The following is a 144,179-nucleotide window of genomic DNA, read 5'->3' as shown; positions in this document are numbered from 1 at the left end:
TCTAGATGTGACTGCTCTCTATAGCAATATTGAACATACATTGGGTTTAGAAAAATTGAAAATAAGATTGGAGAGAGATATGGATCTTCCACCGATACAAACTAATTTTCTTTGCAATTGCATGGAATTTATCCTCAAGAATAATATTTTTTTATTTAATCAGAAACTATATCACCAAGTAAAAGGCACAGCTATGGGGACACGGGTAGCTCCTAGCTATGCAAACATTTTTATGGGAATGTTTGAGGAAGAACATATCTGGCAACATTCATGGGCAACCTCTAATATTTTATTATTCAGAAGATACATAGATGATCTGTTCCTTATTTGGGAAGGTGATGCTACGACAGCGACAAAATTTTGTCAATCTCTAAATAACAACATCTGGGGGATAAATTTCACTTTTAATATTCAATCAATTGAAATAGATTTTCTGGATCTTACGGTTGTAAAAACTACAAACAAAATCATCACCCGTACACATTTTAAAAAAGTGGATAGTAACAGCTACCTAGATTATAAGAGTAGCCATTACCATAAGTGGTTAAAAAACATTCCGTATAGTCAATACAAAAGAATTCGAAAGAACTGTACATTGGATAAAGATTTTAACGAGCAGAGTCGTATTTTGCAAAAAAGATTTAAAGAAAAGAATTACCCACAGACACTACTTAGGGATGCATATAAAAAAACAGTAACTCTAAGTCAAGAGGATTGCCTACCTCCTAAAAACACACCATCGAATGAAAATGAAATAGGGGATAAGACAGACATAAAAAAAGTAAAGGAGAAACAACAAACTAACTCCTTTTCCCTTAATTTTATAACTAAATATAATGCAGCACACAGAAATATAAAAAATATCATGAATAAACATTGGCACATTTTACATACTGACCCGTTTTTAAAAAATAACCTGCCAATAAAACCAAAAATAACTTTTAAAAGAGCAAAAACCATGAAGAATTTTCTGGCACCGAGCCGTATTGATTTTGATGGAAAACAAAAGAAGTTGCAACAAAGTACTCTGATTCCGTGTCTACATACAAAGGGGAGTTTTCAATGTAAAAAAAAAAAAAGAAAAAAAGATGTTTATGCTGTTCTAGTATACATATTTCAGATACCTTTATATCAAATCAAACAAAAAAGATATATCAAATTGAAATACAGCTAAATTGCCTATCAAGCTATGTTATCTATCTCATTGATTGTATTTGCGGTCTTCAATATGTGGGAAGAACCACTCAACCCTTACATTGCCGACTAAATAAACACCGTTCTAATTGTAAGCAAAAATTTCTCCTGCACAGTATCTCTAAACACTGTACTCTATCTCATAATAGTGATTTCAAGTGTTTCAATATTACACCTATTGAACATATAAATGTAAACCGAGTGGACAGATATGATGCACTTTGCAAAAGGGAAATCTATTGGATTTATAAACTGAAGACCTTAAAACCTGAAGGTCTAAATGAAATTAGTGAGATTATAATTTAACAAAACAAATTTATTTCTGATCAGTTCAATGACACAAAGAACACTAAGATTTTCGTTATAGGTGACTATATATATCACTATATAGGAATCGGCAAAGACCATACCTATATATATAAAAAAAAGAAAAAAATGTATAGACACAGAATTTTTCTAAATAATAAAAACTATGACTCTGTTTTTTAAAAAAGAACATTAATGTCCAGTAAAAAATAAAAAATATTAAATAAAAAATCAGTACTTTTCTTTGGAAATGATATAACTATAGAGCAATAAGGAAACATGAATTTTGTATATATACAGAATCCGCAGAAAAAATATTATGGCTTAAAACTTATGAATCTTTATGGTTAAATATAAAAATAGAAATAAACATATATATAAAAAAGGACTTTAGAAACAACTATAAAGAGAATGATACTCCATTCATATGCTAAAATATCCTTTACGGTAATCACTTTAAGGGTTAAGAATACTATGAAATAAATTCTTTTTAAATTTATCCCCCCACTTAAATAAATTTCCTTTTTAAACTAAGACCTTTTGATTATTAAAGTTTTTATACAGTGGTATTTGTCCGATAAAATACATGTGTATATGACATTTATATATATATGTGCATATAGATTTTATTTTGTTTATTGTTTTTATATAATGATCAGATATTTCCCTTTTATAAAATATGAAAAGTAACTATGTTTTTAACCATTACACAAACTCACACTTTTAATCGTTTTACTTATTTTAAATTGTTTTGTAATCATATGTATTATTCGATATGCAACTCTGTTTAATTTATGTACCCGACCCGGTAGTTCTTGTCCTCACTTGACCTTTTAATCGGTTATTTAACCGACACTCCACCCTGTTACGTATCTGTATTGTTACCTGAGGAAGAAACCGGTCCGGTTTTGAAACTGTTCATTGTCAAACAGTCGTGTTATATTCAATAAATCCTTTTTCCACGGACTAATCTCCGACTTTTCACATATTGGATGATATGGATGACTACCTCGATCAGTAGCGCATGGAAGACACCCGTTTTTTTGCTTTTATTCCTTCATTTCCTTATTGAGACTTCATAGTCTAAGTTCTCAAATCGGGTCCTATGCTGCAAATCTGATCCTGACACCTGCAGTGTGAAGCTGCCCACATCGTGGAGGCTATCGTTTTTTGGAATTTGTTATACTGGATGTTATGCTCCCAGCATAACTGCACCAGGTGAGCCATTTTCAGTCTTTGTTCACACGCTGCTTACCACAGTGTCATGCACTATTGTGCGCTTTGTGTTTTTTCTATCTCCTTCCCGTGGAGGCCTTGGATTTCCTGACAATCAGGGTGATAAAATGATGCTTATTAATGTGCTTATGATCGGGTTAGGGAAGTGCAGGAACGGAGCTCTCAAGCAGCACGTCTGGTCAGCGCCATGTCCAAGCCACGTCCCCTAACCTATGTATCTTGATAATAAATGAGAATATTGATTGAGACAACAGATTGCTATTGTCTTTATTGATCTCCCGGTGCACTGCTGATACTTCACTTACCATATTTGAATACCACCTGACAAAGCAGAGGGAGCCCATTAGAGCACCCATCCCAAAAGGTGCTACCTGGAAGGGGTTTCCTCGACAAGGGTGTGTTCACACGGCCTATTTTCATCCGTTTTTTGTCCGTAAACGGCCGAAAATTCGGAAGTAGAACGCCTCCACACATCTGCCCATTGATTGCAATGGGAAGAATGGCATTCTGTTCCGACGGGCCGTTTTTTTTACACGGTTGTGAAAATGAAGTGCAGGTCACTTCTCGGGACGTTTTTGGAGCCGTTTTTCATAGACTCTATTGAAAACCGCTCCAAAAGCGGCCGTAAAAAACGCTACAAAAATCGCGAGTGGCTCAAAAAACGCCTGAAAATCAGGAGCTGTTTTCCCTTGAAAACAGCTCCGTATTTTCAGACGTTTTTGAGTTTGCATGTGAACGTACCCTAAGGGTCATCATGTACATTGAGCAGAACATCTAAAGCTTTTTCATCATTACTAGCATGTTTGGGTCTTCCGGATCATGGTGCGTCTTTAATTGAACCACTTGTTTCGAAACGATGAACAGTTCTTTTAACAGTTGACAATGAAATTGGATCACGGATAGGATAAGTGGCATTGAATAAAGCCGCTACTTCTTGATAGGATCTTATTTTTTCTCCGCCATACCCTCTCATCAATAAAGTGATCCTTTCCGTTTCGGTCAAATGCATTTTGTGATATGACAATAGAAATGTACAAAAATGAAAATTACTCTCCGAATTAGCGCTCTCTGAAATTCATAGACTAGGTCCATTTTGTATCGCCGAGACCGATTGTAATAATACGTAATTTAAAGTCACCTTGATGTGACATTCCTAAGCTCGCACATGCACACGTGCCCACACACATTTAGGATTTTACCCGCGCGGTACATTCTGGGTAATGCAAACACCGACGGTAGCCGATAATGACAATGATAACTTTAATGTTAAATATCTCAGCGGCATTGTTTTCATATTGAAAAACGCTTTCCAATGAGCCCCCACTCGACCCCCGTGCCATTTAAGATTTTGCTAACCCCGACCACCCCACCGACCCCAAGGGTGTTTTTTTTTCTTTTCAATAAACTGGTAGATTTTATGACCCCATTAAATCCCACCAAATTTCAACCCTCTACCTCGAGCCGTTCAAAAGTTATGAGGGTTTTTCGGAACTTTTGGTGGGCACTGTATAGACTCATTAAACAGAGTGATCTATTTCCAGCATTTTTGGCTTTTAATGTTGATGATTATGGCTAACAGTTAATGAAAACCCAAAATTTAGTCTATCAGAAAATTTGAATATTGGGCAAAAGTTGAAGATTGTAGACTCATGATGTCACACTCTAATAAGCTAATCAACACAAAACACCTGCAAAGGTTTCCTAAGCTTTTAAATGGTCCAACAGTCTGGTTCAGTAGGCGACACAATCATGGGGAAGATTGCTGACTTGACAGTTCTCCAGAACACAGTCATTGACACCCTCCACAAGGAGGGTAAGCCACAAAAGGACATTGCTCAAGAAGCTGGCTGTTCACAGTGATGTATCCAATCACATTAACGGAAAGTTGAGAGGAAGGGAAAAGTGTGGTACAAAAAGGTTAACAAGCAACAGGGATATCAGCAGCCTTGAAGGGATTGTCAAGAAAAGGCCATTCAAGAATCTGGTGGAAATTCACAAGGAGTGGACTGTGGCTGGAGTCATTCCTTGTCAAGCCACTCATGACCCAGAGACAATGTCAGAAGTGTCTTACCTGGGCTAAGGAGAGAAAGGACTGGTCTGTTGCCCAGTGATCCAAAGTCCTGTTTTCAGATTAAAAGTAAAATTTGCATTTCATTTGGAAATCAAGGTCCCAGAGTTTGGAGGAAGTGTGGAGAGGCACTCAATCCAAGTTGCTCTCAGTCCAGTGTGGAGTTTCCACTGTCAGAGATGGTTTGGGGAGCCATGTCATCTGCTGGTGTTGGTCCACTGTGTTATATCAAGTCCAAAGTCAACGCATCCATCTGCCAGGAAATTTTAGAGCACTTCATGCTTCCCTCTGCTGACAAGCTTTATGGCAATGCTGATTTATTTTTCAAGCAGGACTTGGCACCTGCCCAGACTGCCGAAAATACCAATACCTGGTTTAATAACCACAGTATCACTGTGCTTGATTGGCCAGAGGAAACTCGCCTGGCCTAAATCCCATAGAGAATCTATGGGGTATTGTCAAGAGGAAGATGAGCTGAAGGCCGCTATCAAAGCAACCTGGGCTTCCATAATACCTCAGCAGTGCCACAGGAAGATCGCCTCCATGCCACGCCGCATTGATGCAGTAATTCATGCAAAAGGAGCCCCGACCAAGTATTGAGTGCATATACATTTTCAGTAGGCCAACATTTCGGTATTAAAAATAATTTTTGAAATTGGGCTTATTTAATATTCAAATTTTCTGAGACACTAAATTTTGGGTTTTCATTAACTGTTACCATAATCATCAACATTAAAAGGAAAAAATGCTGTAAATAGATTACTCTGTGTGTAATGAATCTATATAATATGAGTTTTACTTTTTGAATTGAATTACTGAAATAAATTAACTTTAAGACGATGATATTCTAATTCATTGAGAAGGACTAGTATACTATAGTAAAGTCAGAGAGCTATTTTGACCGCCGTTCGATTCAAACAGTGGACACGGAACCCTTGTTTTCGTGTTCAGTGAGGCCCCCAAAGGGATCATACATTTATTGCTTATCCTGCAGATAGGTGATAAATGGTTTTCATGGCCAACACCTTTAATTCAGACCTCAGACCCCATCTTTTACTTTCAGCTGCTCGCTGTTTCCTCTTTACCTACAGACGCTGCCGCACTAAGTCCTGATGCTGTTCAGCACAAGGACCGTGTGTTTGCAGTTGGATGTGTAAGGACCTACTACGGTGGCGCACGAAGGTGAAGAGGTGTGAAGAGAGGTAAGTGATGGTGGCCGTCATCTATTGAAATTGGTTTACAGAATTTCTGTAAATCAAATCCACAAATCCAATTAATAGTGGCCAGTGTCGGGTACTATTGGCATCGGTACTGCTGTGGCTGATACAGCGGTAGTGAGCAGGTATAATTGTGTCAGCTGCGGATTCCCAGCCCACTGAGCACTGGCACATCTGGTATTTGCTAGTATACACACAAACACGCACACACACACACACACACACAAAACAATGTATACACTAAACACACTACATACACTATACACACACTACATACATTGCATCAACTACACTTATCCTATAAACACTACATACACACACCTCTACAATACACATCACTTTTGGTAACCGCACTGCCTTGGCTGCTACAGCAGTAGTGAGCCGGGATTATTGTATCAGCAGCGGACTCCCAGTCCACTGAGCACTGGCCCATCTTTCATTTGTTAGTACTATACACAGTACACGCACACACACACACACACACACACACACACACACACACATACACTATACACACCACACTATATACCACACACTATATATACTATTTATTAATGAATTGAACATCTAAATAATACTGATGTACATATCTGAGTTACCTTTTAATACTCTATGAAATATTGATGTTCATTTATGTATTGTATTGGTGTTTACATATATGAAATGTGTGGCTGTGGATTGTGCCTACCTGCCCTTGTGTGACATTTTCTCTAATGCAGGATCACCTTACAAATTTTGCTGAAATATTTATATTTAATCAAAATATTTTGTATTCTTTATTCCTCTAACCGTGTGCCATTTTTTCCCTCTTTACTGGCCATTCTTCCCCTTTTATTCCAATTTAATCCGGAGGCACCGTACGCATTGTACTGTGTTATAAGAGTCTTTTTGTGATGTATGCTTTTGTGTTTGCACATCACACACTATATACAAATCACATTAACACCACACACTATTTATTCAAACCACACACTACACGCACACACTATACACAAACTTACACTATAGGCATATCTGCCAACCGGATTCCGGGCGGTGTCCCACTGTCCCGGGCAGCCTTGGGGATGTCCCACTGTCAACTCTTTCTGCGTCCTCAGAATGCAGATTCAGTTGAACCCAATACTGAAGCAGGGAATCATCAGCTCCCTACTTCAGAATTAGTTCAGAGCGGAGGAGCAGAGGGAGCTCCTCCACTCGCCGAAGACTCCCCAGACACAACGCTTCTTTAAGCGCTGTGCTCGGGGAAGCCCTTGGCGTCACTGTCCACATATGGACAGTGATGTCAGTGGCTATTGAATGAGGGGAATCCCCGTTGCCGATGATCTGGCTGGGGGTTCCGCTCCTAGAGGAAACCCCTGAGGTCACTGTCTATATATGGACATTGACATTAGGGGCTCTTCCTGGAGCGGAATCCCCGGCCAGAGTTGGCAATGGGGATTCCGCTCAAAGAGTAGCTACTGACGTCACTGTCCATAAATGGACAGTGACATCAGGGCTTCCCTCTAGGAGCGGAATCCGCGGCCTATGCTTTGTCTGGGGATTCTGCTCCTAGAGGGAGTCCCAATGGCGCTTTCTACAAGGGGGGAGTAATGCTAACTTCAAGGGGGGAGTGGCACTATCACTATGGACACTGTGGCACTATATAGGTGCACTATTTACATGGGCACTGTGGCACTATCTACAAGGGCACTGGCACTAGGGGCAGCTTTGGGGGCATTATACTGTATGTGGGCATTAAGCTATAGGGGGCAGCTATGAGGGCATTATACTGTATGGGGTAAACTGTGTGGGCATTATACTTTATGGGAGCATTATACTGTATAGGACAGCTATGGGAGCACTATGCTCTATGGGGCATTATGCTGCCTGGGGGTATTTGTTTGGGAGTTATACTGTGTACAGGCATCTGTGTGGGAATTATACTGTATGTGGGCATCTGTTTGGGCATTATACTGCATGGGGGCATCTGTGTTGGCTTTATACTGTATGGGTGCATCTATGGGGCATTATACTGTATAGTGGCAGCTATTTGGCATTATACTGTGTGGGAGGCACTATGGGAGCATGATACTGTGTGGGCTGAACCGAGTGTGTATAAGCGGGGATTGGGTGGGATTAGAGGTGTGGCTTAAAAGAAAAAATACATTGCTGTGGCTTTGTGATACTTCAAAGTTGGGAGGTATGTATATGCACCATACACACACCACAGACTATATAGAATTACATTATACACACTATGAACACTATATAGATTTACATTATATACACCATACACACACACACTATATACAATTTAAACTCACACCATGCGCTATATATTCAAACCACACACACTATATACACACATGCTTACATTATACACACACAATACATTATACACACATACTATGTGCATTATACACACACACTTACACTATATATACTTTTTAGAGTTACATTATACACACAGCACACACTATATAGACTTACACTATATACACTAAAAACACACTATATAGACTTACATTATACACACTATACACACACCACACACTATATAGACTCACACTATATACACTTACATTATGCACACTATAAACACTATACACACACAAGCCACACACTATATAGACTTACACTATACACACACTATATACACTATGCACACACTATATAAACTTACATTATACACACTATAAACACTATACACACACTATGTAGACTCACACTATCTTTACTATATAGACACCACAGGTCCTACACCTCCTAGTTGCAGTCAGGGACAGTGCACAGCAGCACAGAGGAGCAGACTGTCAGGGAGATTGACTCCAGCACCTGCCTATCACTATCTCTGACAGTCTGCTCTCTACAGCTGATGTGTTGTGCCGACCCTTACACAGTGGGTGAGTGATGCCCACTGTGCAGTCGCACACCCTTAAGGCCACATGCCCCCTTTTCCCGGCCTAGCTCGCCCCTGCAATTGACACCCCGTGCACATCCCCCCCAATCTCTTCATCACCAGGTGGGACCGACGACAGCGAGAATGGCAGCAGCCCTGCATAGTTTTTTTAAGTTATGTGCGGTTCGGGTGGCCATGGGCCCCCTTGGAAGCTTTGGGCCCTGGGCGGCCGCCTAAACCGCCAATAAGAGGATCCGCCACTGTCTCTTAAGCCCTGCCTAACAGGAGACTGTAAAAATGACAAAACAAAATGCAAAACATTAGTATTGCTGGTTATTGTACCAGCGAACAGTAGATCAAGTCCCCTAGGGGGACTAATGAAATATGTAAAAAAAAAAAGTTTCACATGTTTTTAGTAGTGTAAAAAAATACAAATTTACATTTACAAAAAAAAAAAACCTTTACCCATTTTTCCTATAAAGTAATGTAAAAAATAAACAAAACTGGTATCGCCGCAGCCGTAAAAGTCTAAAATATTACAATGTACCATTATTTAACCCGCACGGTGAACGCCATAAAAAATTAAAACGCCAGAATCGCTGTTTTTGGTCACTTTATATCCCACAAAAAAAGAAATAAAAAGTGATCAAAACGTCTCATGTAGCCCAAAATGGTACCAATAGAAACAACAGCTTGCCCCACAAAAAATAAGCGCTCATACCGCTCAATTCACAGAAAAATTTAAAAAGTTATGGCTCTCAGAATGTGGTGACATAACACACATTTTATTTTTAACAATTAGTTTTTTCCTTGTAAAACATGAAAAAAAATATATAAATTTGGTATCGCTGTAATCGTAAAGTTAACATGCCATTTTTACCATACGGTGAAAGCCGTAAAAGTGAAACCCCTCAAAAGTTTGAGGAATCACAGTTTTTTTCCTATTCCACCCCACAAATAATTGTTTTCCTGTTTCCCAATACATTATATGGTACAATAAATGGTGTAGTGAAAAACGACAACTCGTCCCACTAAAAAACAAGCCCTCATATGGCTTTATCAATGCAAGAAATGAAAACGAAAATTAAGATAAAAAAAAACCCATAACTGCTTTATTCCTAAACAGCGCCGCACCTATCCTTGGGTAGTGTCTGGTATCGCAGCTCAGCTCCATTGAAGTAAATGGGGCCAAGCTGCAATACCACATACAACCTGTGCTGTTTTTAGAAAAAGTAGCCATTCTTTCCTAATCCTGGACAACCCCTTTAAAGGGATATTCCAGCCTCCAGCATTTTTCACCAATTCACTGGATAGGTAAAAAATGCTAGATCTGTAGGGTTCTAGCATTATAATATATTAATCTGTTAATTAGAAACAATGAAATAGTAATTGGCTTTTGACAGTTAAATATGGTCTTCCAGCTAAGAGCAAATAACAACGGGAAGTCATTTGCGATGTGCACTATGACTGCCATTTTTATATGTGCACACTAAGGGTAGTATTATTGCTGATACTATTATATGAACACTGTTATCTGGGCAGTGCGTGGCAGTGTATAGCACTGTTAACTGACCACTGTATAGTACCATTATGTTGGCACTGTATGAGACTATTATTTTGGCACATATCTCACCGCTATTTCGGCACTGTTACTTGAGTGCTTTATAGCATTTTTATTTGAAACCATACAGCATCATTATGAATGCGTTGTGTAGCACTATTATTGCAGTATTTTATCATTTGGTCATTTTAGTACTATTGCATAGTAGTATTTAGTACTATTTGACAATGTTATATATGCACTGTAGAACGCATTTTTTTTAATGTATATTTCACTGAAAAATTGCATTGTTCTCCCTGTGAAAAGGAGGTTTTAAATTCCCTTTGTTTTCTTACTCTGTGAATAATATATAATTTTATAAATACAAAAATAGGTAGAACAGCCGCACTATCCTGTATAGTATAGGGTGCAAATCCTCACCAGACACACGACAAGTGCCTTAAGAATTAGCAACCAAAGAGTGCTTCCTCATACTTGGATTGATTTATTGCTATATATATATATATATATACTAGTCCTCCTCAGTGAATTAGAATATCATCAAAAAGTTAATTTATTTCAGTAATTCAATTCAAAAAGTGAAACTCATATATTATATAGATTCATTACACAGAGAGGGATCTTTATCCAGCATTTTTTTCTTTTAATGTTGATGATTATCTTATGACTAACAAGTTACTGAAAACCCAAAATTTCGTGTCTCAGAAAATTATAATATTATATAAGCCAAATTTTAAGAATGATTTTTAATACCGAAATATTGGCCTATGAAAAGTATGTACAGTATATGCCCTCAATACTTGGTCGGGCTCCTTTTGCATGAATTACTGCATCAATGCGGCGTGGCATGTGGGCGATCAGCCTGTGGCACTGCTGAGGTGTTATCAATGCGACGTGGCATGTGGGCGATCAGCCTGTGGGACTGCTGAGGTGTTATCAATGCGGCGTGGCATGGGGGCGATCAGCCTGTGGCACTGCTGAGGTGTTATGGAAGCCCAGGTTGCTGTGATAGCGGCCTTCAGCTCGTCTGTATTGTTGGGTCAGGTGTCTCATCTTCCGCTTGACAATACCTAATAGATTCTCTATGGGGTTTAGGTCAGGCGAGTTTGCTGGCCAATCAAGCACAGTGATACTGTGGTTATTACACCAGGTATTGGTACGTTTGGCAGTGTGGGCAGGTGCATGTGTGTGTGTATATACCTAGGTGGCTAGTTCAAGAGCATGACTAGGGTAGGACCAACGTATGAAAGTAGTACATGATGAATTTCTGCATTTTACTTAAAAGTGTAGATTATAGCAAACTGCCCCACACATACAATTCCTTCAAAACTATAATTCTTCATTTGTAATTTGCACAATAAGGGACAAAATGTATCAAAGCATTATGGTACAGGCAGATCATTCCACATGATCATACTGTACTAATATAATATACTGTTTGTAATCACATAGTGTCCTACCCAGCATCCTTTCATCATCCTCTCTTATGATGTCATAATTGCTTAGAACTGGATGCTCTGTGTCTCATACAGTTGAGGCCTTTGTGGTGAAGCATGAAGATGTGGAATAAGAGACAGAACAGGGAATTATTATTATTATTATTATTATTATTATTATTATACTAATTCTATGTTGCCCAAGGCAACCAAAGTTCAGCTTTCATTTCCTAAACTGGAAAAAGCAAAATGTGGATACTGATTGGCTACTTTGGGCAACAACCATTGTTCTTCTAAACATCTATGATACATGAAGCCAGGTTAGGTTAGAACATGTAGTCTATTTCAGCAATCCACCTAGTACAATGTGTGCGTATACAGTATGTGAATTTTAAATAACACTCCATGGCTGACTCTATAGTTCCATAGGAAAAGGCTGTGTAATATATTTACATTTTTTTATGTTAAATGTATATATATATATATTTATTTCGCTGTTATGAGTGACCTAGGTTACTAGTCTCACCTGAGATGTGATCCTTTGCCTGTGTACCTGTGACAACACTACCTGTTGCTCTGGCAATACAGTGTTATCATAGGAACCCTGGGCCCCATAGCCACCAATCAGATATCTTTTTTACTGACCATTGCTAGAAAAATAAAAACAGGATTTTGATTTATTGTTTTAAGGCCCAACATTCCTCTAGTAACGCTGAAATGCCGGCTCACAGGAGAGCAAATTCACCATTGGGAGACATTTTTCAGGGAGTTCTGCTTCAAGTAAAACATTTTATTCTATTGTAAATCACAATCTAGGGGGTTACAATATTAAATTGTAGTTCATGTACCAACATGCTGTATGTAATCATAACACAGATCAGTCCCAGCTTCCTTTGCTAATTGTTTCTTATGATGTCATACAGGTGTGAAATCATAATTGGTTAGAAATTGGTGCTTTGTCTACCAGCCTCTAGTATAGTTAGGCAGTTGTCATCAGAGGAAGAACAGACAATAAGCTTGCAGGACATGGGGAAAAGGGACAAGATTCTATGCGGCCCAAGCAACCAAAGTTCAACTTTAATTTTCTAAATCGGAAAAAGCAAAATGTGGATACGGAATGGCTACTTTGGGCAACAACAGCCCTTGTACTTCTAGGCATTTATGATACATGAAGCCAGATAAGGTTAGAACATCTAGTCTATGTCAGCAATCCACCCAGTACAATTTGTGTATATATATCAATTTTAAAAAACGCTCCACGGCTAAGGCTTTTTTCACAATGGCGTTACTATGAGTTTACCTCTCTTCCGTCAGAGTAAGAGAAGATCGATACATTAAACGAAATGCAACGCCTCCATTAGAATTACCAATGATTTCAATGGTAATTCTTTTGTATCAGTTGCTTTCCGTTTGTCCCCGTTCAATAGGTTTCTGTTTTTTTGAACGGAAACAAAAGTTCTGCAGTCTGCACTTTTGCTTCCGTTCAAAAAAAACATTGAAAATATTGAGAATGAATAAAAGCGGAGGAGGAGGGGCTTTTATTATTTTCTATTTGTACATTATACCTGAGATAAATAATTGTGGCCCTAGTGTGTTATACATATAAGTGTCTATAACAAGTATCAGGAACATATTATCACACCTTTGATTCTTTACAGATGACTGATCCCAGTGAGAAGAAGGAATGTGACATATAACCCTGTCAGCAGCAAGAAAGGAATCACAAGACAGGTAATTAATATTTATATTAATTACTGATAACACTCAGGCTAGATATGAGTTCTAGACGGGCAGAGGTGTGATAGTATCTTCCTGATACATCAGAATATATGTGTTTTTAACATGTATATCTTCTATAGACAATATCTAGTATAACACAACCATATCTCAGGTACAGAGGTGAGGAACATCTCTGTTCTTTACCCTCTGTTTTGTAGTCAGGACTCCCCTTTTATTTTTAATATAATTTTTAATAGCTATTCAGTCTTCGATTAACCCTTTCAGGACCAGAATTATTGTTCAATTATTAGTAAAAGAATCTATGAAATTATCGGCAGAATTTAATATGGTCTAATAATTAATATTACCTGTCAATGTTCACGGCCTTTACAGATGACACCTAACTGTCCGTACCAAGGGGTCCCTCGCCCATCACATTCCTTATTAATCAAATGGCGGTTTAGTATACAAAGATTTTTTTCAACACCAATTACCCTTAAAGACCAGTATATAATTCCCTTTTTTCCAGTTCATGTATTCATGTATTGTCTTAAACTGTTTAAATGGTGTATTTTTTAGCGTCTATTTATGTTTTAATATCTCGATTTGAGTATTGCAGAGGTTCATATCCGACAGCCTAATAAACAAAAATAAGCATTAATACTCTATCCACTACTCAAGGATAACATTGGATCATTGTTATCCCTCATCCTATCATTGATAACTATCTATCAAACAATGCTGTAAGTACACAACTTACTATTAGAGCAGTGATGTTCTATCACCGGCTCTCTGTTTCAGCACCACTTTTGCTGGACAGCTCCTCTGTGCTGCATAGCTTTTAGGAAGGACGTGGTACGTCTGAAACGCGTAGGCACTTTGGAACTACGCTCTGTTTTAAACTTGACTGCGCTGGACCATCTACTTTTGTCCATTTTTCTAATGCAGGAAATTGGGTTTTACCAGCTTGGTTTCCTTGGGACAGAGCTCGGACTCTTCCCTGATACAGGGGTAACCCATCGTCTCAGCAACGAAATAACAGGGAGGCTTCACGCAACTTCCACTTGTTACATCCAATGCTGCCTCTTTCACAGCAATAATCTGTGGGGAGGTTCCTGCACTCCACCGCCACGGCAATGGGCCCTTCTCTGGCTTCAGGGCCTACTCAGCCCTGTTGGCACAATAGTTGCTGATTTATGGGTCGCAGCCCTTGCACCTGAACCCATTAGGTGGGAACAGTCGCCCTTTATCAAATTTAAAAACAGCCTTTTGTGAGTTATTCAATGTCCCGACACTGATTACATGCCCATACTACACTGTTTTTGCACACTAAAGTAAATGTTAAAGACAGTGCCCAAGCCGGTATTCCCGGTGCCTGCAATAAACAGGGTCAGCCACCATTGTCTGAACAGTGTTACATAGCAGTGAGCTTTGCTGACGTGAGCATCTGCACAGCTCAGAACATGTAAGCACAGGTCCTGTGACTAAAACAACACATAAAAATGCTTCCTGGCCACTAGGTGGCAGCATCACAATGGAAGTATATATGCATATAGTGACCGCTCATCTCCTCTAGTCCTGGACCTATAAAGGAAATACAGTGTTAAACATGCATAACACAAAAGCATTTAAAGAGACAGCAAAATCTATCTCTACATTACTCCATACGGCTCTTCTCGTGAATAGGGGAGACTCCCTTCCATACCTTTCATTGCCCCCTTGCCTTATTTGGTGCCATTCCCGGCACCAGGAAAAATAAGCAACTAAAATAACTGAAACAAAAACACAGATTCCTTTCACACAAATTGGGCCTTCTTCCGACAGTCTCTGAAGGCCCTGTTAGACTCAGTTCAGGCCCTCTTCAAAATTACTTGGGCCTCAGGTTCAAAGCTTAGTGGTTACAGTCTCTCACAGGTGAGGCACATACTTAACAATTGCAGTCTCATTCTCAAGGTCCTAGGACTCCCTTCTTTGTCTCAGTCTCATGCACAGCCTCTTGTCTTTCTCTTGCTGGGAGACTCCTCTCTACCCGCCTCTTGAACGCTTCCTTGTGGCGCATTACAGCTACTGAAATGCAGCCAAAGGTGCACTTGGCAAGAGCGTACTCATGACTGCAACTCCGGCACTAGCTTACCCTCCAATGGAACTCCGACTATACTCTCTGTGAAATTCATCATGTAAACCTTCCTGCCGAGCCCTCTGCTCACTCCTTGGGCACTCCATACGGCATGCCATCTTTCCTGGGCTGTGACTATCCTGCCAACTATGCCAAAAAGTTTAGGAGCGGGTATCAGTTAAGTGCTCGCAGGGTTAGTCATGAAATGATGACAAGAATACCAGATTTGATGCAAATCCTTTTAGTAGGCTAGAATCTATACAAAATGGCCACAATTTCAGGCAATGCAGGCTCACCAGGTTGCCTACCTTTGGACGGAGCTTGGGCTCCTCACTGATACAGTACTAACATCCACTTCAAATCGGGGCTTTTCCTCTTTCTTACCCTTCAACATCCCTTATCGCTTTTATGGGGAGGTCCAGGCAACTTCCACCCACCGCCTCAGCAACTCAATCGTAGGGTGGCCCCAGGCAACTTCCACCTGTTATATTCAACGCTGTATCTATCACAGCAATCATCTGCATGGAGACTCCTGTTTGGGCACTCTAGCCAATGCCCAAGGATATGATCCAGAGGAAATGACTCCTTCTAGAGAGGATTGAGGATGTCGCTGATACAGGATGAGCTGATTCCAAACACTGATTGCCTTGGATGCCCAGCCAATCTCCAGACATAATGATAAACGACACCTGAATTTCTCATCATAGCACCACTAAGCTGCACCTCCATGCAGCTTGTGTGCACTAAATATGCTACATTATCTAAGCATGCAAAGAGTACAGCGCCCTTTTCAGGGAAGCACTGACAAAAAAATGAGCCATGACCCTTAAAGAGGCTCTGTCACCACATGACGGTACAAGGGCGACAAGGGGCCACACAAACACCCTCCTATCTAATAAATATACAACAACACAATTAAAATTGGAAGGTGCTTGTCACAGCTTTATTAGATGATTTATTTTACAGAACCTGAGAATATATAAAAAACAAGTATAAACATAATTAACATATTAAGATTATGTGGCTAAGGCCTTGACAACCTCCAAAACATAAATAAAGCAATACCCTTAAACCACTAGCCGTGACCATATAAGCTACAGTGGCGTCACCACGGGTATGCTAAAGCACCACGCTTCCCAGGGTCCGCCCCTATAGAGAAGCCCAAATCCATAGCTTTAAAATAAAACCAATATATTGTGTCAAAGACAGCAATATATAAAAACATAAATAGCGTTGCCAAGAACCCGCCACAGCATGAAAACTTGACTCCTTAAATTTTCATGCGCCGCCACACTTGAAAACCCAACTCCAGGCCTTCTTGGAGGCCAAAATTAAAAACATCCAGGCCCACATCCGTTAAGTGAACCCCATCCTTTCCAATGTACGCGCCCCGATCCTCCAATAGTCGGTGATGAACTACCAACCCACCATTTAGGCGAACAAACTTGCCCACTGTCTTATTAATCTTAACTCTGGTCCCATTCAGCGCCGACACTGACTGTGCATTGCGCCATTTTAACCGCTGTACAATTTCGGACCAGATAATCAAAAGCCCTGGATGGGTGTCTACAAAACATAAGAAGTACCTCTTAATGTTGTTCTGCATGGGATAACTCCCGATGTCATTACCCCCTGCATGAATTATCAAGATATCAGGTAGACCCCAGGACCTAACCGCATCCTGAAACAAAGGCCTTACCTGATCCCAGGTCAGGCCACGAACTCCGAACCAGTGTACCTCCACCTCAACCGGATCTATACCCAAATACCTACCATTCGGAGGCACAGGGGCACACCTTTCAGCCCAGTAAATATAGGAATGGCCAAGAAGCCAAACCACACATTTTGCAGACCCTGAAAGCAAAAGAAAATTAGTCACACAGAACAAGAATGACATCCCCCCCACACAAAATAAACCCAAGATAAAGAAATCAACATTCCAGCAAATGCAGCCTAACATAGGAACGAAAGCGGCTGGACTCCCAGCGGCCAATCCTCTTAACTGAAGCAGTGTCGAGCCCAAAACGAGAAACCTCAGTAGCAGCTCCAATCCTAAAAGAATGAGAGCTGTAATCCAGATGTGAAAGGCCCAACCCTTGTACGCATTTCTTAAAGACAGCAATAAATTGATATCTGGACAACGCTGAACCATCCGCATGTACCAGCAAAGAGGAAAATCCCTGAGGACACACAGCCATGAAACGCAGAAAACACCCCACTGGGCACGATTCCCCCTCATGAATTTTAGTCAAACAAATCTCAAAACCTTTTCCATTCCTGTCAGTTTTTGAATGATACAACATTATTCTCAACACACTATCCTGAAAAAAACACATCGGTTACTTGAATACCGCCCTGCACCCGTTTTGAGGGACTAACCTATTCGCCAACCCTAAAAGCCCCATAGAAAGCCCAAGAGAAAGCCAATTGAAACAACAACCTCTCATAATCTGAATGGGATATCCTGTGCAACTGAGAAAATGTCCCTCCAACATTGCAAAAAACTCCGGCCCACGCTTATCCTGCCCGACATGCCCTTTTTGAAAACCCTGCAGAGCCTGCCATATCAAAAAATGCTTAGTAACATCCGTACAACCAATTAACTTAAAGAAAAAGGAAAGTGCCGCTACCGACTTAACAACAGAGGAAGCTGAAGATCCACTCTCCATAAGAGATAACAAAAAACAAAACATCCCCTCTAAGGCACAAAAAGGACTCCCTTGACTACACCACAAATCCTCCAGCTGGAACCATCTCACCCAGATCTTGGTATAAGCATCCCACGTAGCAGGGGCCAGCGAACGCTTCGCCCACCATATCAGACGAGCGACACCACCCTCCAAAGGTGCTCGGGGCAAGAAACCGGATCCCTCTCCGCCTCTGGAGGTAGCCAACGGAAACGATCCCACTGCAATCGAGATAAAGCATACGCAATGTCATTGGAAACTCCAGGAACATGATGAGCCCTAAATAGCCTTGTTATCACAGTGAAAAACCACTGACCGATTGGACAAAAGCGGTCCCCAAATTTCCACCGCAACAAGAATGGGAAACAATTCCAGAAAACAAAGATTACCCGTCAAACCACACTCCCTCCACACTAGGGGCCAAGTACCAACACACCATTTTCCCTGACAATACGCCCCGAAACCGATAGAACCTTAAGCATCAGTACACAATTGTATCTCCACATTCGAAACTCCCTCTGCAATCCATATTGATCTGCCGTTATATTCTACCAAAAAGGAATCCCAAACCCTCAAATCCGCCTTATGCTCCTTGCCAAGGCGAATAAAATGGTGGGGACATCTAACACCAGCAGTTGCTTGTGCTAAGCGCCTACAAAAAACACGGCCCATGGACATAGTTCTACAGGCAAAATTGAGTTTCCCCAATAAAGATTGAAGGAGCCGCAGGGTGATTTTTGTTCTCACCAGAGCCTCCTGCACCATTGCCCGCAGATCAATAAGTTTTGCCTCTGGCAACCTACATTCCATTGCCTGGGAATCAATTTCAATTCCCTAAAAACAGATCGTTGTGGTTGGTCCTTCTGTTGTTTCAAATGCCAACGGAACCCCAAACAATATTGCACACGACGGCCGAGCCGCAGGGCCCACACAAAAGAAGTCATCCAAATAATGAATAACTTCTTTAAAGCCGGCTCGTTCACGGACCACCCACTCCAAAAACGTGCTGAAGGATTCGAAATAGGCACAAGAAATAGAGCACCCCATAGGAAGGCACCTATCAATATAAAAAAGGCCATCAAACGAGCACCCCAGCAAGTGCATGGATTCTGTGTGCACCGGCAAAATGCAAAATGCAGACTCCACATCCACCTTAGCCATAAGCGCCCCTTGCCCCGCCGTCCTAACCAAATGAACCGCCTCATCAAATGACGTATAGGAAAGCCGCGTCAAAGACTCATCAATATCATCATTTACCGAAGAACCCTTCGGATAAGATAAATGATGTATAAGCCGAAATTTGCCCGCCTCCTTCTTGGGGACAATTCCAACGGGGAGAAACGCAAATTGGAAATAGGAACATCAGAAAAGGGGCCTAACATTCTACCCAACAAAACTTCCTTCAGCAACTTGTCTCGTACCACTTCTGGATGATCCCGCACCGAACGCAGATTATTAGCCATCAAAACACCCACCCCCGGGGAGAACGGAATCCTAAATCCGTCCCCAAAACCGTTCAATAACAGCTGCGCCCTCTCATTGTCGGGGTACCTCTTTAGCCAAGGCGTCATAGCGTCGAGGTTCACTGGACTCAATCTCTTTAGCAGAACCATCCCCTGGCTTCGTCGTGCCTCCTCGTGCCCGCTTCAAACACTTGAATACGGCACATTCGTGTCTATAGACACAATTAGTTCCCCATTTACAGGTGCTCTCGTTGTAGAGTCAGCAGACCCCTTTTTTTTTAAAAACTCCCAGACGAACCCGCTGATCTAGACCCGCCGGGTGAGGACTGAAAGGGGTTATGCAAACCCGCGACTTCAACATGACCCCCCTGACCAGCCCCCTTTGGTGTAGTCATAAGGCGCATCCAAAGGCTTATGTCCTTATGATCCCACCGCAGGGATGACTGAACCGCCATACGCTGACGAAACTGCTCGTCATATTTAAGCCAAGCAGTTCCCCCATATGTTCTATAAGCCTCCCAAATAGAATCCAAGTAACAAAATAAACCGGAACAATGTTCTGGGCATTTCTCCCCTATAACGCTAGCCATGATGGAAAAAGCTTGTAGTCAATTCCCAAATGTGCGCGGAATCAGCCTATACCGTCTTCTCTCCTCATCCTCCTCCTTACGATGTTCCTTGCCCTTTTCCCACCGTTCCACACTAAATCGCTCCAACGGCAATAAAGTAAAAATATCCAAATTCTCCCTTTTCCAAATCTTTTCATGGAGCTCTGGCTTTAAGTGGGCCCCTAATGGTCCTTCAAAGATAATGTACATGCTCCCCTTTGCAGTATCCGAAACTGGCAAGGGCTTATTAGCCCCATCTACCTTCTCCGTCTGGACCCTGGCATCTAAGGTGTTAAATGACGAAGTGCCTGCCTCAGCACTCGCAGTACTCACCCTACGATAACCTTCCTCTAACTGTCCCTGTGCTGACCAAGCACCAACGGGACCTGCTAGCTGTGACCCACGAGAAGTATCAACTGAAGCTAACAACTGACGTAACCCAAATTTCCCAAAACTCCACTCGTGACTGACAAATCCCCCGTTGAACCGCAACCTACAGGTACTTGCCCCACTAGACTACTCTTATTACTAAGAATACCCATAACTGATTGTGAGGACATATCACACCTCCACTGAGGGAAAAATAACACCAAATACAAATTGTATCTGCAAAAATGTATGAATCCTTTATTACAATAGATCATAAAAACACATTGGCCATCAGGACCTAAAATGAAACGAACAATTAAAATACACTGATGTGGAAAACAGAAAGGCTATAAGAAAATAACATATACACACAAATGCTGTGAATATAGCAGCAAAGCGGGTCACTGAGTCACAGAAGCTGTATGAGTATAATAGAGATCTACAAACCTAACATACGGTTCAAATACCCATGTCGTCACACAACAGCATGAAATAGACCCGCCAATGTATACAAAGGGATGGCAGCAAACATCAAATACAATGTATGCAAGATTACATAGAAACCAGGAAATCACCATAAATCAAAATAAGGTCCCAGAAACTATACCAACCCATGTGTAGCGGGAATAACCTAAAATTAGTTCCACCACAGGAGCCCCGACGCGCGTTTCGCGGTAGCTTTTTCAAGGGGTACTAACGGGTAGAGTAGTTGATGTTCTATTTATGCTAAGCAATAGGAGGAGTCCCTACAAAGTAACCAATTACGGTTTAATATTGGATATACCTAATTGTGGGCAGCTGGGCCAGGTGTAAAGTATCAGCAATAAAATACATATGTAAATACCTGGACATTGGACACTCAGTCACGCTCACCGCCATCATTTCCCTATCCATGGATCGCACGGACGCCACTGCGCATGCGCATGCGCATCAATGCATAAGCGCCGGGAAGAGAGTGTATGGTCACACTCTTATGACGTATCGTCCTAGAGTGGCCATTTTGGATGTGGGCAAAAACGATCGCACAAGCCCATCTGTCATACATGACGTTTGTCATGTTTGCTATAGATGTTGTTATGACAAATCGTGCTAAAGTGGCCATTTTGGATGTGGGCAAAAGCGATCCCACAAACCCATCTAATACAAATAACGTTTGAAATGTGAGCAGAAATGAACTGGTATATTAAGTAGTCACTGAATATGGACCCAGATGTTTAGGAACGATAGTAATATCTATGCTATTACACATATAACAACATGTCATTAGATAGATATAGATTAGCATTTTAGCATGATATAATTTCATAAGAGAATATATATATATATATAAATACGAGAACACATCTAAATACATAAAATGAAATTATATTAGATATGAAACCAATTTCAAAAGGGGAAATACATTAGTAATACTAAAAACCAAAATAAGATGAGTGCAATAAGTGAACAAACATGCTCAGTGATGTGAAGAAAGAAAAAGGACTATAAATAAAGTGAAACACACGTGATAAGATGCACCAAGGGAACAATCAATTCATTTTATTATATTGGTATCAAAAAAGCATACAATATTACAACAGTAATTTAATATCATTATGAAATATTATAATGTAATATAGTGTAGTGAACACAATGTAAAAAAACATAAGTGTAGATAAATAAATGTGAATAATAAAAAAAATTTTAAAAAAAAAAAAAAAAATTATATACATTTAATAGACTTTGAATAAAAAAATATAAATGTGATGTCAAATAATATTTAAATATAAATAAGTGTGTACATACCATAGAATGTGAAAATGAATTGTCATGAATAAATACATATTATACTAAAATGGATAAAAAAATATATATATAAATACAATATGTATGTGCAAATATATGTATTATACCAGACAAATATAGAGATAATATGTCAAACGACAAATCTTTATCAATACAATTACTATAATATGTACTACGCATATCATACATATTTGTCATGTTTATAACGTGAATACCCCTTGAAAAATCCTCAAACCGTGATGGACAAAACCGGAATAATTCTAAAAATAAATGAATTTGGCAAAAATTATTTTGAATACTAAGACACATGTTGTGTGACGCTTGATATTCTATTCAGCCCATGCATAGTGAAGCCAATATAACAAGACCCCTAAAGGAGGATAAGAAGACACAATAAGACAATTATGTCAATACAAGCCATCAACTACAAAAAAGACTTTTATAACAACAATTACACAAAATTGCGTAGACTAAAGGATTGTTGCAATGTACTCAGCAAAACCCCGGTGAACCGAACCCGTCAGACATAATGATTATACATAAAGTTAAAAACTAATGATGCCATAAGACCCAAAGGAAATTTATAGAAAGGAGGCAAAGGACATTTTTTTCATTAAGCCCCAAAGGTGAACTAGTCTTAAGTTTTGTGATCCATTTGCATTCGATACGTTCCAATTTACGGAAAGTATCGCCTCCACGTGATCCGATGATAATCTTATCAATGCCCTGTACCCTTAAATCCTGCCACCTATTGTTATGAAAATCCCGGAAATGTCTTGGGATAGATTTAAGTTTCGCAATTTCATCCCAATTATTGCTCTCGATTCTTCCAGTTTTTTTAATGTCCCTCACATGTTCCTGAATTCTCATTTTCAATTCTCTTGTGGTCATGCCTAGATACGACAGACCACATGGACATGTAGCCATGTAGACCACACCAGTGGTACTGCAATTTATAAAATGTACGATTTTAAAGCATTTTTTATTTTCTGAATCTGCAAAGGTGTCAGTCTTGACAATCAAATTGAAGATGGAGCAGTGGCCACAAGAAAAAGATCCCCAAGCTTGTCCTTTGGAACCAAATAAATAAGACTTCGGACTAGGGGCACTGTAATGGCTCCGGACTAGATGATCTCCTAAAGTTTTACATTTTTTAGCTGTAAGTTGAGGCTTCAATGGTAAATGCTTCTTTAGATCAGGATCAGTGAGCAAAATGGGCCAAAAACGAGTCACAATTTTTTGTATCTCCATCCATTGCGTATTATATGAAGTAATCAATCGTACTACATTATCCTCATTCTTACGTTTTTGCTGAATGAGTAAATTGTTTCGGTTAGTATGGCAGGCCCTTTGATAACCCTTATCTATATCGTTTTTTCGGTAGCCACGTTGTGTAAAACGAGTCCTCAGACATTGTGATTCACTCTCAAAATTGAAGTCTGAGTCACATACTCGTCTTGCCCTCAAAAATTGGCCCGTAGGGATTGCACGTATGACATGTGAGGGATGGAAAGATGACGCATGTAAAAGAGAATTAACGGAGGCTGCTTTCCGAAAAATGTTAGTGCTGAGCTTACCTGTATCAAGTACTGTCATTTTGATGTCTAGAAAGTCCATGGTTGTTTGACTAATTATGCTTGTTAGTTTGATGTTCTGTGTGTTGTTGTTAAAGATGGATATGAAAAGGTCCAATTCTGTTCGTGTGCCCTGCCAGATAAAAAGGATATCATCGATAAAGCGCATCCAGCCAACAACACATCCAGACACCATATCCATGGCCTCTCGTACAGTTTCTTGTTCCCAGAAGCCTAAGAATAAATTAGCATAAGAAGGTGCACACGTGGCACCCATTGCTGTCCCACGGAGTTGTAGATAGTGTTTGTCTCTGAACACAAAGTAATTGTGCTCCAGGACATAACGTATTAGAATGATGAGAAACCGAACCAGTTCATGATCAAGGTCACATGAATCCAAAAAATATTGGATAGCACGTAACCCTAGTTCATGATCGATACACGTATATAGTGATTCCACATCGCAGGATACTAAATACATATCCTGCTCAATGGTCACGCCATCGAGACGCTTCAATACGTCCGTGGAGTCTTTAGACTACTAGACTACTCTCATTACTAAAATTACTGCCCACGTGTATGGTGTGTAAACGCTGTGACTCACCAGAAGGCTGCCCGTCGCCAGACACTAACGGGGCCGCACCGAAGCCGTCTCCTGACCGAGCATCCTAGGCACCCCGAGTGCCTGCCGAAAAGCATCGGCCGCTTCTACACCGGACTCCCGTCCTGACGACACCTGGAACGGCAAATAAACAGACAAAACACCTGCCACCTGGCCAACGTCACCCTCAGGAGGCGCTGGATGATGCAAATTTTGTACATATTCAGCAGTCAGTGCAGACCTACCACTACTGCTACTATAACGAAAATGGCCAGGAGGTGGCGCAGGCCTGCCACCACCGATGTAATAATTTTCCTGAACAGCAGGTGGCGCCAGCCTACCACCGACACTGCAATGTTCCGAACGGCCACTAGTTGGCGCCAAATCACCCATGCTAACGGGTGTACTATGCACACTGGCCCCTGACCCAGCAGATGGCGCTCTAGCAGCGCAGAAGGCACTCATCATGACAGCTGCAGAGTCCTGGCTTGCCTCCGGCCCCACATAAAAACTCCTGACTGGCTCTCTGAACGAGCCCACTGCACTGGAAAGGAGGGAGACTGCTCCCCGCCGCTGCACCACCGCTTCCCTTGACGTCCATCTCCACTTCGCTCCTCAGGCACACGGACTGTGCTGTGCTGACCCCGACTGGACACCCGGCGAACCGCACCTCGGCCTCTCACTCCAGGCGTCTCCACTGCTGCCGCCGCTCCCGACAACGCCATGGTTCCAGTCCCCGACACCGGAACAACGCCACCGTCGCCAGCCACCGGATCTGTCACACCAGGGACCACTACCACTACCGGGGGGCGGGGAAGCAGAGGGGCTCAAGCGTTCAGGAGGCCGTGAACGCCGGGCCCTGGGGGGACGCCCCGCCGGGGAGCCTGCTACAACCCCTAGCTGCTCCTGGACCAACTCCAGCCCCTTATCAGCTGCCTGCTCCCTAACCCTAGCAATTAACTGCTCTAAACCCTCCATAACTCTAGGCCCTAAAACTGACCAGGAAACAGCTACCCTGACACTGGCTGCACACCTCTATTCTTGACAACATTTTTCAAGCCATTACATGGCTTCCCTGCTTATCCCACAATATATACATCCCATTAACTCCACCCCCAATGCTGACAACCCCCTAGCACAATTCCTGATTCAAACCCACCCACCAACCTATAACCAAAATACCCCTCTAAATGACCCCTTGCAGGCCCAGACCCGTCATGACCGCCCTCTGCCCAGCTCTGCTTAGCTCTGGGCTCACATTATAAGTGGCCTATCTTCTACATAATATGATCGGCGCTGTAATGTAGATTACAGCAGTGTTTTTTATTTAGAAAAACTATCATTTTTGACAGAGTTATGACCTTTATTAGCTTCATGCTAATGAGTTTCTTAATGGACAACTGGGTGTGTTTTACTTTTTGACCAAGTGGGCGTTGTGGAGAGAAGTGTATGACGCTGACCAATCAGTGACCAATCAGCGTCATACACTTCTCCCCATTCATTTACACAGCACATAGCGATATAGCTATATCGCTATGTGCAGCCACATAAACACACTATAACATTACTCAAGTGTCCTGACAGTGAATATACATTACCTCCAGCCAGGACGTCATTTCTATTCACAATCCTGACACTTATGTAGCGTCTCTGTGATATTTACAGCAAGGCAAGCGTAATCTCGTTTTAAATGACAGGTTGCATCGTACAGGTCTTTACCACTTTGGAATTTTTCTCAGACCCTCTCTCAAAACTAAGTTTCTTGTCCACAATACGCTCTTTGTCCACCATTACGTGATCCACTGAAACCAATATCACAAATTCTCGTCTGTGGATCTTGTCCCCTATATTGGTGGACAGGTAAATTCCCAGAGGACCCACACCACAGAATAATAAGACACAAAAGGTTAATCTGTACAAACCATCAAGTCAGGCAGGGTATTAACCTACTGGCTTTACTGGCAGAGCTTATACTCCACCCTTTGCCATCCAAACAAGCCCAAGTTGTCCTTTAAAACAGAGAGCAAATGCTCATCCGTCAACACATTTGTGCTTGACTACGCAGCCAAACATGAAGGTGACTCACCACTCACAGGAATCCCGGCATCACCCAGTCTCTTGACCGTGGTCAGCTGCAGATCCCAATGATGCAATAGGAGGCAGTCTTCATCCGTATCCTATGACAACGGTCTCTCCCACCAGCAGCAAGGAGGGGGCAATAAACACTAAACACTCTTTGGAGTCTACACCTGTCTCACCACTGATGCTACCGACTGCCCTCCATAGTCTGCCTGTACATTATAATCACAGGACTGCTCCTCCCACCACACCTCGAGCCATCCATGCCCCTACTGCTTCCGATTTGGGCAGAGCAGAACCCTGCCTCATGGACCAGTTAGATGAGGGTGCAATGTAAGGACTGACTCCTCCTTCCTCTACACCAGCGCTGTCCCACATCCCCAGACCACTTTACTGCAAGCCGGGAACTTCCGGCCATGCCACATGCAGGGAAGGGGGGGGTGGAGGAACTATTTTTAGAGGATAACACATCCCTCTAAAAAGCATGGGACAACAATAACAGTCCATAAGTTTTTGGAAAGGGCTCTTCAGCTCCTTTGCTTTGGGAAAATGGACACCAGCTGCCAGACTCCAGCCATCCCTTAATAAGTGGATTTCCACGCCGTTGCATCCACTCCACCACTGAGGACCCTGTGTGGTAACAATCATGAATTTTTTTGGAGAACTGTTGCCTACTAGGCACAGGTAAGCCTTTATAACAACTCAGAAAAAAATAATTGTGTTAACCATTTAAGATTACATTGATAATAACAATTAATTTAAACTATATAAGCAATATACCCATAAGCTCGATAATTCTAGGCACCCAAGGGGCCTTACAATAGAATACACTTGCTATGCTACTTTTGACCATAAAATGAGGTTTTGCCATACAGTACAGGAAAGGGGGGGCAAGTTATTTTGTTTCATTTTTGGGGTGTTAACCCGATGGAAACCTCCGACGGAATCCCTCAACGGAAGAGCAGCGGTGATGTGAACAGGTCCTTAGTGTCGTCTTTTTCTTTATTTTCTATTTGTACATTATACCTGAGATAAATAATTATGGCCCTAGTGTGTTATACATATAAGTGTCTATAACATGTATCAGGAGCATATTATCACACCTTTGATTCTTTACAGATGACTGATCCCAGTGAGAAGAAGGAACGTGACATATAATCCTGTCAGCAGCAAGAAAGGAATCACAAGACAGGTAATTAATATTTATATTAATTACTGATAACACTCAGGCTAGATATGAGTTCTAGACCCGCAGAGGTGTGATAGTATCTTCCTGATACATAAGAATATATGTGTTTTTAACCGCTTCCCGACCGCCCACTGTATATTCACGTCGGCATTTGCTGGGCTCTGTGCAGTGCCGACGTGAATTCACGGTGGGTGTTAAAAGCGCGATCCGGGTGTCTCAGAGTAGCGCTGACACCCGGATCGCGCTGTTAACCCTTGCCTCTGGTCCCGGAGTCATGACCGGGACCTAATTGGTTCAGGTCCCGGTCATGTGATCGCAGGGAAAGCTTGTTGTAGCAACGAACTGGAAAGTTTGTTACTACAACAAACTGGAAAGTTTGTTGCTACAACAAACTTTCCCGGGGATCGATTGCGGGTGCTGCAGTCGGTTATAAGGCAGAACCGGAGGCCATACAACGGCCCCCGGGTCTGCCATGCACAGCAGCCTATGAGAACCAGCCGGAGGCCGGTCCTCATAAGCTTCCTGTCAGTGTGACTCTCAGCGTCACACTGACAGTTTATAATACGTTACACTACCTAGGTAGTGTAAAGTATTATAGCAGCGATCAGTGCTGCCAGTCTTCAAGTAAAAGGTAAAAGTAATAAAAATGTTTTATAAAAGTGTAAAAACAAGTTATAAAAGTTACAAAAACAAAAAATGCTTTTTTTTCCCTATAATAAGTCTTTTATTATAGGGAAAAAATTAAAATGTTAAAAAAAGTACACATATTTGCTATCACCGCGTTCATAACGACCAAAACTATAAAACTATAATATTATTTTTCCTGCACGGTGAACAGCGCAAAAAAAATAATTAAAAAACAATGTCAGAATCACTATTTTTTTTGGTCATCAACCCTCCAAAAATATAGAATAAAAAGTGATCAAAAAGTCGCATGTACCCTAAAATAGTACCAATAAAAACGACAACCCGTCCCGCAAAAAACCAGCCCTTACACAGCTTTTTTGACTGAAAAATAAAAAAGTTATGCCTCTCAGAATATGGTGACACAAAAAATAAATAATTTAATCGAAGAGTGATTTTATTGCGCAAATGCCACAAAACATAAAAAAACTATATACATCTGGTATCGCGGTAATCGTATCGACCTGCAGAATAAAGTAAAATGTCATTTATAGCGCACGGTGAAAAGTGTAAAAAAAAAAAGACAAAAAACATTGTCAGAATTGTTTTATTTGTCACTTTGCTTGCCAAAAAAAATCTAATAAAAAGTGATAAAAAAATCACATGTACCCTAAAATGGTACCAATGAAAACTACAGATTGTCCCGCAACAAATAAGTCCTCGCACGGCTCCGGTGAAGAAAAAATAAAAAAGTTCTGGCTCTCAGAATATAGCGACAGAAATTATATAGTGTCCAAAAGCTGATAAGATCAGGCGCCATTTATCAGTGCGACATTGGCCACATATCTGCGGATTATTATTTATTTACCGAATTATTATACCCTCTTATTATGTCCTGATGTACTCTGCCCAATTCACACATACCCCAACATCATAAACTGAAATAAAAGCAAAACCCCAAACAGAACAGTTACCAAGCAAACTCTGCGCTCCAAAAGCCAAATGGCGCTCCCTCCCTTCTAAGCCCCACAGCGTGCCCAAGCACCAGCTTACGTCCACATATATGATATTTTATATCTGGGAGAACCCGCTCAACATTGTATAAGGTATTTGTCTTCAGTGGCACAAACTGGGCACAACATATTGTGCCTTAAAATGGCATATCAGTGGAAAATTTTAATTTTCACTTTGCACCATCCGCTGCGCATTAACGCCTTCGCGCACCATGACTTAATAGCATGTCGTGGTGCGGGGGGTTATATATGGAGCGGGCTCACGCGCTGCGCCCGCTCCATATTCTGCAGGTGTCCGCTGTGTATTACAGCTGACACCCGGGACTAATGGACAGGAACAGCGATCGCGCTGTTACAGAAGCTTGTAAAAATGATATTATACTGCAATACATTAGTACTGCAGTGTATTGTACCAGCGACCTAATGATCGCTCGTTCCAGTCCCCTAAAGGGACTTTTGGGAGGTTTCCACTGTTTTGGTACCTCAGGGGCTTTGCAAATGCGACATGACACCCGAAAACCATTCCAGCTAAATTTGAGCTCCAAAAGCCAAATATTGTTCCTTCCCTTCTGAGTCTTGCCGTGGGTCCAAACAGCAGTTTAATACCACATATGGCGTATTGCTGTAATTAGGACAAATTGCTTTACAAATTTTGGGGTGATTTTTCTCCTTTATTCATTGTAAAAATTAAAAATTTCTATGTTTTTTTCAGAAAAAAGTCGATTTTCATTTTCACGGCCTAATTGCACTAAACTCAGCAAAAAAACTGTGGGGTCAAAATGCTAACTATACCCCTAGAAACATTCCTTGAGGGGTGTAGTCTACAAAATGGGGTCACTTTTGGGGGGTTTACACCGTTTTGCTCCCTCAAACTCGACATGGCACTGAAAACCAATCCAGCAAAATCTGCGCTTCAAAATCCAAATGGCGCTCCTTCCCTTCTGAGCTCTGCCGTGGGTCCAAACAGCAGTTTAGTACCACATATGGGGTATTGCTGTAATCGGGAGAAGTAGCTTTACAAATTTTGGGGTGCTTTTTATTCTTTATTCCTTGCAAATATCTTTTTTTTAAATATTTTTTCAGAAAAAAAGTAGATTTTCCCTTTCACAGGCAAACTCCAATAAACATAGCAGAAGACATGTGTCAAGATGCTAACTATACCCCTAGATAAATTCCTTGAGGGGTGCAGTTTCCAAAACCGTGTCACTTTTGGGGGATTTCCACTGTTTTGGCACTACAAGACCTCTTCAAACCTGACATGGTGCCTAAAATATATTCTAAAAAAAGGAGGCCCCAAAATCCACTAGGTGCTCCTTTGCTTCTGAGGCCGGTATTTCAGTCCCTTTTCACACTAGGGCCACATGTGGGATATTTCTAAAAACTGCAGAATCTGGGCAATAAATATTGTGTTGCGTTTCTCTGGTAAAACCTTCTGTGTTACAGAAAAAAAATGTATTACAAATAATTTGCAGCAAAAAAAAAACAATTTGTCAATTTCCCCTCTACATTGCTTTAATTCCTGTGAAATGCCTAAAGGGTTAAGAAACTTTCTGAATGCTGTTTTGAATACTTTGAGGGGTGTAGTTTTTAATATGGGTTATGGGGTCTATCTAGTACATAAGGCCCTCAAAGCCGTTTTAGAACGGAACTGGTCCCTGTAAAAATCGCCTTTTGAAATTTTGTTGAAAATGTGAGAAATTGCTGGTAAAGTACTAAGCCTTGTAACGTCCTAGAAAAATAAAATAATGTTCAAAAAACTATGCAAGTATAAAGTAGACATATGGAATATGTGAAATAGTAACTATTTTGTGTGGTATTACTATCTGTTTTACAAGCAGATACATTTAAAATTAGAAAAATCATAATTTTTGCAAATTTTCTCTAAATTTTGATGTTTTTCACAAATAAGCAATGAATTTATTGACCAAATTTTCCACTAATATAAAGTACAATATATCACAAGAAAACAATCTCAGAATCACTTGGATAGGCAAAAGCATTCCGGAGTTATTACCACATAAAGTAACACATGTCAGATTTGAAAAAATGGGGCTGGTCCTGAAGGCCAAAATGAGCTCGGTCTTGAAAGGGTTAACATGTATATCTTCTATAGACAATATCTAGTATAACACAACCATATCTCAGGTACAGAGGGGAGGAACATCTCTGTTCTTTACCCGCTGTTTTGTAGTCAGGACTCCCCTTTTATTTTTAATATCATTTTTAATAGCTATTCAGTCTTAGATTAACCCTTTCAGGACCAGGCTAAGTTTAATTTTTATGCTTTTGTTTTTTTACTTCCCGCCTTCCAAAAGTCATAACTCTTTTATTTTTTCGTTGACACAGCCATATGAGGGCTTAATTTTTAAAGGACAAATGTTACCATATCTCAGGTACAGAGGTGAGGAACATATCTATTATTTTACCCTCTGTTCTCTAAAGTCAGAAATCCACCTTTTATTTCCAATAGAATATAATTGTTATGGTCCTTTTGACCATAAAATTTGGCATGAGGGGAGGCTAGTGAGGGCGAGTAATGTATTTGACCTTGCATTGTTACTGGCAGTATGATGAAAAGAAACCCAGGTTTGATGCAGGTTTCTTTTAGTAGGCCGGTAATGTTTGCAAAACGACCAAAAGGAAATACAAAAAACTGTTCTTAGCAGAGAGGCACAGTCACTTAAAATATGACACAAAATGGCGGCAATTTCAGGCAATGCAGGAAATAGGGTTTTACCAGCTTGGTTTCCTTGGGACAGAGCTCGGACTCTTCCCTGATACAGGGGTAACCCATCGTCTAAATAACAGGGAGGCTTCACGCAACTCTCACTTGTTACATCCAATGCTGCCTCTTTCACAGCAATCATCTGTGGGGAGGTTCCTGCACTGCACCGCCACAGCAATGGGCGCTCTCAAGCTTCAGGGCCTACTCAGCCCTGCTGGCACAATAGTTGCTGATTTATGGGTCGCAGCCCTTGCACCTGAACCCATTAGGTGGGAACAGTCACCTTTTATCAAATTTAAAAACAGCCCCTTTGTGAGTTATTCAATGTTCCGACACTGATTACTTGCCCATACTACACTGTTTTTGCACACTAAAGTAAATATTAAAGACAGTGCCCGAGCCGGTTTTCCCGGTGCCTGCAATAAACAGGGTCAGCCACCATTGTCTGAACAGTGTTACATAGCAGTGAGCTTTGCTGACGTGAGCATCTGCACAGCTCAGAACATGTAAGCACAGGTCCTGTGACTAAAACAACACATAAAAATGCTTCCTGGCCACTAGGTGGCAGCATCGCAATGGAAGTATATATGCATATAGTGACCGCTCATCTCCTCTAGTCCTGGACCTATAAAGGAAATACAGTGTTAAAATGCATAACACAAAAGCATTGAAAGAGACAGAAAAATCTATCTCTACATTACTCCATACGGCTCCTCTCGTGAATAGGGGAGACTCCCTTCAATACCTTTCATTGCCCCCTTGCCTTATTTGGTGTCATTCCCGGCACCAGGAAAAATAAGCAACTAAAATAACTGAACAAAAACACAGATTCCTTTCACACAAATTGGGCCTTCTTCCGACAGTCTCTGAAGGCCCTCTTAGACTCAGTTCAGACCCTCTTCAAAGTTACTTGGGCCTCAGGCTCAAAGCTTAGTAGTTACAGTCTCTCACAGGTGAAGCACATACTTAACAATTGCAGTCTCATACTCAAGGTCCCAGGACTCCCTTCTTTGTCTCAGTCTCATGCACAGCCTCTTGTCTTTCTCTTGCTGGGAGACTCCTCTCTACCCGCCTCTTGAACGCTTCCTTGTGGCGCATTACAGCTACTGAAATGCAGCCTTTCCTGGCTCCACAGCCTCTTGCTAGAGCTAGTCATCTTTCCTGAGGGAAAGGTGCACTTGGCAAGAGCGTACTCATGATGGTACAAGGGCGACAAGGGGCTACACAAACACTCTCCTATCTAATAAATATACAATGACACAATTAAAATTGGAAGGTGCTTGTCACAGCTTTATTGAATGTTTTCTTTTACAGAACCTGAGAATATATAAAAACAAGTATAAACATAATTAACATATTAAGATTATGTGGCTAAGTCCTTGACAACCTCCAAAACATAAATAAAGCAATACCCTTAAACCACTAGCCGTGACCATATAAGCTACAGTGGCGTCACCACGGGTATGCTAAAGCACCACGCTTCCCAGGGTCCGCCCCTTAGAGAAGCCCAAATCCATAGCTTTAAAATAAAACCAATATATTGTGTCAAAGACAGCAATATATAAAAACATAAATAGTGTTGCCAAGGACCCGCCACAGCATGAAAACTTGACTCCTTAAATTTTCATGCGCCGCCACACTTGAAAACCCAACTCCAGGCCTTCCTGGAGGCCAAAATGTAAAACATCCAGGCCCACATCTGTTAAGTGAACCCCATCCTTTCCAATGTACGCGCCCCGATCCTCCAACAGTGGGTGACGAACTACCAACCCACCATTGAGGCGAACAAACTTCGCCACTGTCTTATTAATCTTATCCCTGGTTCTATTCAGCGCCGACAATGACTGCGCATTGCGCCATTTTACCCGCTGTACAATTTCGGACCATATAATCAAAAGCCCATGATGGGCGTCTAAAAAACATAAGAAGTCCCTCTTAATGTTCCTAATGAGGTTCCGCATGGGATAACTCCCGATGTCATTACCCCCAGCATGAATTATCAAAATATCAGGTAGACCCCAGGACCTAACCGCATCCTGAAACAAAGGCCTTACCTGATCCCAGGTCAGGCCACGAACTCCGAAACCAGTGTACCTCCACCTCATCCTTATCTAAATCCAAATACCTACCATTCGGACGCACACGGGCACGCCTTTCAGCCCAGTAAATATAGGAATGGCCAAGAAGCCAAACCACACATTTTGCAGAACCTGAAAGCAACAGAAAATTAGTCACACAGAACAAGAATGACATCCCCACCCAAAATAAACCCAAGATAAAGAAATCAACATTCCAGCAAATGCGGCCTAACATAGGAACAAAAACGGCTGGACTCCCAGCGGCCAATCCTCTTAACTGAAGCAGTGTCGAGCCCAAAACAAGAAACCTCAGTAGCGGCTCCAATCCTAAAAGAATGTGAGCTGTAATCCAGATGTGAAAGGCCCAAACCTTGTACGCATTTCTTAAAGACAGCAATAAATTGATATCTGGACAATGCTGACCCATCCGCATGCACCAGCAAAGAGGAAGAACCCTGAGGACACATAGCCATGAAACGCAGAAAACACCCCACTGGGCACGATTCCCCCTCATGAATTTTAGTCAAACAAATCTCAAAACCTTTTTCCTTCCTGTCAGTTTTGGAATGATACAACATTATTCTCAACACACCATCCCGAAAAACCACATCGGTTAAATGAATACCGCCCTGCCCCCTTTTTGATGGACTAGCCAATTCGCCAACCCGAAAAGCCCCATAGAAAGCCCAAGAAAAAGCCAATTGAAACAACAACCTGTTAAGGATCTGCCAGGCACAGCTTCTGTATCCACGCCCATAGGTAATCAGTCTGCACCTGCTTCTATGTCTGTGAGACTGGCCACAGCCTGGCCAGACGGAGCTAGCTCCCACCCTCTGTCTATTTATACCTGCCTTTCCTGTTCCTCCTTGCTTGTGATTCTTCTCATTTTGTTTCCTGGCCCTGCTGCAGCTTCTTGCACCATTTGACCCTGCTTCATATTGACCCTGGCTTACTGACTACTCTCCTGCTCTGCGTTTGGTACCTCGTACACTCCTGGTTTGACTCGGCTTGTTCACTACTCTCCTGCTCTGCGTTTGGTACCTCGTACACTCCTGGTTTGACTCGGCTCGTTCACCACTCTTGTTGCTCACGGTTTTGCCGTGGGCAACTGCCCCTTTTCCCTTGCTTCTGTGTACCCTTGTCTGTTTGTCTGTCGTGCACTTATTGAGCGTAGGGACCGTCAGTCGCCCAGTTGTACCCCGTCGCCTAGGGCGGGTCGTTGCAAGTAGGCAGGGACTGAGTGGCGGGTAGATTAGGGCTCACTTGTCTGTTTCCTTACCCCCATCATTACACAACCTCTCATAATCTGAATGGGATATCCTGCGCAACTGAGAAAAAAGTCCCTCCAACATTGCAAAAGACACCGGCCTACGCTTATCCTTCCCGTCATGTCCTTTCTGAAAACCCTGCAGAGCACGCCGTGTCAAATAAATGCTTAGTAACATCCATACAACCAATTAACTTAAAGGAAAGTGCCGCTACTGACTTAACAACAGAGGAAACTGAAGACCCACTCTCCATAAGAGATAACAAAAACAAAACATCCCCCTAAGGCACTAAACGGACTCCCTTGACTACACCACGAATCCTCCAGCCGGAACCATCTCACCCTGATCTTGTTATAAGCATCCGACGTAGCAGGGGCCAGCGAACATTTCGCCCACCATATCAGACGAGCGACACCACCCTCCAAAGGTGTTCGGGGCAAGAAGCCGGATCCCTCTCCGCCTCTGGAGCTAGCCGACAGAAATGATCCCACTGCAACCGAGATAAAGCATCCGCAATGTCATTGGAAACACCGGGAACATGATGAGCCCTAAATAGAATGTTCCACCTCAAGCACAGTAGGACCAACTGGCGTAACACTGTGATCACCGGGGGGGAATTGGCGGACAAACTATTAATAGCGCACACGACTGCCATGTTATCACAGTGAAAAACCACTGACCGATTGGACAAAAGGTGTCCCCAAATTTCCACCGCAACTAGAATGGGAAACTTCTCCAGAAAACAAAGGTTACCCATCAAACCACACTCCCTCCACCCTAGTGGCCAAGTACGAACACACCATTTCCCCTGAAAGTACGCTCCGAAACCGATAGAACCAGAAGCATCAGTACACAATTGTATCTCCACATTCGAAAGTCCCGCTGCAATCCATAATCATCTGCCGTTATATTCTACCAAAAAGGAAACCCAAACCCTCAAATCCGCCTTATGCTCCTTGCCAAGGAAAATAAAATGGTGGGGACTTCTAACACCAGCAGTTGCTTGCGCCAAGCGCCTACAAAAAAAAACCGGCCCATAGGCATAATTCTATAGGCAAAATTGAGTTTCCCCAATAAAGATTGCAGGAGCCGCAGGGTGATTTTTGTTTTCACCAGAGCCTCCTGCACCGTTGCCCACAGATCAACAAGTTTTGCCTCCGGCAACCTACATTCCATTGCCTGGGAATCAATTTAATTTCCCAAAAAAAAGAGCGTCGTGGTTGGCCCCTCCGTTTTTTCAAACGCCAACGAAACCCCAAAGTCATCAAAAACATCAATCACAGCCTGTAAATATTGCACACGACGGCCGAGCCGCAGGGCCGACACAAAAGAAGTCATCCAAATAATGAATCACTGCTTTAGAGCCGGCTCGTTCATGGACCACCCACTCCAAAAATGTGCTGAAGGCTTCGAAATAGGCACAAGAAATAGAGCACCCCATAGGAAGGCACCTATCAATATAAAAAAGGCCATCAAACGAGCACCCCAGCAAGTGCATGGATTCTGGGTGCACTGGCAAAAGGCGAAACACAGACTCCACATCCACCTTAGCCATCAGCGCCCCCTGCCCCGCCGTCCTAACCAAACGAACCACCTCATCAAATGACGTATAGGAAACCCGCGTCAAAGACTCATCAATATCATCATTCACCGAAGAGCCCTTCGGATAAGATAAATGATGTATAAGCCGAAATTTTCCCGCCTCCTTCTTGGGGACAACCCCCAGCGTGGAGACACGCAAATTGGAAATAGGAACATTAGAAAAGGGGCCTAACATTCTACCCAACAAAACTTCCTTCCACAACTTGTCTTGTACCACTTCTGGATGATCCCGCACCGAACGCAGATTATTAGCCATCAAAAAAAAAAACACCCCCGGGGAGAACAGAATCCTAAATCCATCCCCAAAACCGTTCAATAACAGCTGCGCCTTCTCCCTGTTGGGGTACATCTTTAGCCAAGGCGTCATAGCGTCGAGGTTCACTGGACTCACCCCCTTTAGCAGGACGATCCCCTGGCTTCGTCGTGCCTCATCGTGCCCGCTTAAAACACTTGAAGACGGGGTGGTTACCACCCCTACACCCGGCACATTCGTGTCTATAGACACAATTAGTTCCCGATTTACAGGTGCTCTCGTTGTAGAGCCAGCAGACCCCTTTTTTTTTAAAACTCCCAAATGAACCCGCTCATCTAGACCCGCCGAGTTAGGACTGAAAGGGGTTATGCAAACCCGCGACTTCAACACGCCCCCTCCTGACCAGCCCCCTTTGGTGTAGTCATAAGGCGCATCCAAAGGCTTATGTCCTTATGATCCCACCACAGGGATGACTGAACCGCCATACGCTGACGAAACTGCTCGTCATATTTAAGCCAAGCAGTTCCCCCATACGTTCTATAAGCCTCCCAAATAGAATCTGGTAGCCTAGTAATACGCTGAGCAGCAGCGCCATTGTGTGGTCAATGCAGGGAAATGCACACTATGTCTATTATATATTTTAGAAAGTTTGTTTGAAGCCCGATTGTGATACGCTAAACAGCAGCGCCATCGTGTGGTCAATGCTGAGAAATCTCACTAAATTGAATGTAATGCAGGCAGCCTAGTGATACGCTGAGCAGCAGCACCATCGTGTGGTCAATGCAGGGAAATGCACACTATATATATTTATTATATATTTTAGAAAGTTTGTTTGAAGCCCGATAGTGATACGCTAAGCAGCAGCGCCATCGTGTGGTCAATGCTGAGAAATCTCACTAAATTGAATGTAATGCAGGCAGCCCTAGTGATACGCTTAGCAGCAGCGCCATAGTGTGGTCAATGCAGGGAAATGCACACTATATCTATTATATATTTTAGAAAGTTTGTTTGAAGCCCGATTGTGATACGCTAAGCAGCAGCGCCATCGTGTGGTCAATGCTGAGAAATCTCACTAAATTGAATGTAAGGCAGGCAGCCTAGTGATACGCTGAGCAGCAGCGCCATCGTGTGGTCACTGCTGGGAAATGCATACTATATCTATATATTATATATTTTAGAAAGTTTGTTTGACGACCGATTTTGATACGCTAAGCAGCAGCGCCATCGTGTGGTCAATGCTGAGAAATCTCACTAAATTGAATGTAATGTAGGCAGCCTAGTGATGCGCTGAGCAGCAGCGCCATCGTGTGGTCAATGCTGGGAAATGCGCACTATATCTATATATTATATATTTGATAAAGTTTGTTTGAAGCCCTATTGGGATATGCTAAGCAGCAGCGCCATCGTGTGGTCAATGTTGAGAAATCTTACTAAATTGAATGTAAGGCTGGCAGCCTAGTGATACGCTGGGCAGCAGTGCCATCGTGTGGTCAATGCAGGAAATGTACACTATATCTATATATTATATATTTTAGAAAGTTTGTGTGAAGCCCGATTGTGATATGTTAAGCAGCAGCGCCATCGTGTGGTCAATGCTGAGAAATCTCACTAAATTTAATGTAAGGCAGGCAGCCTAGTGATACGCTGAGCAGCAGCGCCATCGTGTGGTCAATGTTGGGAAATGCGCTCTATATATTATATATTTGATAAAGTTTGCTTGAAGCCCGATTGGGATATGCTAAGCAGCATCGCCATCGTGTGGTCAATGTTGAGAAATCTCACTAAATTGAATGTAAGGCAGGCAGCCTAGTGATACGCTGGGCAGCAGTGCCATCGTGTGTTCAATGCAGGAAATGCACACTATATCAATATATTATATATTTTAGAAAGTTTGTGTGAAGCCCGATTGTGATATGTTAAGCAGCAGCGCCATCGTGTGGTCAATGCTGAGAAATCTCACTAAATTGAATGTAATGCGGGCAGCCTAGTGATACTCTGAGCAGCAGCGCCATCGTGTGGTCAATGCTGGGAAATGCACACTACATCTATATATTATATATTTTAGAAAGTTTGTTTGAAGCCCGATTGTGATACGCTAAGCAGCAGCGCCATCGTGTGGTCAATGCTGAGAAATCTCACTAAATTGAATGTAATGCGGGCAGCCTAGTGATACTCTGAGCAGCAGCGCCATCGTGTGGTCAATGCTGGGAAATGCACACTACATCTATATTATATATTTTAGGAAGTTTGTTTGAAGCCCGATTGTGATACGCTCAGCAGCAGCACCATCGTGTGGTCAATGTTGAGAAATTTCACTAAATTGAATGTAAGGCAGGCAGCCTAGTGATATGCTGAGCAGCAGCGCCATCGTGTGGTCAATGCTGCTAAATACACACTATATCTATATATTATATATTTGATAAAGTTTGTTTGTAGCCCGATTGGGATATGCTAAGCAGCAGCGCCATCGTGTGGTCAATGTTGAGAAATCTCACTAAATTGAATGTAAGGCAGGCAGCCTAGTGATACGTTGAGCAGCAGTGCCATTGTGTGGTCAATGCAGGAAATGCACACTATATCAATATATTATATATTTTAGAAAGTTTGTGTGAAGCCCGATTGTGATATGTTAAGCAGCAGCGCCATCGTTTGGTCAATGCTGAGAAATGCACACTATATCTATTATATATTTTAGAAAGTTTGTTTGAAGCCCGATTTTGATACGCTAAGCAGCAGCACCATCGCGTGGTCAATGCTGAGAAATCTCACTAAATTGAATGTAATGCAGGCAGCCTAGTGATACGCTGAGCAGCAGCGCCATCGTGTGGTCAATGCAGGGAAATGCACACTATATCTATTTAATATATATTTTAGAAAGTTTGTTTGAAGCCCGATTGTGATACGCTAAGCAGCAGCGCCATCGTGTGGTCAATGCTGAGAAATCTCACTAAATTGAATGTAAGGCAGGCAGCCTAGTGATACGCTGGGCAGCAGCACCATCGTGTGGTCAATGCTGGGAAATGTACACTATATCTATATATTATATATTTTAGAAAGTTTGTTTGAAGCCCGATTGGGATATGCTAAGCAGCAGCGCCATCATGTGGTCAAGGCTGAGATGTCTCACTAAATTGAATGTAATGCAGGCAGCCTAGTGATACGCTGAGCAGCATCGCCATTGTGTGGTCAATGCTGGAAAATGCACACTATATCTATTATATATTTTAGAAAGTTTGTTTGAAGCCCGATAGTGATACGCTAAGCAGCAGCGCCATCGTGTGGTCAATGCTGAGAAATCTCACTAAATTTAATGTAAGGCAGGCAGCCTAGTGATACGCTGAGCAGCAGCGCCATCGTGTGGTCAATGCTGGGAAATGCACATTATATCTATATATTACATATTTTAGAAAGTTTGTTTGACGACCGATTGTTACATAGTTACATAGTTTGTACGGTTGAAAAAAGACACATGTCCATCAAGTTCAACCAATGGATGGGAAAGGGGAATTGGAATGGGAAAGGGGATGTAAAAAATTTCTATACATAGGAGCTAATATTTTTTTGTTCTAGGAAATTATCTAACCCTTTTTTAAAGCCATCTACTGTCCCTGCTGTGACCAGCTCCTGCGGTAGTCTATTCAATAAATTCACCGTTCTCACAGTAAAGAAGGCTTGTCGCCTCTGCAGGTTGAACCTTTCTTTTTCCAGATGGAGGGAGTGCCCCCTTGTTTTTTGAGGGGGTTTTACATGGAATAGGATTTCACCATATTTTTTGTATGTGCCATTTATATATTTATATAAGTTAATCATGTCCCCCCTTAGTCGTCTTTTTTCAAGGCTAAATAGGTTTATAGTTCTTTTTTTTTTTTTTAATTCTTTATTTTCATGGCTAACAGCCAAATTTTTTACAGTAAAAAAGAATACAGATACGCATACATAAGGGAGGGTGAAATACATGTACAAGGTTAGGAATGCATTGAATTGAGTGACATAACCAAAATTTAACCACGTGTAGCAACCTCGTCATTTCTAGAAAATACTGCTATATACTCCCCCCCCCTGTGCACACAAGAGATGATACAAGACAAAATGAGGGAGGAAAAGATGAAGAATGGGCAAGGGGGTGGAGGGGTAGCTGCTCCCCCCGGGACATCTCCGCTCCTCCAGACTGCGTCCAATATGGACTATTCACCAATGCCCGTCTGTCCCAGAATGTCTTTGTAGGAGTCGGAGTCCTGAAATATAATCCAAGGAGCCCAAGTGTGGCAGAATCTGGCATGATTATCATGAATGCTCGAGGTCAGGTCCTCCATGTGCATTATATCGTTGACCTTGGAGACCCAGAGGGACAGAGTGGGAGGAGAGGAATTCTTCCATCACAAGGGAATGCAGTGCTGCGCCGCCATCACTAGATAGTGAAGCAGGGAGAGTTTGTAGGTGTTTGCTGGGGTGTCACAGTGATGGAGGAGGAAGAAAGCCACATCCATAGTAAAGCTGGTATCAGTTACCTCGCAAATCACCTTTTTAACCCCATCCCAGAATTCTGAATGTGTGGAGGAGGGTACCATTGTCCAATCCACATCTCCAGCAGAGAGGTGATACGTTCGGAAAAATCAGATGCAGGCGAACCGGGGTCCTATACCAATGCGAGAGTAGTTTAAAACTAGCCTCTTGGTAGCTCGAGCTAATTAAAGTTTTATGGGCAAGAGAGAGAATATGAGAGCATTGGTTTGTGGCTAGGGTAATTCCCAGATCCGACTCCCATTCAGAAATGTAACCAGGCGCTGGGAGGTAAGGCGGGTTCAGGAGGAGGTGATAGATCGTGGACAATGAATGGCGAACCGGCTCAGAGCCAACGCACAAGTCTTCCAGTGGAGACCTAGGAGCTAGGAATAGCTCAGAGGGTGGTAAAGAGGAGTAGAAATGGCGGAGTTGAAATATGCGCCAGTAACCCAAAGGAAGGAGTTCAGGCATCTGTGTCAACTCCTCAAGGGAGAGCCACTCCGAATTCTTCAGAAAGTGCTCTGCCCTAAATACACCCAGCGCCGCCCAGGACTTGAACACCAAGTCACTCAGTCCCGAGGGAAAAGATGGGTTCCCCAGGATCGGAGACATGGGGGAGCAGAGAGGCAGGAGGTGTGAACGGACCGCTGCAAGGGCACATCATCTGAGCGTGGGACCGATCGTGGGGTGATGATGTAGGGATGTGAGAAGTCCGCGTTTCAGCCATGGAGATACTTCGAGAGGGACCGTCGAAAAGTTTTGTTCAATACCTACCCATGCCTTAAAAGGGGCGTGTCTACACCAATCCACTACGCGCACTAAGTGAGTTGCGTTGTAATACGCGCGAATGTCAGGAAGAGCCAGTCCTCCCGACACAGAAGCAAACGACTAAGGCGTGGATGCTTGCCATTAGAGACAAAAGATATTTGTATGGAGTTGATCGCTTTAAAGAATGATAGTGGCATTGCTATAGGAAGGGCCTGGAATAAGTAGAGTAGTCGAGGTAGGATATTCATTTTAAAAATAGTACATCGGCCCATCCACGTAAATGTGCCTCCCGACCACCTAGCACAGTCCGCCTTAATCTCAGTAAGAAACCTCGGAAAGTTAAAGTTAAATATTCCCTTTAAATCTGCCGGGATATACACTCCCATGTACTTGAGCGCCTCCGAGTTCCATTTAAAACTAAAGGATTGTTCTAGCGTAGATAGAATGGGGGCGGGGAGGGAGACATTCATGGCCTCTGATTTGGCAAAGTTTATTTTAAAATTGGAAAGGCTGGAGAAGCGACGAAACTCCTGCATCAGATTCGGGAGAGAAGTGATTGGGTTGGTCAGGAAAAACAAAAGGTCGTCTGCATATGCTGCCACCTTATTGACATGGGAGCCCTCCCCTAGGCCCTGAATGTCCTGATTGGTACGAACATGCCTTAGAAACGGTTCCAAGGTCAGGATAAAAATCAGGGGAGAGAGTGGGCAGCCCTGGTGTGTCCCATTATGGATGGCAAATTCTTCCGAAAGAATGCCATTCACTCGGACCCTCGCCGAGGGGCAAGAATACAAAGACATGATCCAACTCATCATCTGAGGGCCCAGGCCAAGTCGGAGAAGTGTTTCCTCCATGTATGTCCAATTGACTCTGTCAAAAGCTTTTTCAACGTCAGTTGACAAGAGCATCAGTGGAACCCGGGACAACTTAGCCTTATGTATAAGGTTGATCGCTTTCGTGGTGTTGTCTCGGGCCTCTCTGCCCACCATGAACCCCGCCTGGTCAAGATGAATAACCCCACTGAGCAACGGAGCCAAACACATTGCCAAAATCTTCGCGAAGAGTTTAATGTCTGTGTTGAGAAGCGAAATCGGCCTGTAGCTAGCACACTGAGAAGGGTCTTTCTCTGGTTTGGGAATCACAGCAATGTGGGCCCTGAGTGTGTCTGGTGGAACGCGAGCTGAGGAGGAGAAGGATTTCAAGGATGCTAGAAAATGTTGGCTAAGGGTAGCGGTGTATTTTTTATAGTAGGGGAGTGTGAACCCGTCAGGTCCCGGGGCCTTACCATTAGCGAAGCTCCTAAGTGCATCCGCTAGTTCTGGTGGAGAGATTGGAGCCTCCAATGCGCCTAGTACCTCCTCTGACAAAGAGGGCATACCTGAGTCTGCAATGTAGTTTTTGATACGTGTTTGGAAGTTGTTCGCCGTCGTGGCCGGATTGGTGGAATCTGTGTTATATAGGGAGGCATAAAAGTCGCGGAACTGTGAGGCTATGTCTAATGGCAAGTTAGCCCGAGTAGTGGGGGATGTTGCAATAAAGGGTACGTAGGTACGCGCTTGTTGAAGTCTCAGTGCTCTGGCCAGAGACCTGCTACATTTGTTCCCATATTCGTAGAAGTGGCGCTTGCATTTCGAGAGGGTAGCTTTGGCCTTAGACAATAATAGGATACGGAGCTCTTCTAGTTTCTGGAGTAACGCGACTTTACATGCTAATTCATGGGAACGCTTGTGAGTAGACTCTAAAACCCTAATTTCTGATAGAAGCCGAGCAGTGGTCTCCGCACGCTCCCTTTTTAATCGAGCCCCGTGTTTAATAAAGGTGCCACGTACAACACACTTGTGCGCCTCCCACAGTACCCGTGGGTTTGTGTCTGCAGGGGTATTGGCCGTGAAGTATTCTTCAAGTGTACGCTGCACGTCTGAAGAAACCAAGGAGTCATTAAGAAGCAACGGATTGAACTTCCACTGGGATTGGTGTAATATCGGGGCCTGCAATGTTAAGGATAGAGTGACAAGGGCATGATCTGAGAAAGAGATTGAGTCAATATCGACGGCCTGTAAAATTGGGAGTGAGCAATGTTTGACAAATATTAGATCGAGTCTGGAGTAAGTGTCATGGACGGATGAGTAAAAAGAAAAATCTTTATCACCCGGATGTAATAGGCGCCATGTGTCCACAAAATTATGCTCGTGGAACGCTCGTTTAATACGGCGCAGTTGGGAATGCGGGATTGACGATGTCCCCTTTGAGACATCCATGGTGGGCTCCAATGCGACATTGAAGTCACCTCCCAGGACAATGGTGCTCTCCCCAAACTCCTCTAGCTCATCCAAAAAGCCAAGCAGAGCTGAACCTTGACCCACATTGGGTAGGTAGAAGGAAGCAAAGGTGTAGATCTGCGAATTAATGCTGCCCTTGAGTAGTAGCATTCGCCCCATCCCATCACTGCGAGAGTCCAGAAATTCCCATGGAAGAGTACGAGACATGAGGATACTCGTCCCCCTAGATTTCGGATCAGGAGAGAAACTATGATAGGCGTGTGGAAACCAAAGATTAGACATCTTAAAAGGTTTTTGTTCACTGAGGTGCGTTTCCTGTAGGAAAGCTACATGTAAGTGTCTACCTTTCAACATGTTGAGCAAAATGGATCGCTTCCCGGGACTATGCAACCTCTTGACATTCAACGAGCCTATCCGAAGGTCAGTCTGGGAGTGGCGGGCCATGTCCCCGATAGGTGATGAAAAAAATTAATAAAAAGAGGGGGGGGAGGGAAGACAAAGAGGGGTAGGGGGAAAGACCAGAGAGAAAAAGGAAAATTGACAGAGAAAGAGAAAAGGACCCAAAGGCCGACACCCACGCGGCAAGAAAACCTGTGGAGAAAAGGTTAGTAACAAAACGGGAACAAGGAAAACCAAAGAGAAGTGGGGGGGGGACGACCCCATGCAGCGAGCAGCACAAAACGTTAAACAAAAACTCGTCCGATGTCCACCAAGAGGCGGGCAAGGGAGGACATAACATTGTATGTTACCTGGCCCTACAAAAAACACGGCCATATAAGCCAGCTGAACCCTTCACCTGAAAGACTGTGAGAAAAGAACACTGTAAACACAGAGCGACATTATCTGTAACCTAAGATATGAAGCATTAAACTCCTCCTATTTGGAGGACCCGAAAGACTAGTACGTCCTGTTATAAAAGGGTGAGGGGGGAGGTTGAGGAGGGGGGGGGGAAAGAGGAGAAAGGGGGGGATAGGAGAGGGTATGAGGAGGAGGGGAAGGGGAAAGAGGGTGGAGAGAGGAAAGAGATAAGTGAGAGATTCATCAGAAAGAGCACTAATGCGACACTCAACAAGATACAGATAAAACAAATCGGATCACAAATTAGGTCTCAGGTAGTGAATGAAACCTTATGAGTAGTAATACTACTGCCTGTGACAACATCATGTGGCCTTGTGTAACAATACTAACAGGATATCGTACCACGAGCAACTTCCTGACAATTCACGAGGGGGAGAGAGGGGATGGAGGGGGTGCATGGGTCCGATACCAAAGACATCACTAAAATGCAAGGAAGGGATAAGGGGGGGGGGGGTGAGGACCAGGAACAAAAGAAGGGTAAACTGTATGTCGGGTCATATCTGCAGTTCTGTGGCCATCTGTGGAATCTTCGGTGACAGCTCACTGTCCACGGAAGTCTCGGAAAGTCACGGAGGAAGTACCGGGACTGCTCACAAAGTTCCGTTGGAAAAGGCACTCCTCGGAGGAGCTGTCAGGACACCCTGTAACAAAAAAGAGACGCTAGGCGCTGTACAGAGCCCAGCGCTATAAACTGTAGATCAGGTATTGCCATGGAGATCTGAGGGTTCTTCAGAAGGTAATCTACGTCAGGCCTCAGGAGGTAGTAGCAGCGAAAGATCCAGCTGAGACCTTAATGACTCTCGGAGCGAAGGCCTGTTGAGATGTTGGCTAGGGCACGGAGCGCGCCGGCGTTGCGATGGTTCCGGCCGGTCCAGTGCCAGCCAATCCGGGACCGGAAACGATTCGATCTGCAGGAAATTGAATAAGGCCTCCAAATCTGAGAAATGGCGCAAGAGGAAGGTGGCTGATTCTTTCCTGACGACCACGTGGAACGGGTGACCCCATCTATAAGTGGCTCCCGCAGCTTTGATCTTCTCTAGTAGTCGGTGCAGGAGACGCCGCATGTAGAGCGTGCGTGGGGAGACATCTGGCTATATAGTGACCCTGCATTCATCCACCGTAACCGGACCATGTGACCACGCGCCTTGAATGATTAAATCCTTGTCCGAGTAGTAATGTAGTCTACACAGAATATCACGAGGGTTGGATGGGTCGTTCGGACCGGGTCGAGAAACCCTATGGACACGATCCAGTAAAAATGTCGCTTCCAACGGCCTATTAGTGACCGTACTAAAGATGGCAGTTATCCTGGCCGGAAGGTCATCTCTGGGACCCAGGTCTGGGAGTCCTTTCAGTCGGATATTGTTCCTACGACCCCTGTACTCTTGATTGTCCAATTGTAACGCCAGGGACTGTATATGTGTTCTGCTGGAAATGGCTGCCTGCTCCAGAGCTAGCACTCTGCTGTCAATATTGGAGACCGTTTGGTCCGTGTTGGCAATCCTAGTATCCACCCTATCCACTTCTTGTTGTAAGGCAGCAATGTCTTGTTGGTGGGATTGTTCAATTCTAGTCACCAGGGAATCTAAGTCCTGTCTGGTAGGGAGAGCTTGGATCAGTTCCCTGAGCAGGTGCAAATCTGCATGTAATGCGGGCTGGAAGGGTACTGGATCTGGGCTTCTGGGCAGGGACACGGTGGCTGGCTGAAGTACAGGTCCAAATAGGACAGGGGACACGTGCGGTACCTCATTCTTGCTGGCCCCAGGCTGTAGTGCGGTCGTCTGTCCCTGTGCTTGAGCTCCTGCTGCTGCGTGCTGAAGGCTTGTAGTTCTGCACGTTGCAGGATGCAGTGCCGGGTGCGCCATGACACCTGGGAGTTCCTGAGAAGCGGGCGCCGCTCATAAGAAGCGCTCCATGCTAGCACTCCGTGTCTGCAAGCTAGGTAAGGAGCGGGAGGGTGTAGTGCCTTGTCCCCTACGTTTTGCTGGCATCTCCTACCGGTTTCAGACGGGCTCAGGCTGCTATTAAGCACTCTGCTGCACGGAGCTCCCCCGAGATGTGTGCTTACTCCGCCATAGCTAAGCCCCGCCCCCCCAGGTTTAGTTCTTTTAATCTTTCCTCATAACTTAAATTCTCCATGCCCCTTATTAGCTTCGTTGCTCTTCTTTGTATTTTTTCCAACTCCAGGGCATGCTTTCTATGAACTGGAGCCCAGAACTGAACTGCATATTCTAGATGAGGCCTCACTAATGCTTTGTAAAGTGGTAATATTATATCCCTGTCCCGCGAGTCCATGCCTCTTTTGATACACGACAATATTTTGCTGGCCTTTGAAGCAGCTGATTGACACTGCATGCTGTTATTGAGTTTATGATTTACAAGTACACCCAGATCCTTCTCATCAAGTGACTCCCCCAGTGTAGCTCCCCCTAGGACATATGATGCATACAGGTTGTTCGTACCCAGGTGCATAACTTTACATTTATCTACATTAAACTTCATCTGCCAAGTGGACGCCCAAACACTTAGTTTGTTTAAATCCGCTTGCAATTCATGAACATCTTCCATAGACTGAACTATATTACATAGCTTGGTATCATCTGCAAAAATAGAAATAGTGCTATTAATCCCATCCTCTATATCATTAATAAATAAGTTGAATAATAGTGGTCCCAGAACTGAACCCTGGGGTACACCACTTATAACCGGGGATCATTCAGAGTAGGAATCATTGACCACAACTCTCTGGATACGGTCCTTGAGCCAATTACAAACTATACTTTCTAAACCTATAGTCCTTAATTTACCCATTAGACGTCTATGGGGGACAATGTCAAATGCCTTTGCAAAGTCCAAAAACACTATATCCACAGCGGCCCCTCTGTCTAGGCTTCTGTTTACCTCTTCATAAAAACAAATCAGGTTGGTTTGACAGCTTCTGTCCTTTGTAAAACCGTGCTGGCTGTCACTTATAATACTATTTTTTGTCACATAATCCTGTATATAGTCCCTCAATAGCCCCTCAAACATTTTCCCCACAATTGATGTTAAGCTTGCTGGTCTATAATTACCCGGCGAAGACCTAGAGCCCATTTTGAAAATAGGCATCACATTTGCCCTGCGCCAGTCCCTTGGCACTATACCAGTCATGAGAGACTCTCTAAATATTATGAAGAGGGGGACAGAAATAACTAAACTAAGCTCCTTAAGAACTCTAGGGTGTAACCCATCTGGTCCCGGGGCCTTGTGTACATTTATTTTATTTAATTTAGCTTGCACCATATCTACATTCATCCAATTCAGTATATCAACTGATATATTAACAGCACTGGCAGCGGCTACATCAGCTGCTCCTTCTTCTGTTGTATATACAGAGCGGAAGAACCCATTTAGTAACTCTGCCTTCTCTTGATCCCCTGTGACCAACTCCCCATTACCACTATCTAAGGGGATTGTGATACGCTAAGCAGCAGCGCCATTGTGTGGTCAATGCTGAGAAATCTCACTAAATTGAATGTAATGCAGGCAGCCTAGTGATACGCTGAGCAGCAGCGCCAACGTGTGGTCAATGCTGGGAAATGTGCACTATATATTATATATTTGAGAAAATTTGTTTGAAGCCCGATTGGGATGTGCTAAGCAGCAGCGCCATCGTGTGGTCAATGTTGAGAAATCTCACTAAATTGAATGTAAGGCAGGCAGCCTAGTGATACGCTGGGCAGCAGTACCATCGTGTGGTCAATGCAGGAAATGCACACTATATCTATATATTATATATTTTAGAAAGTTTGTTTGAAGCCCGATTGTGATATGCTAAGCAGCAGCGCCATCGTGTGGTCAATGCTGAGAAATCTCACTAAATTGGATGTAATGCAAGCAGCCTAGTGATACGCTGAGCAGCAGCGCCATCGTGTGGTCAATGCTGGGAAATGCACACTATATCTATATATTATATATTTTAGAAAGTTTGTTTGAAGCCCGATTGTGATACGCTAAGCAGCAGCGCCATCGTGTGGTCAATGCTGAGAAATCTCACTAAATTTAATGTAAGGCAGGCAGCCTAGTGATACACTGAGCAGCAGCGCCATCGTGTGGTCAATGCTGGAAAATGCACAATATATCTATTATATAGTTTAGAAAGTTTGTTTGAAGCCCGATTGTGATACGCTAAGCAGCAGCACCATCGTGTGTTCAATGCTGAGAAATCTCACTAAATTGAATATAAGGCAGGCAGCCTAGTGATACGCTGAGCAGCAGCGCCATCGTGTGGTCAATGCAGGAGAAATGTACACGTATGCGATTCCGCTGCAAAAAACGCAACTTATTAATAATTTTAGTCTTATACTCACCTAGAATTCTGTTTCTTTTTCCGGGCCAACCTCCTGGGACGACGTTTCATTCCATGTGACCGCTGCAGTCAATCGCAGGCTGCAGCGGTCACATGGGATGAAACATCAACCCAGAGCTGCAGGATGTAGGAGGGAAGCGTCACCATGGTAAGTATCCATTTTTTTTTCTGCTCAGTTTTCCGCAGCGGCCATTCCTGGCCGAAAAACTGCGGCACAGGGCAGTGCTTTTACACAGCGTATCTGCCTTGCGTGAACATACCCGTACAGTATATACATATAGTAGCTGCTGTCTTACAACGATACAGCTGCAAACCACGTCAACATGTTGCATTCCCACGAGTCAGCACAGTTTTCAAATGATTGTTAATGTCCATGGAGTTTTTTGCAGACATTAACAATCATTTAAAAACTGCACCTTTTGATAAAACTGCATGTGCTGCATGTTTTACCGGACAATGGTTTTTACGATCTGATTGTTTGCATTAACCCCTTCCCTCTTTAGCCACTTTTGACCTTCCTGACCGAGCCTCATTTTTCAAATCTGACATGTGTCACTTTATGTGGTAATAACTCCGGAATGCTTTCACCTATCCAAGCGATTCTGAGATTGTTTTCTCGTGACACATTGAACTTTAAGTTACTGGCAAAATTTGCTTGATATGTTCAGTATTTAATTGTGAAAAACACCAAAATTTAGCGAAAAATTGCAAAAATTAGCATTTTTCTCAATTTAAATGTATCTGCTTGTAAGACAGGCAGTTATAACACACAAAATTGTTGCTAACTAACATCCCCCATATGTCTACTTTAGATTGGCATTGTTTTTTGAACATCCTTTTATTTTTCTATGACATCACAAGGCTTAGAACTTTAGCAGCAATTTCTCACATTTTCAAGAAAATTTCAAAAGGCCATTTTTACAGGGGCCAGTTCAGCAGTGAAGTGGCTTTGAGGGCCTTATATATTAGAAACCCCCAAAAATTCACCCCATTTTAAAAACTTCACCCCTCAAAGTATTCAAAACAGCATTTAGAAAATGTCTTAACCCTTTACACATGTCACAGGAATTAAAGCAAAGTAGAGGTGAAATGTACAAATTTCATATTTTTTGGCAGAAATAAATTTTTTGTACAATTTTTTTTATAACACAGAAGGTTTTACCAGAGAAATGCAACTCAATATTTGTTGCCCAGTTTATGCAGTTTTAGGAAATATCCCACATGTGGCCCTAGCATGCTAATAGACTGAAGCATCGGCCTCAGAAGCAAAGGAACACCTAGTGGATTTTGGGGCCTTATTTTTGTTAGAATAAATTTTAGGCACCATGTCAGGTTTGAAGGGCTCTTGCGGTGCCAAAACAGTCAAAATCCCCCAAAAGTGACCCCATCTGGGAAACTACACACCTCAAGGAAATTATCTAGGGGTACAGTGAGCATTTTGAGCGCACAGTTTTTTTACAGAAATTATTGGAAGTAGGACGTGAAAATTAAAATCGACATTTTTTCAAATAAAATATAGGTTTAGCGATTTTTTTTCTCATTTCCACAAGGACTAAAGGAGAATAAGCACCATAAAATTTGTAAAGCAATTTCTCCCGAGTAAAACAATACCCCACATGTGGTAATAAACGGTTGTTTGGAGACACGGCAGGGCTGAGAAGGGAAAGAGCGCTATTTGGCTTTTGGAGCTCAAGTTTAGCAGGAATGGTTTGCGGAGGCCATGTCACATTTACAAAGCCCCTGAGGGGACAAAACAGTGGAAACCCCCCACAAGTGACCCCATTTTGGAAACTACACCCATTGAGGAAATTATCTAGGGGTATAGTGAGCTTTTTGACACAACATAATTTTTGCATAAATTATTGGAAGTAGGCCCTGAAAATGACAATCTAAATTTTTTCAAAGAAAATGAAGGTTTAGCTAATTTTTTCTCATTTCCACAAGGACTGAAGGAGAAAAAGCACCGTAAAATTTGTAAACCAATCTCTCCCGAGTAAAACAGTACCCCACATGTGGTAATAAACGGCTGTTTGGACACACGGCAGGGCTTCAAAGGGATGGAGTGCCATTTGGCTTTTGGAGTTCACATTTAGCAGGAATGGTTTGCGGAGGCCATGTCACATTTACAAAGTCCCTGAGGAGACAAAACAGTGGAAACCCCCACAAGTGACCCCATTTTGGAGACTACACCCATTGAGGAAATTATCTAGGGGTATAGTGAGCGATTTGACCCCACAGTTTTTTTGCAGAAATTATTGGAAGTAGGCCCTGAAAATAAAAATCAACATTTTTTCAAAGAAAATCTAGGTTTAGCTTATTTTTACTCATTTCCACAAGGACTGAAGGAGAAAAAGCACCACAACATTATTAATAAATAAGTTGAATAATAGTGGTCCCAGAACTGAACCCTGGGGTACACCACTTATAACCGGGGATCATTCAGAGTAGGAATCATTGACCACAACTATCTGGATACGGTCCTTGAGCCAATTACAAACTATACTTTCTAAACCTATAGTCCTTAATTTACCCATTAGACGTCTATGGGGGACAATGTCAAATGCCTTTGCAAAGTCCAAAAACACTATATCCACAGTGGCCCCTCTGTCTAGGCTTCTGTTTACCTCTTCATAAAAACAAATCAGGTTGGTTTGACAGCTTCTGTCCTTTGTAAAACCGTGCTGGCTGTCACTTATAATACTATTTTTTGTCACATAATCCTGTATATAGTCCCTCAATAGCCCCTCAAACATTTTCCCCACAATTGATGTTAAGCTTGCTGGTCTATAATTACCCGGCGAAGACCTAGAGCCCATTTTGAAAATAGGCATCACATTTGCGCTGCGCCAGTCCCTTGGCACTATACCAGTCATGAGAGACTCTCTAAATATTATGAAGAGGGGGACAGAAATAACTAAACTAAGCTCCTTAAGAACTCTAGGGTGTAACCCATCTGGTCCCGGGGCCTTGTGTACATTTATTTTATTTAATTTAGCTTGCACAATATCTACATTCATCCAATTCAGTATATCAACTGATATATTAACAGCACTGGCAGCGGCTACATCAGCTGCTCCTTCTTCTGTTGTATATACAGAGCGGAAGAACCCATTTAGTAACTCTGCCTTCTCTTGATCCCCTGTGACCAACTCCCCATTACCACTATCTAAGGGGATTGTGATACGCTAAGCAGCAGCGCCATTGTGTGGTCAATGCTGAGAAATCTCACTAAATTGAATGTAATGCAGGCAGCCTAGTGATACGCTGAGCAGCAGCGCCAACGTGTGGTCAATGCTGGGAAATGTGCACTATATATTATATATTTGAGAAAATTTGTTTGAAGCCCGATTGGGATATGCTAAGCAGCAGCGCCATCGTGTGGTCAATGTTGAGAAATCTCACTAAATTGAATGTAAGGCAGGCAGCCTAGTGATACGCTGGGCAGCAGTACCATCGTGTGGTCAATGCAGGAAATGCACACTATATCTATATATTATATATTTTAGAAAGTTTGTTTGAAGCCCGATTGTGATATGCTAAGCAGCAGCGCCATCGTGTGGTCAATGCTGAGAAATCTCACTAAATTGGATGTAATGCAAGCAGCCTAGTGATACGCTGAGCAGCAGCGCCATCGTGTGGTCAATGCTGGGAAATGCACACTATATCTATATATTATATATTTTAGAAAGTTTGTTTGAAGCCCGATTGTGATACGCTAAGCAGCAGCGCCATCGTGTGGTCAATGCTGAGAAATCTCACTAAATTTAATGTAAGGCATAAATTATTGGAAGTAGGCCCTGAAAATGACAATCTAAATTTTTTCAAAGAAAATGAAGGTTTAGCTAATTTTTTCTCATTTCCACAAGGACTGAAGGAGAAAAAGCACCGTAAAATTTGTAAACCAATCTCTCCCGAGTAAAACAGTACCCCACATGTGGTAATAAACGGCTGTTTGGACACACGGCAGGGCTTCAAAGGGATGGAGTGCCATTTGGCTTTTGGAGTTCACATTTAGCAGGAATGGTTTGCGGAGGCCATGTCACATTTACAAAGTCCCTGAGGAGACAAAACAGTGGAAACCCCCACAAGTGACCCCATTTTGGAGACTACACCCATTGAGGAAATTATCTAGGGGTATAGTGAGCGATTTGACCCCACAGTTTTTTTGCAGAAATTATTGGAAGTAGGCCCTGAAAATAAAAATCAACATTTTTTCAAAGAAAATCTAGGTTTAGCTTATTTTTACTCATTTCCACAAGGACTGAAGGAGAAAAAGCACCACAAAATTTGTAAAGCAATTTCTCCCGAGTAAAACAATGCCCCACATGTGGTAATTAACGGCTGTTTGGAGACACGGCTTGGCTTAGAAGGGAAAGAGCGCTATTTGGCTTTTGGAGATCACATTGAGCAGGAATAGTTTGCGGCGGCCATGTCACATTTGCAAAGCCCCTGAGGGGAAAAAACAATGAAAACGCCCAAAAAGTGACACCATTTAGGAAACTACACCTCTTGAGGAATTTATCTAGGGGCGTAGTGAGCATTTTGACCCCACAGATGTTTCATAGAATTTATTAGAATTGGGCAGTGAAAATAAAAACAATCCTTTTTCTTCAATAAGACGTAGCTTTAGCGCAAATTTTTTCATTTTCACAACAAATAAAGAAAAAAAAAGAACCCAACATTTGTAAAGCAATTTCTCCCGAGTACGGCAATACCCCATATGTGGTCATAAACTGCTGTTTGGGCACACGGCAGGGCTCAGAAGGGAAGGACCACCATTTGGAGTGCAGATGTTGCTGGATTGGTTTCTGGGCGCCTGTGGGCCCAAAACAGTGGAAACCCCCCAGAAGCGACCCAATTTTGGAAACTACACCCCTCAATGCATTTACCTAGGGGTGTAGTGAGCATGTTAACCCTGCAGGTGTTTTGTAGAAATGAGTGTGAACTTGATGTTGCAGAGTGAAAATGGGATTTTTTCCACAGATATGTGGACAATATGTGGTGCCCGGCTTGTGCCACCATAACAAGACAGCTCTCTAATTTTTATGCTGGGTTTCCTGGTTTTAGAAACACCCTACATGTGGCCCTAATCTCTTGCCTGGACAGTCGACCAGGCTCAGGAGTGAAAAAATTGAGGCCTAATTTGGCGATTTACAAAGTATTGGTTCACAACTGCAGAGGCTCAGATGTGAAATAATAAAAATAAACCCCTGGGAAGTGACCCCATTATGGAAACTGCACCCCTCAATGCATTTATTAAGGGGTGTAGTGAGCATTTTCACCCCACAGGTCTTTTCCATAAATGAATGCGCTGTGGATGGTGCAAATTAAAAATTTATATTTTTCCCTAGATATGCCATTCAGTGGCAAATATGTCGTGCCCAGCTTATGCCACTGGAGACACACACCCCAAAAATTGCTAAAAGGGTTCTCCCGGGTATGACGGTGCCATATATGTGGAAGGAAACTGCTGTTTGGGGACGCTGTAGGGTTCAGATGGGAGGAAACACCATTTGGCTTTTGGAGCGTGGATTTTGCTTGGTAGTAGTTTTGTTTGGAGTCTTACTGGTGTTTCCGTTTATAATGTAGGGCATATGTAAGCCGGGCGGAGTATATAAGGGGCATAGTCAGGTGGTATAATAATGGGGTAAAAAAAAACAATAAAATGATCCATAGATGTGTGTTACGCTGTGACACAATCATTTCTGCACAGGCTGGTGTCGCACTGATATATGGCGTCCTTTATTATCCCCCTTTTTATCCACACTCCGCGCCTTTGTAGTTTGGGGAATTTTGCTAGGAAGTGTTGTCCTGGTATAATACGGGCACCGTCGCTTCCAGCGGATATGTTTGGGCCCTCCCTTTCCTGGTTCCCTAATTTTAGGTCCTTGATAAATCGCCTCTTCAAACAGAAGAAATGTTCCCCTCGGGCACAACTGCATATTTTTTTATTTCCTGACTTATTGGAGCCATAACTAATTTTATTTTTCATAGACGTAGCGTATGAGGGCTGGTTTGTTGCGGGACGAGCTGTAGTTATTATTGGTACCATTTTGGGGTACATGCAACTTTTTGATCACCTTTTATCCTATTTTTTGGAAGGCCAGGTAAACAAAAAAACGCAATTCTGGCACAGCTTTTGTCTTTTTTTTTATACAGCATTCACCATGCGTTATAAATGACATGTTAACTTTATTCTGCGGGTCAGTACGATTCCGGCGATACCTATTTTATAGGACTTTTTTATGTTTTACAACTTTTTGCACAATAAAATTACTTTTGTAAAAAGAATGTATTTTTTCTGTCGCCAAGTTGTGAGAACCATAACTTTTTAATTTTTTTGTCGACGGAGGTGTATGAGGGCTTGTTTTTTGCGGGACGAGCTATAGTTTTTATAGGTACCATTTTTATATACGTGCGACTTTTTGATCACTTTTTATTCTAACATTTGTAGGGCAAAGTGACAAAAAAACAGAAACTCTGGTAATGTTTTTTACCTATTTTTTTTTACGCTGTTCACCGCGTGCAATAAATAATATAATCGCGGCGATATCAAATACATATGGTTTATTATTATTTTTCAATAATAAAGGACTTGATAAGAGTAAAAGGGGGATTGTGTTTTATTTGATTACTTGAAACTTTTATTGTTTTCAAACTTTTATTATTTGCACTTTTTTTTACACTTTTTTATACTTTTTTTACACTTTTTCTCAAGTCCCACTAGGGGACTTGAAGGTCCAACGGTCAGATTTTTTTTTTTCTAATACATTGCACTACCTATTACGGGGCCTAAATCGGCTTCCGTAATGGCAGAGCAGGAGACCATTGTGTCTCCTGTTGCCATAACAGCAGTCGCCAGTCCTGATTGCCTGTCAGGGCTGGCGATCTGCTAGTAACCGCTACGATGAAGCAATCGCTTTCGATTGCTGCATCGAAGGGGTTAATGGCAGGGATCGGAGCTAGCTCCGGTTCCTGCCGTTACAGGTGGATGTCAGCTGTACAGTACAGCTGACTTCCACCGCTGATGACGCCGGATCAGCTCCTGACCCGGCGCCATCTTGCCAGCAGCTACGGAAGCCGATCAGGCTCCGCCGCCGGGCGGATCTTGACCGGCTTCGGTGCTAGGCAGACCGGGAGGCCAGTATTAGGCCTCCAGTTGCCATTGCAGCCACCGTAACCCCGGCAATTTCATTACTGGGGTTCCGATGAGCTGCAAACACCTTAAGTGCAGCGATTTGAGCGCTGCACTTAAGGGGTTAATGGCGGGGATCGAAGCTAATTTCGGTCCCCGCCGTTACAGCCGGATGTCAGCTGTTAGATACAGCTGAGATCCGGTGATGATGGCACCGGCTCATCTTCTGAGCCGGTCCCAAACATTCGCGTATATGTACGGCAAGATGCGGGAAGTCAATGCTTTCCATGACGTACATTTACGGCAAATGTCGGGAAGGAGTTAAAGGTTATGAACACCTTTTGAAACTTTTTTTTTTTTTAAATGTCAGTCAGTGTGTTTTGTGCAACTTTATAATTAGTTTTTATTGAAAAATCTTTTTACTTTTTGAGATACAGCTGCTCTGTTACCTGTATACAGAGAAGCTGTATCCTACGCTGAATCCTGAACTTGTCAGGTCTGTGGGACTGATGGGTTCAGTGTCAGCGGGTCCTGTGTGTCCTGTGTGTCTGACATGCTGGATCCACCTGTAATACATCACATCTAAGTTAGATGTGATAGATTATAGGTGGATACAGTCGACTACTCTATTGATACCGCCAATAAAACGAAAACCTTGTGAAACGGAGACAAACAGAAACCATTAGCAACGGAAGCGTTACCATTGAAATGGTAACAGAATGCTATGGTTTCCGTTTGGTTTCCGTTCGTAGGTTCCCCTGACGGAAAGGTCTGACGGAACCCATGAACGGAACCACGATGCAGGTGAGAACGAAGCCTAATTATTACTGTATGATCTTTACAGATGGTGGAGGGTACTATTCTTTGGGGTATAAGCAACTCCCAGAATATGATTACCATAATTCTGGTCATACTGGAAGCTGCTAACCTGACTTTGCAAATGATCTCTGTACTGAAATGTATTTGTACTGAGCTTTGTTCTGGTCCTGAATTCATGTACTGAGCTTGGTTCTGGTGCTGTATATATCTAATGAGATTTGTTCTGGAACTGTACATATGTAATGAGCTTGGTTCTGGTGTTGTGTATAGAACTATATTGCTTGTAAAATGTACAAATGTTTTTATGCTCGGGTTACATAAAAAAAATTTGGAAAATAAATGACACGTCATTGATTGGTAGAGAAAACAAACATGGCGAGGGTGGAAGGAGATGTCGGGAAAGAGGTTGGGGGGGGGGCGCCAAACTGAATCTTTGCCCCGGGTACTGGAGAACCTAGCTACGACCTCTGCTATGTGTGTTGTATGTATGTGTCTGTGTGTGTGTGTGTGTGTGTGTGTGTGTGTGTGTGTGTGTGTGTGTATGTTCCAGTATGTGTGTGTATATGTGTACATATGTCTCTATGTTAGTGTATATATATTTATGCCTCTGTGTGTGTTTATATATGTGTGGGTATAGTCAGGGCCGTCGTCAGCACCCGGCGAACCCGGGCAAGTTCCAGGGCCCATTACCCTTGGGGGGGCCCACTCGGCCGCCGGGTGCTGTCGCTGCTGTCATCACGGCATCACTGTCCATATATGGACAGTCCGTGAAATTCATGGACAGTCCGTGAAATGAGAGGACTTTTGGCAACTGTCCGGAATAAAAAGAATGCGTCCGTGATTTCTATATTTTTTTGTTGTGCAAGGAGCTGCACATATGCCAGTTGTGGCTGCGTGATGACCTCTCATGTAGAACATTGTTAGCAGCCTTCCCAGCCTCCGCGCACCACGTCTGGTCTGTAGTACTAGCAGGGGCCTCCTACCCGCCAGAGAGGACAACGGAGAGGAGGAAATCCGACAGCGGAGAGAGTGCGGCTTGGCTGGGACCTGACAGGTGACACAGGAGAATCTATGCAGAGCAGGACGCTGGGCTGCCGTTACTTCAGCTTGTACTGCTGATATGTGAAGCCCCTGCCCGGTGGCTTGCTCTGTATCTAATTCACTGCCCAGCAGCTGTACAGGTCAGCAGCACCCGGCTCCTTCACTGTGTCTGCACCACTGACCTGCATAGCTGCTGCTGCTGCTAAAATGTCTACTAAACCCTGTACAGCCCAGTACTCCCTTGATAGCCCCTTCAGTTCCTAATCTCCCTCTGTACACCCCTCCCCCCAGCACTGGAGCACCACCCCGTGCTGAAGAAGTCAGAGGAGACAGAAGTTGCCGAAGAAGCAGTCTACAGGAAGGAGATAAGTGTCAATGTGTCTAAAGACAAAGAGGTGACTGGAGTGTGACTCAATGTATGTATGTATGTATGTATGTATGTATGTAGTGTGTGTGTAATGGCTCTATATGTGTGTGTATATGTAGTTTGTGTGTGTATGTAATATTTGTGCGAGTGCGTGTGTATATTTGTGTGCATTTTGTATATATATGTAGTGTGTGTGTAGTGTATGTGTGCAGTATGTATGTGTGCAATGTGTGTATATGTAGTATGTGGGCAGTATGCATGTATGTATGTATGCAGTATGTATGTGTGCAGTATGTATGTGTGCAGTGTGTATGTGTGCAGTGTGTATGTGTGCAGTGTGTATGTGTGCAGTGTGTATATGTGCATTGTGTGGGCAGTATGTTTGTATGTGTGCAGTATTTATGTATGTATGTATTTATTCAGTATGTATGTGTGCAGCATGTATGTATGTATGTATTTATTTATTCAGTGTGTATGTGTGCAGTATGGATGTGTGCAGCATCTATGTGTGTATGTGTGCAGTATGTATGTGTGTATGTATGTATGTATATGTGCAGTATGTATATGTGTGCAGTATGTATATGTGCATTGTGTGTATCTGTAGTGCATGGGCAGTATTTATGTATGTGTGCAGTATATATATGTGCAGTGTGAGTATATGTAATGTGTGGGCAGTATGTGTGTGTGCAATATGTATGTGTGCAGTATGTATGTATGTATGTATGTATGTATGTGTGCAGTATGTATGTATGTATGTATGTATGTATGCAGTATTTATGTGTGCAGTATGTATGTGTGCAGTATGTATGTGTGCAGTGTGTATGTTTGCAGTGTGTATATGTGCATTGTGTGTATATGCAGTGTGTGGGCAGTATGTTTGTATGTGTGCAGTATGTATGTATGTATTCAGTATGTATGTGTGCAGCATGTATGTATGTATGTATTCAGTGTGTCTGTGTGCAGTATGGATGTGTGCAGTATCTATGTGTGCAGTATGTATGTATGTATGTATGTATGTATGTATGTGCAGTATGCATGTGTAATATGGATATATGTATGTGTCCAGTATGTGTATGTGCAGTGTGTGCAGTATGTATGTGTGCAGTATGTGTATATGTAGCGTGTGGGCAGTATATATGTATGCATGTATGTCTGCAGTATGTATGTGTGTGCAGTATGTATGTATGTGTGCAGTATGTATATGTGCAGTATGTATATAGGTATGTATGTGTGCAGTATGTATGTGTGTGTGTGCAGTATGTATATGTGTGCAGTATGTATATGTGCAATATGTATGTATGTATGTATGTATGCGTGCAGTATGTGTAGTGTGTGCAGTATGTATGTGTGCAGTATGTATGTGTTCAGTGTGTATATATGTAGCGTGTGGGTAGTATATATGTATGCAGTGTGGGCAGTATGTATGTGTGCAGTATGTATGTGTGCAGTATTTATGTGTGTGTGCAGTATGTATATGTGCAATATGTATGTATGTATGGATGTATGTGTGCAGAATGTATGTGTGCAGTATGTATGTATGTATGTATGTATGTATGTATGTATGTATGTGTGGAGTATGTATGTGTGTGTTTGCAGTATGTATGTGTGTGCAGTATGTATGTATGTATGTATGTATGTGTGCAGTATGTATGTGTGTGCAGTATGTACAGTGAAGGAAATAAGTATTTGATCCCTTGCTGATTTTGTAAGTTTGCCCACTGTCACAGACATGAACAGTCTAGAATTTTTAGGCTAGGATAATTTTACCAGTGAGAGATAGATTATATTAAAAAAAAAAAAAGAAAATCACATTGTCAAAATTATATATATTTATTTGCATTGTGCACAGAGAAATAAGTATTTGATCCCGTGGCAAACAAGACTTAATACTTGGTGGCAAAACCCTTGTTGGCAAGCACAGCAGTCAGACATTTTTAGTAGTTGATGATGATGGCCCACTCCTCTTTGCAGATCATCTGTAAATCATTAAGATTTTGAGGCTGTCGCTTGGCAACTCCGATCTTCAGCTCCCTCCATAAGTTTTCGATGGGATTAAGGTCTGGAGACTGGCTAGGCTACTCCTTGACCTTAATGTGCTTCTTTTTGAGCCACTCCTTTGTTGCCTTGGCTGTATGTTTTGGGTCATTGTCGTGCTGGAAGACCCAGCCACGGGCCATTTTTAATGTCCTGGTGGAGGGAAGGAGGTTGTCACTCAGGATTTGACGGTACATGGCTCCATCCATTCTCCCATTGATGCGGTGAAGTAGTCCTGTGCCCTTAGCAGAGAAACACCCCCAAAACATAATGTTTCCACCTCCATGCTTGACAGTGGGGACGGTGTTCTTTGGGTCATAGGCAGCATTTCTCTTCCTCCAAACACGGCGAGTTGAGTTAATGCAAAAGAGCTCAATTTTAGTCTCATCTGACCACAGCACCTTCTCTCAATCACTCTCAGAATCATCCAGATGTTCATTTGCAAACTTCAGACGGGCCTGTACATGTGCCTTCTTGAGCAGGGGGACCTTGCGGGCACTGCAGGATTTTAATCCATTACGGCGTAATGTGTTACCAATGGTTTTCTTGGTGACTGTGGTCCTAGCTGCCTTGAGATCATTAACAAGTTCCCCCCGTGTAGTTTTCGGCTGAGCTCTCACCTTCCTCAGGATCAAGGATGCCCCACGAGGTGATATTTTGCATGGAGCCCCAGATCGATGTCGATTGACAGTCATTTTGTATGTGTTCCATTTTCTTACTATTGCACCAACAGTTGTCTCCTTCTCACCCAGCGTCTTACTTATGGTTTTGTAGCCCATTCCAGCCTTGTGCAGGTCTATGATCTTGTCCCTGACATCCTTAGAAAGCTCTTTGGCCTTGCCCATGTTGTAGAGGTTAGAGTCAGACTGATTAATTGAGTCTGTGGATAGGAGTCTTTTATACAGGTGACCATTTAAGACAGCTGTCTTTAATGCAGGCACCAAGTTGATTTGGAGCTTGTAACTGGTCTGGAGGAGGCTGAACTCTTAATGGTTGGTAGGGGATCAAATACTTATTTCTCTGTGCACAATGCAAATAAATATATATAATTTTGACTATGTGATTTTCTGTTTTCTTTTTTATATAATCTATCTCTCACTGGTAAAATTAACCTAGCCTAAAAATTCTAGACTGTTCATGTTTTTGACAGTGGGCAAACTTACAAAATCAGCAAGGGATCAAATACTTATTTCCTTCACTGTATATGTGCATTGTGTGTATCTGTAGTGTGTGGGCAGTATTTATGTATGTGTGCAGTATATATATGTGCAGTGTGTGTGCAGTATGTATGTGTGCAGTATGTATGTGTGCAGTGTGTGTATATGTAGCGTGTGGGCAGTATATATGTATGCAGTGTGGGCAGTATGTATGTATGTATGTATGTATGTGTGCAGTGTGTGAATATGTAACATGTGTGCATTATGTATAGGTATGTATGCAGTGTGTAGATGGTGTGTGCAGTATGTTTGTATGTATGTATGTATTAGAAACAGGGAGAGAACCTCCAGCTCACCGGTCTGCGTCTCCAGCAGCGTCACTCGGATCCCCGCGACGGCCCGCGGTAAGGAACAGCAATGTAGGAGAAAAAATGATCCAGCGCTGATAGTAATTTAAAAGGGAAATGAGAGTCCCATGTTTATTGAAGAAAGATCTTAAAATCGGAGGGGAGACGCAGTCCCAAGGTGCAAGTAGTCAGGGTAGATACCCAAGCCTACGCGTTTCGAACGCGATCTGCGTTCTTAATCATGGCAAGTATGTAAGTATGTGTGCATTGTGTAGATGTAGTGTGTGCAGTATGTACACTACCATTCAAAAGTTTGGGGTCACCCAGACAATTTTGTGTTTTCCATGAAAACGCACACTTATATTTATCAAATGAGTTGCAAAATGACTAGAAAATATAGTCAAGACATTGACAAGGTTAGAAATAATGATTTTTATTTGAAGTAATAATTTTCTCCTTCAAACTTTGCTTTGTGGGAAAGGACACAGAGACATAAGAGACTTTCTACGCCAGTTTTCACACTTTTTAAGAAATGGGGCGTGGTAAAGGCAAAGGGGCTGTGAGCCAACAAATTTATTATGATTAACCCCAGAAAACTGGCGTCAATTATAGTGAAAGTCTACGCCAACTCCTCGCTAACATAGATTTCACTCCATGGGGCATAGCAAGGTAGAGGCCCGTGCTGGACCTCATACTTTGCCCCCCCCCCCCCTTCATCTGACCAAAACCTGGCCTCCCATTGGACAGTTAAATAAAAAAAATATATATACACTACCGTTCAAAAGTTTAGGGTCACTTAGAAATTTCCTTATTTGCACAGTTTTTTTCAATGAAGATAACATTAAATTAATCAGAAATACACTCTATACATTGTTAATGTGGTAAATGACTATTCTAGCAGCAAACATCTGGTTTTTAATGCAATATCTACATAGGTGTATAGAGGCCCATTCCCAGCAACCATCACTCCAGTGTTCTAATGGTACATTGTGTTTGCTAACTGTGTTAGAAGGCTAATGGATGATTAGAAAACACTTGAAAACCCTTGTGCAATTATGTTAGCACCGCTGTAAACAGTTTTGCTGTTTAGAGGAGCTATAAAACTGACCTTCCTTTGAGCTAGTTGAGAATCTGGAGCATTACATTTGTGGGTTCGATTAAACTCTCCAAATGGCTAGAAAAAGAGAGCTTTCATGTGAAACTCGACAGTCTATTCTTGTTCTTAGAAATGAAGGCTATTCCATGCGAGAAATTGCCAAGAAACTGAAGATTTCCTACAACGGTGTGTATTACTCCCTTCAGAGGACAGCACAAACAGGCTCTAACCAGAGTAGAAAGACAAGTGGGAGGCCCCGCTGCACAACTGAGCAACAAGACAAGTACATTAGAGTCTCTACTTTGAGAAATAGATGCCTCACAGGTCCTCAACTGGCAGCTTCATTAAATAGTACCCGCAAAACGCCAGTGTCGACGTCTACAGTGAAGAGGCGACTCCGGAATGCTGGTCTTCAGGGCAGAGTGGCAAAGAAAAAGCCATATCTGAGACTGGCTAATAAAAGGAAAAGATTAATATGGGCAAAAGCACACAGACATTGGACAGAGGAAGATTGGAAAAAAGTGTTATGGACAGACGAATCGAAGTTTGAGGTGTTTGGATCACACAGAAGAACATTTGTGAGACGCAGAACAACTGAAAAGATGCTGGAAGAGTGCCTGACACCATCTGTCAAGCATGGTGGAGGTTATGTGATGGTCTGGGGTTGCTTTGGTGCTGGTAAAGTGGGAGATTTGTACAAGGTAAAAGGGATTTTGAATAAGGAAGGCTATCACTCCATTTTGCAACGCCATGCCATACCCTGTGGACAGCGCTTGATTGGAGCCAATTTCATCCTACAACAGGACAATGACCCAAAGCACACCTCCAAATTATGCAAGAACTATTTAGGGAAGAAGCAGGCAGCTGGTATTCTATCTGTAATGGAGTGGCCAGCGCAGTCATCAGATCTCAACCCCATAGAGCTGTTGTGGGAGCAGCTTGACAATATGGTACGCAAGAAGTGCCCATCAAGCCAATCCAACTTGTGGGAGGGACTTCTGGAAGCATGGGGTGAAATTTCTCCCGATTACCTCAGCAAATTAACAGCTAGAATGCCAAAGGTCTGCAATGCTGTAATTGCTGCAAATGGAGCATTCTTTGACGAAAGCAAAGTTTGAAGGAGAAAATTATTATTTCAAATAAAAAACATTATTTCTAACCTTGTCAATGTCTTGACTATATTTTCTAGTCATTTTGCAACTCATTTGATAAATATAAGTGTGAGTTTTCATGGAAAACACAAAATTGTCTGGGTGACCCCAAACTTTTGAACGGTAGTGTAAGTGAATACAGTGCAGTGAAATTCAGTGACTCACAGGTGACATCTTCTCAGAATGGAGTCGTTCATGTTCTCTTTTCTTCTTCATCCGACCCAGAACACCATGTTGACTTCCAGTCTTCTTCATCTCCAATGCCCAAGCGCGAACCACAAGATATGTCATGAAAGTGTTGATGTAACCTGTATACCACGTTCACGTGACCCAATGTGCCACGTCACAGCTTATTCAAATCATGGAAGCGTTCAGTCTACATGACTACCGCCCGTCACGGTGCGCATACCTTAGATCAAAATTTCGACATATAACTAACTCTAAACCTCATAAGCTAATTTTCTTTAGCTATTATACTAGGATGTACAATTCTATATTAAAATATTATCATATTAGTCATGTGTCCTAGTATACCCACATCCAGCGATGGGTGGGATGGGTGAAACATAAAATAGTTTTCCATGAGTTTTGGACTGCGATGTGCTGCTGATCTCCCCTTTTGGGGGTAATATACAGGGAATATGGGGGTTATATAAGGGACTCCCATCATCCCTGTATATACCAGCCATCATCCCCATATATAACCACCATTATCCGTGTATGAACCAGCCTACCATTATCTCAGTATAAAATCTCCATCACCCCTGTATATACCATTAGGGCGGGCACTGTCAGCTTGCTGTGGCGTGCGGGCATTGTGGCTAAAGAAGAAGTAAATGGGGTGGGCATTGAGGACACCGTGGACCAATAGGATGCCTGAAATGCCGGTATATGGGAGAAGTCCAGCAGAATCTGAAAATATGCCTCCTGATTGCTTAGGCTGGGTTCACACGACTTATTTTCAGACGTAAACGAGGCGTATTATGCCTCGTTTTACATCTGAAAATAAGGCTACAATTAGAGATGAGCGAACTTTTCAAAAGTTCGGTTCGGCTAGTTCGCCGAATTTCACAAAAAAGTTCGGTTCGGACCGAACTAGTTCTGACCGAACCTGTCACTTACGTGCGCCGAGCATGCTACTGTCCAGGGTGCTGATAGAGTTAATGGGCTGCACTAACTCTTTCAGCAACCTTCACAGTACATGCTCGGCGCGCGGAAAATACCATTTAAATGTAATAAAAAAATAAAAATTATACGTTCGTACTTACTTTCCTCCTGTCCGGCCTCCAGCGATGACGTTTCATCCCTTTCGCCGCTGCAGCCAATCACAGGCTGTAGTGGCGGTCACGCACGTCAGGATGACGCTTCATCCCACGTGACCGCCTCTGCAGCCAATCACAGGCTGCAGCGGCGACATGAATGAAACGTCATCGCTGGAGGCCGGACAGGAGGAAAGTAAGTATGAACGTATTATTATTATTTTTTGGCATGTATGTATGTTGGCATGTATGTATGTATGTATGTATGTATGTATGTATGTATGTATGTTGGCATGTATGTATGTTGTCATGTATGTATGTATGTATATCTGTGCATGTATGTTGGCATGTATGTATATATGTGCATGTTTGTATGTATATTTGCATGTATATATTTGCATGTATGTATGTATGTTTGCATGTATGTATTTTTGCATGTATGTTGTCATGTATGTATGTTGTCATGTATGTATATATGTGCATGTGTGTATGTATATTTGTATGTATGTATGTATGTATGTATGTTTGCATGTATGTGTGTTTGCATGAATGTATGTTTGCATGTATGTATGCATGTTTGTATGTATATTTGCATGTGTGTATATATATATATATGTATGTTGTCATGTATGTATGTTGTCATGTATGTATATATGTGCATGTATGTTGGCATGTATGTATATATGTGCATGTGTGTATGTTGTCATGTATGTATGTATATATGTGCATGTATGTTTGCATGTATGTTGGCATGTATGTATACATGTGCATGTTTGTATGTATATTTGCATGTATATATGTTTGCATGTGTGTATGTATGTTTGCATGTATGTATGTTTGCATGTATGTATGTTGTCATGTATGTTTGTATGTATGTTGTCATGTATCTATGTATATATGTGCATGTATGTATGTTTGCATGTTTTTATTTTTGCATGTATGTTTGCATGTATGTTTATATATATGTGCATGTATGTAATTATGTTTGCATGTATTTATGTTTGCATGTATATTTGTGCATGCTTGTATATATGTATGTATGTATCTTTGCATGTTTGTTTGTATGTATGTATGTTTTCATGTGTGTGTGTATGCATGTATGTATGATAGTTTGCATGTATATATGTGTGTATGTTTGCATGTATGTATATTTGCATGTATATATGTGCATGCTTGTATATATGTATGTATGTTTGTATATATGTATGTATGGCCATGTATGATACTGTCTGCTGGCGCCCTGTATCTAAGTCAACTTCACGGGAGGCTTCTATACATGGTATAACAGTCAGTATCACACATTAAACTGAATCTAAGCCTACGACATGTTTTATTTCATTATTTTTTTTTTTTACAGGTTTGGTGTTTGGACTACGTCGGTTTCGAGGACTACTTAGATGACGTTTTTTTTTCTACAATAAAATGGTTAATGAGGGTTGTGTTGGGGGTGCTTTATTTCAATAAAATATTTTATCTATATCTTTGTCTTTTTCTTTTCAAATTTTATTATTACCACTTTAGTAATGGCCGCTGTCTGAGTGACAACATCCATTACTAATGCGAGGCTTAGTGTTAGCCGGTGCAGAGGCTAACACTAACCACCATTATTACCCCGGTACCCAAAACCACCAGGGGTGCCGGGAAGAGCCAGGTACGATCCAGTACCCGACCATCTGTTGTGATGGTCGGGCTCTGGGGCGGCCGCAGGCTGGTATTATGAGGCTGGGAAGGGCCAAAAACAGTGGACCTTCCCACCCTTGTAATGCTAGGCTGCTGCTGCTGTGTTGTATCTGGCTGGTTATAAAAGTGGGGGGGACCCCACGTCATTTTTTTAAATTATTTATTTATTTACATTTTTTTTTTTAAAAAGACATGGGGTTCCACCCAATTTATCATAACCAGCCACATACAACACAGTGTTATTAGCCTGGGAATGGACAAAACCAGTGGCCCTTCCCACCCATGTAATGCCAGACTGCTGCGGCCTTGTATATGGCTGGTTATTAAAAATGTGGGGGACCCGTCTATTGCTAAATTTGTTAAATTCCCAAAAAAAAAACGACGTGGGGGTCCCCCCCATTTTTATAACCAGCCCGATACAACACAGCAGCAGCAGCCTAGCATTACAAGGGTGGGAAGGTCCACTGATTTTGGCCCTTCCCAGCCTCATAATACCAGCCTACGGCCGCCCCAGTACCCGACCATCACAACAGATGGTCGGGTACTGGATCGTACCAAGCTCTTCCCGGCACCCTTGGTGGTGGTGGGTACCGGGGTAATAATGGGTGGTTAGTGCTAGCCTCTGCACCGGCTAACACTAAGTACCGCCTTAATAATGGACGCTGTCAATCAGCCAACTGCCATTATCTAGGCACTAATAAAGTTTGAAAAAAAAACACAAAGACAATTCTTTTTTATTGAAATAAGAAATCCCCAACAAAACCCTCGTTAACCATTTTATTAAAATTTGAAAAAACGCAGATCTACGCAGTAGTCCAACGAATCGAAGATGTAGTCCAATCGGTACATCAAAATCTGCAACAACATAAAAAAAAACAGTTATCAATGTGAACAATACCAATACTTCTACTCACCTATACACATATATACACGCACACACAAACAAACAACCATACACAGACACACACATATATACACAAACACAACAAGATATACAAACACACACACATAAACAGACAAACACACACATATACACGAACTCACACATATACAAACAAAAACACACATATCCAAACACACACACACACACACACACACACACAGTTATACACACATACACGAACACATATACACAAACACATATACAAACAAAAACACACATACCCAAACACACATATACACAAACACATATACACAAACACACCCATATATACACACAAACACACACTCACAAAAACACACACAAACATCTACACACAAACATATACACAAATACACCCATATATACACAAACATATACACAAAACACATATACACAAACACACCCATATATACACACACACATATAAAAACAAAAACAGACAAAGTCACATACCCAAACACACATATATACACAAACACACACATACACAAACACGGTTTCTTTTAAATGCTGCTGGGGAACCCGCTCGATCCACTATATAAGGCTGCGCTACAGTGCAGCATTTAAAAGAAACAGGATCCTGACCTGTCCATAGAGTTTAAGGCAGCACAGAGTATTTCAGGAGATGAGCGTGCAGATTCAGTGCTGCTGCGAACTCTGCTCTTACCATTACGTAGCTCTCAGTCTGTTACCTCTCCTCCACTCCTGTCCTCCAGAACACCTTCACATGATTGGCAAGTCACCACGTAATGGTAAGAGCAGAGTTCACAGCAGCACAGAGTATTTCAGGAGATGAGCGTGCGGATCTTGTGCGGGGTGGTGACTTGCCAATCATGTGAAGGTGTTATTGAGGACAGGAGTGGAGGAGAGGTAACAGACTGAGAGCTACGTAATGGTAAGAGCAGAGTTCACAGCAGCACTGAATCTGCACGCTCCTCTCCTGAAATACTCTGTGCTGCTGTGAACTCTGTTCTTACCATTACGTAGCTAAGTCTGTTACATCTCCTCCACTCCTGTCCTCTATAACACGTTCACATGATTGGCAAGTCACCACCACGCACAAGATCCGCACGCTCATCTCCTGAAATACTCTGTGCTGCTGTGAACTCTGCTCTTACCATTACGTGGTGACTTGCCAATCATGTGAAGGTGTTCTTGAGGACAGGAGTGGAGGAGAGATAACAGACTGAGAGCTACGTAATGGTAAGAGCAGAGTTCACAACAGCACTGAATCTGCACGCTCATCTCCTGAAATACTCTGTGCTGCCTTAAACTCTGTGGACAGGTCAGGATCCTGTTTCTTTTAAATGCTGCACTGTAGCGTAGCCTTATATAGTGGATCGAGCGGGTTCCCCAGCAGCATTTAAAAGAAACAGGATCCTGACCTGTCCACAGAGTTTAAGGCAGCACAGATTATTTCAGGAGATGAGCACGGGCAGCCGTTCGTTTTTCCGAGCCGTGCTCCCATCATGCACACGACCGTAAAAACACCCGTTATTACGCAATAACGGGCTCATAGACTTCTGTTACCCACGGGTACCTTTCCGTATTCTCACGGGAAGGTGCCCGTGCCGTTAAAAAAATAGAACATGTTCTATTTTTCTATTTTACGGGCCGTGCTGCTATAATTATAATGACAGCACGGTTCGCAAAAGAGGCCGGCTGCCCGTGGCCGGCCGGCCGTGCTCGTAGTTACGAGTCGTAATTACGAGCACGGCCCGTAAAATAAAAAAATAGAACATGTTCTATCTTTTTAACGGCACGGGCACCTTCCCGTGAGAAAACGGGAAGGTACCCGTGGCTAACAGAAGTCTATGGGCCCGCTATTTCGGGTCGTAATTACGACCCGTGATAACGGGTGTTTTTATGGTCGTGTGCATGAGGCCCCGTAATGACGGGTGGCTACATGTGTGCACCCGTCATTACGGCAGCGTTGCTAGGCGACGTCAGTAAGGGTATGTGCACACACACTAATTACGTCCGTAATTGACGGACGTATTTCGGCCGCAAGTACCGGACCGAACACCCTGCAGGGAGCCGGGCTCCTAGCATCATATTTATGTACGATGCTAGGAGTCCCTGCCTCTCCGTGGAACTACTGTCCCGTACTGAAAACATGATAACAGTACGGGACAGTTGTCCTGCAGAGAGGCAGGGACTCCTAGCATCGTACATAACTATGATGCTAGGAGCCCGGCTCCCTGCACTGTGTTCGGTCCGGTACTTGCGGCCGAAATACGTCCGTCATTTACGGACGTAATTAGTGTGTGTGCACATACCCTAAATAGTCACTGTCCAGGGTGTTGAAAGAGTTAACTGATCGGCAGTAACTGTTTCAGTACCCTGGACAGTGACTACCGATCACAGTACCTGTAAAAAAAAAGACGTTCATACTTACCGAGAACTTTCTGCTTCCTCCAGTCCGGTCTCCTGGCCGTTGCCTTGGTGACGCGTCCCTCTCGACATCCGGCCCGACATTCCTTGATGACGATGCAGCCCATGTGAGCGCTGCAGCCAATCACAGGCTGCCGCGGCCTCTGCAGCCAATCACAGGCTGCAGAGGCCTCTGCAGCCAATCACAGGCTGCCGCGTCAGAAAAGGTCGGACTGGAGGAAGAAGAGGGACTCGTTAACAAGACAACGACCGGGTACGTATGAAATGCTTTTTATTTTATTTTTAATCAGCAGCCTCTTTTCTCTATCAGTGATTGATAGAGATAAGTGGCTGCCGATTTGTATAATGTTTTTGACCGGGTTCGGTCAAAACGGGTTCGGCCGAACCCGGTGAAGTTCGGATTCGCTGCGAACCGAACTTTACCGGAAGTTCGGACCGAAACCGGGTTCGGTTGTCCCGGTTCGCTCATCTCTAGCTACAATACGTCGGCAAACATCTGCCCATTCATTTGAATGGGTTTGCCGACGTACTGTGCAGACAACCTGTCATTTACGCGTCGTCGTTTGACAGCTGTCAAACGACAACGCGTAAAAATACAGCCTCGTCAAAAGAAGTGCAGGGCACTTCTTTCAGACGTAATTTGAGCCGTTTCTTCATTGAACTCAATGAAGCACAGCTCAAAATTTACGGCTGTCAGAGAAGCCCCGCAAAATGCGAGGAGGAGCATTTACTTCTGAAACAAGGCAGCTGTTTTCTCCTGAAAACAGTCTGTCTTTTCAGACGTAAAAGCCTGCTATTGTGTGCACATACCCTTAACCCCTTCCCTCTTTGGCCACTTTTGACCTTCCTGGCAGAGCCTCATTTTTCAAATCTGACATGTTTCACTTTATGTGGTAATAACTCCGGAATGCTTTTACCTATCCAAGCGATTCTGAGATTGTTTTCTCGTGACACATTGGACTTTATGTTACTGGCAAAATTTGCCCGATACATTCAGTATTTAATTGTGAAAAACACCAAAATTTAGCGAAAAATTGCAAAAATTAGCATTTTTCTCAATTTAAATGTATCTGCTTGTAAGACAGGCAGTTATAACACACAAAAATGTTGCTAACTAACATCCCCCATATGTCTACTTTAGATTGGCATCGTTCTTTGAACATCATTTTATTTTTCTAGGACGTTACAAGGCTTAGAACTTTAGCAGCAATTTCTCACATTTTCAAGAAAATTTAAAAATGCTATTTTTACAGGGGCCAGTTCAGTTGTGAAGTGGCTTTGAGGTCCTTAGATATTAGAAACCCCCAATAAGTCACCCCATTTTAAAAACTGCACCCCTCAAAGTATTCAAAACAGCATTTAGAAAGTTTCTTAACCCTTTAGACATTGCGCAGGAATTAAGGCAAAGTAGAGGTGAAATTTACAAAGTTCATTATTTTTTTCCAGAAATTCATTTTGAATCCATTTTTTTTGTACCACAGAAGGTTTTACCCAAGAAATGCCACTCAATATTTATTGCCCAGGTTCTGCAGTTTTAGGAAATATCCCACATATGGCCGTAGCGTGCTATTGGACTGAAGCACCGGCCTCAGAAGCAAAGGAGCACCTGGTGGATTTTGGGCCTCCTTTTTATTAGAATATATTTTAGGCACCATATCAGCTTTGAACAGGTCTTGTGGAACTAAAACAGTGGAAACCCCCCAAAAGTGATCCCATTTGGGAAACTACACCCCTCAAGGAATTTATTTAGGGGTGTAGCAAGAGTTTTGACAGGCCAGTTTTTTTGCAAAAATTTTTGGAACTAAGCCATGAAAATGAAAATCTACATTTTTTCAAATTACATGTAGGTTTAGCTAATTTTTTTTCATTTCCAAAAGAACTAAAGTAGAAAAAGCACCACAACATTTGTAGAGCAATTTCTCCCGAGTAAAACAATACCCCACATGTGGTCATAAACGGTTGTTTGGACACACGGCAGGGCTTAGAATGGAAAGAGCGCGATTTGGCTCTTGGAGCTCAAATTTAGCAGGAATGGTTTGCGGAGGCCATGTCATATTTACGAAGCCCCTGAAGGGACAAAACAGTGGAAACCCCCAACAAGTGACCCCATTTTGTAAACTATACCCCTTGAGGAAATTATCTAGGGGTATAGTGAGCATTTTGACCCCACAGATTTCTTGCAGAAATTTTTGGAAGTAGGCTGTGAAAATGAAAATCTACATTTTTTCAAATAAAATTTAGGTTTAGCTAATTTTTTTTCATTTCCACAAGGACTAAAGGAGAAAAAGCACCGTAAAATTTGTAAAGAAATTTCTCCCGAGTAAAACAGTACCCCACATGTGGTAATAAACGGTTGTTTGGACACACGGCGAGGCTGAGAAGGGAAAGAGCAACATTTGGCTTTTGGAACTCAAATTTAGCAGGAATGGTTTGCGGAGGCCATGTCGCATTTGCAAAGCCCCTGAGGGGACAAAACAGTGGAAACCCCCAACAAGTGACCCCATTTTGGAAACTACACCCCATGAGGAAATTATCTAGGGGTACAGTGAGCAGTTTGACCCCACAGGTGTTTTACAGAACTTATTGGAAATAGGGCGTAAAAATGAAAATGTAAATTTTTTCAAAGAAAATGTAGGTTTAGGTATTTTTTTTTCATTTCCACAAGGACTAAAGGAGAAAAAGCACCATAAAATTAGTAAAGCAACTTCTCCCGAGTAAAACAATACCCCACATGTGGTCACAAACATCTTTTTGGACACACGGTAGGGCTCAGAATGGAACTAGCACCATTTGGATTTTGGAATGGTTTCTGGGCGCCATGTCACATTTGCTGAGCCCCTGTAGTACTAGTACAGTGGAAACACCCCAAAAGTGACTCCATTTGGGAAACTGCACCCCCTGAGGAATCATCTAGGGGTATAGTGAAAATTTTGATCCCAAAGGTTTTTTGCTGAATTAATTAGAATTAAGCCATGAAAATGAAAAATAATTTTTTTTCCAACAAGATGTAGTTTTAGATCAACATTTTTCATTTTTACAAGGAATAGAGAAGAAAAAGTATGCCAACATTTGTAAAGTAATTTCTCCCGAGTACGGTAACACCCCATATGTGGTTATAATAGGCTGTTTACGTATATGGGAGCATTCAGAAGAAAAGGAGCGGTATTTATCTTTTGGAGCGTAGATTTTGCTGGAATGGTTTGCGGACGCCATGTTGCATTTGCAAAACTGCTGATGTACCAAACAAAAGTGACCCCGTTTTAGAAACTACACCCCTAAAGGCATTTATCAAGGGGTGTAGTGAGAATTTAGACTCCACAGGTGTTTTTCAGAAATGAATACGCAGTGGATTGTGCAAAGTGAAAATAGCAATTTCTCCACTGATCTGCCCATTCACCGCACAAGATGTTGTGCCCCTAGAGAATCTTACCCCATAAATTGTTAAGCGGGTTCTCCCGGGTATGGTAATGCCTTACTTGTGGCCATAAATTGCTGTTTGGGCACACTGTAGGGCTAAGAAGGGAAAGAGCGCCATTTTGAGCATGGATTTTGCTTGGTAATAGTTCTGTTTGGGGTTTTGCTGGTATTTCCGTTTATAATGTGGTGGCATATGTAATCTGTGCGGAGTACATCAGGGTATATGTAATCTGTGCAGAGTACATCAGGGTATATGTAATCTGTGCGGAGTATATCAGGGGTATATGTAATATGTGCGGAGTACATCAGGGCATAATAAGTGGGTATAATAATGGGGTAAATAATACAATTATCCATAGATGTATGTTACGCTGTGAAGCGATCCGTTATGCACAGGCCGGTGTCACACTGATAAACGGTTTTCTTTCTTATCCCCCTTTTGTAACGCTCTGCACCTTTTGGGGACTTTTTCTCCTTCGTAGTTTGGGAAATATTACTGGGAAAGTTTTGCGCTGGTATAATACGGGCGCCCTCGCTTCCAGCAGATGTGCTATGTCCCTTCCCTTTCCTAGTTCCTAAATATTAGGGCCCTGAAACGGAAGGAATGTTCCCCTCCGGCCTGCGCATTGAGATGTTTTTTCATCACCGCATTACTAGTGCCGTAACGTTTTTCTTTTTCAGTTGATTGAGCGGTGTGCGCGCTTGTTTTTTGCGAGACGGGCTGTAGATTTTATTGGTGCCATTTTAGAACACAAACGACTTTTTGATCACTTTTTATTTCATTTTTTGGTAAAGGAAATTACCAAAAACAAGCAATTCAGGAATAGTTTTTTATTGTTTTTTTTTATCGGCATCCACAGTGCGCCCTAAATTACTTGTTAGCTTTATTCTGCGGGTCGATAGGATTACGGCGATACCAAATTTATATAGTTTTTTTTATGTATTGCGGCTTTTGCACAATAAAATCACTTTTTTTATAAAATCATTTGTTTTCTGTGTCGCCATATTCTAAGACCCATAACTTTTTTATTTTTGCGTGCACGAAACGGTGTCAGGGATTATTTTTTGCGGGACGGATTGTCGTTTTTATTAGTACTATTTAGGAGTAAATGTGACTTTTTGATCACTTTTTATAGCATTTTTTGGAAGGAGATGTGACCTAAAAACAAAGATTCTGGCGCTGTTTTTCATGTTTTTTTTTTACCGCGTTCACCGTGCGGGATAAATTACATAATAGTTTTGTAGTTTGGGTCGTTACGGACGCGGCGATACCAATTATGTATAGTTTTTTTGATTTTTACGGTTTTTCCCATAATAAAAGACTTACTATGGGAAAAAAGTCAGTTTAGCTTTATTTTTATTTGAAATGTGTGTGTTTTTATTGTTTTACCACATTTTTATTAACTTTTTTTTACTTTTTTTACTTGTCCCACTAGGGGACATGAGGGCCTGATGCCCCGATCGCTACTCTAATACACTGCACTACATACGTAGTGCAGTGTATTAGCGCTGTCAGTTATTCACTGACAGCAAGCCTATGAGGACACGCCGCAGGCGGGTCCTCATCGGCTCCCGTACAAGGCAGACTCGGACGCCATTTTCTGGCGTCCGATTGCCACAGCAACCCAGCGATTGCATCACTGGGTTGCCGATCGGGTGAAAACCTATCAGATGCTGCGCTCTATTGAGTGCAGCATCTGAGGGGTTAATCTGCCGGATCGGAGAATAGCTCCGGTCCTGGCAGTTACAGGAGGGTGCCAGCTGTATAATACAGCTGTCACCCCGCGGTGATAGTGCCGGCTCTGCTTCTGAGCCCGCACCATCACTGCGCCGTATATATACGGCGCTTTGCGGGAAGCACCTCCCGACAGCGCCGTATATATACGGCGGATGTCGGGAAGGGGTTAAAGGCTATGTACACCTTTGCACTGTTTTTTTTTTAATTGCCTTGTATGTATTTTGTAAAATAAATCACATTTCTAATTGGTCTACCATTTGTCTTCTGTACCTGCAGTGTATTTCAGTTCATGGCCAGCTGCTGTATTCAGTTATCTCTCTAAGGCCCTGTTCACACCTGCGTTGGTGTGTTTCGTTGTTCTGCTCCATCAGTGGTGCAGAACAAAGGAATAACGTAAGCAACTGTTCCGTCGCACAACGGACACCGCCACCTGCCGACAGAACCCATTGACTTTAGTGGGTTCCATTGGCTTTCCGTCAGGCGGGGGGCCGTGATTTTACCAGAGACAATAGTGCAGATGTGAACGAGGCCTTATCCGTCAGTCATCACCCTAATGGCAAACTGAGCAGCTCCTCCTTTGCAGGCTCATGAACAAGCATTTACTGTGGAATCTGCGCATGTGCATGGTCCTAATTACTGCATACCTCCTAACCGTCCCGGATATAGGGGGGTAGTCCAGGATTCTGGGCGCTGTTACGCTGTCCCAAGCGGCCGGTGGTATGTCTTGGTGTCAACTGTATCTGCGTCCTCAGGATGCAGATACAGTTTAATCCAATGCTAATGAAAGGGATCGTCAGCTCCCTGCTTCTGTATTAGTACCACTCGCCGAGGAATTCCCGGGCACAGCGCTACTTTAAGTGCGGAGCCCCTTGTCTCACTATCCATATATGAACATTGACGTCGGGGACTACTCCTGGAACGGAATCCACTGCCTTTGCATTGCCGATGGTCTGGCCGGGGATTCCGCTCCTAGGCGGAACCCCTGATGTCACTTTCCATATATGTACAATTACATCAAGGGCTCCTCCTGGAGAGCAATCTCTGGACAGAGATTCTGCTCCTATAGGGAATGCCTTACGTCACTGTCCATATATGGACAGTGACGGCAGGGGCTCCTCCTGGAGTGGAATCCCTGGGGGAGTGGCACCATCTACATGGGCACTGTGTGTGACACTATCTATATGGGCACTGGCACTTTATATGTGCGCACTGGTACTAGGTAGCTAAGGGGGCATTAAACTGTATGGGGGCAGCTATTTGTCATTATACTGTGTAGGGGGTCCTATGGGAACATAATAATGAGTGGGCTGAACCGGGTATGTCTGGGCGGAGATTACTTAGATTAGATACTTGAAAGTTGGTAGGTATGTTTACTGGTGTGTGCTGGGGCAGAGCGAGTGTGCCTACTCCAAATTTGCAGCATAAGGCAATGAGGTTGCTTTACCACATGCCAATGCTGCAATTTTGGGAATTGCTCCCTCTAGTGACCAGCACATGGAAATGTTATAAATTAGAATCTGATTTATAATATTTCCTGACTTGTGAAAAAATTAAAAAATTAAAACAATGTTTAATCACTTATATACTAACTGTTTAACTGGAAAAAAAAAATAATTCCTAGCGACACATTCCCTTTAATACTGGCGTTTCATACACCAGTCCTATTAAACAGTTTGCTGGAGTAAGATGCAACACATTTATTAACAGGCGAACGACTCTTAATAAATGTGTCGCATCTTTTAGCTGCAACGCGGCCTGTCATCAGTACTTTCTATGTGCCGCGGCCTGCTGTACATTTAAAGTACATTTTTAAAATGTATTTTATTGTCTGATTGGGGGGGGCATACAGTCTGATTGGGGGGAGGTATGGGTCTGGCACGGACCTTTGCCTTGTTACGCCCCCCAGAGATAAATCTGGGCGGCATTATACATATAGATTTCTGCTATAATTTACATCAGTTACTGGCGTAACTTATAGTAAAATTGTTGGCCATTTCTGCTAAGCCCCGCCCATTTTTTGCACCCCAAAAATGTCAACATTTGTGTATTTTAGTAAACTGTTGTAGAAAGGTTAATATATTCCCCCCAAAGGCTACAGACTGTAATACAATATCTTAACCCCTTCCCTCTTTAGCCACTTTTGACCTTCCTGACAGAGCCTCATTTTTCAAATCTGACATGTGTCACTTTATGTGGTAATAACGTCGGATAGCTTTTAGCTATCCAAGCGATTCTGAGATTGTTTTCTCATGACACATTGGACTTGATGTTACTGGCAAAATTTGCTCGATATGTTCAGTATTTAATTGTGAAAAACACCAAAATTTAGCGAAAAATTGCAAACATTTGCATTTTTCTCAACTTAAATGTATCTGCTTGTAAGGCAGGTAGTTATAACACACACAATTGTTGCTAACTAACATCCCCCATATGTCTACTTTAGTTTGGCATCGTCTTTTGAACATCCTCTTATTTTTCTAGGACGTTACAAGGCTTTGAACTTTAGCAGCAATTTCTCACATTTTCAAGAAAATTTCAAAAGGCTATTTTTACAGGGGCCCGTTCACTTGTGAAGTGGCTTTGAGGGCCTTATATATTAGAAACCCAAAAAAAGTCACCCCATTTTGAAAACTTCACCCCTCAAAGTATTCAAAACAGCATTTAGAACATTTCTTAACCCTTTAAACTTTTCACAGGAATTAAAGCAATGTAGGGGTGAAATTTACAAATAAATTTTTAATCCATTTGTATTTATAACACAGAAAGTTTTTCCATAGAAATGCAACTCAATATTTATTGCCCAGATTCTGCAGTTTTAGGAAATATCCCATATGTGGCCGTAGCGTGCTACTGGACTGAAGCACCGGCCTCAGAAGCAAAGGAGCACCTAGTGGATTTTGGGCCCTTATTTTTATTCGAATATATTTTAGGCACCATGTCAGGTTTCAAGGGCTCTTGCGGTGCCAAAACAGTGGAAATTCACCAAAAGTGATCCCATTTGAGAAACTACACACCTCAAGGAAATTATCTAGGTGTATACTGAGCGTTTTGACCCCGCAGGTTTTTTGCAGAAATTATTGGAAGTAGGCCCTGAAAATAAAAATCTACATTTTTTCAAAGAAAATGTAGGTAAAGCTAATTTTTTCTCATTTCCACAAGGACTGAAGGAGAAAAGGCACCACAACATTTGTAAAGCAATTTCTCCTGAGTAAAACAATACCCCACATGTGGTAATAAATGGCTGTTTGGACACACGGCAGGGCTTAGAACGGATGGAGCACCATTTGGCTTTTGGAGTTCACATTTAGCAGGGATGGTTTGCGGAGGCCATGTCACATTTACAAAGCCCCTGAGGGGATAAAACAGTGTAAACCCCCCACAAGTGACCTCATTTTGGAAACTACACCCATTGAGGAAATTATCTAGGGGTATACTGAGCGTTTTGACCCCACAGGTTTTTTGCAGAAATTATTGGAAGTAGGCCCTGAAAATAAAAATCGACATATTTTCAAAGAAAATGTAGTTTTAGCACATTTTTTTCTCATTTCCACAAAGACTGAAGGAGAAAAAGCCAGCAAAATTTGTAAAGCAATTTCTCCCGAGTAAAACAGTACCCCACATGTGGTAATAAACGGCTGTTTGGACACACGGCAGGGCTTAGAATGGAAAGAGCGCTATTTGGCTTTTGGAGATCACATTTAGCAGGAATGGTTTGCGGAGGCAATGTCGCATTTGCAAAGCCCCTGAGGGGCAAAACAATGAAAACGCCCAAATAGTGACTCCCTTTAGGAAACTACACCCCTTGAGGAATCCATCTAGGAGTATTGTGAGCATTTTGACCCCATAGATGTTTCATAGAATTTATTAGAATTGGGCAGTGAAAATAAAAACAATCCTTTTTCTTCAATAAGACGTAGTTTTACCGCAAATTTTGGGGATTTCTCAACAAATAATGCAAAAAAAGAACACAACATTTGTAAAGCAATTTCTCCCGAGTACGGCAATACCCCATATGTGGTCATAAACGGCTGTTTGGGCACACGGCAAGGCTCAGAAAGGAAAGAGCGCCATTTGGAGTGCAGATTTTGCTGGATTGGTTTCTGGGCACCTGTGGGACCAAAACTGTGGATACCCCGCAGAAGTGACCACATTTTGGAAACTACGCCCTCAATGCATTTACCTAGGGGTGTAGTAAGCATGTTAACCCTGCAGGTGTTTTGTAGAAATTAGTGTGCACTCGATGTTGCAGAGTGAAAATGGGATTTTTTTTCCATAGATATGCCAATATGTGGTGCCCAGCTTGTGCCACCATAACAAGACAGCTCTCTAATTATTATGCTGGGTTTCCTGGTTTTAGAAACACCCTTCATGTTGCCCTAATCTTTTGCCGAACATTCGACCAGGCTCAGGAGTGAAAGCGTACCATGCAAAATCGAGGCCTAATTTGGCGATTTATAAAGTATTGGATCACAATTGCAGAGGCTCAGATGTGAAATAATAAAAAGAAAGCCCTGAGAAGTGACCCCATTTGGAAACTGCACCCCTCAAGGCATCTATTAAGGGGTGTAGTGAGCATTTTCACCCACAGGTATTTTCCATAAATGATTGCGCTGCGGGTGGTGCAAAGTAAAAATTGATATTTTTCTCTAGAAATGCCATTTCAATGGCAAATATGTCATACCCAGCTTATGTCACTGGAGACACACACCCCAAATTTTTTTAAAAGGGTTCTCCCGGGTATGACGATGCCATATATGTGGAAGGAAACTGCTGTTTGGGGACGCTGTAGGGTTCAGATGGGTGGGAGCGTCATTTGGCTTTTGGAGCGTGGAATTTGCTTGGTAATAGTTTTGTTTGGAGTGTTTCCGTTTATAACGTGGGGCATATGTGAGCTGGGCAGAGTACATCAGGGGCATAGTCAGGGGGTATAATAATGGGGTAAAAAAACAATAAAATAATCCATTTATGTGTGTTACGCTGTGAAGCAATCCTTTCTGCACAGGCCAGTGTCGCACTGATATATTGCGTCCTTTCTTATGCCCCTTTTGGTCCGCATATTTGCAGTTTGGGGAATTTTGCTGTGAAGTGTTGTCCTGGTATAATACAGGCACCCTCGCTTCCAGCAGATATGTTTGGGCCCTCCCCTTCCTGGTTCCCTAATTTTAGATCCTTGATAAATCGCCTCCTGAAACAGAGGAAATGTTCCCCTCGGGCACAACTGCATATTTTTTATTTCCTGACTTATTGGAGCCATAACTAATTTTATTTTTTCATAGACGTAGCGGTATGAGGGCTGTTTTTTTGCAGGACAAGCTGTAACGATTATTGTTACCATTTTCGGGTACATGCGACTTTTTGATCACCTTTCATCCTATTTTTTGGAAGGCCAGGTAAACAAAAAAACGCAATTCTGGCACAGCTTTTTTATTTTTTTTTATACAGTGTTCACCATGCGTTATACATTACCAGTTAACTTTATTATGTGGATCCGTACGATTCCGGAAATACCTAATTTATAGAACTTTTTTATCTTTGACAACATTTTGCACATTAAAATTGCTTTTGTAAAAAGAATGTATTTTTTCTGTCGCCAAGTTGTGAGAACCATATCTTTCCAATTTTTTTGTCGACGGAGCTGTATGAGGGCTTGTTTTTTGCGAGACAAGCTATAGTTTTTATAGGTACCATTTTTGGATACGTGCAACGTTTTGATCACTTTTTATTCCAATATTTGTAGGGCAGAGTGACCAAAAAACAGAAACTCGGGTATAGTTTTTTACAGGTTTTTTTTACGCTGTTCACCGTGTGCAATAAATAATATAATATTTTGATACATCAGGTCGTTACGGTCGCGGCAATACCAAATACGTATGGTTTATTCTTTTTTTTCAATAATAAAGGACTTGATAAGCGAAAAAGGGCGATAGTGTTTTATTTTATTACTTGAAACTTTTATTGTTTTCAAACTTCTATTTTTTTCATTTTTTTTCTAATACTTTGCACTACCTACGTAGTGCAATGTATTAGATCTGTCAGTTATTCACTGACAGCAAGCCGATTAGGCTTCGCCTCCCGGCGGGGCCTAATCGGCTTCCGTAATAGCAGAGCAGGAGGCCATTGTGTCTCCTGTTGCCATAGCAGCAGTCGCCAGTCCTGATTGCCTGTCAGGGCTGGTGATCTGCTAGTAACCACTACGATGCAGTAATCGCTTTCGATTGCTGCATCGAGGGGGATAATGGCAGGGATTGGAGCTAGCTCCGGTTCCTGCCATTAAAGGTGGATGCCATCTTTCCGGCGGCTACGGAAGCCGATCAGGCTCCGCCGCCGGGCGGACCTTGACCGTCTTCCGTATTAGGCAGACCGGGAGGCCAGTATTAGGCCTCCGGTTGCCATTGCAGCCACCGGAACCCCGGCAATTTCATTGCTGGGGTTCCGATGAGCTGCAAACACCTTAAGTGCAGCACTCGCGTTTGAGCGCTGCACTTAAGGGGTTAATGGCGGGGATCGAAGCTAATTTCGGTCCCCGCCATTACAGCCGGATGTCAGCTGTAAGATACAGCTGAGATCCGGGGATGATGGCACCGACTCAGCTTCTGGGCCGTTGCCAAACATTTGGCGTATGGATACGGCAATTTGCGGGAAGTCATAACTTTCCATGGCGTACCCATACGGCAAATGTCAGGAAGGGGTTAATGTAAGGATGTGTACACTTAATTGTGCAGCAACGCTTGTTGTCTCCATTCTATGTCAGTGTGGGAAGTAGATGTCCGGCCTTATGATTTTGTGATATGTGATAGACCCAGATTCCCAATCACCAAACCAAAGAATTCAAAATAAAGACACAAAACATTATAATTGGGTGTTAAATGGTCAAAACTTTTATTATATTATATGACCAAACCCAAAATGGCAAACCTCCGACTCACGAAGAGTCACCCTCCAGCACGCAGGAAAGGAAAAACCCCCTGTGGGGGAAACCTCTAGAGAAACCATGGCTGGAGGATTGCCCTTCCTCTGGGCTTAGAAGGTGCCAAAATAGAATTTGTAACAGAATTTGTAAGTTTTCTCTGATTTTCAAGGAAAGACAATACAATGAACGAACAACATAAAACACATAAATCGGCTGATCTGGTTGGCTAGGCGGGTGTCTCTCTTCCTGGGCACCCATTAAAATGAATGGGTGATCCACGGATGAGACGGGTCCTCCAGATGCCTCCTTGTAGCATCTGTCTCCGCTCCGGCCAATAGAAGGGGATCTCCTGCTGGAAACCCCCCTCTATTACAGACAACCCGTATGAAGAGGATGGCATCACTGTGATGAAGAAGTGGTCTTGGGTGTAGGGTTTCCCTGCTAGAATCTCCAAAGTCGGCATTGGTGGAGAAGTCAAGCTCAAGGTCCTCAGTCCCATCCAATATGGCGCTGAATGTGGCAGTAAAACCTTCTAATATGGAATCTTCTTTATGTCATAAACATTTGTATTTATGACATCAGCGCATTCATCATCATTACTGCAGGAGTTTATTAACACTGCCGCCTCATTCATTGTGACGTCACCCACAGTGGTCTGAAGTGTTAACCCTTTACTGACTGGCAGTGTACTTACCACAGAGGCCATAAAGCTGAATAGAACATATCCGCGGCCATAAAGGAAAAGGGATATTGCAGGGAGCATCTCCGCACAAGAACTATGCATGACAAAGGGTTGTCCAGGATAAGATAACTTGTCTGCTTTCTCCAAAAACCAGCACCACACCTGTCCATAGGTTGTGTGTGGTATTACAGCTCATTACCATTCACTTCAATGGAGAAAACCTGCAATACCAGATACAACCTGTGGATAGGTGTGGTGCTGTTTTTGAAAGAAAGCAAGCCATATTTTTCTAACTCTGCACAGCCCCTGTTAGAAATAGTTAAAAAAAAGGGGGGGAGAAAATAAATTAAAAAAAGGTAAAAAGAGGAACTCTGAGGTAAAATAAATCAAACTAGACTGAAAGGAGTCTGCTGGAGGTGCCAGATAGAAAGACATATTTCTGCCATGGGGACCAGATTAGTTGAAATGTATCTTGAAGGGGGGCTTCAGAGAGTGGGTTTTAACCCCTTATAGCCCTATGAAGTGTTGTTGCATTGAAAAACTATGCAGTTCATCTTCGAATGCAGCGTCACAAAAACAAATTATTTTGTAAAAAATAAAACTATATAAATTTGGTATCGCCATAATCGTAACGACCCGCAGAATCAAGTTATCATGCAATTCATGCCGCCCGATGAACATTGTAAAATCAAAACAGAAATGGTGGAATTACAGGTTTTTTTTCAATTCACCCCACAAAATGTATGCTTTTTTACATTTTTTAAAATACATTATATATTACATTAGGCCGCAGGGTAAATTCCACATAAACAGCGCCATTTATGGGTTAACTGTTTAAATGATACCAGTTCAAGTGACTTTTATCGAAAAACACCATAAGAATTTTTTTCACAATTAACCTTCTAATTGGGCCTAGAATGTGTGATACTGTCTGCTAAGCCGTTGTATCTAAGTAGACCTAAGTAGACAAAAGTCGATGGTCCAGCGCAGTCAGGTTTAAAACAGAACGTAGTTCCAATTTTATTTGGATGGTTAAAACAAGATCATTCCCGAATGCAAGGGTGAAAATGTAGGTAAGGTGCCTACGCGTTTCAGACGTATACCACGTTCTTCCTCATGGCTTTAATGCTAACAACTAAATGTCAGAACGAGGTCTATATCTGGTTGCCAACAGGTGAAAATTAGTGATGTCACACAGAAAAGTGGTGCTGTCCAGCATAGTAGTGCTGAACTAGGGAGACGCCTATAAAGCATCAGTATTCTTTGAATAAAAGCTATCCAGCACGGTGGAGCTGTCCAGCAGAAGTGGCGCTGAAACAGAGAGCCGGTGATAGAACATCACTGATCCACTAGTAAGTTATGTGCTTATAGCGTTGATTGATGAATATTTATAAATAATAAAATGAGGGATAACAATGACCCAAATCTATCCTAGAGTAGTGGATAGAATATTAATGCTAATTTCTGTTTATTAGGCTGTCGGATATAAACCTCTGAAATACTCACATCGAAAAATTAAAACATGAATAGACGCTAAAAAATACATCATTTAAACAGTTTAAGACAATACATGAACTGGAAAGAAGGGGAATTATGTATTGGTCTTCAAGGATAATTAGTATTGGAAAATTTGTTTTCCTTTGTATACTAGACCGTCAAACGGGAAATCTGATGGGGGAAGGACCCGTTAATATGGATAATTAGGTGTCATCTGTAAAAGCCATGAACATTAACAGGTATTATTGATTATTAGGCCATATTAGATTCTACCGATCATTTCATAGATTATTTTACTATTAGTGGAACATTAATTCTTTTTTTAAGTTCAGACCTTTAGGAAACCTCGTTTTTAGTGTAAATATCCAGTATGCTTCACGTGATAAGATTTTATGTTTGATGTTCCCCCCTCTGGTTGGAGTTTTGACTTTTTTTCTATGGCATAACATCTCAGGCTTATAATTGATCTATTATGGAAGGTTATGAAATGTTTTACAACATTGGAGATATTGGTGAGGTTAGGATTTCTTATATAGCCCAAATGTTCTAGTATCCTAGTTTTACATTTGCGGCTGGTGCAACCTACATACATTAGATTGCATTCCAAACACTCCACAATGTATATTACTGCCTCACTGTTGCAATTAATGTAAGTTTGAATTGAAAAATTTGTATTGTTATCTGAATCTCTGAAGTTCTTAGTAGGCTTAGCATATGAACAGATTTTACATGGATGCGATCCGCATTTAAAGAAACCCGTATATTGAAGCCATGTCAGTTTGGGAATGTTTGAGGAAAATATAGAAAGAGACAACAGGTCACCTAAGGAAGGAGCTTTTCTGGATACAACACTGCAACCATCTTTCAAAATATCTGACAGAGCCTCGTCTTACATTAGAATGGCTACATTTTTATGGACGATTTTCTTTATTTCATTAAACTGACTACTGTGTTGTAACACCAAAGTAGGTACGTTTAGACCAGTATCTTTATTATTATGTTTTGGCTCTAGAAGTATATATCGTGGCTTTGTTTCTACAATGGAGGTTGCTCTTTTGAGGGTCCATTCTGCATACCCTCTTTTGCGTAGTCTCCTAAAAATTTGCTGTTGTTCCACCCGGTAATTGGGGTCGTTACTACAATTTATTTTTGCTCTGTACATTTCTCCCACTGGGATTGATGAGATGGTTTGTCTGGGGTAATCGCTTGTAGCATGCAAGATAGTGTTCCCTGAAATCGGCTTACGGTATGTTTTAGTGTTGATTATTTCCCCTGCATGTCCTTTGAGTTCTAGGTCCAGAAACTGGATAGTATCTTTTTGTGAAAAATAGGTAAATTTCAATTTGAATTGGTTGTCATTAAGATAATTGATGACATTTGGGATATCTGACATATTGCCTTCCCATATAAATAGCAGGTCGTCTATATACCTTGCATACCAGTTAATAGATCTGCCAAAAGAGTTATCACTAGAAAAAATGAAAAGTTCCTCCCACCAAGCCATCACAAGATTTGCCAGAGGAGGGGAGAATTTAGCTCCAATTGATACTCACTTAAGTTGTAGGTAAAACAACCCATCGAACTGGAAGAAATTGTGTGTCATCAGGAAGACAAGGACCTCTAGTGTATATGATTGTAGCTCAAAGCTGTAGTTGCTGTGTTTAAAAAGATGATATCCTAGTGCCCTATGGGCTATTTCGTGTGGAATGCTGGTATAAAGTGAGGTCACATCACAGCTCAGCCATGTAAATTTATTTTCCCATCTTTTTTTGTGAAATGAGCATAACACATCTCTGGTGTCACGTAAATGGCCTGGGGTTCTTAGTGCAAGGGGTTGTAACAAGGAGTCTAGCCATTCAGAGAGTTTTTCTGTTAGTGATCCTATCCCTGACACTATGGGGCGCATAGGTGGGGGGTTTATGCCTTTATGAGTCTTGGACAATGCGTGCATGATTGGAATTGTGGGACATTGGACCATAATATATTCTGCTTGTTTACTTGTTAATATGCCACTACCTAAACCATCGTTTATTCGTTTGTTGAGCTTTTTTTGGAGCATGGATGTTGGATTACATGTTAGTTTTTATATGTGTCTGTGTCTGCTAGAAGTTTCAAAATTTGGGTTTTGTACATTTCCCTATCTAGCACAGTGATACTGCCCCCTTTATCCGACCTCTTAATAATAATACCCTTGTTATTTTTTAACAATTTTTTTGCCATATTCACCTCTTTAGAGATATTAAAGTTCTTATTGCAACACTTCGAATTTTCAGATAGTTGCTGGAGATCCTTTTCAATTGCCCATTGAAATCTGTCCATAGAGTCTGTCCTAGATGCCAGAGGATAGAAGCTTGGATTTTTCGTAACAAAGTCCGCAGAAAAATGAATATTTCTTATAGGAAATTCTGGGTTCAGACTCTCTAAGCATTGGATTGCCCTATGTTCCTCAAACGATAGTGATCTATGGTCATGGATGTTTGTATTGGATTCTCTGAGATAAAAATCTTCGGAGTCTGTTGTCATTGAGAGCGTATTATAAAAATGCCTCTTTACTGTTAAATTCCTTACAAATCTATTAATGTCCAGAAGTGTGTTGAAAGAATCGAACATGCGATTAGGGGCAAAATTGAGGCCCAACGACAGAACTTTGACTTGTGCTGGAGTCAGTTCGGATGAGTAAAGGTTGATCACATTAATGCTGAGTGTGGATTCCTGCGGTTCCGTAGGCGGCAGTTTTGTTCCTGGTCTGTTTGGGTGATGTTTCCTACCGCCCCTCCTTTCCCGTTTTTTTACTTCCTTGGTTTGCTGACTGGTTGGTATCTTTGGGAGTATAGGTTCCTAGAGTTATCACTATCTGAGGCTTCATTAAATACTTCAATTGAATCAGGTTCCGAGGAGCTGAAACTGACTCTATTCAGACATACTTAGCATTGGTGGCAGAAGCAGGAGCCATAGCAGGTCGTTGGAGGAGAGAGACAGGACAGGGGAGGTGAGCCAGTTCCTGGTGGTGTGGGAGGCAGGCAGGCATGCAGGTCCCAGCTGGTGGTGAGGTCATCTTCAGCTAGCTCCAGCTATTTAACCCTGTCGGTACGCTCGTAGCGGGGGATGTGGCGCTTGCCCCTGGCTAGCATGGGTCGGCATGGTGATAATGTATCACCAGCCGACTCATGAGCGCCCACACGAGACAGTCCGTGCGTGCGGGAGACTTGAAATGGAGACAGGGGATAACTATCCCTTGTCTCCATGGTTTCCAAACAAAGCAGGGCCATGCTAATTGTCCTGCTTCGCTTAGAACCGCATTCATGACCAGGGCTGTTGTTGTTACAGTCCTGGCTCATGATACATTATATGTATTATACACCACATATATATTATATATATGTGTATATATATATATACATATACACTGTATATATACACACATATACATACACACTATATATATATATATATATATATATATATATATATATATATATATATATATAGGGACACTTTCCTTTACAATCCCCCTGTTGTCGGGGACTCGACAATGCAATTTGGGGAAGTGTTTGTGGGGTTCTATTTACCCCCTCAACCTCCCTGGTTACTGGTAATGGTCTGAGATGGAAGGAAGTATACTATTGGACCTAGATACTCGACATCAGCTATCTCCTCACGGACATCTTCCAGCCAGTCCTCTGACTCTGGAGTCTAGTGTCCAAAGAAACTAAACCTCAAAGTTCACAGAATGAAGATGAAATTAAATCTCATAGTCCATAGAACGAAGTTGAGATAAAACTCACAGTCCATAGAACGAAGCCTCGAAGCTCATCAGACGAAGTTGAAATTAAACCTTCATAGTCCATAGTACGAAGAAACCTTTATAGTCCATAGAACGGGGTTGAAATAAACTCACAGTCCATAGAACGAAGCCTCAAAGCTCATCAAACGAACAAAGCTTATATGAAAACCTCAAAGTCCATGAACAGCAGATTTCTTGTTCTTTCTTGCTTGGAGTTTCATCCTCTTGAGTGGCGTCAGCAGTTCTTTCCAGTGGCCGATCCAATTTTAGCATGCCGACCCGTGTAAGGCTACTTGTGCCCTCATATGGTCAGCCTTGGAATGGCTTAGCCCACCTTTCAACAACCTTTTGTACGTGATCCATTACTTTTCCAACTTTTCCCAGCATCTTGATTGAAGACGAAACAATCTTTTTGGGCCGATATCCAGGTCTTTATCATGGCAGGTTATCATCCCCGAGGAGGAGTTGAGGTCTTGGTACCCAGGAATCTACTGTGGAGTGGAGCATCGCCTTCCATTTCCCCTCTGACATTCAATCCATCATCATATTGACCATACCAGTTCTCAGGTTGAGGTGGCAAATACCTACAAGGGTTTGTGTGTACCTTACCTGTCCCTAAGGGTTCCTACACACTACCCAATCACACAAACAAAGTGAAAAATAACCAAACATACAAAAATATTCCCCCCCAAACCATAGGTATATGTACATATAGAGATTCATGCTCAAACAGCATCTCTCACTACCCCTCCATAAACACGAGAAAGGTCCACATGTAAATCGGGTGACTACAGGCTGTAAATATATGCCCGCCTACACGTACATACTCACTAACTGTGGGATGGGCACGTCCTCACTGAGTATGCCTATGTTGCGGACACATATCAACACCTGGAATGTCTATATGTCTGAACCTAAAAAAAGAATTAATGTTCCACTATTAGCAAAAGAATTTATGAAATGATTGGCAGAATTTAATATGGCCTAATAATTAATAATACTTGTTAATGTTCATAGTTTTTACAGATGACACCTAATTATCCATATCAACGGGTCCTTCCCCCACCAGATTTCCCGTTAACCAATTGACGGTCTAGTATACAAAGGAAAACAAATTTTCCAATACTAATTATCCTTGAAGACCACTATATAATTCCCCTTTTTTACAGTTCATGTATTGTCTTAAACTGTTTAATATCATGTATTTTTTAGCATCTAATTATGTTTTAATTTTTCGATGTGAGTATTTCAGAGGTTCATATCCGACAGCCTAATAAATTGAAATAAGCATTAATATTCTATCCACTACTCTAGGATAGTTTTGGATCATTATTATCCCTCATCTTATTATTTATTACTAGTGTAAAGGATCTGCCAGGCACAGCTTCGGGGTTAACGCCCATAGATAATCAGTCTGCACCTGCTTCTATGTCTGTGAGACTGACTCCATCTTCTACCACTCAGGGTGGCAGGCTTAGGAGTGGGAGAACCTATCACAGCCTGGCCAGACGGAGCTAGCTCCCGCCCTCTGTCTATTTATACCTGCCTTTCCTGTTCCTCCTTTGCTTGTGATTCTTCTCGTTTGGTTTCCTGGCCCTGCTGCAGCTTCTTGTACCATTGTCCTTGCTTCATATTGACCCCGGCTTGCTGACTACTCTCCTGCTCTGCGTTTGGTACCTCGTACACTCCTGGTTTGACTCGGCTTGTTTACTACTCTTCTGCTCTGCGTTTGGCACCTCGTACTCTCCTGGTTTGACTCAGCTTGTTCACTTCTCTTGTTGCTCACGGTGTTGCCGTGGGCAACTGCCCCTTTCTACCCCTAGCTCTGTGTACACTTGTCTGTTTGTCTGTCGTGCACTTATTGAGCGTAGGGACCGTCGCCCAGTTGTACCCCGTCGCCTAGGGTGGGTCATTGCAAGTAGGCAGGGACTGAGTGGTGGGTAGATTAGGGCTCACTTGTCTGTCTCCCCATCCCTGTCATTACATAATCACAAGCCCATACCTTGTCTACCCAGGTCCCTGACACCACTATGGACCCCCTTGAGACCCTGGCTCAGCAAATGCAGGGTCTCTCCCTTCAGGTCCAGGCCCTGGCTCAGAGGGTCAACCAGCCTGATGCTACCATGGTAATCCCCCTCACCTCACCTCTTGAACCCCACATGAATTTGCCCGACCGGTTCTCAGGGGACCGGAAGACTTTTCTCTCCTTTTGGGAGAGTTGTAGGCTCTATTTTCGTTTAAAGCCCCACTCCTCAGGTTCTGAGAGCCAGCGGGTGGGTATAATTATGTCCCGGCTCCAGGAAGGGCCCCAAGAATGGGCCTTCTCCTTGGCTCCTGACGCCCCTGAACTTTCCTTTGTTGATCTTTTCTTTTCTGCTCTCGGACTCATCTATGACGAGACTGACAAGACTGCTTTTGCCGAGAGTCAGCTGGTGACCTTACGTCAGGGTAAGAGACCTGTTGAGGAGTATTGCTCTGACTTTAGGAAGTGGTGCGTAGCTTCTCGGTGGAATGACCCTGCCTTAAGGTGCCAGTTTAGGTTGGGTCTGTCGAACGCCCTGAAAGATCTGCTAGTTAGTTATCCCTCTTCTGACTCCCTAGACCAGGTTATGGCTTTAGCGGTACGACTTGACCGACGTCTCAGGGAACGACGACTTGAACGTCTTGATGTTTTCTCCTCTGACTCCCCCATGATGCCTCCCGAGGTTCCGTTGCTTCGTTCCTCCCCGGAAGACTCAGAGTTACCTATGCAACTCGGGGCCTCCGTGTCCCCCCAACAACGTAGAGATTTCCGCAGGAAGAATCGTCTCTGCTTCTACTGTGGGGATGACAAGCATCAAGTGAACAACTGTCCTAAGCGTAAGAATGCAGCCGGAGAACTTCCGCGCCTAAGTGATCATCGGGGAGGTCACTTGGGCGCACAGGTATTTCCCGTAAATATGAAACGTAATAAAATCTTGCTTCCCTTTCAGGTCTCTTTTGGTGGTAGGTCTGCTACCGGCAGTGCCTTCGTGGATTCAGGGTCTTCTGCTAATATCATGTCTGTGGAATTTGCTATGTCTCTAGCTATGCCTTTGATTGATTTGCCTAAACCTGTCCCGGTAGTGGGTATCGACTCCACTCCTCTTACTAATGGTTATTTTACACAGCATACCCCTGTTTTTGAACTCCTTGTTGGCTCCATGCATTTGGAGCAGTGCTCTGTACTGTTAATGCAGGGATTATCGTCCGATTTAGTTTTAGGCCTTCCCTGGTTGCAGTTGCATAATCCCACGTTTGACTGGAATTCTGGGGACCTTACCAAGTGGGGTAATGAATGCTTGACGTCATGTTTTTCTGTTAATTCTATTTCTCCCCCTGAGGTGGTGAACACGCTACCTGAGTTTGTTCAGGACTTCGCCGATGTTTTCTCTAAGGTGGCCTCCGAAGTGTTACCTCCTCAAAGACTATATGATTGCGCAATCAATTTGGTACCAGGAGCTAAGCTCCCTAAGAGTAGGATATTTAATCTCTCTTGTCCCGAACGTGAAGCCATGAGAGAGTATATCCAGCAATGCCTGGCCAAGGGTTACATTCGCCCCTCTACTTCTCCGGTAGGTGCTGGCTTCTTCTTCGTAGGGAAGAAGGATGGTGGTCTTAGGCCATGCATTGACTACCGAAGCTTGAATAAGGTTACTGTAAGGAATCAGTATCCCCTTCCTCTGATTCCTGATCTCTTTAATCAGGTCCAGGGGGCCCAATGGTTCTCTAAGTTTGATCTACCTTGTATAACCTTATCCGCATCAAAGAGGGGGATGAGTGGAAGACTGCGTTTAACACGCCCGAAGGTCATTTCGAATACCTCGTCATGCCCTTTGGGTTGTGTAATGCTCCCGCGGTCTTCCAGAATTTCATAAATGAGATTTTAAGAGACTACCTGGGTTTATTTCTTGTAGTCTACCTTGATGACATACTTGTGTTTTCCAAGGACTGGTCCTCCCACATTGAGCATGTCAGGAAGGTGCTCCAGGTCCTTCAAGAAAACAAACTGTTTGCTAAGACCGAAAAATGTGTGTTTGGGGTGCAGGAGATACCATTTTTGGGCCAAATCCTCACTCCTCATGAATTCCGCTTGGACCCCGCCAAGGTCCAGGCTGTGGCGGAATGGGTCCAACCTGCCTCCCTGAAGGCGTTACAGTGCTTCCTGGGGTCCGCTAATTATTACAGGAGGTTTATTGCTAACTTCTCGGTCATCGCTAAGCCTCTTACGGATCTCACTCGCAAATGTTAAGGCTGATGCACTGTCACGTAGCTTCATGGCCAGCCCTCCTTCGGAGGAAGATCCTGCTTGTATTTTGCCTCCAGGTATATTCATTTCCGCTATTGATTCTGATTTAGTCTCTGAAATTGCGGCTGATCAAGGTTCAGCTCCCGGGATCCTTCCTGAGAACAAGCTGTTTGTTCCCCTGCAATTCCGGCTAAGGGTACTTAGGGAAAATCATGACTCTGCACTATCTGGCCATCCAGGCATCCTGGGTACCAAGCACCTCATTGCCAGAAACTATTGGTGGCCTGGGTTGCCTAAAGACGTTAAGGCCTACGTCGCCGCTTGTGAAGTTTGTGCTAGGTCCAAGACTCCCAGGTCCCGACCAGAGGGCTTACTATGTTCTTTGCCCATTCCCCAGAGACCTTGGACCCATATCTCCATAGATTTTATCACCGATTTGCCTCCATCTCAAGGCAAGTCGGTGGTGTGGGTTGTAGTAGACTGCTTCAGTAAGATGTGCCACTTTGTGCCCCTCAAAAAACTGCCCAATGCTAAGACGTTAGCTACCTTGTTTGTCAAACACATCCTGCGTCTCCATGGGATCCCTGTCAATATTGTTTCTGATAGAGGGGTACAATTTGTTTCATTGTTTTGGAGAGCCTTCTGTAAAAAGTTGGAGATTGATCTGTCCTTCTCCTCTGCCTTCCATCCTGAAACTAATGGCCAAACTGAGAGGACTAATCAGTCTCTAGAACAATATTTAAGGTGTTTTATCTCTGACTGTCAATATGATTGGGTCTCATTCATTCCCCTCGCCGAATTTTCCCTTAATAACCGGCTCAGTAACTCGTCAGGGGTCTCCCCCTTTTTCTGTAATTTTGGGTTTAATCCACGGTTCTCTTCCGTTTCACCTGGTAGTTCCAACAATCCCGAGGTAGAGGTCGTTCATTGAGAACTGTGCACAGTCTGGGCTCAGGTTCAGAAGAACCTAGAGGCGTCCCAGAGCATACAAAAAACTCAGGCAGATAGAAAACGTTCTGCTAACCCCTTGTTTATGGTCGGGGATCTGGTGTGGCTATCGTCTATAAATTTGCGCCTTAAGGTCCCGTCCAAGAAGTGTGCTCCCCGGTTTATAGGGCCGTACAAGGTCATTGAAGTCCTCAATCCTGTCTCCTTCCGACTGGAGTTGCCCCCATCTTTTCGAGTACACGACGTGTTCCATGCCTCCCTCCTTAAACGCTTCTCCCCGTCCTTGGCTCCCTCGAGGAATCCTCCGGTCCCTGTTCTCACCCCTGAGGGGGCAGAATTCGAGGTGGCCAAGATTGTGGACAGCAGGATGGTCCAAGGCTCCCTCCAGTACCTGGTCCATTGGAGAGGATACGGGCCTGAGGAGAGGACTTGGGTACCCGCTCGGGATGTTCACGCTGGGATATTGGTCAGGAGGTTTCACCTTCGTTTCCCCAGTAAACCAGGTCCACTTAGAAAGGGTCCGGTGGCCTCTCATAAAGGGGGGGGGGGGTACTGTAAAGGATCTGCCAAGCACAGCTTCAGGGTTAATGCCCATAGATAATCAGTCTGCACCTGCTTCTATGTCTGTGAGACTGACTCCATCTTCCACCACTCAGGGTGGCAGGCTTGGGAGTGGGATCACAGCCTGGCCAGACGGAGCTAGCTCCTGCCCTCTGTCTATTTATACCTGCCTTTCCTGTTCCTCCTTTGCTTGTGATTCTTCTCGTTTTGTTTCCTGGCCCTTTTGTCTCCTGGTTTGACTCGGCTTGTTTACTACTCTTGTTGCTCACGGTGTTGCCGTGGGCAACTGCCCCTTTCCCCCCTAGCTCTGTGTACCCTTGTCTGTTTGTCTGTCGTGCACTTATTGAGCGTAGGGACCGTCGCCCAGTGTTACCCCGTCGCCTAGGGCGGGTCGTTGCACGTAGGCAGGGACTGAGTGGTGGGTAGATTAGGGCTCACTTGTCTGTCTCCCCACCCCCGTCATTACAACTAGCCATCAACCAATGCTGTAAGCACATAACTTACTAGTGGAGCAGTGATGTTCTATCACCGACTTTCTGTTTCAGCACCACTTCTGCTGGACAGCTCCACCGTGCTGGATAGCTTTTATTCACAGAATGCTGATGCCCTATAGGCGTCTCCCTAGTTCAACACTACTATGCTGGACAGCACCACTTTTCTGTGACATCACTAATTTTCACCTGTTGGCAACCGGATATAAACCTCGTTCTGACATTTAGTTGTTAGCATTAAATCCATGAGGAAGGATGTGGTATACGTCTGAAACGCGTAGGCACCTTACCTACATTTTCACCCTTGCATTCGGGAATGATCTTGTTTTAACTATCCAAATAAAATTTAAACTACGTTCTGTTTTAAACTTGACTGCGCTGGACCATCGACTTTTGTCCCCTTTTTTCCAGACCCATATATACCCAGTACAGATATTGTTGTAGATTTCACGTGCAGCCCTATGTAACACCTCTGATAACACAGTGATAGCTCTCTGAGTACAGATAATGCAGTAGATGTTACCTGTAGTCCTATGTAACACCACAGATAACACAGTAATAACGGAGTACAGATAATGTAGTAGTGTTACCTGCAGTCCTATGTAACACCACAGATAACACAGTGATAACTCTCTGAGTACAGATAATGCAGTAGATGTTACCTGCAGTCCTATGTTACACCACAGATAACACAGTGATAACTCTCTGAGTACAGATAATGTAGTAGATGTAAGAGACAAACACATGCAGAGACACAGAGACACACACACACACACACACACACACACACACTGTAACATAGACACATACAAACACAGAGACACATACTGTATACACACTACACACACATATGCACACAGACACTCACCATGTATCCTTGCTGACAGGATCACAAGTTTATTTCAGGACAGGAGCTTCCTCCTCTGCTTCTCGGCTGTTATTTACTCCGTGTGTGTAACAGCAGAGCACAGAGTTGAGGCAGAGCCCAGTGGCACCCCCTACATGCTGGGAGGGTGCAGCAAGGGAGTGGACCAGTCCAGTCCCCTGACCTGAGTCATCTGACCTCATGTCACTGACGTGAGGTCAAGTGACAGGTAGGGTGATTGGACTGGTCCACTCCCTGGCCGTCACAGACCTCAGTCAGAACGACGCTGCGTGATTTCCTGGCTCTTCCTAAAGCTGCTGCAGGTGTCCGACATACAGGGCGCCTATAAGCAGCGATCAGCTGCTCTGCGGCGCCCCCCCCCTTCCCTACAACTTGTTTGCGCCCGGGGCACATGCCTCACCTGTCCCCCCTAGCTACGCCCCTGCACATAGGATACCTGCTGCACAAACCACTCACACATTGGATACATGCTGTACATGCCACTCACCCATAGGATACATGCAGTACACGCCACTCACCCATAGGAAACATGCTATACACGCCACTCACACATAGGACACATGCTGTACACGCCACTCACACATAGGGTACATGCTGTACACGCCACTCACACATAGGATACATGCTGTACACGTCACTCACACATAAGATACCTGCTGCACACGCAACTCACACATATGACACATGCTGTACACGCCACTCACACATAGGACACATGCTGTACACGCCACTCACACATAGGATACATGCTCTACACGCCACTCACAGATAGGACACATGCTGTACACGCCACTCACACATAGGATACATGCTGTACAGGCCACTCAAACATAGAATACATGCTGTACACGCCACTCACACATAGGATAAATGCTGTACACGCCACTCACACATAGTACACATGCTGTACATGCCACTCACACCACACGCCACTCACACATAGGATAAATGCTGTACACACCACTTACATATAGGACACATGCTGTACACGCCACTCACACAGGATACATGCTGCACACGCCACTCACACATAGGATACATGCTGCACACACCACTCACACATAGGATACATGCTGTACACACCAACACCACTCACACATAGGATACATTCTGTACACACCACTCACACATAGGATACATGCTGTACACACCACTCACACATAGGATACATGCTGTACACACCACTCACACATAGGATACATGATGTACACGCCACTCACACATAGTACACATGCTGTACACGCCACTCACACATAGGATACATGCTGTACATGCCACTCACACATAGGATACACACTGCACACGCCACTCACACATAGGACACATGCTGTACAGGCCACTCACACATAGGATACGTGCTGCACACGCCTCTCACACATAGGATACATGCTGTACACACTACTCACACATAGGATACATGCTGCACACACCACTCACACATAGGATACATGCTGTACACGTCACTCACACATAAGATACCTGCTGCCCACGCCACTCACACAAAGGACACATGCTGTACAGGCCACTCACACATAGGATACATGATGTACATGCCACTCACACATAGGATACATGCTGTACATGCCACTCACACATAGGATACGTGATGTACATGCCACTCACACATAGGATACCTGCTGCCCACGCCACTCACACATAGGATACACGCTGTACACGCCACTCACACATAGGATATATGCTGTACACGCTACTCACACAAAGGACACATGCTGTACAGGCCACTCACACATAGGATACATGATGTACATGCCACTCACACATAGGATACATGCTGTACATGCCACTCACACATAGGATACGTGCTGTACACGCCACTCACACATAGGATACATGCTGTACAGGCCACTCACACATAGGATACATGCTGCACACGCCACTCACACATACGATACATGCTGCACACAAAACTCACACATAGGATACATGCAGCACACGCCACTCACACATAGGATACTTGCTGCATGCGCCACTCACACATAGAATACATGCTGTACACGCCACTCACACATAGGATACATGCTGCACACGCCACTCACACATAGGATACATGCTGCACATGCCACTCACACATAGGATATATGCTGTACACGCTACTCACACAAAGGACACATGCTGTACAGGCCACTCACACATAGGATACATGATGTACATGCCACTCACACATAGGATACATGCTGTACATGCCACTCACACATAGGATACATGCTGCACATGCCACTCACACATAGGATACATGCTGCACACGAAACTCACACATAGGATACACGCAGCACACGCCACTCACACATAGGATACATGCTGCATGCACCACTCACACATATAATACATGCTGTACACGCCACTCACACATAGGATACATGCTGCACACGCCACTCACACATAGGATACATGCTGCACATGCCATTCACACATAGGATACATGCTGCACGCGCCACTCACACATAGGATACATGCTGTACACGTCACTCACACATAGGATACATGCTGTACACGCCACTCACACATAGGATACATGCTGTACACGCCACTCACACATAGGATACATGCTGCACACACCACTCACACATAGGATACATGCTGTGAATAGAAGTGTATGACGCTGACAAATCAGCATACACTTCTCATCGTTCCCACCCAGCTTCTTTCACTGCAGAAATACAGCGTGACATCACCCACAGGTCCTTCAACCTTGTCATTGGACAAAGAAGATACATCGGCTCCAGGCGTCCAAAAGGTTAATATGCTCGTCTCTAGGGAGTTTGCTATGCTTACCTGCACATGGTGATGCTGCTGCAAATTCAACTGTACTCTGACGCCTGGAGCGGATGTGTCTTCTCTCTTCCGACGCCAAGGTTGAAGGACCTGCGGGTGACGTCACGCTGTGTCTGCAGTGAAAGAAGCTAGCTGGGAATGATGACGTCACCCACAGGTCCTTCAACCTTGGCGTCGGAAGAGAGAAGACACATCAGCACCAGGCGTCAGGGAGTACAGTGCAGGGTATGTGCAGGTAAGCATAGCAAACTCCCTAGAGGCGAGCATATTAACCTTTTGGACGCCTGGAGCCGATGTATCTTCTTTGTCCGACGACAAGGTTGAAGGACCTGTGGGTAACGTCACGCTGTATTTCTGCAGTGAAAGAAGCTGGGTGGGAACGATGAGAAGTGTATGATGCTGATTTGTCAGCGTCATACACTTCTATTCACAACGCCCAGTTGGTAAATCAAGTAAACACGCCCAGTTGGTAAAAACACAATACACACCCAGTTGGAAATACGAGAAAACACGCCCAGTTGTCCATTTAAATGCTCATTTGCATAAATAGAAAATTGCTCATAACTTGGGCAAAAATTATTGTTTTTTTTAAAAAAAAACAACGTTACTGTTTTCTACATTGCAGCGCTGATCACATGCATAGGGATTTGATAATCTGGTGACAGAGCCTTTTTAAGTTGTGAAGTGGCTTTGAGGGCCTTATATATTAGAAACCCCCAAAAAGTCACCCCATTTTAAAAACTTCACCCCTCAAAGTATTCAAAACAGCATTTAGAAAATGTCTTAACCCCTTAGTGACCAACAATACACCTTTTTACGTTTGTCACTAAGGGGCCTTAGGCTAGGCTGACACCTTTTCACGTGAGCCTAGCCTAAGTCCTGCACGGGTCTCCCGTGCAGGCTGGAGCTGGGGCTCAGCTGTCTGATGACAGCTGAGCTCCTGCTCCAACACCCGCGATCGAAGTTTACTTCGATCGCGGCCGTTTAACCCGTTAAATGCCGCCGTCAATAGCGACCGCGGCATCTAACTTTGTTTACAGAGGGAGTGAGCTCCCCGTCACCCATCGGCGGCCCGCAAATGCTATAACGGGTCTCCGATGGGGTGTCATGGCAGCCGGGGGCTTGATAAAAGCTCCCAGGTCTGCCTTGGACACATGCCTGTTAGGACGTGCCGGAGGCACGTCCTAACAGATTGCCTGTCAGATTTACACTGACAGGCAATAATGCTCTGGTATACGAAGTATACCAAAGCATTATAGCAGCGATCTGAAGATCGCACAGTAAAGTCCCCTAGTGGGACTAATAAAAGAAGTAATCAATGTGAAATAAAGATTATTAATAAAAAGTACAGTAAAAAAATAAATAAAACCATTTTTTTCCATAAAAAGTGGTTTTATTTAGTAAAAGTGTAAAAAAATAATAACAGTACACATATATGGTATCACCGCGACCGTAATGACTCCATTAATAAAGTTAATATGTAATTTAAACCGCAAAGTGAACACCATAAAAAAAAAATGCAAAAAACAATGGCGAAATTGCAATTTTTTTCCATTGCCCCCCAAAAAAGTCATAATAAAAATGAATCATTAAGTCCCATGCACCCCAAAACAGAACCAATCAAAACTACGTCTAGTCCCGCAGAAAACAAGCCCAAACAATCAATACATTGATGAAAAAATTAAAAAGTTATGGCCCTTGGAAAGCGACGATGCAAAACAAATAATTTTAGTTCAAAAGTGTTTTTATTGTGCAAAAGTCGTAAAACTTAAGAAACCTCTACATATGTGGTATCGGTGTAATCGTACCGACCCATATAATAAAGGTAACATGTTATTTACGTCGCACAGTGAACGGCGTCAATTTAAAAACGCATAGAACAATGGCGGAATTTCAGGTTTTTTTTATAAACCCCCCAAAAAAAGTTAATAAAAGTTAATAAAAAAACTATATGTACCCAAAAATGGTGCTATTAAAAAGTACAACTAATCCCGCAAAAAACAAGTCCTCATACAGCTATGTAGACGAAAAAATAAAAAAGTTATAGCTCTTTGAATGCGACTATGGAAAAACAAATAAAATAGCTTGGTCATTAGGGCTTAAAATGGGCTGGTCACTAAGGGGTTAACCCTTTAGACATTTCACAGGAATTAAAGCAAAGTAGAGGTGAAATTTACAAATTACATATTTTTTAAAATACATTTTTAATACAATTTTTTTTATAACACAGAAGGTTTTATCAGAGAAATGCAACTCAATATTTATTGCCCAGGTTCTGCAGTTTTTGGAAATATCCCACATGTGGCCGTAGCGTGCTACTGGAATGAAGCACTGGCCTCAGAAGCAAAGGACCACCTAGAGGATGTTGGGGCCTTACTTTTATTAGAATATATTTTAGGCACCATGTCAGGTTTGAAGGGCTCTTGAGGTGCCAAAACAGTGAAAATCCCCCAAAAGTGACCCCATTTGGGAAACTACACACCTCAAGGAAATTATCTAGGGGTATAGTGAGCATTTTGATCGCACAGGTTTTTTACAGAAATTATTGGAATTAGGCCGTGAAAATTAAAATCTAAATTTTTTCAAAGAAAATGTAGGTTTCCACAAGGACTAAAGGAGAAAAAGCACTGCAAAATTTGTAAAGCAATTTCTCCCGAGTAAAACAATACCCCACATGTGGTAATAAGTGGCTGTTTAGACACACGGCAGGGCTTAGAAGGGAAAGAGCGCTATTTGGCTTTTGGAGATCACATTTAGCAGGAATGGTTTGCAGAGGCCATGTCACATTTGCAAAGCTCCTGAGGGGACAAAACAATGAAAACGCCCAAAAGAAACTACACCTCTTGAGGAATTCATCTAGGGGTGTAGTAAGCATTTTGACCCCACAGATGTTTCATAGAATTTATTAGAATTGGGCAGTGAAAATAAAAACAATCCTTTTTCTTCAATAAGACGTAGCTTTAGCGCAAAATTTTTCATTTTCCCAACAAATAAAGGAAAAAAAGAACACAACATTTGTAAAGAAATTTCTCCCGAGCACGGCAATACCCCATATGTGGTCATAAACTGCTGTTTGGGCACACGGCAGGGCTCAGAAGGGAAGGAGCGCCATTTGGAGTGCAAATGTTGCTGGATTGGTTTCTGGGCGCCTATGGGCCCAAAACAGTGGAAACCCCCCGGAAGTGACTCAATTTTGGAAACTACACCCCTCAATGCATTTACCTAGGGGTGTAGTAAGCATTTTAACCCTGCAGGTGTTTTGTAGAATTTAGTGTGCACTCGATGTTGCAGAGTGAAAATGGGAGTTTTTCCATAGATATGCCAATATGTGGTGCCAAGCTTGTGCCACCATAACAAGACAGCTCTCTAATTATTATGCAGTGTTTCCCGGTTTTAGAAACACCCTACATGGGGCCCTAATCTTTTGCCCTGACATTCGACCAGGCTCAGGAGTGAAAGTGTACCATGTAAAATTGAGGCCTAATTTGTCGATTTACAAAGTATTGGTTCACAACTGCAGAGGCTCAGATGTGGAATAATAAAAAGAAACCCCTGAGAAATGACCCCATTTGGAAACTACACCCCTCAAGGCATTTATTAAGGGGTGTAGTGAGCATTTTCACTCCACAGGTCTTTTCCATAAATGATTGCAATGCGGATGGTGCAAATTAAAAATTAATATTTTTCCCTAGATATGCCATTTCAGTGACAAATATGTCATGCCCAGCTTATGCCACTGGAGACACACACCCCAAAAATTGTTAAAAGGGTCTCCCGGGTATGAAGATGCCATATATGTGGAAGTAAACTGCTGTTTGGGCACATTGTAGGGTTCAGAGCGGAGGGAGCGCCATTTGGCTTTTTGAGAGCGGATTTTGATTGGTAGTAGATTTGTTTGATTATTGCTGGTGTTTCCATTTATAATGTGGGGCATATGTAAGCTGGGCAGAGTACATCAGGGACATAGTCAGGTGGCATAATAATGGGGTAAAAAAGCAATAAAATGATCCATAGATGTGTGTTACGCTGTGAAGCAATCCTTTCTGCACAGGCCGGTGTCGCACTGATATATGGCGTCCTTTCTTATCCCCCTTTTGGTCCACACTCCGCACCTTTGCAGTTTGGGGAATTTTGCTGGGAAAGTGTTGTCCTGGTATAATACGGGCACCCTCGCTTCCAGCAGATATGTTTGGGCCCTGCCCTTCTTGGTTCCCTAATTTTAGGTTCTTGGTAAATCGCCTCTTGAAACAGAAGAAATGTTCCCCTCGGGCCGGCACAACTGCATATTTTTTCTTTCCTGACTTATTGGAGCCTTAACTAATTTTATTTTTTCATAGACGTAGTGGTATGAGGGCTGTTTTTTTGCTGGACGAGCTGTAGTTATTATTGGTACCATTTTGAGGTACATGTGACTTTTTGATCACCTTTTATCCTATTTTTTGGGAGGCCAGGTAAACAAAAAAATACAATTCTGGCATAGTTTTTTTTTAGGTTTTTTTTATACAGCGTTCACCAAGCATTATAAATTACATGTTAACTTTATTCTGCGGGTCCGTACGATTCTGGCGATACCTAATTTCTAGCACTTTTTTATGTTTTACATTTTTTTGCACAATAAAATTACTTTTGTAAAAAGAATGTATTTTTTCTGTCGCCAAGTTGTGAGAACCATAACTTTTTTACTTTTTTGTCGACGGAGCTGTATGAGGGCTTGTATTTTGCGAGACGAGCTATAGTTTTTATAGGTACCATTTTTGGATACGCGCAACTTTTGATCACTTTTTATTCCAATATATGTAGGTCAAAGTGACCAAAAAACAGAAACTCTGGTACGTTTTTTTTTTACGTTGTTCACCGTGTGCAATAAATAATATTATATTTTGATACCTCAGGTCGTTACAGTCCCGGCGATACCAAATACGTATGGTTTATTATTATTTTTCAATAATAAAGGACTTGATAAGTGAAAAAGGGCGATTGTGTTTTATTTTATTACTTGAAACTTTTATTTTTTTCACTTTTTTTTGACACTTTTTTAATACTTTTTTTTACACTTTTTCTCAAGTCCCACTAGGGGACTTGACGGTCCAACTGTCAGCTTTAGTTTTTTTCTAATACATTGCACTACCTACGTAGTGAAATGTATTAGATCTGTCAGTTATTCACTGACAGCAAGCCGATTAGGCTTCGCCTCCCGGCGGGGCCTAATCAGCTTCCGTAATGGCAGAGCAGGAGGTCATTGTGTCTCCTGTTGCCATAGCAGCAGTCGCAAGTCCTGATTGCCTGTCAGGGCTGGCGATCTGCTAGCAACCGCTAAGATGCAGCAATCGCTTTCGATTGCTGCATCAAAGGGGTTAATGGCAGGGATCGGATCCTACCATTTCATGTGGATGTCAGCTGTAATATACAGCTGACCTCCACCGCTGATGACGCTGGATCAGCTCCTGAGTCGGCGCCATCTTGCCGGCGGCTACGGAAGCCGATCAGGCTCCGCCGCTGTACGGATCTTGACCGGCTTCCGTGCTAGGCAGACTGGGAGGCCAGTATTAGGCCTCCGGTTGCTATTGCAGCCACCGGAACCCCGGCAATTTCATTGCTGTGGTTCCAATGAGCTGCAAACAGGTTAAATGTAGCGATCACGTTTGAACGCTGCATTGAAGGGGTTAATGGCGGGGATCGAAGCTAATTTTGGTCCCCGCCATTACAGCCGGATGTCAGCTGTCAGATACAGCTGAGATCCGGCGATGATGGCACCGACTCAGCTTCTGAGCCGGTGCCAATTATTTGGCGTAAGTATATGACATTTTGCGGGAAGCACTGGCTTTCCATGTCGTATACTTACGACAAATGTCGGGAAGGGGTTAAGCTTTCTATGCATTTAAACGTCTTTTCTCCTATCCATATGGGACTGTTAATCAGTGGATACAACAACTGGGGTAATACTATCATTTTAATTACGGCTATTCGATCTGCCATAGAAAGGGGTAACCTATTCCATATCTTAATTTTTGGGTGAGAATTTTGTAGCGGGTGTCGATCCACGTAGGGTAGTCTCTTCAATCAACCCATCGGGTTGACCACCAGATCATGGGCGCAGGGGATTTAACAGGTGAGTAATGGCTGTTTTTTTCATTTCAAAACATTCCATGCAACTAGTTTAATTTCTCGGACATTCCTTTTAAGGAAATATTTATCGGGGCACAATGCACCATTTCTGGGCGCTGTATCCAATGTTTATCTGGACAGTCGCCTGGTTATATTTCTGGACTTTGTATGCACTATTTACCTGGATGCTGGGTAATAATTATGTGAGTTAGAAACAGGAGGACCTACAATCTCATCAACATTGTCCTTTCCTCATAAAATGTTCTTCTTGAGACATCTGATGGATTACTCTGAAAATATGCCGTAGGTGCCAATCAAGGTCCAAAGGTTGACATACTCAATGGCCTCCAGGATCTGAATTATACCTTTTTCTTTCACTAACCCATTTCTCTAGGAGTCATATATAAAGGTTGGGTCTATGGAGCCCAGATGAGCTACATTAGCAACTTTGAAAGAGCAGCCTCAGAGACATTCAGCTCCAGGATGGTCTGTGCCAGATAAGTAGTGGTTCAGAACGCACTGGACGATGTAGGTGCACGAATAGGGTCCCAACCCAATCGTAGTCAAAATAAGTATTTGGCACACAAAGCTGAAGTTTAAAGAAGAAATCTTGATTTTTTTTCAAGTGGTTGTAGATGCCAGAAGCTTAGTGCGACGCTTCGGTCATTACATGACCTTCATCAGGCACTGTGCCGTTCTGGTTGCTGGTACATCCAGTAGTTGGCGCTTCGTTCCGAATGGCGGCTGACCGCTGTAGTTGGCGCACTTGAGATTTCTTAAAACTTTGGCTTTGAGTGCCGAATATTTTGGTCTGTGTCAGATGTTAGGGATGAAGTCTACAACTGGCCAGACCACCTATCTTTCCTTCGCTCTGGAAATATAGGACAGTCCACGAGGCAGCACATCATGTCTGGTCAATTCCCCTACTACTCTGTACACTAACATCTTCAAAAGAGAAGAGGAAGGTGCAGATGTGACGTTCAGGTTAGGTATTTGCAGTATTGAAGTTGTATTGTGCTCCCCTTGGAGCGCTGTGCAAAGGCAAAACTCCTTTATTGGAATGATGTGTAGATGGTTGGTACTCTATTTGGGTGCGCAGGCTTAGTTTGTTGTGTGCTCACTTGGCTAGGTCGGCATTAATGAGTGAAATGTATACAGTACCTTAGGAAAATACAGTGTGAGACAAAGATGATAACAGGAGCGCTCCCTAGAGTAATACCTTGAAAAAAAATGTCAATTAGTCTTCTCACCTTTTAAACCTCTTTGTTGATAAGAACATCGACTGGATGCAGTTGTCTCTCTTTTTGTAGCTTCTTGTTCTTCTGACACGGAGTACAGTATGTCTCAGGCTGGGGGATTTCTTTGCTGGACTTCAATGAATCAGTGACCATGTCCACAATTGATTACACAGGTATAATATAGCTTTTATGAAAGTTCTTTGGAATTAAAACAAACTATTTTTATGTATTTGTCTATCCATTTTTATTAGAAATACAATAAATACATTGAGGTATGTTTTTATTGACATGTGTTGCTATCAGCCAGACAGGAAAAAAATATGGATGGCCTTGGGAATCTGTAGAGGCAGCTGTTCTACAGGAAAGGGAGTGCAGAGACCCTACCAAACAGGACGAGGGGAGGAAGTCCATTGCCGGGCATCTGAAGAGACTTGCCATTAAACACCCAAAACCATTGTACTTCACCGCAGCCCTGCGAATCATGGACAAGGCTTCATTTTCAAAGACTTCTGGACAGTTGTCTTTTAATTGGATGGATCTTAAAAACCCCTTCTGGACAGTGGGGGATGGGAAGGAGGAGGTGTGGACGGATGACGTTCCGGCATTCTTAGATGGACATTAGTGGTTCATATCTGCTGCCTCTTTAGCGTAGAGACCTTGATCTGGCACATCCCTTTCCATGGCTGACGTTCTCGACACCAGGGCTTCCTCCTGCTGATGTTGTACGGTACATTCCCTTCAGTTCTGAAACAAGAATAAATAAAATGTCCTAGTGAAGAGTTGCTCTCTTGAAGATATTCCCCGTGACCCACACCAAGACCCTTTATCTGCCAGGTAGGTAGATAGTGCGTTTTATGTTCAACTAAGATACAAAATTCACAAGTAAATCTGCTCAACTAAGATGCGGTTAACACAAAGGTTTCAAAACGGGGACAGATAGGGCGCCAAGCGATGGTAGAATTTTATTTAAATACGCGTTTCTGGCACGACTTGTACCTTTATCTGATCCTAACCTGACGAAGGGACCAGTCAAGTTTAGTCCCGGACCAGTCCGGTCCAGAAATACAGTCAAAATAAAATGGGTTTTACTTTACTGTCCACGTGTGAAGTATTTGTGTTACCCGCCGCTTACCAATTTTTAAAGGGGAACTCCAAGAAAAATTTGTCATGCAATCAAAGGCGCAGTGCCCACCCAAACTACATCGCAGGATTTTATTTAAAAAATTGGCTGTTATCTATTGGATTACTCCAATATGTAAAGGCCAATATCACTAACAGCTCCTGGCTCAGCCAGCAGAGGTGGGGTCCGGAGCCGAATGGGACCCAGAGCTGCTGAAGGAGCGGGAAGTACATAAAGGGGATTTGTCCGGGGGTCTGAATACATTTTAGGGTTTGGTATTAAAGGGGTTTTCCAGGCTTTATAAAAATTGTAATTCAAACTGAAAATTGCACCATTTAGCAAATACCCACCTTCTAATTCTCTGCGGCTCCAGTGCCGGCGGTTCACAATCCCTTGCCGGCCTGTTTACATAGGCTGGACCAGTGATGTCCCGTATCGGCACATGATCGAACTAGTCAATCACTGGCCACAGTGGTCACGTGCCATACTTACTTAGATCACTTCTGCAGGCGATACCCTCCCTCTATACTGTCCTTACTGCAATGTTTTTATAGTGAGGACAGAATACAGGGAATATCTGGTACACAAAGTGTATTCTCACTAACCCTGCCCCATGACAAGTCATGCCCAATGAACCACGTTCTGTCAAAGGTAGGCCCTGTCAAGTCCTGTCTCAATCCATCTGAAACCGAAGTGTCCCTAGAAAGAAATTCCAAATATTGTCAACTATGCTCTATTAGGGTATAGTATGAAGAATCAGTGCAGTAGGGTCTATATACTACTATATACACAAAGCTGCCATGTGCTGAACATTGCAAAACACACTTTTCATAAAAGAGCGTGAATTCCAGTCCTGCAGTCACCCTGATGACCTTATACTGTGCCAGTACTTGAGGTAGGTGTGCCCCTTTATATATTACTTGCAGCCAGAATTGGCACCGGGATTATCAGCTCATTGACGAATTCTTGAGGTCACATTTGTGTCTTGATGTCACCAGTCTGAACCAATCCTACACCACTTGCTCTTTATAGAATTTTCAGAAAAAAAAATACCCCTAGCAATAAATACTGCATGTAAATAATATTCTCATTACAGTACAACAACAAATAAATGGAAAAAGAGCCATATCCCTATTAGGTCCCGCGGACATCATAGAGGTGGTCCTTGACTTCCAGTCCTGCAGTCACCATGAAGACTTTGTGCTGTCAGTGCAGGCAGAATAAACCTGACATGGTGACAATGTAATGTTTTATATGTACTACTACTCCCTGTACTGACTGATAGTAGAGAGAATGGACTAAGCTGAAGGATTCCTGGCTCTTATCAATTCTTTAAATAGGGAATATGCCCTGAATACTAACCCCAAATTTATATTACATTTATAGTAGGACAGATTTACTATTCAAATTGAGCCAGAATTATGGCGTACATGTTGTGCGCCATATTTATTAATTGTTTTAGACACATTTTGCGGCGTGCTTGAAAAGGGGCGTGGCCTAGAATAAAGGGGCGTGTCTTAAACTAAGCCAACCAAGAGGTGGTATAAGGAAGAGAAAAGTGTCTAACATGTCTAGCAAAATCTATCATACATCGTGCACCACTGTGATAAATTTGGCGCAATTTCTGACTTCCTTGTATCAGTTTACACTGTGTAAAACTCAGATAGTTTTAGGCCCCATGCACACTAACTTATTTTTGCGGCCGCAATTCACCCGCAAATCTGCAGGTGAATTGCGACCCCATTCATTTCAATGGGCCCATGCATACGACCTTGGTTTCCACGGTCCATGCATTGCCCAGGAACCTGGACCGCAAGAACAACGGACATGTCTTATTACGGTCGTGTTTTGCGGTACAGGCTCATAGAAAATAATGCACGCGGTCATATGCACGGCCCGTGATTTGAGGGTGGCCGTGGGTGACACTCCGCGGACGTACGAGCCGTAAGTCACGGTCAATGCACCTCACTATGGTCGTGTGCATGAGGCCTTAGTAAATCTGCCCCATGGTAATACCAGTGACAGCCCGCTCTTTCCCGGTGGGGTACAGTCCTCCGCACATCTTCATCCACGTCTCATCTTGTATGTGCCGGATACTTTTCTCCTTATACCTGAGAAGTAACAAAAATAACATCAGAAACTAAAAAAACACAATTCCAAGTATTTCTCCCCATTTCTAAAAATAACATTTCCTGCAGGTGAATAATGGAAAATATAAAGATATAAATATATTCAGGCCTATGTGTCTGTCCAGGGGGTCAGTGAGGGTCCTGCCTGTTATATGTGGGGAGGTCGTGCTGCACAATAACGGAGGGGAAAATGTCTGTACATCAATATATATTTGTCTCTAGGAGCCCCTACAAAGTCTCAGTGAGGGCCCTGTCTGTTATACGGGGGGAGCTTGTATACAGCGTTAGTAACAGGCATGTCACTCCAGTATAGATATTTTGGGTGCCGGTTCTTCGACCCCACTGTCCATAGTTTAATTAAACACCTTAAGAAAATGGATCATCACCAAGAAGTTTTATTTAAAGGGGTACTCCCATCTTACTATTTCTCTGGGACTCACACCTATGTGGAAAACGGAGGTCTCTCCCTGACCCTCTCCTGCTTTGTTCCCAGATCCCTGTCCCGTCTAATGGCTGCTGATTCCAGGTGGAGAATGACTTGGGAAAGGCCTCGCACGTCCCTCTCTCTATTCTGTTCTATGGAAGTTTCGGAAACAGCTGAGCGCTGTTGAACTATTTGTGTAACTCCCATAGTACAGAACGGAGAGAGCTGCGTGCATGTACATAGGTGGATATCACATAAACGTCTGAGATGGAGAAAACCCTCTAAAGAGATTATTTCATTAAAGGGGTTGTACATAATTAGAAAAATAGAGCTGCTGTCTTCCAAAAACAGTGCCACACCTGTCCACAGGTGATGTGCGGTGTGTGGACAGCTTAGCCCTATACATTTCAATACAGAAAAGCTGCAATACCACACACAGCCTCTGGACAGAGGTGGCGCAGAGCTTCCATTTGGGTCATAGAGAGGGTCTCCAGCGTGATACCCCCCTCTATGATATCTAAATACCCTTATAGGGCATTTCAGGTGTAACCAGAAGTTAAGGTGATACAAAAAATATTCCATACAAGAGATTTCCTTAATGAAAATATTGTAACAATAATTACTGAAAATATGTAATTTACTTTTTCCTCCATTGTAGGAATAGAACCCGAGAAGCGACGTTTTGGACTACGGAACAGTCGATCCTCCGGATGAAATGCTGTGTGGTTGGAGCGTAGTCCCAGGAGCGCTGGTGTTGTTGTGCTGATCCATGTTCTTCTTATCTGGAGCTTGTATACAGAACACGCGATCCTTCTGGTCCGACCTACTAACATATATAAGCACAGCCTAAACACACACGTAATGATATATAATAACATAACATTAACATAACATTACTATGTATCAGCCCTGATACGTCAGTCTCATCATATTTCTGGGGTCCCCGCACACAGAATATACGTTACCTCCTGTGATGATGTCACTTCCCTGTATTTCCTGTATGACATGGCTGCTCTTCCTCTTCCTGTTTCCCTTTCTGATGTATTTCCTCTTCCTGTGTGATAAGATGTGTGCTGTTGCCTCCTGCTGTGTATAACACGAGATGTAACATGTCTTATAAAACATGTCAATAATAATCGCAGAAAGCGAAAAACATTTTGTTCATTTCCATTCACATCAATGGTTATTTGTTTGCAGCCGTTTTTCTGAGCCATACTTGTCTGTTTTTAGAATCAACTACAGGGAGATTTGAGATGTGGTTTGAGAATTTCTTTCCTATGTAAACGCCACCGATAAGGACAGCTAAGAAGCCTCAGTTATCAGCGAGCGACCCCATAATTAGGGTGGGTTCACACGACCACATTAACGTCCGTAATGGACGGACGTATTTCGGCCGGAAGTTCCGGACCGAACTCAGTGCAGGGAGCCGGGCTCCTAGCATCATAGTTATGTACGATGCTAGGAGTCCCTGCCTCTCCGTGGAACTACTGTCCCGTACTGAAAACATGATTACAGTACGGGACAGTTGTCTTGCAGCGAGGCAGTGACTCCTAGCATCGTACATAACTATGATGCTAGGAGCCCGGCTCCCTGCACTGAGTTCGGTCCGGAACTTCCGGCCGAAATACGTCCGTCCATTACGGACGTTAATGTGGTCGTGTGAACCCAGCCTCAGAGTAAGCATAGTGCCCCCATACAGTGCCAGCAGAGTATTGTCCCTTAAACAGTGCCAGTATACTGCCCCCTCATAAACAACACTACCAGCAGAGACCCCTCAATAAACCATATTGCCAGCAAAGTGCCTCCAATAATTAGTGCCAGCAGACTGCCCCCAATAACCACTACAAGCAGAGTTCCCCCTCACAAATAGTCCCAGCAGAGTGCCTTCCTTTATGCAGCTACATCATTTAAGATCTGCCCTAGTTTGGAAGTCTCCAGGACAATCTGGGAGAGAAGACAAGTGTGATGTAACCTGGTTGCAGTGTGTAAATGTAGCCTGAAACATCACGTGTAGCCCCTAAGTCTATGTTCACATGTTACATATTTATTGCAGATTTCCATGGTCAAATTGACACATAAAGTATGAATGTGAATAGGGTTATAGAAAACTGCATAAACTTGCAGCAGTAACAATCTGCAGTAGATTGTAATGCAAAGGATGCACAGCCAAATATGCTGCAAAATCCACATGTAATATATGGAGAAATATTAGGCCTAGTTCACACAGAGTTTTTTGGAGCGTTTTTTGACGTGTAAACCGATTCGAAAATTGCATCAAAAAACTTCCGAAAACTAATCTTATTGATTTCAATGGGATGCAGAGGCGTTTTTCCCACGAGAAAAAAACACTCACAGGAAAAAGCAGCGTCAAGCCCTTTCTTCAAGCGTTTCCGTCTCTGACCTCCCATTGACATCCAGCCCGACCTCCCTGGATGATGCGGCAGTCCATGTGACCGCTGCAGCCTGTGATTGGCAGCAGCTGTCACTTGCACTGAAACATCATCCCGGGAGGCCGGACTGGAGGAAGAAGCAGGGAGTTCTCGGTAAGTAGGAACTTCTATTTTTTTTCTACAGGTTGCTCTATATTGTTATTGGAATCACTGTCCAGGGTGCTGAAACAGTTACTGCCGATCGTTGAACTCTTTCAGCACCCTGGACAGTGACTATTTACTGACGTCGCCTAGCAACGCTCCCGTAATTACTGGTGCACACACGTAGTCACCCGTAATTACGGGAGCCCCATTGACTTCCTCAGTCTGGCTGTAGACCTAGAGATACATAGGTCCAGCCAGAATGAAGAACTATCATGTTAGTAAAACCAGTACGCTCCGCAGCACACATAACATCTGCGGACTTCATTGCGGAATTTTGACTCTCCATTGAAGTCAATTTAGAAATTCTGCAATGAGTCCGCAACAAGTCCGCTACACGTCCGCAACAGTCAGTGTATGCTGCGGACACCAAATTCCGCACCACAGCCTATGCTCCGCAGAATTGTCCGCAACGTGTAAACGAACCCAACTAAAAAGCTGTGGAAAGCAATGGAGAAACGTGTACGCTGCGGATTTCTGCTGCGGACTTTCCGCAGCGGAATTCCAGAGCAATTCCGCCACGTCTGGTCATGCCCTAAGGCTCTGTTCACATCTGCATTGGGGTCCCGTTCTGACGTTCCGTCAGAGGTTTCCGCCAGAACAGGACCCAGAGCAGACACAAACTGACCCAGACGGAAACCAGGGGTTTCCGTTTTCATCATCATTGTTTCAGCAGTCGACTAAGCTATTGCTTCCGGCAAAACGACGGGTCCGGTGCACAAAAGAGACAAACGGAAACCACGGGCACCGGCTCCGTCACCATTGAAATCAATGGTGATGGAAACGGAAACCTCTGGTTTTCGTCAGTGCCTGCTCAGGGTCCCGTTCTGACGGAAACCTCTAACGGAACGTCAGAACGGGACCCCAACGCAGATGTGAACAGAGCCTAATATGGATGAGAAAGGGGAGGTGGGACTACTCATTGTTTATTATGCCCGGATACTGAACTGGTATTACTAGTATTATACCCTGTTCTATGAACTTTACCCGCTGGAGTACCCCAAAGATGCTTGTACCACTGATCGAGGTGCCATGTGTTTTGTAGTAAAATTAAATTGGTATTTGATTATTTTTTTACAGTTAATATTTATTAAAAATTAGGTTTTAAAGTTTTTTGCCTGGCAGTGATAGTTTAATATTTGTCCAAAACCTATTTAGTTCCATTTTTCATGGATATTATGAGGTGGGACGACTCACCTAACCAGTATGTACCTGACGGGAGCTGCATGCGTCCATCTCATCAAGTCCCCGATCTCCTGGCAGCTCCACTTTGTACAGATCCTACAATGAAAATCTATGCAAAAAGTTTACACCAAAAAAACTGAACATTCTACTGCGGAACCAGGATTGTTGTTGTGTGGCAGGGCTGCCCCTCGCCCTTCTGCTGCCGGAGGTAAACAGTGAAATAGCGCCACCACCTGCATCACCATAGAGTGGCCATGTGGGGTACAGAAAAGATAGCAAAGAAAATATAGAAAACCTTTATGTTTACATGTAGTAGAAATTTATTTAATACAAGAGAATAATATTTATAAAAATCTTGATCACATGGTGCATTAATTCTGCAGTGTATTACTGATATACCTACCTACCTGCATTCACTATATTACACTCATCCATTATATACCTACCTGCACTCACTATATTACACTCATCCATTATATACCTACCTGCACTCATTATATTACACTCATCCATTATATACCTACCTGTACTCATTATATTACACTCATCCATTATATACCTACCTGCACTCATTATATTACACTCATACATTATATACCTACCTGCACTCATTATATTACACTCATACATTATATACCTACCTGAACTCACTATATTACACTCATACATTATATACCTACCTGCACTTATTATATTACACTCATACATTATATACCTACCTGCACTCATTATATTACACTCATCCATTATATACCTACCTGCACTCACTATATTACACTCATCCATTATATACCTACCTGCACTCATTATATTACACTCATACATTATATACCTACCTGCACTCATTATATTACACTCATCCATTATATACCTACCTGCACTCATTATATTACACTCATCCATTATATACCTACCTGCACTCACTATATTACACTCATACATTATATACCTACCTGCACTCATTATATTACACTCATACATTATATACCTACCTGCACTCACTATATTACACTCATATATTATATACCTACCTGCACTCACTATATTACACTCATTCATTATATACCTACCTGCACTCATTATATTACACTCATACATTATAAACCTACCTGCACTCACTATATTACACTCATATATTATATACCTACCTGCACTCATTATATTACACTCATCCATTATATACCTACCTGCACTCACTATATTACACGCATACATTATATACTTACCTGCACTCATTATATTACACTCATCCATCATATACTTACCTGCACTCATTATATTACACTCATACATTATATACCTACCTGCACTCACTATATTACACTCATATATTATATACCTACCTGCACTCATTATATTACACTCATCCATTATATACCTACCTGCACTCACTATATTACACTCATACATTATATACCTACCTGCACTCACTATATTACACTCATTCATTATATACCTACCTGCACTCATTATATTACACTCATCCATTATATACCTACCTGCACTCATTATCTTACACTCATACATTATATACCTACCTGCACTCACTGTATTACACTCATACATTATATACCTACCTGCACTCATTATATTACACTCATACATTATATACCTACCTGCACTCATTATATTACACTCATACATTATATACCTACCTGCACTCATTATATTACACTCATACATTATATACCTACCTGCACTCATTATATTACACTCATACATTATATACCTACCTGCACTCATTATATTACACTCATCCATTATATACCTACCTGCACTCACTATATTACACTCATACATTATATACCTACCTGCACTCATTATATTACACTCATCCATTATATACCTACCTGCACTCACTATATTACACTCATACATTATATACCTACCTGCACTCATTATATTACACTCATACATTATATACCTACCTGCACTCACTATATTACACTCATACATTATATACCTACCTGCACTCACTATATTACACTCATATATTATATACCTACCTGCACTCATTATATTACACTCATACATTATATACCTACCTGCACTCACTATATTACACTCATCCATTATATACCTACCTGCACTCACTATATTACACTCATACATTATATACCTACCTGCACTCACTATATTACACTCATTCATTATATACCTACCTGAACTCATTATATTACACTCATCCATTATATACCTACCAGCACTCACTATATTACACTCATCCATTATATACCTACCTGCACTCATTATATTACACTCATACATTATATACCTACATGCACTCACTATATTACACTCATCCATTATATACATACCTGCACTCATTATATTACACTCATCCATTATATACCTACCTGCACTCATTATATTACACTCATACATTATATACCTACCTGCACTCACTGTATTACACTCATACATTATATACCTACCTGCACTCATTATATTACACTCATACATTATATACCTACCTGCACTCATTATATTACACTCATACATTATATACCTACCTGCACTCATTATATTACACTCATCCATTATATACCTACCTGCACTCATTATATTACACTCATCCATTATATACCTACCTGCACTCACTATATTACACTCATACATTATATACCTACCTGCACTCATTATATTACACTCATCCATTATATACCTACCTGCACTCATTATATTACACTCATCCATTATATACCTACCTTCACTCACTATATTACACTCATCCATTATATACCTACCTGCACTCACTGTAATACACTCATACATTATATACCTACCTGCACTCATTATATTACACTCATACATTATATACCTACCTGCACTCATTATATTACACTCATCCATTATATACCTACCTGCACTCATTATATTACACTCATACATTATATACCTACCTGCACTCATTATATTACACTCATCCATTATATACCTACCTGCACTCACTATATTACACTCATACATTATATACCTACCTGCACTCATTATATTACACTCATACATTATATACCTACCTGCACTCACTATATTACACTCATATATTATATACCTACCTGCACTCACTATATTACACTCATTCATTATATACCTACCTGCACTCATTATATTACACTCATACATTATATACCTACCTGCACTCATTATATTACACTCATCCATTATATACCTACCTGCACTCACTATATTACACTCATACATTATATACCTACCTGCACTCATTATATTACACTCATCCATTATATACCTACCTGCACTCATTATATTACACTCATACATTATATACCTACCTGCACTCACTATATTACACTCATATATTATATACCTACCTGCACTCATTATATTACACTCATCCATTATATACCTACCTGCACTCATTATATTACACTCATCCATTATATACCTACCTGCACTCATTATATTACACTCATACATTATATACCTACCTGCACTCACTGTATTACACTCATACATTATATACCTACCTGCACTCACTGTATTACACTCATACATTATATACCTACCTGCACTCATTATATTACACTCATACATTATATACCTACCTGCACTCACTATATTACACTCATTCATTATATACCTACCTGAACTCATTATATTACACTCATCCATTATATACCTACCTGCACTCACTATATTACACTCATCCATTATATACCTACCTGCACTCACTATATTACACTCATACATTATATACCTACCTGCACTCATTATATTACACTCATCCATTATATACCTACCTGCACTCATTATATTACACTCATCCATTATATACCTACCAGCACTCACTATATTACACTCATCCATTATATACCTACCTGCACTCATTATATTACACTCATACATTATATACCTACATGCACTCACTATATTACACTCATCCATTATATACCTACCTGCACTCATTATATTACACTCATCCATTATATACCTACCTGCACTCATTATATTACACTCATACATTATATACCTACCTGCACTCACTGTATTACACTCATACATTATATACCTACCTGCACTCATTATATTACACTCATACATTATATACCTACCTGCACTCATTATATTACACTCATACATTATATACCTACCTGCACTCATTATATTACACTCATCCATTATATACCTACCTGCACTCATTATATTACACTCATCCATTATATACCTACCTGCACTCACTATATTACACTCATACATTATATACCTACCTGCACTCATTATATTACACTCATACATTATATACCTACCTGCACTCATTATATTACACTCATCCATTATATACCTACCTGCACTCACTATATTACACTCATACATTATATACCTACCTGCACTCATTATATTACACTCATACATTATATACCTACCTGCACTCACTATATTACACTCATATATTATATACCTACCTGCACTCACTATATTACACTCATTCATTATATACCTACCTGCACTCATTATATTACACTCATACATTATATACCTACCTGCACTCATTATATTACACTCATCCATTATATACCTACCTGCACTCACTATATTACACTCATACATTATATACCTACCTGCACTCATTATATTACACTCATCCATTATATACCTACCTGCACTCATTATATTACACTCATACATTATATACCTACCTGCACTCACTATATTACACTCATATATTATATACCTACCTGCACTCATTATATTACACTCATCCATTATATACCTACCTGCACTCATTATATTACACTCATCCATTATATACCTACCTGCACTCATTATATTACACTCATACATTATATACCTACCTGCACTCACTGTATTACACTCATACATTATATACCTACCTGCACTCACTGTATTACACTCATACATTATATACCTACCTGCACTCATTATATTACACTCATACATTATATACCTACCTGCACTCACTATATTACACTCATTCATTATATACCTACCTGAACTCATTATATTACACTCATCCATTATATACCTACCTGCACTCACTATATTACACTCATCCATTATATACCTACCTGCACTCACTATATTACACTCATACATTATATACCTACCTGCACTCATTATATTACACTCATCCATTATATACCTACCTGCACTCATTATATTACACTCATCCATTATATACCTACCAGCACTCACTATATTACACTCATCCATTATATACCTACCTGCACTCATTATATTACACTCATACATTATATACCTACCTGCACTCACTGTATTACACTCATACATTATATACCTACATGCACTCACTATATTACACTCATCCATTATATACCTACCTGCACTCATTATATTACACTCATCCATTATATACCTACCTGCACTCATTATATTACACTCATACATTATATACCTACCTGCACTCACTGTATTACACTCATACATTATATACCTACCTGCACTCATTATATTACACTCATACATTATATACCTACCTGCACTCATTATATTACACTCATACATTATATACCTACCTGCACTCATTATATTACACTCATCCATTATATACCTACCTGCACTCATTATATTACACTCATCCATTATATACCTACCTGCACTCACTATATTACACTCATACATTATATACCTACCTGCACTCATTATATTACACTCATCCATTATATACCTACCTGCACTCATTATATTACACTCATCCATTATATACCTACCTTCACTCACTATATTACACTCATCCATTATATACCTACCTGCACTCACTGTAATACACTCATACATTATATACCTACCTGCACTCATTATATTACACTCATACATTATATACCTACCTGCACTCATTATATTACACTCATCCATTATATACCTACCTGCACTCATTATATTACACTCATACATTATATACCTACCTGCACTCATTATATTACACTCATACATTATATACCTACCTGCACTCACTATATTACACTCATCCATTATATACCTACCTGCACTCATTATATTACACTCATACATTATATACCTACCTGCACTCATTATATTACACTCATACATTATATACCTACCTGCACTCATTATATTACACTCATCCATTATATACCTACCTGCACTCATTATATTACACTCATACATTATATACCTACCTGCACTCATTATATTACACTCATCCATTATATACCTACCTGCACTCACTATATTACACTCATACATTATATACCTACCTGCACTCATTATATTACACTCATACATTATATACCTACCTGCACTCACTATATTACACTCATATATTATATACCTACCTGCACTCACTATATTACACTCATTCATTATATACCTACCTGCACTCATTATATTACACTCATACATTATATACATACCTGCACTCATTATATTACACTCATCCATTATATACCTACCTGCACTCACTATATTACACTCATACATTATATACCTACCTGCACTCATTATATTACACTCATCCATTATATACCTACCTGCACTCATTATATTACACTCATACATTATATACCTACCTGCACTCACTATATTACACTCATATATTATATACCTACCTGCACTCATTATATTACACTCATCCATTATATACCTACCTGCACTCATTATATTACACTCATCCATTATATACCTACCTGCACTCATTATATTACACTCATACATTATATACCTACCTGCACTCACTGTATTACACTCATACATTATATACCTACCTGCACTCACTGTATTACACTCATACATTATATACCTACCTGCACTCATTATATTACACTCATACATTATATACCTACCTGCACTCACTATATTACACTCATCCATTATATACCTACCTGCACTCACTATATTACACTCATACATTATATACCTACCTGCACTCACTATATTACACTCATTCATTATATACCTACCTGAACTCATTATATTACACTCATCCATTATATACCTACCAGCACTCACTATATTACACTCATCCATTATATACCTACCTGCACTCATTATATTACACTCATACATTATATACCTACATGCACTCACTATATTACACTCATCCATTATATACATACCTGCACTCATTATATTACACTCATCCATTATATACCTACCTGCACTCATTATATTACACTCATACATTATATACCTACCTGCACTCACTGTATTACACTCATACATTATATACCTACCTGCACTCATTATATTACACTCATACATTATATACCTACCTGCACTCATTATATTACACTCATACATTATATACCTACCTGCACTCATTATATTACACTCATCCATTATATACCTACCTGCACTCATTATATTACACTCATCCATTATATACCTACCTGCACTCACTATATTACACTCATACATTATATACCTACCTGCACTCATTATATTACACTCATCCATTATATACCTACCTGCACTCATTATATTACACTCATCCATTATATACCTACCTTCACTCACTATATTACACTCATCCATTATATACCTACCTGCACTCACTGTAATACACTCATACATTATATACCTACCTGCACTCATTATATTACACTCATACATTATATACCTACCTGCACTCATTATATTACACTCATCCATTATATACCTACCTGCACTCATTATATTACACTCATACATTATATACCTACCTGCACACATTATATTACACTCATCCATTATATACCTACCTGCACTCACTATATTACACTCATACATTATATACCTACCTGCACTCATTATATTACACTCATACATTATATACCTACCTGCACTCACTATATTACACTCATATATTATATACCTACCTGCACTCACTATATTACACTCATTCATTATATACCTACCTGCACTCATTATATTACACTCATACATTATATACCTACCTGCACTCATTATATTACACTCATCCATTATATACCTACCTGCACTCACTATATTACACTCATACATTATATACCTACCTGCACTCATTATATTACACTCATCCATTATATACCTACCTGCACTCATTATATTACACTCATACATTATATACCTACCTGCACTCACTATATTACACTCATATATTATATACCTACCTGCACTCATTATATTACACTCATCCATTATATACCTACCTGCACTCATTATATTACACTCATCCATTATATACCTACCTGCACTCATTATATTACACTCATACATTATATACCTACCTGCACTCACTGTATTACACTCATACATTATATACCTACCTGCACTCACTGTATTACACTCATACATTATATACCTACCTGCACTCATTATATTACACTCATACATTATATACCTACCTGCACTCACTATATTACACTCATTCATTATATACCTACCTGAACTCATTATATTACACTCATCCATTATATACCTACCTGCACTCACTATATTACACTCATCCATTATATACCTACCTGCACTCACTATATTACACTCATACATTATATACCTACCTGCACTCATTATATTACACTCATCCATTATATGCCTACCTGCACTCATTATATTACACTCATCCATTATATACCTACCAGCACTCACTATATTACACTCATCCATTATATACCTACCTGCACTCATTATATTACACTCATACATTATATACCTACATGCACTCACTATATTACACTCATCCATTATATACCTACCTGCACTCATTATATTACACTCATCCATTATATACCTACCTGCACTCATTATATTACACTCATACATTATATACCTACCTGCACTCACTGTATTACACTCATACATTATATACCTACCTGCACTCATTATATTACACTCATACATTATATACCTACCTGCACTCATTATATTACACTCATACATTATATACCTACCTGCACTCATTATATTACACTCATCCATTATATACCTACCTGCACTCATTATATTACACTCATCCATTATATACCTACCTGCACTCACTATATTACACTCATACATTATATACCTACCTGCACTCATTATATTACACTCATCCATTATATACCTACCTGCACTCATTATATTACACTCATCCATTATATACCTACCTTCACTCACTATATTACACTCATCCATTATATACCTACCTGCACTCACTGTAATACACTCATAAATTATATACCTACCTGCACTCATTATATTACACTCATACATTATATACCTACCTGCACTCATTATATTACACTCATCCATTATATACCTACCTGCACTCATTATATTACACTCATACATTATATACCTACCTGCACTCATTATATTACACTCATACATTATATACCTACCTGCACTCACTATATTACACTCATCCATTATATACCTACCTGCACTCATTATATTACACTCATACATTATATACCTACCTGCACTCATTATATTACACTCATACATTATATACCTACCTGCACTCATTATATTACACTCATCCATTATATACCTACCTGCACTCATTATATTACACTCATACATTATATACCTACCTGCACTCATTATATTACACTCATCCATTATATACCTACCTGCACTCACTATATTACACTCATACATTATATACCTACCTGCACTCATTATATTACACTCATACATTATATACCTACCTGCACTCACTATATTACACTCATATATTATATACCTACCTGCACTCACTATATTACACTCATTCATTATATACCTACCTGCACTCATTATATTACACTCATACATTATATACCTACCTGCACTCATTATATTACACTCATCCATTATATACCTACCTGCACTCACTATATTACACTCATACATTATATACCTACCTGCACTCATTATATTACACTCATCCATTATATACCTACCTGCACTCATTATATTACACTCATACATTATATACCTACCTGCACTCACTATATTACACTCATATATTATATACCTACCTGCACTCATTATATTACACTCATCCATTATATACCTACCTGCACTCATTATATTACACTCATCCATTATATACCTACCTGCACTCATTATATTACACTCATACATTATATACCTACCTGCACTCACTGTATTACACTCATACATTATATACCTACCTGCACTCACTGTATTACACTCATACATTATATACCTACCTGCACTCATTATATTACACTCATACATTATATACCTACCTGCACTCACTATATTACACTCATTCATTATATACCTACCTGAACTCATTATATTACACTCATCCATTATATACCTACCTGCACTCACTATATTACACTCATCCATTATATACCTACCTGCACTCACTATATTACACTCATACATTATATACCTACCTGCACTCATTATATTACACTCATCCATTATATACCTACCTGCACTCATTATATTACACTCATCCATTATATACCTACCTGCACTCATTATATTACACTCATACATTATATACCTACCTGCACTCACTGTATTACACTCATACATTATATACCTACCTGCACTCATTATATTACACTCATACATTATATACCAACCTGCACTCATTATATTACACTCATACATTATATACCTACCTGCACTCATTATATTACACTCATCCATTATATACCTACCTGCACTCATTATATTACACTCATCCATTATATACCTACCTGCACTCACTATATTACACTCATACATTATATACCTACCTGCACTCATTATATTACACTCATACATTATATACCTACCTGCACTCATTATATTACACTCATACATTATATACCTACCTGCACTCACTATATTACACTCATATATTATATACCTACCTGCACTCATTATATTACACTCATCCATTATATACCTACCTGCACTCACTATATTACACTCATCCATTATATACCTACCTGCACTCACTATATTACACTCATACATTATATACCTACCTGCACTCACTATATTACACTCATTCATTATATACCTACCTGCACTCATTATATTACACTCATCCATTATATACCTACCTGCACTCACTATATTACACTCATCCATTATATACCTACCTGCACTCACTATATTACACTCATACATTATATACCTACCTGCACTCACTATATTACACTCATCCATTATATACCTACCTGCACTCATTATATTACACTCATCTATTATATACCTACCTGCACTCATTATATTACACTCATCCATTATATACCTACCTGCACTCACTATATTACACTCATACATTATATACCTACCTGCACTCATTATATTACACTCATACATTATATACCTACCTGCACTCACTATATTACACTCATATATTATATACCTACCTGCGCTCACTATATTACACTCATTCATTATATACCTACCTGCACTCATTATATTACACTCATATATTATATACCTACCTGCACTCATTATATTGCACTCATACATTATATACCTACCTGCACTCACTATATTACACTCATATATTATATACCTACCTGCGCTCACTATATTACACTCATTCATTATATACCTACCTGCACTCATTATATTACACTCATACATTATATACCTACCTGCACTCACTATATTACACTCATATATTATATACCTACCTGCACTCATTATATTACACTCATCCATTATATACCTACCTGCACTCACTATATTACACTCATACATTATATACCTACCTGCACTCATTATATTACACTCATCCATTATATACCTACCTGCACTCATTATATTACACTCATACATTATATACCTACCTGCACTCACTATATTACACTCATACATTATATACCTACCTGCACTCATTATATTACACTCATCCATTATATACCTACCTGCACTCATTATATTACACTCATACATTATATACCTACCTGCACTCACTATATTACACTCATATATTATATACCTACCTGCACTCATTATATTACACTCATCCATTATATACCTACCTGCACTCATTATATTACACTCATACATTATATACCTACCTGCACTCATTATATTGCACTCATCCATTATATACCTACCTGCACTCACTATATTAATCTCATACATTATATACCTACCTGCACTCATTATATTACACTCATACATTATATACCTACCTGCACTCACTATATTACACTCATATATTATATACCTACCTGCACTCACTATATTACACTCATTCATTATATACCTACCTGCACTCATTATATTACACTCATACATTATATACCTACCTGCACTCACTATATTACACTCATATATTATATACCTACCTGCACTCATTATATTACACTCATCCATTATATACCTACCTGCACTCACTATATTACACTCATACATTATATACCTACCTGCACTCATTATATTACACTCATCCATTATATACCTACCTGCACTCATTATATTACACTCATACATTATATACCTACCTGCACTCACTATATTACACTCATATATTATATACCTACCTGCACTCATTATATTACACTCATCCATTATATACCTACCTGCACTCATTATATTACACTCATACATTATATACCTACCTGCACTCATTATATTACACTCATACATTATATACCTACCTGCACTCACTATATTACACTCATCCATTATATACCTACCTGCACTCATTATATTACACTCATACATTATATACCTACCTGCACTCATTATATTACACTCATACATTATATACCTACCTGCACTCATTATATTACACTCATCCATTATATACCTACCTGCACTCATTATATTACACTCATACATTATATACCTACCTGCACTCATTATATTACACTCATCCATTATATACCTACCTGCACTCACTATATTACACTCATACATTATATACCTACCTGCACTCATTATATTACACTCATACATTATATACCTACCTGCACTCACTATATTACACTCATATATTATATACCTACCTGCACTCACTATATTACACTCATTCATTATATACCTACCTGCACTCATTATATTACACTCATACATTATATACCTACCTGCACTCATTATATTACACTCATCCATTATATACCTACCTGCACTCACTATATTACACTCATACATTATATACCTACCTGCACTCACTATATTACACTCATATATTATATACCTACCTGCACTCATTATATTACACTCATCCATTATATACCTACCTGCACTCATTATATTACACTCATCCATTATATACCTACCTGCACTCATTATATTACACTCATACATTATATACCTACCTGCACTCACTGTATTACACTCATACATTATATACCTACCTTCACTCACTGTATTACACTCATACATTATATACCTACCTGCACTCATTATATTACACTCATACATTATATACCTACCTGCACTCACTATATTACACTCATTCATTATATACCTACCTGAACTCATTATATTACACTCATCCATTATATACCTACCTGCACTCACTATATTACACTCATCCATTATATACCTACCTGCACTCACTATATTACACTCATACATTATATACCTACCTGCACTCATTATATTACACTCATCCATTATATACCTACCTGCACTCATTATATTACACTCATCCATTATATACCTACCTGCACTCATTATATTACACTCATACATTATATACCTACCTGCACTCACTGTATTACACTCATACATTATATACCTACCTGCACTCATTATATTACACTCATACATTATATACCAACCTGCACTCATTATATTACACTCATACATTATATACCTACCTGCACTCATTATATTACACTCATCCATTATATACCTACCTGCACTCATTATATTACACTCATCCATTATATACCTACCTGCACTCACTATATTACACTCATACATTATATACCTACCTGCACTCATTATATTACACTCATACATTATATACCTACCTGCACTCATTATATTACACTCATACATTATATACCTACCTGCACTCACTATATTACACTCATATATTATATACCTACCTGCACTCATTATATTACACTCATCCATTATATACCTACCTGCACTCACTATATTACACTCATCCATTATATACCTACCTGCACTCACTATATTACACTCATACATTATATACCTACCTGCACTCACTATATTACACTCATTCATTATATACCTACCTGCACTCATTATATTACACTCATCCATTATATACCTACCTGCACTCACTATATTACACTCATCCATTATATACCTACCTGCACTCACTATATTACACTCATACATTATATACCTACCTGCACTCACTATATTACACTCATCCATTATATACCTACCTGCACTCATTATATTACACTCATCTATTATATACCTACCTGCACTCATTATATTACACTCATCCATTATATACCTACCTGCACTCACTATATTACACTCATACATTATATACCTACCTGCACTCATTATATTACACTCATACATTATATACCTACCTGCACTCACTATATTACACTCATATATTATATACCTACCTGCGCTCACTATATTACACTCATTCATTATATACCTACCTGCACTCATTATATTACACTCATACATTATATACCTACCTGCACTCACTATATTACACTCATATATTATATACCTACCTGCACTCATTATATTACACTCATCCATTATATACCTACCTGCACTCACTATATTACACTCATACATTATATACCTACCTGCACTCATTATATTACACTCATCCATTATATACCTACCTGCACTCATTATATTACACTCATACATTATATACCTACCTGCACTCACTATATTACACTCATACATTATATACCTACCTGCACTCATTATATTACACTCATCCATTATATACCTACCTGCACTCATTATATTACACTCATACATTATATACCTACCTGCACTCACTATATTACACTCATATATTATATACCTACCTGCACTCATTATATTACACTCATCCATTATATACCTACCTGCACTCATTATATTACACTCATACATTATATACCTACCTGCACTCATTATATTGCACTCATCCATTATATACCTACCTGCACTCACTATATTAATCTCATACATTATATACCTACCTGCACTCATTATATTACACTCATACATTATATACCTACCTGCACTCACTATATTACACTCATATATTATATACCTACCTGCACTCACTATATTACACTCATTCATTATATACCTACCTGCACTCATTATATTACACTCATACATTATATACCTACCTGCACTCACTATATTACACTCATATATTATATACCTACCTGCACTCATTATATTACACTCATCCATTATATACCTACCTGCACTCACTATATTACACTCATACATTATATACCTACCTGCACTCATTATATTACACTCATCCATTATATACCTACCTGCACTCATTATATTACACTCATACATTATATACCTACCTGCACTCACTATATTACACTCATATATTATATACCTACCTGCGCTCACTATATTACACTCATTCATTATATACCTACCTGCACTCATTATATTACACTCATACATTATATACCTACCTGCACTCTCTATATTACACTCATTCATTATATACCTACCTGCACTCATTATATTACACTCATACATTATATACCTACCTGCACTCATTATATTACACTCATCCATTGTATACCTACCTGCACTCACTATATTACACTCATACATTATATACCTACCTGCACTCACTATATTACACTCATACATTATATACCTACCTGCACTCATTATATTACACTCATACATTATATACCTACCTGCACTCATTATATTACACTCATCCATTATATACCTACCTGCACTTATTATATTACACTCATACATTATATACCTACCTGCACTCACTATATTACACTCATCCATTATATACATACCTGCACTCACTATATTACACTCATATATTATATACCTACCTCCACTCACTATATTACACTCATCCATTATATACCTACCTGCACTCATTATATTACACTCATCCATTATATACCTACCTGCACTCACTATATTACACTCATACATTATATACATACCTGCACTCACTACATTACACTCATACATTATATACCTACCTGCACTCATTATATTACACTCATACATTATATACCTACCTGCACTCATTATATTACACTCATACATTGTATACCTACCTGCACTCACTATATTACACTCATACATTATATACCTACCTGCACTCACTATATTACACTCATACATTATATACCTACCTGCACTCATTATATTACACTCATACATTATATACCTACCTGCACTCACTATATTACACTCATACATTATATACATACCTGCACTCACTACATTACACTCATACATTATATACCTACCTGCACTCATTATATTACACTCATACATTATATACCTACCTGCACTCATTATATTACACTCATACATTATATACCTACCTGCAATCACTATATTACACTCATCCATTATATACCTACCTGCACTCATTATATTACAGCCATACATTATATACCTACCTGCACTCATTATATTACACTCATCCATTATATACCTACCTGCACTCACTATATTACACTCATACATTATATACCTACCTGCACTCATTATATTACACTCATACATTATATAACTACCTGCACTCATTATATTACACTCATCCATTATATACCTACCTGCACTCACTATATTACACTCATCCATTATATACTTACATGCGGCCTGGGCCAGCGCGCACTTGGGATCCGGCTGCCGTGAGCAGGAGACATCAGTGGACATTGGCGGCCTCGTGTGGGAGGAGGCTGTCAAGCAAGGTACAGGATCCAGCGACGGAGACCACTGGCAGGAGAGGGACCTGCCGCCAGCGTTACAATAACTTTACCCCAGTCCTCTGCAGTCCAATCAATATACTTAAAACAGGATGTCAGTCTGTCCTTGATGTTTTTCTTGGAGAGAAGTGGCTTCTTTGCAGCTCTTCTTGACACCAGTCCAGCCTCCAAAAGCCTTCACCTCACTGTGCGTGCAGATGCACTGACAGATGTCTGAGGAAGCTCTGCACTGCTGTTGAACCGATCCCATAGCTGAATCCTCTTTAGGAGAAGGTCCTGGTACTTGCTGGAATTTCATGGACACCCTGAAGCCTTCTTCATAGCAAATGAACCTCTCTCCTTGAAGTACTGGATGATCCGATAAATGGTTCATTTTGGGGTAATCTTACAAGCAGCAATGTCCTTGCCTGTAAGGCCCTTTTGATGCAAAGCAATGATAAGCAAGTTAACGACATCCACCGGGATCCGTTATATGTCAATGTGGTGATGTATCTAGACGACATCAAGATTTTCTCACCCGCTTTGACTACACATTGGAAACGTGCTCGAAAGGTCTTTCAACGGTTGCTGGAGAATAAGCTCTGTGCAAAGTTGGAGATGTGGGTCTTCCAGAAATCCTCAAAAACAGGGATTTTGCTGATACCCTCACTTATTTATTATATACAAAGTGAGTTAGAGGGAACCACAAAGGTGTATACCACCAATAATTGCTTATTAAATTATTTTGGAAAAAGGAAGAGGGGAAAAGAATTGTGGTTCTTGTAGAAAATAAAAATAATAAACTTTATTAATATATTTATGTTAAATTAATTCAATCTTTTTCAATGTAGGTCAAAAATTATTAGCAGTGCAGAAGACCCCTTGTCCTGCACTTGAAGAGCAAAATTTGTCTTGTATATATTTAATTATAAGTTGCTACTATCATACAATATCAGATTGGACTTTATTGCTTACTAGAGTGAGTGAAGATCTGACTACACTGGTATGTTATGTGCACTGCGTGTTTCAGCACCGGCTGTCAGTCTCTGAACATTGTATCTGCTGTTCTGTGTACACTGATAGTTGCAATGTATCTGTTAGTAAATAGACAATGTATCAATACCTTGGTTCTATGCTATGCACTGTTTGTGTCAATGTTGGCTAGCTAGTTCATAGAAATGTAAGGAATTTAGATGCTCGTATTTACTGAAAAAATCAGCACTTGCTGCTAATTGATATTCTCAAGATTGGATTACTATTGGAGTATCGTGCTAGATTTTATAAAGTGTCTATTTTACAGTTGTTATGTTAATATAACAGTCCACATTTGTTTGTTTTGCCATGCTGGTCATTTCTACCAGAAATAGCAGTGATGCGGTAACCTGTGTGAATGAGCACTACAGGGAGTGCTCTGATTCTTAATTGCTCAATGTCAGTTCCCACCCTGCGTTTGTGAGAAGCTGTGAGTAGCAAGACCCTAAAAAACGTCACTTTATGATGTTAGAATGAATGAAAGGCTTTATGTTCCAGTTTTGCAAGTGAGAAGTAGAGGGGCGAATGTAACCCTTGGCCAGGCATTCCTGGATATACTCTCTCATGGCTTCACGTTCGGGACAAGAGAGATTAAATATCCTACCCTTAGGGAGCTTAGTTCCTGGTACCAAATCGATTGCGCAATCGTATTCCCTATGTGGATGTAACACTTCGGAAGCCTATTTAGAAAAAAACATCAGCGAAGTCCTGAATAAACTCAGGTAGAGTGTTCCCATCCTCAGGGAGAGAAATTAAATGAACAGAAAAACATGACGTCATGCATTCATTACCCCATTTGGTAAGATCCCCAGTATTCCAGTTAAACATGGGATTATGCATCTGCAACAAGGGAAGGCCTAAAACCAAATTGGACGATAATCCCTGCATCACCAGTACAGAGCACTGCTCCAAATGCATGGAGCCATCAATGAGTTCAAAAACAGGGGTATGCTGCGTAAAATAACCATTAGCAAGTGGAGTGGAGTCGATACCCACTACCGGGACAGGTTTAGGCAAATCTATCAATGGCATAGCTAGAGACATAGCAAATTCCACAAACATAATATTAGCAGAAGACCCTGAATCCACGAAGGCACTGCTGGTAGCAGACCTACCCTCAAAAGAGACCTGAAAGGGAAGCAAGATCTTATTAGGTTTCATATTTACGGGAAATACCTGTGCGCCCAAGTGACCTCCCCGTTGGTCACTTAGGCGCGGAAGTTCTTCCGGCTGCTTATTCTTACGCCTAAGACAGTTGTTTACTTGATGCTTGTCATCCCCACAGTAGAAGCAGAGACCATTCTTCCTGCGGAGCTCTCTACATTGTTAGGGAGACACGGAGGCCCCGAGTTTCATTGGTTCACCCGAGTTTTCCATGGAAGAACGAAGCAACGGAACCTCGGGAGCCATCATGGGGGAGCCAGAGGAGAAAGCACAAAAACGTTCAAGTCGTCGTTCCCTGAGACGTCGGTCAAGATATACCGCTAAAGCCATAACCTGATCTAGAGAGTCTGAAGAGGGATAGCTAACTAACAGGTCTTTCAGGGCAATCGACAGACCCAATCTAAACTAGCACCTCAAGGCATGGTCATTCCACCGAGAAGCTACACACCACTTCCTAAAGTCAGAACAATACTACTCAACGGGTCTCTTACCCTGACGTAAGGTCACCAGCTGACTCTCGGCAAAGGCAGTCTTGTCAATCTCGTCATATATGAGCCCGAGAGCAAAAAAAAAAAAAAGATCAACATAGGAAAGTTCAGGGGCGTTAGGAGCCAAGGAGAAGGCCTATTCTTGGGGCCCGTCCTGGAGCCGGGACATGATTATACCCACTCGCTGGCTCTCAGAACCTGAGGAGTGGGGCATTAGACGGAAATAGAGCCTACAACTCTCCCGAAAGGAGAAAAAAGTCTTCCGGTCCCCTGAGAACCGGTCAGGCAACTTGAGGTGGGGTTCAAGAGGTGAGGTGGGGGGCACTACCAGGGTAGCATCACGCTGGTTGCCCCTCTGAGCCAGGGCTTGGATCTGTAAGGAGAGGCCCTGCATTTGCTGAGCCAGGGTCTCAAGGGGGTCCATAGTTGTGTCAGGGACAAGGGTAGAAAAGGTATATGGGCCTGTGATTATGTAATGACGGGGTAGGGAGACAGACAGGTGAGCCCTAATTTACCCGCCACTCAGTCCCTGCCTACTTGCACGGCCCGTCCTATAAGACGGCGTACAACTGGGCGACGGTCCCTACGCTCAATATGTGCACGACAGACAAACAGACAAGGGTACACAGAAGCTAAGGGAAATGGGGCAGTTGCCCACGGCAACACCGTGAGCAACAGGCATAGTGAACGAGCCGAGTCAAACCAGGAGTGTACGAGGTACCAAATGCAGAGCAGGAGCGTAGTTAGAAAAGCCAGGGTCAAAATGAAGCAAGGTCAATAATAATAGCAGGAGCAGCAGAGCCAGGATACAGAAAAGAATCAAAGGCAATGACAAGCAGGAAATTAAGGTATAAATAGACCGAGGGCGGGAGCTGGAACCGTCTGGCCAGGCTGTGATAGGTTCTCCCACTCCTGAGCCTACCAGCCTGAGTGGTAGCAGATCGAGTCACTCTATCAGACCTAGGAGCAGGTGCAGACTGATTAACCACGGGCGTCCACACAGAAGCTGTGTCTGGCAGATCCTTTACACCACGTTCCCATGACCCAATGTGCCACGTCACAGCGTATTCAAATCATGGAAGCGTCCGGTCTACATGACTACCAACCGTCATGGTGTGCAAACCTTAGATCAAAATTTCGACATATAACTAACTAACTCTAAACCTCATAAGGTAATTTTCTTTAGCTATTATACCAGGATGTAGGTGGAGGAGTAGGCTAAGAGAACGGAAAGTGGCCGAGGCGGGAGTTGGACCAGAGTGAATATGACGCTTGACTGGGGTCTAGGGAGGGGAATGGGAGAGAGACAGGTGGGAAGGTGGGAGCAGAGGGGCAACATAAAAAAAATAAACTGAATCTACTGCTTTAAAACAGTCACTCACCAAGTTGCAGAGCTGGCCACTGCTTCTGGCCCCTGCATGGGTCCCATTCCTTTCTACAAACCAATTACCGCTGATACCGCTTGATGAGCGTCAGCTGCCCACTTTATTTTACTTTTGTGGCCAGGCCCCTGACAGTAGTACCAGCAGTACTACCCTGATGGCAGGCCTGTTTGCAGGGGTACTAACCAACTACGACACAGATAACCCAAGTTTCAAGATCATGCAAAGTTATGGATTTTTGGCATCCCATGGAATATGGGAACAATAGGGAATTCTATCAGTAAGTATTCTGCCTGTTTCTTGGCTAATACGCCTAATCCAATTCCTTCTTCTAGCAGATTTTTTAAAGATTCTTTACATGCGGTGCTTGGTTTCGCCACAAGATTGCGATATGTCGATTCATTGTCTAAAATGGTATGAACGTGTCTGGGATATAAACAGGAATCTAGAACAACTCCTGCTCCGTGCACTCCTAAGATTTGGAGGACACAGTTATACGCTGAATATATGGTGAGCACCTCTGTGTTTTCACCTTTAGCCCTTATGTGTATATAGTGAACCTTTTAGATGGTTAATCTTTACCCGCTAAGGTGGAAGGGTTAGTTCCAATGCCTAGTTATGGTGGTGTCTGAGGAAATAAAGGTCTTTTTAAACGTCCCGATACTGACCATGAAAACCAGCACCAATCGACGATACAGCGTGTCACAAGGAGCAATCATCGGTAACGTATGGGGCAAACAATCGTTACTACACCAGACCCCGCACCGATCTGCCAGTCCAGCTGCCTCTGGGCAATGGACAACACTGCCGGAAGCAGATGGCTCCGATCACTGCATAGCGGCCGTTCGGCAGAACTGCAGCTCAGCCTCTATTCTTTGACCGGAGCCATCTATTTCCGGCAGTGTTGTCCGGTGCCCGGAGGCAGCTGGAGTGGCGGATCGGTGTGGGGTCATCAGTTGTCAGAACGTGGAAAACCCCTTTAAAGGGAAGATGTCACGTAAAAAAAAAAAAATCTATATAACATTGCTTTTAGTATGTCATTAAAATAAATTGTATTTATTTGTGTTTTTTTGTTGTACTTTTTACTTTTTTCTTTCTTTTACTTCTCTATGGGGGCTGCCATTTTTTTTTTTTCATCTCTGTATCTGTCCATTAACGACACATACAGAGATGAACTACGGCACATACATTCCCATAGAGAATGCAAACGGGAGCCGTTCCATTCACTATAGCATACGCCGTCTGTGTGGGAACAGCGCATGCGCCACTCCCACACAGACCAAAAGGAAGGTCTTTGGTAGAGCGACATCCGGCCCCATTTTCATCTGGACCGGAAGCCACGGCCAGACAGTAAGATGACGACTTCCGGTCGCGGCTTCCGGCCATATGTTGAAGGCAGCGCAGACGCAAGGACTAGGAGCGGCAGGGCGGAGGTGGCAGCAGCGTCAGGAGCAGGTAAGTTATGTTTGTGTATGTGATGTGTGTGTATGCTAGTGTTGTCTGCTGAGCACTGTATCTAATCCTCCTACACTGTGCATTCACTCAGAAAATGGCGGCACACAGTGTAGGAGGTTTGAACATTCAACCCCCTCTTTTCTCCTGGCACTAGCCAGGATAAAGGAGAGGGAATTCTGTGAGGACACTAGAGCGAGTGTGTCTACTACAAATTTGCAGCATAAGGCAATGAGGTTGCTTTACCACATGCCAATGCTGCAATTTTGGGAATTGCTCCCTCTAGTGACCAGCACATGGAAATGTTATAAATTATAATCTAATTTATAATATTTCCTGACTTATGAAAAAATTTAAAAAATTAAAACAATGTGTAATCACTTATATACTAACTGTTTAACTGAAAAAAATAAAATAAAATTTCTAGCGACACATTCCCTTTAATACTGGCGTTTCATACACCAGTCCTATTAAACAGTTTGCTGGAGTAAGATGCAACACATTTATTAACAGGCGAACGACTCTTAATAAATGTGTCGCATCTTTTAGCTGCAACGCGGCCTGTCATCAGTACTTTCTACGTGCTGCGGCCTGCTGTAAGAGCCTGAGGGAATCTGGGAGGGAGAATCGGAGTGGTGAGGTAAATACATTTATTAAATATATTTTATTGTCTGATTGGGGGGCAAACAGTCTGATTGGGGGGGAGGTATGGGTCTGGCACGGACCTTTGCCTTGTTACGCTCCCCAGAGATAAATCTGGGCCGCACTATACATATAGATTTCTGCTATCATTTACATCAGTTACTGGCGTAACTTATAGTAAAATTGTTGGCCATTTCTGCTAAGCCCCGCCCATTTTTTTGCCCCCAAAAATGTCAACATTTGTGCATTTTGTGAATTTTCTACGCTAGTAAACTGTTGTAGAAAGGTTAATATATTCCCCCCAAAGGCTACAGACCGTAATACAATATCTTAACCCCTTCCCTCTTTAGCCACTTTTGACCGTCCTGACAGAGCCTCAATTTTCAAATCTGACATGTGTCACTTTATGTGGTAATAACGTCGGAATGCTTTTAGCTATCCAAGCGATTCTGAGATTGTTTTCTCGAGACACATTGGACTTGATGTTACTGGCAAAATTTGCTTGATATGTTCAGTATTTAATTGTGAAAAACACCAAAATTTTGCCAAAAATTGCAAACATTTGCATTTTTCTCAACTTAAATTTATCTGCTTGTAAGACAGGCAGTTATAACACACAAAATTGTTGCTAACTAACATCCCCCATATGTCTACTTTAGATTTGCATCGTTTTTTGAACATCCTTTTATTTTTCTAGGACGTTACAAGGCTTTGAACTTTAGCAGCAATTTCTCACATTTTCAAGAAAATTTCAAAAGGCTATTTTTAGAGGGGCCAGTTCACTTGTGAAGTGGCTTTGAGGGCCTTATATATTGGAAACCCAAAAAAAGTCACCCCATTTTGAAAACTTCACCCTTCAGAGTATTCAAAACAGCATTTAGAAAATTTCTTAACCCTTTAAACTTTTCACAGGAATTAAAGCAAAGTAGGGGTGAAATTTACAAATTTCATATTTTTTTGCAGAAATAAATTTTTAATCCAATTTTCTTTATAAGACAGAAAGTTTTACCATATAAATGCAACTCAATATTTATTGCCCAGATTCTGCAGTTTTAGGAAATATCCCACAATTGGCCGTAGCGTGCTTCTGGACTGAAGCACCGGCCTCAGAAGCAAAGGAGCACCTAGTGGATTTTGGAGCCTTATTTTTATTCGAATATATTTTAGGCACCATGTCAGGTTTGAAGGGCTCTTGCGGTGCCAAAACAGTGGAAATCCCCCAAAAGTGATCCCATTTGAGAAACTACACACCTCAAGGAAATTATCTAGGGGTATACTGAGCGTTTTGACCCCCCAGGAAATTATTGGAAGTAGGCCCTGAAAATAAAAATCTACATTTTTTCAAAGAAAATGTAGGTTTAGCTAATTTTTTCTCATTTCCACAAAGACTGAAGGAGAAAAAACAGTACCCCACATGTGGTAATAAACGGCTGTTTGGACACACAGCAGGGCTTAGAATGGAAAGAGCGCTATTTGGCTTTTGGAGATCACATTTAGCAGGAATGGTTTGAGGAGGCAATGTCGCATTTGCAAAGCCCCTGAGGGGACAAAACAATGAAAATGCCCAAAAAGTGACTCCATTAAGGAAACTACACCCCTTGAAGAATCCATCTAGGAGTATTGTGAGCATTTTGACCCCATAAATGTTTCATTGAATTTATAAGAATTGGCAGTGAAAATAAAAACAATCCTTTTTCTTAACCCCTTCCCGCTCCTTGACGTACTATTACGTCATGGCAGCTGTATCGTTCGCGCTCCATGCCGTAATAGTACGTCTCGGGAGTAACGGCCGTTTCGGCCGTCCTCCCGACACATACAGGAGCTGTGACGCTGCTGTCTTGTTCAGCAGCTGTCACAGCTCCTACAGCGGGGACCGATCGCTGTGTCCCCGCTGATTAACCCCTTAAAAGCCGCGTTCTATAGAGATCGCGGCTTTTTAGGGGTTAAGCTGCCATCGCCGGCCTGCTACGCGATAGCGGCCGGCGATGGTGACTATGGCAACCGGACACCAAACAATGGCGTCCGGCTATGCCATAGACGGAAGCCTAGTGGGTCCTGACAACGTCAGGACCCACTATGCTTGCTGTCAGTGAGTAGCTGACAGTTCTAATACACTGCACTACGCATGTAGTGCAGTGTATTAGAATAGCGATCAGGGCCTCCTGCCCTCATGTCCCCTAGTGGGACAAAGTAATAAAGTAAAAAAAAAGTTAAAAAAAGATGTGTAAAAATAAGAAAATAAAAGTTTTAAAAGTAATAAAAGTAAAAGTCCCACTTTTTCCCTTATCAGGCCTTTATTATTAATAAAAATATATAAACAAACAAATAAACTATACATAATTGGTATCGCCGCGTCCGTAACGGCCTGAACTACAAAATTATTTTGTTATTTATCCCGCACGGTGAACGCCGTAAAAAAAAATATTAATAAACCGTACCACAATCACAATTGTTTGGTCACTTCACCTCCCAAAAAATGGAATAAAAAGAGATCAAAAAGTCGCATGTACCTAAAAATGGTACTGATGGAAAATACAGTTCGTTACGCAAAAAATAAGTCCTCGCACGGCTTTATTGATTGAAAAATAAAAACGTTATGGCTCTTAGAATAAGGTAACACAAAAAGTGAATGATTGTTTACAAAACGTATTTTATTGTGCAAACGCCATAAGACATAAAAAAAAACTATAAACATCTGGTATCGCCGTGATCGTATCGCCCCGCAGAATAAAGTTAATATATCATTTATAGCGCACGGTGAACGCTGTAAAAAAAAAAGTATACAAAAACAATAGTAGAATTGCTGTTTATTAGTCACCACGCCACCTAAAAATGGAATAAAAACTGATCAAAAAGCCGCATGCACCCCAAGAAAACTACAATGGATTCCTCAAGGGGTCTAGTTTCCAAATTGGGGTCACTTTTGGGGGGTTTCCAATGTTTTGGCACCACAAGACCTCTTCAAACCGGACATGGTGCCTAATAAAAAAGAGGGCTCAAAATCCGCTAGGTGCTCCTTTGCTTCGGAGGCCGGTGCTTCAGTCCATTACAGCCCGAGGGCCACATGTGGGATATTTCTCTAAACTGCAGAATCTGGGCAATAAGTATTGAGTTGCGTTTCTCTGATAAATCCTTTTGTGTTATAAAAAAAATTGTATAAAAAGAGTAAATTTCACCTCTACTTTGCTCTAAATTTCTGTGAAACACCTAAAGGGTTCATAAACTTTCTAAATGCTGTTGTGAATACTTTGAGGGGTCTAGTTTCTAAAATGGGGTGTTTGATAGGGGTTTCTAATATATGGGCCCCTCAAAGCAACTTCAGAAATGAACTGGAACCTAAAAAAATAAATAAATGAGGCAATACTTCGCTTCTTACATTATACTGATAATGAGCCGTGCCCACTCCGAGATGACCCCAGTTTTGACCGTTTGTATAAACGGAGACCCCTATTAGACCGTTCCAGTGCCCGGTTTTCCCAAGCATACACCCCCGAGAAGTGTTTTTCTATTGATGAGTCCCTGGTACATTTTAAAGGGAGGGTTCAATTCCGCCAGTACCTGCCAGGTAAGAGGGCAAGGTATGGCGTGAAGATGTATAAGCTGTGCGAGAGTGCATCAGGGTATACCTACAGGTTTAGGATATATGAAGGAAAGGCCACCCCCAAACCAGACTGCATCCTGGACTACAATAGGTACATGGGAGGGATGGACTTGTCAAATCAAGTCCTGAAGCCCTACAGCGCCATGCGGTGTAGTATAAGAAGCTGGCCGGGCACATCATACAGATGGCTTTGTACAATGCGTATGTGCTACGTCGATGTGCAGGCCAGAGGGGAACTTTCCTGGAATTTCAAGATCTAATCTTTAGGGACCAGGAAGGGGGGGCGCATCGTACCAGGGCAACACTTTCCAGGAGAAGGTCCCCAAACCGGTGGAAAGGGAAAGAGTCAAAAGAGGTGCAGAGTCTGCTATAAGAGGGGGATAAGGAAGAACACAATATACCAATGTGACACGTGTCCCGAAAAACCAGGGCTCTGTATAAAAGATTGTTTTAAAATGTATCATACATCCCTTGATTTTCAATTTACCCTGATGCACTCCGCACAGCTTACCCCCCTCATCTTTCCCTTCTGAGCCCTGCCGTATGCCCAGGCAGCTGATAACAGCCACATGTAGGGTATTGTCGTACCCAGGAGAACCCACATTACAATTTAAGGGGTGTATATCTCCGGTGGCGCATGCTGGGCACACTATATTGGACACTGAAATGGCATATACATATATAAAATTGCAAATCTCACACTGCACCATCTGCTGCGCATTATCTTTTACACAGTACCTGTGGGGTCAAAATGCTCACTACACCTCTAGATGAATGTCTTAAGGGGTGTAGTTTTTAAAATGGGGTCACTTCTCGGGGGTTTCAACTGTACTGGTACCTCAGGGGCTTCTGCACACATGACTTAGCACCAGAAAAGCTCCAGTAGGCCAAATGGTGGTCCTTTCCTTCTGAGCCCTCCCATGGGCCCAAAGGGCAGTTTATCACCACAAATGGGGTATTGCCGCACTAAGGACAAATTGGGCAACAAAATGGGGTATGTTGTTCCTTGTGAAAATAAGAAATTTTGATCAAAAATGACATCTTATTGGAAAAAATATCATTTTTTTCATTTCACAGCCCAATTCAAATAGGTGCTGTGAAAAAACTGTGTGGTCAAAATGATAACAAAAACCATAAATGAATTCCTTGAGGGGTGTAGTTTCCAAAATGGGGTCACTTCTGGTGGGTTTCCATTGCTTTGATACCTCTGGGGCTCTGCAAATGCAACATGGCACCCCAAAACCAATCCAGCAAAATCTGGACTCCAACAAACACATAGCGCTCCTTTCCGTCTGAGCCCTCCCATGGGCCCAAACGGCAGTTTATCACCACAAATGGGGTATTGCCGCACTAAGGACAAATTGGGCAACAAAATGGGGTATGTTGTTCCCTGTGAAAATAAGAAATTTTTATCAAAAATGACATCTTATTGGAAAAAATATAATTTTTTTCATTTCACAGCCCAATTCAAATAGGTGCTGTGAAAAACCTGTGCGGTCAAAATGATAACAAAAACCATAAATGAATTCCTTGAGGGGTGTAGTTTCCAAAATGGGGTCACTTCTGGTGGGTTTCCATTGCTTTGATACCTCTGGGGCTCTGCAAATGCGACATGGCACCCGAAAACCAATCCAGCAAAATCTGGACTCCAACAAACACATAGCGCTCCTTTCCTTCTGAGCCCTCCCATGGGCCCAAACGGCAGTTTATCACCACAAATGGGGTATTGCCGCACTAAGGACAAATTGGGCAACAAAATGGGGTATGTTGTTCCCTGTGAAAATAAGAAAATTTGATCAAAAATGACATTTTATTGGAAAAAATATCATTTTTTTCATTTCACAGCCCAATTCAAATAGGTGCTGTGAAAAAACTGTGCGGTCAAAATGATAACAAAAACCATAAATGAATTCCTTGAGGGGTGTAATTTCCAAAATGGGGTCACTTCTGGTGGGTTTCCATTGTTTTGATACCTCAACGCCTCTTCAAACCTGGCATGCTGCCTAAAATATATTCTAATAAAAAAGAGGCCTCAAAATGCACTAGGTGCTTCTTTGCTTCTAGGGCTTGTGTTTTAGTCCACGAGCGCAGTAGGGCCACATGTGGGACATTTCTAAAAACTGCAGAATCTGGACAATACATATTTAGTAGTGTTTCTCTGGTAAAACCTTCTCTGTTACTAAAAAAAAATTGAATAAAATTGAAATTCAGCAGAAAAAATGAAATTTGCAAATTTAATTTCCACTTTGCTTTAATTCCTGTGAAATGCCTGAAGGGTTAAAAAACTTTCTATATGCTGTTTTGAATACTTTGAGGGGTCTAGTTTTTAAAATGGGGTGTTTTATGGGGGTTTCTAATACATAGGCCCCTCAAATCCACTTCAGAACTGAACTGGCACCTTCAAAAAAAGGCTTTTGAAATTTTCTTAAGAATATGAGAAATTGCTGTTTATGTTCTAAGCCTTGTAACGTCCAAGAAAAATAAAAGAATGTTCAAAAAACGATGCCAATCTAAAGTAGACATATGGGAAATGTGAACTAGTAACTATTTTGGGTGGTATAACCGTCTGTTTTTCAAGCAGATGCATTTAAATTCTGAAAAATGCTATTTTTTGTAAATTTTCTCTAAATTTTGCAATTTTTCACAAATAAAGACTGAATATATCGACCAAATTTTACCACGAACATGAAGCCCAAAGTGTCACGAGAAAACAATCTCAGAATCGCTTGGATAGGTTTAAGCATTCCGACGTTATTACCACATAAAGTGAAATATGTCAGATTTGAAAAATGGGCTCTGAGCCTTAAGGCCCAAACTAGGCTGCGTCCTTAAGGGGTTAAATAAGACGTAGCTTTACCGCAAAATTTTTGTTTTCTCAACAAATAAAGGAAAAAAAGAACACAACATTTGTAAAGCAATTTCTCCCGAGTCCGGCAATACCCCGAGATATGTGGTCATAAACTGCTGTTTGGGCACACGGCAAGGCTCAGAAAGGAAGGAGCGCCATTTGGAGTGCAGATTTTGCTGGATTGGTTTCTGGGCGCCTGTGGGACCAAAACTGTGGAAACCCCACAGAAGTGAC

The 144,179-nt window shown here is 41.8% G+C and overlaps 1 long non-coding RNA gene across 1 annotated transcript; it reads right to left on the bottom strand.

Moving 5' to 3' along the window:
* Positions 1 to 110,116: 110,116 nt before the first annotated feature.
* LOC142731925 (uncharacterized) lies at positions 110,117 to 112,144 on the bottom strand. Its single transcript, XR_012879292.1, has 3 exons — positions 111,763 to 112,144; positions 111,439 to 111,623; positions 110,117 to 110,355 (listed from the first exon to the last, which is right to left on the bottom strand). It is a non-coding gene; the product is annotated as an uncharacterized LOC142731925 (long non-coding RNA).
* Between the last annotated feature and the right edge of the window lie 32,035 nt (positions 112,145 to 144,179).

Source organism: Rhinoderma darwinii, unplaced genomic scaffold, assembly GCF_050947455.1.
Source record: "Rhinoderma darwinii isolate aRhiDar2 unplaced genomic scaffold, aRhiDar2.hap1 Scaffold_88, whole genome shotgun sequence".
NCBI classification, from domain to species: domain Eukaryota; kingdom Metazoa; phylum Chordata; class Amphibia; order Anura; family Rhinodermatidae; genus Rhinoderma; species Rhinoderma darwinii.
Note: the sequence above shows the minus strand (reverse complement) of the source record. Positions and strands in the feature narration are given on the sequence as shown.